This window comes from Periophthalmus magnuspinnatus, chromosome 5 (assembly GCF_009829125.3).
Source record: "Periophthalmus magnuspinnatus isolate fPerMag1 chromosome 5, fPerMag1.2.pri, whole genome shotgun sequence".
Taxonomy (NCBI): domain Eukaryota; kingdom Metazoa; phylum Chordata; class Actinopteri; order Gobiiformes; family Gobiidae; genus Periophthalmus; species Periophthalmus magnuspinnatus.
In genome coordinates this window covers 4,240,986-4,385,164 of record NC_047130.1, presented here as the reverse complement: position 1 = coordinate 4,385,164, position 144,179 = coordinate 4,240,986, and the positions used below count along the sequence as shown (strand labels likewise).

The 144,179-nt window shown below is 39.1% G+C and overlaps 4 protein-coding genes across 5 annotated transcripts in view; 2 read left to right on the top strand and 2 right to left on the bottom strand.

The window, feature by feature from the left end:
- Positions 1 to 31,243, top strand: part of LOC117370822 (receptor-type tyrosine-protein phosphatase gamma-like) — a 356,737-nt gene extending 325,494 nt beyond the window's left edge. Inside the window, exons 9-30 of the mRNA XM_055221797.1 lie at positions 518 to 702; positions 6,924 to 7,032; positions 7,133 to 7,182; positions 7,503 to 7,941; positions 9,909 to 10,068; positions 11,534 to 11,641; positions 13,872 to 13,963; positions 16,716 to 16,807; positions 19,053 to 19,149; positions 19,247 to 19,329; positions 20,883 to 21,017; positions 21,952 to 22,086; positions 22,666 to 22,841; positions 23,274 to 23,409; positions 24,038 to 24,184; positions 24,810 to 24,903; positions 25,404 to 25,480; positions 26,363 to 26,491; positions 27,230 to 27,376; positions 27,914 to 28,056; positions 29,624 to 29,759; positions 30,069 to 31,243. Of these exons, the coding sequence (XP_055077772.1) occupies positions 518 to 702; positions 6,924 to 7,032; positions 7,133 to 7,182; positions 7,503 to 7,941; positions 9,909 to 10,068; positions 11,534 to 11,641; positions 13,872 to 13,963; positions 16,716 to 16,807; positions 19,053 to 19,149; positions 19,247 to 19,329; positions 20,883 to 21,017; positions 21,952 to 22,086; positions 22,666 to 22,841; positions 23,274 to 23,409; positions 24,038 to 24,184; positions 24,810 to 24,903; positions 25,404 to 25,480; positions 26,363 to 26,491; positions 27,230 to 27,376; positions 27,914 to 28,056; positions 29,624 to 29,759; positions 30,069 to 30,185 (2,987 nt within the window). The 3' untranslated portion in view covers positions 30,186 to 31,243. The remainder of the gene's footprint in view (positions 1 to 517; positions 703 to 6,923; positions 7,033 to 7,132; positions 7,183 to 7,502; positions 7,942 to 9,908; positions 10,069 to 11,533; positions 11,642 to 13,871; positions 13,964 to 16,715; positions 16,808 to 19,052; positions 19,150 to 19,246; positions 19,330 to 20,882; positions 21,018 to 21,951; positions 22,087 to 22,665; positions 22,842 to 23,273; positions 23,410 to 24,037; positions 24,185 to 24,809; positions 24,904 to 25,403; positions 25,481 to 26,362; positions 26,492 to 27,229; positions 27,377 to 27,913; positions 28,057 to 29,623; positions 29,760 to 30,068) is intronic.
- Positions 31,244 to 33,257: 2,014 nt separating this feature from the next.
- On the top strand, positions 33,258 to 37,204 carry cep15 (centrosomal protein 15). The gene is made up of 6 exons (XM_033966952.2): positions 33,258 to 33,538; positions 34,261 to 34,428; positions 34,596 to 34,719; positions 34,781 to 34,849; positions 34,909 to 35,096; positions 36,848 to 37,204. The coding sequence occupies exons 1-6, from the start codon at positions 33,258 to 33,260 to the stop codon at positions 36,876 to 36,878; spliced, it is 861 nt and encodes a 286-aa protein (XP_033822843.2). The 3' UTR covers positions 36,879 to 37,204.
- A 5,884-nt stretch (positions 37,205 to 43,088) lies between these two features.
- fezf2 (FEZ family zinc finger 2) lies at positions 43,089 to 46,578 on the bottom strand. The gene is made up of 4 exons (XM_033966675.2): positions 45,619 to 46,578; positions 45,225 to 45,359; positions 45,009 to 45,141; positions 43,089 to 43,701 (listed from the first exon to the last, which is right to left on the bottom strand). Exons 1-4 carry the CDS (start codon positions 46,306 to 46,308, stop codon positions 43,451 to 43,453), a joined length of 1,209 nt encoding a protein of 402 aa, XP_033822566.1. The 5' UTR covers positions 46,309 to 46,578; the 3' UTR covers positions 43,089 to 43,450.
- Positions 46,579 to 56,361: 9,783 nt separating this feature from the next.
- Positions 56,362 to 141,421, bottom strand: cadpsa (Ca2+-dependent activator protein for secretion a). 2 transcript variants are annotated; one of them, XM_055221741.1, is made up of 28 exons: positions 141,062 to 141,421; positions 127,535 to 127,648; positions 123,816 to 124,148; positions 118,438 to 118,518; positions 117,804 to 118,040; positions 115,356 to 115,477; positions 113,894 to 114,005; positions 113,670 to 113,809; positions 111,926 to 111,992; positions 107,412 to 107,520; positions 107,066 to 107,278; positions 103,743 to 103,879; positions 103,008 to 103,195; positions 97,806 to 97,907; positions 97,253 to 97,316; positions 96,994 to 97,117; positions 95,515 to 95,583; positions 93,289 to 93,395; positions 90,329 to 90,485; positions 87,266 to 87,407; positions 84,292 to 84,447; positions 83,528 to 83,675; positions 82,032 to 82,106; positions 81,716 to 81,799; positions 81,364 to 81,396; positions 80,099 to 80,206; positions 61,306 to 61,410; positions 56,362 to 59,445 (listed from the first exon to the last, which is right to left on the bottom strand). In XM_055221741.1, the coding sequence occupies exons 1-28, from the start codon at positions 141,419 to 141,421 to the stop codon at positions 59,281 to 59,283; spliced, it is 3,852 nt and encodes a 1,283-aa protein (XP_055077716.1). In that variant the 3' UTR covers positions 56,362 to 59,280. The 2 variants fall into 2 exon arrangements, with proteins under 2 accessions (XP_055077716.1, XP_055077717.1); XM_055221742.1 differs by lacking the exon at positions 95,515 to 95,583.
- Between the last annotated feature and the right edge of the window lie 2,758 nt (positions 141,422 to 144,179).

Sequence of the window (144,179 nt, the reverse complement as noted above, 5' to 3'; positions counted from 1 at the left end):
TTTTGTGAATAATTCTACTTTATGGTTTGGTTTCAGTATTATCGTCTATATTGTTTATATTGACTTCAGCAATTTTTTATTTTTTTATTTTTTTCCTGAGAGGCATCCTACACCTGAAGTGAATTCCTAGTTTCTGAATTGTGTTCACTTACAAAAAAATTTTCTTTAAAAAAAGAAAAAAAATAGTAGGTAGCCCACTATAGGTTGTGTATTTTTTTATTATTATTATTTATATATACATTTAGATCATTTAAAAACAAATTATTAGAAGTTTTTATTATTATTATTATTATTATTATTATTATTATTATTATTATTATTATTATTATTATTATTATTATTATTATTATGCACTATTTAGTATCTAATTTTACTATCATATATTTTAATTTTCTAAAGTTTAGTTTTAAAGCCCAGTTTGAGTCCGTATTAATCTCGTACATCTTCCAAATCTTTTTTATTCCTGTTCTTTTACTTTATATTGCAACACTGAAATTCTCCCTTTTTTTCCTCGCAGTGTGCAGCAGCGCCCCCTACAACATGAAGGTGCAGCACGTCAACGGCAGTGCCCTGGTGGTGCGCTGGGCCCACCCGGAGATCACCTACCACCCGCCCATCCTGCACTTCCTGGTTTCCTACAGTTGGACCGCCCACGATGACAGCTACGAGGAAACTCACCTCACCGACGCTCGGCACAAACTGGTGAGGGATGAACATCTACTTTTAAGAGCTTTTAATCAGTTACAATTGTTTTCCCGTCTCATTCACCCACTCTTAACTTGTATTTAGAGTGTTTTGTGCATATTTGAGTAAACTTTATTCTCCCACACACCGTTTTAACCACAGTCGATACATACTCACTGCTTTTCGCTTACTTCCTTTTCCAATTTTATTTTCTTAATCGGTGATACACGTAGGATTTGTCAGCATCGCCTGGCATTTTGGCACAAATAAAAGAATATATGTAAAACTGCTGCTCGCCTGCGTGATCTGCAGTGATCCACAGGAGGGACTGGCACATTTTCATTCTGCTTTCCAACTCCCTTTCCCTACAAACATAATCTCCAAATCATTTATGTAATCTAAGTTAAATGGAATTAATTCTCTCAAACGTAAGGTGGGATTCGTTTTATGCCTTTTGTGAAAAGAATGCCTTGTGGAAAATTACTTCTAACTATTTACTAAACTCTATAATGGACTGTGAGATCGATGGCAGGTCAATGGCACCATGTATTTTTATATGTATGCAATAAAAATTTCTGCACACAGCCATGCAAACAGATTCCCACTGACATAACATTAAATACAGTATTACTGAATTTTTACTTACCGTATTTTCCGGACTATAAATCTTACTTTTTTTCATAGTTTGGCTGGGGGTGCGACTTATACTCAGATGCGATACTCAGATTAAATGTGAAATATGTTTTTTTCTTCATTATTATGCATTTTTTGGCTGGTGTGACTTATACTCCAGTGCGACTTATACTCCAGAAAAACCTAAACTTAACTTAAAAACATGAAAAATTATTTATTTTGAATGGTTTGAGGTGATCCTAAGTTGTTTCGCAGCTCTCAAACGCTTTAGAATTAGAAGCAGACACAGCAACCTTATTTTGAGCTCAAGATTGGCCTTTAAAATTAGTGTATAACTGTTTGGCTCAAATTGATGTACTGGTAATAATAATAATGCACATTTGCTACAATTCTGGTAGTAAAAAAAACAAAACGCTATATAAATGTGCTCGTGAATGTAAATAATGTGTAAGTGACTGCAACCAGGTTTTTAAGTAGAGTTAAAACATTCATCATTTGCTTAACCTACATACCCAAACGCCATACGGTGTAATTTATTGTGTTACTTACATTATATTAAGTGTCTCATCTGAGCAGAGCAGCTGTGGTCAGGAGCAGACCAGAGCCCATTCCCTCACAGTGGTCTGCCTCTCAGCACAGAATACTAATGCAGGGCTGGAGGAGTGATGCTGTCCGGGCACTAAGTATGACCTTGGGCAGGTGTGGGGAACAGCACATCATGAGAGCGCCCCCTGTCTATAGTGCTCAAAGACTGCTACACACACACACATACAGAATGTTGCGTCGTTCATCATTTTAACATCATCTTCAGACAGTAAATGTGACCTATATTTTGCTGCCAATAAACTTGAAACTTGAAGTGAATGGGCAATAACAACAAAGTCATTCAGAAAAGGCTGTGCGTAATGGTTTCTCATATAGTTCTCACAATAGAGTTGGACCCAATATAATGCCTCATCACAAGTCTGCACACAATATGATAGACACATGGCATCATTTTTACCGTACCTACAATGTGTTATTTTTATTTTATCTAATCTTACTTTATTTTATTTGATTTATTTGTATTTATTTTTATTTTACTTTATTCTATTCATTTATTTTCAATTTTATTTTATTCATTTATTCATTTATCTATTTATTTATTGTTTATTTTTATTGTATTTATTTTATTTAAGTATTTGTATTTTATTTTATTTATGTATTTTTTATTTTATACATTTTAGGCACTTTTATTTTTATATATTTAAATGTTCTAATGTCTAGATTTAATGCCCAGTTTGAGCCCTTATTAATCTTGTATATCTTGCATATCTTAGACCTTTTTAATTTCTAGTCTTGTGCTTTATATTGCAACACTGAAATGTCCCCATTGTGGGATAAATAAAGGTTCTCTTATCTTATAGTACATTAATACATTTTCACCAACCGTGGAGATAATAGGGCCAATTCCCCATGTCCTGCAGGTTAAGATTAAACTACAGATATCAAACCGCCTTCTTTCAGGGACACAAAGTACACTCTAGAATACTCCCATACACAATATCGCAAATGTGTCAAATAAAGCCATTGGATGTTGCTATATTTTGGCCTTATGGGTGCAGTACGATGCCCTTTTTCATGTTATAAAGTGTGGTTTGAGGTTGTAGTGGCGCTCTCTAACTCACCCTAGGGTCACAACTGTCAGCTCTAATTTCTTGGAATTTATCTTGAGTTTGTTGTGCACAGAAATATAGAGGTTGTTATTTCAAGTGCCGTAGCTTTGTACCTCCCACGCTCCTATATAACAGCTGATGTATTTTAACACTGTAATAACTACGCTTTTAATAGACTTAATAAAGCATGAACAAAGACTTATTTCATAATGAACTAAAGGTGTATTAAGAATCATTCAGGCTTAGTACTTACGATTCATTTCTAACATATTACACTATTTTCTGATATATTCACACATGTTTAACACACAAACCCTGCATATTTAGGCTGAGTTCTTCTCTCAAACAGAAAACACTCAGTCCCACCTTGTGATGTCACAGCAATACAGGAAGTGCTCCACTGTGTTTTTAAACTCAATACACCTTCACTAGGATCATTTTGATAATTTCAGCCCTGGAATTGCCAATCTCTATTGAACAAAAGGTAGCATTTTGAGCTTTGGAGAAGTACGCAGACTAATACACCAGGTTTACTCAAGCATGTGTGAATGAACCAGGTAACAACAATACAACATGACTTAAAGCTCACAAGAATCCATTTAGCGTAATATAAGATCTTTAATTAAGTGACTCACCCTTAATAAACTATTTGTTCACTATGTCTTAAGTCTTTGTGTGTGCTTTATTAGACCAGTTAGTGTGTAGTTATTTTACTTAGTGTGGTGTTCCTAATAGTTATTTAATAATATGATGATTGAATTTGAGTGCTGTATTTTCCAAACTACAAGTCGCACTTTTTTTCATAGTTTGACCAGGGGTGCGACTTATACTCAGATGCGATTTACATGTGAAATATGTCATTTTTTTCTTCATTATTATGCATTTTTTGTCTGGTGCGATTTATACTCCAGTGTGACTTATACTCCGGAAAATACAGTACCTATTTCTAGTCGCGTGCTTTTCTGAACTGTGTGTTGCAACAATGGGATTTCTCCAATGTGGGACAAGTAAATGTTCTTTTTTTTTAATCGTATCTTATCTTATAAAGTGGTACTGAGCAGCATGTCGGTCAATTACACTGGCTTTACATATTTTTATTCAGGAAAACATATGTTGCTGCCCATGTACTGAGATAATGCATGGAATAGAGATATCCTTTTTCAAATATACAGTCAGTTTACACATGGAGAATCGGGTTTTGTCAAAGTGTACACAGAATATCGTTATCAGATTCCAGTGTTACGGCAGAACCCAACACACTGTTACATACGATTACCTATTCTAATCAGTGATAGCCTTTTGTGGGAGGAAACGCCATCCCGTGTACAGTTCCATATTACAGAAGAAGTAAGAGCACATGTACGCCGCAGATAAACATCCGAGAAGAGGATACAGTGGATACAGCCGTGAATGGAGCTTCTGGTGAGATAGTGACACCTACATTTCACACAGCGCTGCCTTCTCAAACCCATCAGTCTCTGCGCAGTTTTACCCCCCTCACCGTGCGCTCTGTGCCAACACTCACAAACTCACAAACTCCGACGGGATTCAGGACTTCTCACACATTTATTGGAAAGTGTAAAGATCTATAATTACACTGTTACTTGTTTACCTCGGAACACTTTGCAAAATGGTAACGTAGGTGTGGTGTTACTTGCTTCAAAAGTATTAATTTGGACTCCTGTGGTTTGCTACCTGCCGTTATATTTGTTCTAGTTCACAATGTAAACAAACGTCAACTCTAAAGAAAATATGCATTAACTGCCCGCAAATCAGTATTAAACCAGGAAATTTTCGATTAATAACCCTCTCTTCCTGTTAAAGTTTGTGAAAAGTTCTATATAAACAGTTTGATTGAACCAATATGGCCCCAACCGCCCGATACCCCTGCATAATCTGTACTGACTGCCCTACTTGACTTTAGCTGGCAAAAACCGATAGGACGTGTGCAGGAGCGCGAACCGGTTTCATCTGAGTCTGGTTCCAATTGACTTATGAAAAATGGTTGCCCCTCTCTCTGTAACAGCTGTTTTTAACCTGCTCTCTCTTTTTGTTTCACCGTTTTGTCCGTAAAATAACAAATAAACATAAATAACAGACCAATCAAGTGCCTTTTTCTTAGCAACACGTTTGATTGACAGCGGTGTGCCTTGTTGCTAAGCGTCTGTCCCCTTCAGAGTACCTTCAATAACCTCTCTCCTGATTGGCTGTTTGGTTGCACACTCAGATTTCTAAAAACGCGCCAAATAGTTGTTATAAATGCTGCTGGCTTAATTGTATGAGCAACAGTGAGTATTTTAAGTTATATATACCCCTGACAAAACTTTGAATTTAAGTATTACATTTAATTTTTTCTCCAGTTATGGATAACTGTACTTTGATTCTTTGTGTGTTTGCAGAAACTTTAAGGTGAATTAGACATAACAGGGGCCTACTTTACCTCTGTTCTGACTGAAAGTGAGTCAACAACTAACTGAACAACAACAATTATGTCATTTATTTCTGACATTAATTATACCCTTGATGTAATTGCACACACAATTTGATATAAAAATATGTAAAAGCTGTTGTTATTTTGTCTCAAAGTACTTGAATCACTAGAGTTGGTTCTCTACCTGCCAAAACAAAAAAATATATAACTATAAATGGAAATGTTCTGGGTTTCTTTCTTTCATTGATATTACAGTAAATGCAGGACTCACCTTCTCACCAGAACAGATCAGAACATACAGTGAATTCTGCTCCAATTTGCCTGTCAATCTCACGCTCCATCCTTGGCTCCCTCTTGAACAAGACCCAAGATACTTGAACTTCATATGAGCTCTACATCCACCTGTAAAGGGCAAACCACTCTTTTCTGGTCAAGAACCATGTCCTCAGATTTGAAGGACCTGACTTTATCTCAGACTATTTATATTAACTACCAGTTTCTGAAAGTCCTTGGTCAATTAAGAACATCACATCCAGCTTTTGACACTAGAACACTTCAGCTAAAAAAAAATGTCCGTCTGCACACAGAAAAAAACGTATTTCTAGTATCAATTTGCATTTTTCCCTTTCTGATTTATTCAACAGACATTAGTGGTTCAAGACATGACCTCTGCTGGATTCAAAACAGATCAATGGTCCAAAATTGCTTCATGCTAAATAAAATAATGAATGTGAAATTGCCATAGCAACGTCAAATAAGAAAATTAGACAAAAAAACAGCATATGTGTTTAAAAAAAAGGACGTGTATCAAACAGAGCTGCATGAGAATAATCATTATTATTATAATATAATCAGTGATTATTTTAATAATGTGTTATCTGGATTATGCAACACATCCCAAAAGACCTTTTATAACAAAGACACTGGTATTTTGAAATAATGACTTAAAGAAAACAGATTAAACTAACTGTGATTTTCATAAATAAAACACTCCATTTATAAATATTATCTATGTTTTCTATCTATCTGTCTATCAATCTATCTATCTTAGTTGGCATATTTACCTTTGTATGGTTAAAATGTATATGTATCTTTGAATGAATGGTTTGGCTAATTGACTAATTTAAAGAGTTGGACCCTGACCCAAGATTATTATGGCAACATTTTCTGTATTCATGGATTTCACCTTCCTGTTATATGCAACGTTTCCCATTTTCCCATTCAAATGATATAATATTACGTTTTAAATTGCTAATCATTATGGTAATTGTCCTAATTTTTCGTCATTCTGACACCCGTGACCTGGCTGGATAGTAACAATGAAAATAATAATAATGCTTTTAACCATAAACCATCCCTGAAGGTATTTCTGCACAATCACGTGTTTTGTTAGGACAGTCTGGGTAAAGAATAAAAGCCATGTAATTCAATAGAAGTTTGTCGCTGTTTTAAAACTCCATAGCTATTTTTTATTTTTTATTTTTTTTGTAGTAACTCAGTGGTCTTGTTGGTGTGTGCAGGAGGCGATCATCTCCCCTGTGTCTCCGGATGTCCTGTACCTGTTCAGAGTTCAGGCTGTGTGCATGAACGACATGCGCAGTGACTTTAGCCAGAGCATGCTCTTCAGAGGTACTAGCCACACGAATACTAACATTTAAATTGCCCATTGATTGTAGACAAATATATTTAAATCGCCTCACGATTTTGTATTTTTCTTTTTATATTTTAGCCAACACCACCAGGATCTTTGAGGGCACCAGGATAGTGAAGACGGGGATGGTAAGTTGTGTGTAGTGGTCTCTTCGTCCAGCAGAGGGCAGTATATCAGCTGTTCACACATAAGTATTGAAACATTGTACATGCTCCACACACAAAAGGTCTTAAAAATGTAATTATATTGTTTGTGGTGTAAAATTTGTGTATTGTAAGAAATTAATTGATTCACCTTACCTTAATTACAGCTTGAAGCAGCTTAAAAACTGCTTTATAGATTTAAAAATGATACAAATACAGGGTTGTTTATATGCATTTATGTTCTATGACTTGACAATTTTGATAGAAACACTAACTTACAGAGGCCAATGTTTTTGCATCCACAGCCCACAGTGTCTCCTGCCTCCTCCGCTGACATGGCTCCCATCTCCTCGGGCTCCTCCACCTGGACCTCCTCTGGAATCCCCTTCTCCTTCGTCTCCATGGCGACTGGCATCGGCCCCTCCTCCAGCGGGAGCCAGGCTACCGTGGCGTCCGTTCTGACCAGCACCCTCTTGGCCGGCCTGGGCTTCAGCGGCGGTGTCATCTCCTCCTTCCCCAGCTCCATTTGGCCCTCGACACCATCGCAGAGAACCAAAGATAACACTGTGGAAGAGAGGGAGGAGACCAAAGAGGAGCGTGAGGAAGAGGGGGAGGAAGAGGAGGAGAAGACGAAGAAAAGAAAGTCAAAAGAAGGAGAGAGAAAGACAGACCAAGAACAAGCAGGGGCGGAAGAAGAGGACACGGAAGAGAACTCAGATCACCAAAGAAACCTTACGCACTCTGGTGAGTCACACAGGTTTTTTATCTCACTCTTTACCTTCAAATTCATGTCACACTGAGCAAATATATTTACACTGAAAATATGAAATACAGAATATGGCTCAGGATAAGGATTTTTCATAAACATCACATAACTCAGATAAACTAAACCCGTCTTCATTAAAGTGGGCCTAAATCTCTAAACTCCTTCCACAACCACATTTCAAATAGAGCTGCTAAACTGGGCAGTACATGAAGGATTAAAGAAAAGAGTGAAGGGAGGAGGAGGGGCGGAGGGGCAGGGTCTGGGGGATAAGGAACAGTGTGATTGGTCTAACAGGTATCCACGTTTCAAACTCCGCCTCTGCCCACAGGTGTTTGTAATCAGAAACACCTGGCTGTAATTAGGGCAGTATTGTGTGATGTCACATAGTACTTGAAATTGCAGAGTCTACCGGAAGCAGCACACACTCAGATTTTGACAGATTTTGATCTCAAAGCTGCAAATTTAGCTACTTTGCATTAAAATAAAAAAAGTAAAAATACAAATAGACAATGCCATTAAAACACCATACGCACAGTTTAGTGGCAAAAGTTGATTTAGTGTTTGGTGTTTCTGCTTTAATTTCTAAAATACATTATAATTCCTCTCGCTTCTCTAAGAGCTCTATGGACAAAAGAATCCATTTAACTTTTAATGCTTTCTAAAGTAAGATATACAGCGGAAGATGCAGTGAAGCTATCAAAGTGCCGACACTAATGTTATTATTGTATCTTAATAAAAGGCGTCTTGACCTCTGACCCTCTGTCCTCCACATTTAAGACTCCAGACGTGCGTTGAGTGATTATGAATTATGAATAGTGCTGATGTCAGGTAAACGAATTAGCTTGACACAGGCTAAAGCTAAGTGTTAACATGGTTTCAGTAGGAGCTAAGAGCTGACCCACTAACTCTGCTCTCCCAGCCTCAGCACGCTGCATTATTCCAGCAAATACCCAGGGACAGCAATTCAATTTGAGCCGCTTTCAAACGCAGACCCAGACATTATTATGAAGAGAAAGCCCTGCTCTCCGGAAATGACTTCCTCAATCTCCTTGTCAGAGCGCATTTAACAAATTTCATTGGGATCGGCGGAGGGTGGGGCTGCTGCAGAGGTGTGTTATATTCTATTAGGAGAAAACTCATTTAAGAAGTAGTTTGCTTCAGAGTGGGCTTTCCTCCAGTTGTTGAACAGTACATTTAGAAGTCTGTTTACTGTGATTATAGATCTAGAATATTGGGAAAACATCTCAAATCATATTATAGTCTCTGTCACTATATAACAAGTTTCTGTTTTTAAATTTAAAAACGATTTGCATACTGAAATATCTCTGGATCCAGTGGTATGCTATATTTTTCCATTCTATTCAAGTATTTTGCTACTTCAAATTAGTATAAAGTACTTTCTAAACTGTATTAATAAAGCTTAATGTTGCTCAAACTGCGGTGCTCCTCCTTAGCGACGGTATTGTTCAACTTAAACTGAGCTGTACCAGATTTTTTTTCATATATTTGCACAAAGTTTGTCCTGCCTCAGTACAGCTATACAAATATATGGTATAAGCTGCTCTAATTAGAAGGTATTTTCTTGTCATTAGCATGCTAGTTGTTGTCAACCTTACCATGACTGACCTTTGATCTCTGGTATTTGTGAAAAGCACTTTTAAACTCATCGTTGTCAATAATTAGAACACTCGGATTGCTTAAGTTAATGGAGGAATAGTTTCAAACATTGCACGAATCACTGCAAGCCTTTTAAAATGAACTACTTGCATTTTAAAATCAGTAAAAGACAAAAAATCAAGTGCATCACACCTTGTATAGTCCCATTTTAAAACAAATATTTTCTCAGGTGGTATTTAAAGGGGAATAAAATCACAAACATTGATATAACTAGTCTAATACATGCCTTCATAGCTTTAACAAATTGTAAAAAATCTCTGTGTTTCAGAAGGTGCCCGTGGAACGACCATCCTGAGTAGGCCAAGGGGGTCAGATATTTACTTGGACCTGGAGATGACCCGTGTGGACTGGCCCCTCCCGCTCGTGACTCTCTCCGCTCTCACCTCTGCGTGTACTGTTCTGCTCTTGACTGCGCTTGGCTACTGCAGGTAAGTGCAACGCAGCATTTTTGTGTCAATTATACCTCTTCTCTTTATTTATTTTGCTCATTATTAATTCACCATCCTGAGTTCCAATTACTTAATATATATATGTATCCAAATGTGGTGTATTTCTTTAGTAAAAATGTACATTGTAAGTACTGATTGAGGAGAATACTGGTGTAAGAGCATTGGAGATAGGGACCATGTTGTACCTGTAATTATCAGCAGGTGGCAGCAGCGCAACCTCTCTAATACATACATTAAACTGCCATTATATACAGTGTTCATTTAGTTTAGCCCATTTTGATTTCCCCATTCCTCCACTTATAACATATATTACTCATTTCTGTCTTTGTGTCCTAATGAGGTGTATTTTTAGAGTAAGATATACACTTAAGATGTTGATTAATTGATTGGAGTGAACCGGATAATATATTTACCGGCACTGATCAGCAGGTGGCAGCAGCTTAGCAGGTGGCAGTAGCTCAACCTGCCTTACACACTCCATATATATACTACCTGCCAAATAAAGCTTATTAGTTACACACTGTGAGTTAGCAGCAAGTGGCAGATAAAATGCAACTCAACAATAATGACTGCTAAAGCGTCTTTGTGCGTGACGTTGTAAGAGACCTGAGGTGACGTGAGGTCAGAGGAAGGGGGATGGGGGATGGGAGGTGAAGGTATTACAGAACCTGACCTGACCCTAGCAGCAGTCAGCTGACTTCATCCTATGTCCAAGAATGAGACGGTAGAACTGAGGACAGGACAAAGCGGTCAGTTGACATGGAGTGCAGGCTGGTTTTGTGGGTGGGCCGTAATTCGGTACACTGTTAGGTCACACAAGTTTTGGCACAGTTGTTTTGTGAGTGTGTATGTGTGTACATATGTGTGTGTGCTCGCATGTGTGTTTTACTTGCATAATAGTTTTCAGTCCAGCAGCAGTAGCCTACTCAACCAGCTGCTCTGTGGTATTCAGGCCCTTTTCAACAATTTCTCACATTGGGCTGTCTTTTTTTATTTTTGCTAACTTGAGATAATTAATTTCACCTTTTGTCTTGTTGTGCTGCTTTTGTTTCATAAGAAAACGCTTACTTAAAATAAATCTTTTTTTTTTTTTTTTTTTTTTTTTTTACACACTAAATACACCAAGCACCTTTTCCTTTTTTATTTTATTTTTTATATTAAACTTATACATTTTAAGTAGATCAAGTTTAAATTGAAATGATTTGCTTCGGATTCACATCAAATAATTACATTAAAAAAGTGACATCATTCATTTTGGTTTTTTTTTTCTTCTTTATTTGTGTATTTTTATTTCTTTTATGTTTATTTTTATTTAGTGTGGAAGCCTTTAACTGTAGAAGCATGTGTAAAAATGTGGGCGGTGTCAAAGAAAAGCAGGCCCCGCCCCTGTGCCCTTTAGGCCCCTCCCCCCTCCTGTCAGGGCAGCACATGTGAGGATAAGTTGAGAGTTGAGCCTCAGTTTGGATCACTATCAGCATGTGGCAGACGAACCCGTGCCCCTCGTGCTCTGCAGGATGAATGCGCTCTGCTCCCTTCTCTGTGTCAAGTACAGGTATGCGCACAATCAAATAAAAACACTAGAGTTTCGGGGTTTTTTGTTTTAGATCAGACAGCTACAGAACGCTGCACAGTTCCACACATGCTTTTCAGGGGTAAACATATTGCTCAATAGTGTCAAACTGTCAAAAGTTGAGCAGAAAGTTTTTTTTTAAAAAGCAATACCTGATATGGTGTAAGTTTGTTAAGTCTGCTGATGAGGTGATAAATGGTTTTGTTGAAACTTGCTAATGTTTCACAAATGTTTTTCATGGTGCTATTTTTTACTTGTACAGTGCTGCTGATAATTCTTGTTTTTTTAAGTGTAAGCTGAGCAGAAAGCAGAAAAAATATGTGATAATTCTGCAGTTCTTTGCCTCAATTACACAAAGTTATGTTGTGCAGAGAAGGCGGGTGAGCTGATAAATGCTCTTGTTGAAATATGCGCATATCTCACTAATGTTTATCATGGTCCTGCTTTATTTTATTTATTTATTTTACTTCTACAGTGGGGTTGCAAATTCTTGTCTTTAAACATATGGTTTTGTTGTCTAGTATCTCATAGATTTCAGTTTGTATTGGCAGTTCCTTCTACGTAATACAATACGAGGTTATTCCTAAAACACTGTACAATCTCTTGAGGAAGCATCTGTTTATTATAAAAAAGGAGAAAATAACGTTGCCTTTATGAGTGTAAGATTAGACATGTGTATGTGAGGAGTTGCTGTGAAACATAGAGACTGACGCAATAAGAACGTAAATCATTGTCTGTCTGATTACAACTGAACTACTAGAAACTATGTCAACAAGTACTTTATGTTACCGGTATTATGCATTATGTCTAATCTGCAGCTGTCATCATCTGCAGTTACTTGTCAAACTGGCACTTATCTAAAGATCTGCAGCAGAGTTCGTGACAGTGTTCACCTTTGTTGTTAATAGTTGCTACAGAAACAGATTTTTTATTATTTTTTTATTTCTTTTTTGTAGTGCAGTTTTGTTGTGCTCTTTCCCAGTTAAAAGTTTTTGAAGTTATTTTACCACGTTGTAATGAAAAATGTTTTGAGGTGCCAGTAGAAACGGCTTCAGTCAAATCTACTGATTACATAACGTGTTGATATGAGGATGAGGAGTGTATTTTTGTCTGGTTTCTGTTCAATCATAGAACGAGGCTGCCAAAAAATCTATACACAGATACTAATCGATTTTAAAACTACCAATTTGAACAGTTATCAATACTTCACGCCAAGATCGCATGTTTTTAATCATAATTTTGACAGATTGGACCTTGCCTGAACCACATTCCATCATCTTAAATTGCGTGTTTTTTTATCATTGTGGTATTGAAATAGGTGATAGTTTTACATAGTATCATATTGTTCATTTCTGTAGTTTGTAGTTTCATGTAGTTTTAGTCAAATTGATATCTTGCTCTTACAGATAAGGCAGGGCAAGGAAGGGCAAGTTTATTTGTACAGCACAATTCTTATACAGTAATTCAAAGCTTTACACAATAAGAAAGACATTAAAATCACAATGCAGAATAAAAACCTTTCAGTCATATGCACAGATAAACAGAACCGTTTGGAGCTTGGGTTTAAACATTGTCAAAGTAGAGGCCTGTTTCACATCTTCACAAAGACTGTTACAGGTTTTAGCTGCATAAAACTGAAACGCTGATTCTCCATGTTTAGTCCTGACTCTGGGCACCAGCAGGAGGCCGGTTCCTGACGTCCTAAGAGTGCGACATGGTTCATATGGCACTAACATGTGGGAGATATAGTTTGGTGCTAGGCCATGCAGAGAGTACACCCACATCCCGCATTGAGCATGGACATTTTCCTCACATAATAGGAACAATGACAACTTAAACAACCAGTATATTCACTCTATATTAGTTTTGCATAGCCCAGAACAACACCAGTCACCTTGTAAGGGCTTAACAAAAACAGAAAGTTAGAAAATCAACTCGTGAAATAGTCATCGGTCAATAACAGATAAGCAGCTGTAAACACACACTCCCTTTTTCTGGTCAGTACTGTGGTCATATTGATGGTACTGAAGAGAGAAACTAACCTATCACCTATTTTCTCAACCAAGTATGCATTATTATTATTATTAGACTATCAATTTTCTAAGTCAACATGGTTTCAATAGGATGGACATCTCCAACTTTGTCAACTAATGTTTAGTTATTACAGAAACACGAGAACAAACCTAAATAAACACTCTTTCTTTTTTCCCAGACGCTGCTTCCAGGCTCATCACTTGTACGTGGAAGATGGCTCCTCACCCAGAGCTCTGCCTAGTGACAGTTCATCTGCTGTCACTATCCCAGGTAACTGCAGTCATGTTATGGTATTTTTATGGTACAATATGGTTAATATAGGCTATAGACTAATATGGTGACTGTTTTTTTGGTTTGATTCTAGCGCGTGCTGTGTGCACATGGCCTGTTTGAATGAGAGAACCACTGTCTATGATTGGGTTCTTATATATTTAGGACTAGAAACCTTAACTCATATATGTCAAACTCAGGCCCGGGGACCAAATTTGCCCCACGGTTTAGTTATATTTGGCCCATGAGTTCATCAATTGTGCATTAAATCTGGACACCTGTATAAATCTTTCAATAAATACTGAGTTTAGCCCATGAATTTATCTCAGTTTTTTAATTTTGTCCCACTGTGCACTTGAGTTTGACACACCTTCTTTGACAATTTCGGTTAATTTGATCATTTTACTTCCACTACATAAGTAAAGGTATTTCCACAATGTAACAACTACTGTAAACAAAGGACAAAACTTGCATAAATCAGAAACATCTTTAGGTTTAAACTTTCATTCCTTAAAATGTGTTTCAAATAAATGTTAAATTGGAATTCTGTTTGGATGGAATACTTAATGTTATTGATATTTTAGTGCACAATACTTAATTTTTTCAACTTATTTTCAACTTTTCTCCACAAACTGAGCTTCCCGCAGACACACGCATAATTAGCAGAACATGAAAGTCTGTTTTGCACTTTAATGGCCAGTCTCCAGTCATCAGCAGGTTGTTCTGAAAGACCTTTGACCTTCTGTACCAAATGTGGAACAACTTTGCTATTGATGGTGTGTTTATAAGCCTGTTTAATGGAGCAGAAAGCGGGACTACATTTCTTGAACCCATCCAGCTTAGGTCAGGGTTATTGTGTTAGGCTGCTTCACCGTACTAACAAGGGTCACCTGAAGGTCACATTGAGGGTCAAAGTTCAGAGCTTTTTCTGTACTAAACCGCTCATCTTCCATGTATCACTTGCTTTCGATTTACAATGGTATGAAAAGTGTTGGCACGACATATTTTTTTTTATAAAAGTTCAAGTACTACTGAACCATCTCTACAAGGTAAATCATTTTTAAACATTTAGGTCAACATATTCAGCCAGTGTTTGTGTCATTTAATGTATTCAGTAGTGCAGTTTATACGAAAATGTAGAAAAGACATCTCCAAGATTTTTTCCACCTCTAAAAAGCAAATTGGTCTTTGTAATCAGTTGCTATGAGTTGATGCCTTAGCTCTCGGAATCAGGATTTCAATTCAGTCCCTCAGTTCAAACTATAATGCTGCAAGATTCATCTCAATCAAATCAAAATTGCAATTTGAATAGACTCAATTAGCAACTCGCAAAGACTGTGGAGGAAATTATGATGAATCGCAACCTAAATTTCTCTTAAATGGTATAAAAATGGCTAACCTTGTAATTTAGAGCTGTGCAAATGTGTTCTGAAATGTGATTCTTGTATTAGTGTAGCTAGTCTGTTCATATTTCAGTCTTTTTGTTCATCTGGATGTACTTAAAATGTGGACTTCAAACAGAATCTTATCATTACAACATTAATCGTGAATGTAAACAAGGTTTTATTTTTAAGAAACAACAAACCAAACTGCTTCTGGGTAAATTGTGTTGGATAAATGCTTAGACACGATGCTTAAATTGTTACAAATGAAATTCTCTGTTCTCTTCTGCACATCTTGTTTACGTGTAAGAAATGCCTGATATTTTACTTGAACACAGTGAGATGAAATGATGTAATTGCACGGATGAATCGCCCACTGCGTATTTAAGATTTTTTAATTTTAATGATTAAAAAATAAGCTGTTTTTGTACTGTTTTTAAGAGTAGCTACATGACATGGACGACTACAGCTAACAGGCATCCTAATAAATACAAAATCAAACAAATGAACAGCAATGCTTGTCAAAAAAACTCACAATTACGGTAGATATTTTCCCCCAAATCATGCAGCGTAGTTCAAACTCTGTGAAACCTGCTCGCTATGATGGTTGACTGAGGTTTTAAGCGGTGGCCCCCTCGTCACCCTTGCCCCCTGCTCAGAATGTCCACTGCTGTCACATGAGATGCTCTATGTAACGTATATCTGCTGCTGGGAGCTCCGCACGCACGAGAGGGGGAAAGGCCGCGCTGATGTTTGGACATATGTTTACTGTGGTAATTGATAGAATGAGATCAGACCTGGAGCTGAGCCAGAGCACATCCCATAATCCTCTTTGTGGATTTGTAACCTGCAGCCTCTGACTCCCATGAACTCGTATTACTACACACACCATAACAGTCAGATTGGATTGAATGGATAGTTAGTCTGTGTATTTATTGATTGCATTTTTTACTAACTAATACTAAAACAGAAGAATATGTTCACGTCATTCAAATTGTGATCTGTGTCGTAATGTTCTTCCTGTGTCTGCAGCAACGGAGGGTTAAATTAAAGCCAATTTTTCCAACTTTTCTAGTGGAGGGTTTGCCACTTGTTTGTTTCCATGGAGATGTTATTGCTTTGTTTATGATGGCGTAAAACTTGGCTATTTTTAGGAAGGCAGAAGTCAGATCTGTGGAGAGGCGACCCCGCTCACAACATTCCCAGCAGGACAATAACATCTCCATGGAAACACACAAACCCGAAAAGTTACATAGCGCACCTTTGAGTTCAGATGTGTTCACTGATTATTATGTTCTTTCATTTAAAAAAGTTAAAAGTACAAACCAATGCAATATAATCAAGAGGCTTATTTATTCGTCTTTTTGCAGATAACGCAGAGGCCGTCTCTGTCCAGGATTTCATCAAGCATGTGTCACAACTCCATTCCAATAAGCAACACGGATTCTCTGAAGAGTTTGAGGTGAGACACGCCGGACACATGATCACAGCCATATATAGATAGCACAGATGGCACTAAATCTTTGGAGCTTGTTTTTTCTGGCAAATACATGTGACACATAAACTGTTCATCTGCGAATCTGAATTACTCATAGTAAATTAAAATAAACCTACCGCCTGTCTGGGATATCCCCTTTTAAAGGTCTCTAGTGAAATACAGATTGGGATTGTTATTGTATGAGTCATTTTAAGATGTTAATAACTGGAGATGACCTTCCTAAGAAATGTATTTACGATTGGGTTGTTCCACAGTACTTTTGTTTACTTTTTATATTGTTTTGGCTATGACAGAACAGGTTTCAAGGGTAGTCATCTGAACAATGTTTTAGGAAATGGAGACATTTCAGTTGTTATTCGAAAGTGAATTTGAAGGTACTGGTCTGAGAAGCTGCAATTTGGGGGGTTAATTTGTTTTGGATAATGTGTCTAGATTAATGTTTTGAGATGGTTTGCACCAATAATGTTTAATTAAATATGGTTAAAGGTCAGAATGACCTTTGAGCCGTTAAAATATAGGGATGGTGATGCATCCGGTTTCAGTATCGGCCGATATTCAATACAGATCTTTTTCTGACACTGCCCCATTCTTTATGTGCCCATGTGTCAGTCCTAGATTGTCCTCAATGCATCAGATTTGTCTTTTTGAACTGATTAAAGAGTGAAAATATGGCTGTATGTTAGCAAAAACGTATAACACATTATTTTATACCACAGGTAAATAGATTTTGTAATTATTTTAAAGTTCAAATGTAATTGAGATCTGTGCTTCAACTTAAAAAGCAAGGCCCACAAATGTATCTTATGACTTTAAAAGCGTAGTATCGGTATAGGCCAATCTCTTCATCGGCACGCTGGTACCAGATCCAATGAAAAAGTCTTAACAATGACATATACAAGGTCACACCCCTGCTCCAGTTGGCTTCCTGTACTATCATGTTTACAGCTTTCTTCTGGGCAGTATGGACACTCCCTCACCCCAAAATAGCCCTCTCCTCACCACATGCTGAATCGGTCTTTAATACAACCAGCAGTGCAGTCATAGTGTGTTAAGCTGTAGAGGAAGTGAGCATGGGGGGTCTATGCCAAATCCCCCTCTCTCCTCTCTCTTTCCCATAGGGCCTGGCTGAGTGTGCACCCCTCAGCTGTTTGGCTGGCAGGGACCCAGCCTTAAACACCCATACACACTAGCACACTGCCGGTCTAGGAATAGCACAGGCATTTTTAGTACTGTAAGCAAAACTGTGAGTTATTAAACAGAAATATATATATATATATATATATATATATACACACACACACACACAAGAGGTCCGGGCCCTGCAGGCAAACGGTGGAATTGATTGGGTCTAAATTTGCCCACAGCTCTACTCCCTGTTAAAACCTGACATGTTGTACCAAGCCCTGGGGTCGTGAAAATAAATGAACATGCCAAACGAAGGCTGGTTCCTACGCAATCTTGGTATATACATGAACCGTAGCCAAAAGGAAAATGAAAAATATATTAAAATTGATGTGAGAATTAATTGGTTTAAAGGTGCACTGTGTAACTCTTCTGGTGGAGGGAGTGTCATTTGCTTGTCTCTATACATGTTAAATGCCATAACATGATTCCTTTTACACAAGAAATTGCATTGAATTAGTGGTCCCTGGTTTATCGTGGGGGTTACGTTCTAAAAATAACCCGCAATATGCGAAATTCGTGTAGTCAGCTTTATTTTTTACAGTTATTATATATGTTTTGCAGCTGTAAAACCCCTCGCCACTTTATACACTTTTCTCAGACAGGCATTAACATTTTCACACATTTCTCTCTTGTTTAGTTCATTAATAGTGTATTTCACAGTTCCTCTGACGTGCCTATTCGTCCTGTAGTGTCGATTGAACATTTATGTAAATTTGGCTGAACGCATTCTGTACTGTGAACATGCACTTTCATACGGGGTAAAAAAGCAAAAGGTGAACCGCGATATTGTAAGGAACAACTGTACAATGATTGCTTTTTAATGCTTTTAATTGAAGGTTCCAGTCTAGATCTTCTTCTGGTTGGGTATTATCTTTCTTCTGCTAAGGTCCTCACCAGATGGACTTTACAATTAACAGTTTGCTCTCCTGTCACAATAAAATGGCTTTTCAATCTCTCCTCTTCTCTAAACTATTGGATAATGTTTGGATTTATTTATTAACAGTTCAAATTTTGTGCTGAGCAGGACATCCAGCGTTGTGCGGCAGACACCAGGACCACATGGGAGCACTCCAACCACGCAGAGAACAAGCACAAGAACAGATACATCAACATAGTGGCCTGTAAGACGCTCCTCCATATCTTTGGCAAAAAACAAAAAAAAAAAATCCAGTGAGGAACTTTTGCTGGAACTAATTTGTCTTGTTCTATGTTTCTCAGATGATCACACTCGAGTGAAGTTGAAGCCACTAACGGGGAAAGAGTCCAGACATAATGACTACATCAACGCCAACTATGTGGACGTAAGTGCGGGCCATTATCCAGAAAACTATAAAACTATACTTCTAAAGTTATTTATTACTGTAAACATTTCAAGCAAAGTGCAGTTCATAATACCACAGTTTTATACATTATAGGGATAGCAAAAGAAAATCAATTCTCTCAACTGGACAAAAGTTTTAGAGTGAAGGCGTTTCTCTGCTCATCCAAGCTACTTCCTCAGTTTTGGTCAGATTACTGATGGACACTGCCGTATGTCTATGTGAACAGAGGAGCTAACTACACTGAAACTAACCCACCTATTGTTTAAAGTTTCTGTTTCTTAGTGAAGTCTGTTGAACTGTTGATAGTAAGTGTGAACTGCGCTTGGGTCATATTTTGCTTAATCGTTCAGGCCCCTAATGGTTGCTCTCACACCTATTAGCAAACTGGCTACCACTATTGTTTTCCTTGTGTTGATTTAGGTCCAATAAATGATGTCTACAACCCCTATTCCTATTGAAAGGGAGGACGATTGAGGTTAAAAGATTGTCTTGCCTAACAAAAATTGCTTCTCTAACTCCCCTCTCAAGCCATTTATTTTCTATAGCTAAGATCTATACCTCACTGTCTTCAAAAGACTGGTTAGTGTTTTTGTGATGGAGATGCACAACAGATTGTGGTCCCAAGCTGCTCTTGTGACAGTCTTGGTACATTCACTTATGGGGTTTTGTTTCTAAAATGTAACGCTCACTATAGTCTTCACCACACTGAACGCAGTAGACCACATTGCTTTGTTTGTGCCTTGGGGTTTTGTCCTTTGGGTGAACCAGTTTGTCTTTGTGTTTGTAGGTTTGAAATAGACTGGGATTTCATGCTGTCTGAAAATCCTCTGAAGCTTTTCAGACGCACCAGCCGTGCAGGGAATAGTTGCACAAAAGATTCTGATTCTCTTTTTGTCCTGTTTTTTTTTTTTTTTTTTTTTTTAGCTCTTTTAGATCTATTAAAAGCCAATTTTGGATATCCACAAGCAGAGAGGGCTTTCAGCACATGTTCTTCTTCTTTCACTTCTCCTCCCACTTTTCCCTCTGTTCATGTAGGAACCACTTGATCCTTGTGTTGTAATGTTCAAATAACTCAGTTTGTGCTTTAGTGGATGGTGTGACTCAAAGGCAGGTCAGGTGAGATGTTAGTTCTCTTTTAGCTTAGTATCCTGCAATAGTCTCCTCTTTGCTGCCTCCACTGCTACCGATTTAGGAATACAAGTGAAACAAGAGGTCACATCAAAAGAAGTCATTGTGTCTCATCTGGGTCAAATTGGAGATGCTTAACTTTGACATAAAATTCTTCTGTGTTCTCAGTATGGAGCTGCATACAAAGGGTCTGACGGGTACTCCCCATTTGTGGATTTTTGGGAGGCCATAGATGCAAAAAATTGAGTCACCAGGATAGTCTGTAATACAAGACTTCTTCCTGCTTTTCAAATTTGTGGTTGACTAGCAATACAAAATTATCAAATCCAACTAATGTACCAAATATAGGAACATGCTGCTTGTTGTAGTTTTTCTCATGCAGTATTTGTTTCTCCCCCATATAGGGCTATAATAAACTCCAAGCATACATTGCCACCCAGGGACCTCTCAAGGCAACTTATGAAGACTTCTGGAGAATGGTTTGGGAGCAAAACACTGGCGTCATCGTGATGATTACCAACTTAGTGGAGAAGGGCCGGGTAGGTGCAACACTTGTTATAAGGAACCCCAATGACCACAAGTGTCCTCAAAGCAAAAAATATGCAAGTCTCTGCAAAGCCTAGGAATAAATGCTTTAAAATGTTTTTGTTGGAGGTGGACGATATACCCAAGAAAAAAATTATTATGATTTTTTTTCTAACCCAGATGACAATATTGTTTTGATCATGATTCATTATCTTGGCCTTGAAGATTTAATTCAGGGTTGTTCAAACTATTTCACTGAAGTCCACATATCCCAAGCAGAGGGCCACAAACTGGTGGTCCATATAGTGAGTCATGAATTTAACATCGTTTTGATATAGTCACTGTACCGTTAGTAAGGCTTGAACATGAATTTTAGCTCTGTGTCAAGTTGCATTATGTTTATGAGTTTATAGTGGTACAAATGCTTAAAGGGTCAACACAAACTGGTCAGAGGGCTTCATCACAACAGCAGTTGCCCTAAGAGGCAACTGCTGTTGTGATTTTGGGCTTTCTTATTCTGTGAAGCACTTTGAATTACTTTGTGTACGAATTGTGCTATACAAATGAACTTGCCTTACCTTGCCTACAAAAATGTATTGAGTTGAACTGAATCTGGCCCCCCACATAACCCCTGATGTAATTAATGTCATCTGTCACTGTAATGTCAGTTTTTGTTTTAGTTAACTTTAAGTTCATGATTTGTAAATTATTTGGTGTCGTTTGGAGTTGTTAGTTTTTAGTTAATGTTTAGGTAACATTAGTTTATTAATAAATGCTTTGTAGATATGCGTTATTATACCAATTATTTTAAATGTTATGTTATTTCTCGAGTTTGTAATAACATTTAGAATTGTGTTCATCTTCACTCCAAATGTATCGTCTAACTTAAGTTTTCACGTACATCGTATGTCAGGCGTACTTGAGTAGCAGTTGTTGTCCTTGTTGCAGAGGAAATGTGGGCAGTACTGGCCCTCAGAGAACAGTGAAGAATATGGCAGCATCATGGTTACACTGAAGAGCACTCAGGTCTATGCCTGCTACACTGTCCGCTGCTTCACGCTGCGCAACACCAAGGTCAAGAAGGTGAGGTTGGAGTGATGGATTCATCTTATCCTGTTTTCATTCGACGCAGCTTTGGTATTTGAAGTAGACTTACTGTATGTAGCTAAGTGGGATGTGATCAGTATCTGGTTTGCATGTCATTTACCAATATCTTTAGTTCTCTGCATTGGTGTTGTCATTATAAAACTTTTTCAAACTCAATTTTGATGGTAAGGAAAAGGATTGATTGATACTCTAAACATGTTATCAGTGCGGTATCGACATCGGTATAGACAATATAACACAGGTTTCCACACAAGATGATAGTATTTTCTTTATTACTAGCATATGCTTTTACACCTGTTCTGATCTAGATTAATGCCGCACTTGCATAACTATTCCAAAAAGTCATATTTAGTCTTACTTATGTGATCTTTCTTCTATAGATTTTAGATACTACTTCAACAGATTATCTAGTTTTGGTTTAGTATTCGGGAGTCTTCTTTTTTTTTTCCCCTCTCTCTCAACAAACTCACAATTATTTGCATTCTTATTGACCACAGATATTTAGCCAAGCCTGTGTGTTGTATGTCTTATGATTATTTAATTTTGCACTTCTAGGGTACAAGAGGAGCATCTAAAGGCCGTGCACACAGTGAGCGCACAGTGCTTCAGTATCACTACACGCAGTGGCCAGACATGGGAGTGCCCGAATACACCCTCCCAGTGCTCACGTTTGTCCACCACTCGTCAGCCGCGCAGACACCAGACATGGGTCCTATGGTCGTCCACTGCAGGTACAACACATAAGTAATAATAACACAATTCTGATCACCCCAAAATTTAGAAATGCAATGCGTACTTCAACAGACAACTTGGTATATTTTTAAAGAAACATTCAGAAAGCTGATAAAGGTTGTGGTAAAAGATATTTGTATTATTGATTACATTTGATTTGTGATAAATGTTTAAAAGTAAGACTCTGTTTAAGAAGAATCATCTCCAGGAGCATTAACATTTGAGAAAAGACTGAAATATGAACTGACAAATTAACACAGGAATCCCTTTTGTTTTGTTTTTGTTTTTCTTATCTCCATACTGGACATTCTGTTATCTAAATAATTGCATCCTGTGTAATTTGACGATTGCACCAACTCAAACTGCGATTTCGATTTAGTTGCGGTGTATGTGCATTGCTAATGTGTATATTATTCTGTTGTTGTGTTCAGTGCTGGAGTGGGGCGCACTGGGACGTACATTACCATCGACAGTATGCTGCAGCAGATCAGACACAAGAGCACAGTCAACGTGTGTGGCTTCCTCAAGCACATACGCACACAGAGAAACTACCTTGTCCAGACGGAGGTGGGATCACTGCTTACCACATACATATAGCCAATCAAAAATAAAATGTATATTAGGCCCTAGTCTCTTTTGTTCCGCTGATTGGACCTGATTTACTTCAAAAAAAACTTGTGATGGGCACTGTTGAGCTGCATTGTCAAAAGTACATAGGTTTTACTCTATTTGTACAAAGATGTAGAAAGACTGCAAAAAAATGCCCATTTAATACATTAACTTTTTACTTTATTCACATGTTTTATTACTGACAGTTCACTCAAAAAATGAATATTCCCCTTCCTGAATAAATATGTAATTGTGCAATTTTAAATCAACATGTATATTTTAAGTTGGAATAAGTTTTAATTGGAATGTTCCAGTTTTGCATTACACTTAGGATTGAATAAATTCCACATTAGTGCTTCAATTATAATTTTTAAATATCCTTTTCTCGTCTCCATGAACATAGATGGGTTTACAGGCATACTGTGGAAGATTTTAAGCAAAGCGATAACATCATTACTGAGACAAGTAGGACAACAGATGCTCAAAAGGTTACATATAGCACATTTGAAGTCAAAGTTTAGGTATATTCTTTTTGGTTGCTGTTGGCTTTCCTTCGTTTAACTCTCAGCCTTTCTCATGGACACAGGAGCAGTACATCTTCATCCACGATGCCTTGATGGAAGCCATTTTGGGGAAAGACACTGAGGTGGCTGCTAAACATCTCCACAGCTACCTGCAGACCATCACCAGAGCCGACCACAGCGGCTGCTCCAGGCTAGACTCACAGTTCAAAGTAAGGAGTGACCATCACAGTTATGCAATATGTCTACTCAGATTAACAATTAAATCCATTGCAAGTGCTAGATATTGAACAATGGCTCTGTTGTAAGAGTTTCAATAGAGAGATTAGAACTTGGTGTCAGGGTGCAACTTGGATTGCATAAATCAATAGATGTTGTTTCTCAATAGTCTGGTTATTTTTTTGATTCCAGTCTGTTCTTTTAAATAAGCAAACACATGGCTGGATTAGAAAACCTCAAAGGGGACACATAGGAAGATATTGGTTTATTTGTTTGTGGATCACAGGTTCACTTCAGGTCAGCTGGTCACAGGATGTCAAAGCATTTTAAAAGCCTGTTTTTAAAAATGTGTTTGACATTTCAATACAGTTCTTAATACGAGTACTATAAGTATAATTTTGGCCAATTTTTCATATTTATCCACATAAACTAATAATTCAGATACAGTTTGTTCAACTTCCAAATAGTGATATTATTGATCTTGGACAGACAAACTCCAACTCTGTCAATGGATGATTTGTTCAGACTGATTAAAAAATAAAGAAATAATAATCATTTAGGTTTACCCTGAGCCCCTGATATAGCTAACCCTTTTGTTTTGTTTTTTGTATCCTTCAGCTCATAACACAATGCAACGTCAGATCTACAGACTGCTTGAGTTCTCAAAAAGAGTGCAACAAAGAGAAGAACCGAAATTCCTCCATAGTCCCAAGTAAGTTATTTGAATGTACTGCTGTTGTTATACTCTAAAATTCCAATTGCATTTATTTAAGTGAATTTATTGGTCATTGCAGATTGTTTGGTATATACTTACTTATTTCAGTAATGAGTAATGTCATTTTGAAGTAAAAACAGCTTGAACAATTTGGCTACTCACTCCCACTCACTGCACATGGAGCTATTAGCACAATTATCCGCTGATACTGACTGTGTTGGCAGAATAGATGAAATTCTTGATTCAGCAGTTGTCTGGGATTGGACTATTGTTTCCATAATCCACCCACCATAAGAGGAGTACTTATAAGAACTGTCACAAACTGCCACTTGGAGAATATTGGACTCCTCAGTCTTATCTGGAGCTGTTACACAATCTGTTGATGGTCCCACCACACTTCTCAGAACTGTGTACTCAAAAGTGTGAGTGTGATGCCATTGCTTCTGACAGTATGAATGGAGCCTAATGTGAGCATGTCTCTTTGTGTTTGTGTACAGCGGAGAGAGCCAGGGTCGGACTTGCACCTTTGCCCGGGTTGAAAGACACAGACTACATCAATGCCTCTTATATTATGGTTAGTCCTTTTTTCATTAAAGTTTGTATTAATTTTAAGACTTTAAATTAAGCTAATTAAACAAAACAAAATGTAGCTTACATGCATCCCTCCCACTTTGCTTGGGATCCAGAATACACACTTATCCAATATCTTACGAAGATGAAGATGTGAATGTGGTTACGATTGAGTGTCATCAAGTTTAGATGGGCGTAATTCACAGGTAGCCAATCAGCGACACCCATGGTCCGTCCATATCAAAACAAATGTGGCTGCTTACCGGGAAGAATTAAGGAAAAAATATCAAAAACACATTGCTGATTCCTCCAGAGCACTAAACTCTGGTAATCTGAGGTGAGAGGAAATATAATGTTGTTCAAAATGATAGAAACATATGTGAAACAAATGAGCTCACTGGTCAAAAATAAACCAATCTGGCTCGAGGTGTGACGGGGAGAGTGGTGACCAGACTGATATCCCTGTGTATAAATAAATAGAGAGAGATATCATTCTGGACTTGCCAGGAGATCTCCCCCATTTCACAAAATTAGTTGGTACGAGTCAAAAAGTCAAACAAAATTAAGGAACACCAGGCCGTCATTAAGAGTCCGGTCATGTTTTAGTGTTGCTTATATAAAGTTTTCTTGTGATTTTCATCAATACCAAAAATGATCCCAGTCCACGTCTTTATCCTCTGCATAGGTTAAAGATTCATAGATTCATAGGGAACAATAGGATGTCTCTGCCATAAATTTTATTCAGTCTTTCAGCACAAGACGTACAGAAAAAAACACCCCTCCAAAGAAAAAAAAGCGTCTGATCATATATTTAGTACATTGTGTTTGTGTAATATCACTCTGTCTGTCTGGCTTCTGCTGACCTTTCGATGTGTTGTTTTTATAGGGTTACTATCGCAGTAATGAGTTCATCATTACCCAGCATCCCCTCCCACACACCACTAAAGACTTCTGGAGAATGATCTGGGACCATAATGCACAAATTATTGTTATGCTGCCTGCAGATAATAGCCTGGTAAGCCCCTCACAGACACACCCAGACTTCACTAAACACAGGCTGTCCACAACATTAGCAGTGACACGCTCTACTCCATTATTATGAACTGTACACAAACAGACGTTATGCCACTCCATATGAAAACTCTAAATGCAATTAATGGCTTTTTCTGTCTAGATTTCAGGGTATTGATGTATATAATGACATTTGATCCTGAGCTCTATATATAAACCATGTCCATAGAGATGAAGTAGCCAAAACAATATTTAAAAAAAATCAACAAAGAAACCATGGAACAACCCAATAAGCTGCTAGGTCATTACTGGCGAATGCATTTATCACAGAATACTTTTGGATGAATTTTATGTCTAGTATTTAGCATTTTTCCAATATATTTTTTTACTTTATTTTGTACTTTCACTGGCACACAGAATAAAGTGCAGTTACTGTTAAAGTCCATTGTTTTAAACAGCAGGCTATACGGCATAATCCCAAACTCTAAAGGGGCATAAAGGTCTTCCTCAAAGCCTATACTGGTTAAAACTCCCTCAAGATTTGATTGCCATATTACCAATTAGTAACAATATTATTATTTGTTATTTCTCATTATTATTAATTCCCTTTGATTTTGTCCTCAAAAAATTAAATCCATTACCCCTTATATAAACACTGTCAAAAAGGGCTACCTAAGTATTATGGAGCTTATAGAGGTGAAAGTTTGATTGAATGATTTTTTTCTTTTTTTTTCTTTTGCAGGCTGAGGATGAGTTTGTGTACTGGCCCAGTCGAAAAGAGTCCATCAACTGTGAGGCGTTCACTGTCACCCTGATTAGTGAGGAACAACTCTGTCTGTCCAATGAGGAGCAGCTCAGCATCAACCATTTTATTCTGGAAGCCACACAAGTATGACATTTATCTGTTCTATTACACTCTAGTTTAGAGACCACAGTTTAATCAAATCTTTAATAGTATTTATTACGTATGCCTAGTGCCATATTCTTACAATGTTCTTCAACAAACTTTTTATTAACATTTTCTCTTTGATAAACTGTGTGTAACACACACTATAATAACTGCACCTTAATTAGCCTTTACTGAGCATGAACAAAGACTTGATTGATGACGAATGGTTTATTAAGAATAATCTGGGCTCAGTAACTACTTAATGAATACCATAATTTCTACAAATGCTAATTCAGCTATAGCACAATGGTATTAATTACTTATTAAGCATGAATCATTCTTTGGCACTATTTCTTCATTAGTCATTATAAAGTTTTATATATGTATATAATATAAATATGAGGATAGTTAGTTAATGGCAATAACTACTTGCATATTCATTTTTGAAGTACCATACCTTATGTCTATATTTTACATGTGTAGCTGCCTCACCAGAGTGCCATGTATAACTTTGATGTGATCTGTGTGCACCACCAGGATGACTATGTCTTAGAAGTGCGACATTTTCAGTGCCCCAGGTGGCCCAACCCTGACGCCCCGCTCAGCAGCACCTTTGAATTGATCAATGTGATCAAAGAGGAGTCAGCCAACAGAGATGGGCCGACCATCGTGCACGACGAGTATGTGTCATCACACGTGCTTTCACAACCTCTGCATCACACAATGGTTAAATGTGTTTTATTTGCTGTAGAGTGTAGTCATAAAGGTGCAATATGTATCTTTTCTGGGAGAGGGTTTGGCACAAGGTTGTGTCCTTGAAGATGTTACTTTGCCTGGAATCTTCCATGGTATAGCATTATACATATTTATCACCATGGACACAAGCAGATGTCCCCAGGTCAAGTAACAGGTTGAGATCATTTGAGAGGCCAAACCACGCACAATAAGAATGTGTTTCCAAAGTGTTTTTCTATCAATCAAAAGACTCCTAAATAAATAAATGCAAGATAGAAAGTTAGTCCATTGGTGTGGAGCGTTCCAGGCAAAGCAATAACATCTCCATGGAAGCAGACCTTCCACCAGAAAAGTTACACCGTGCACTTTTATGGTTTGTGCCAAACATTCAAATTATTGTTCATAATTTTCACAAAATTACATTTTTTTTCTTTGGTTCTTCTGATCATAAACTTGTGTATTGGCTGTACTGGTGTAGGCTCTTGTATTAGCTTGTTTAACAGTCAAATGCACACTCTTCACTGTTTATTCACTTGTATATATAGTACGTACATACTATGATTCTTCAATGCAACACGTGTCAGACATCCCCGCCTCTCTCAGGTACCAACCCCAAAACTCTCCATTACACCTAATCAAAGTGTCTTTAGTATTGACCGATATTAACAGTGCAGAATGACACTCTAATCCACAATCCCCCTCATGTTTATTCATGGTAATAATGGAGATTGCTTGTCGCATCCTCTAGAAGCAAAGTGACTAATTGATCTCTTCATCTGGTTGCTATGGCACAGGCAGCCACAGCACCTCAGAGAGTGTCAGTTAGAGGCCTGGCCTAATTGTGTGCATGCTCATTACTCAGCCAGGCATGGGTTGTTAGTGGTGGTTTCAGCTTTGCACCTGACAGAATGGTAATGAAACAGGAGCAGTTACAATGTGAAGGTGACCCCAGGAGCAAGCATGTCCAAAGCTGTCATCCTTACATATTAACTTGTATGTGATAAGAGCAGTGAATAGTGGCGCTCTGTAGACATGTCTCCATATTCAGGAATATGGACATGAAACTATTGTCCAATTTTAAATGTATTAAAATAATGGTTAAAAAGTTCATAATCTATTGTGTAATATATATGTAATATAATATGTCTGTAATAATCCTTGGATACATTGGAATTCTAAGCTTTGTATTGCACTCTCATACTAAAGCAAACAAGACTTATCTGAATGGTATCTGGATTCTCAGTGTCAATTATTCATCAAATACTTTCTTGTTTTAATTATGTTGATCTTTAAGCACATTAAAGTAAATTTTTGATCTTCAAAATCCTCCACAAATAACATTTTCAATTGAAATACTACATTTAATTTCACCATCTTTTAAAATCTGAAATCGTTCCAAGTACTACTTAGTTCCTGTACCTTTGCTTGGGAAACACTAGACCATCAAAGTGTGACTGTAATTCATATAAAGCTCTATTTTTACACTTGCTTTTTCCTTTGTTTTGTGTGCAGACTGGGCGCGCTGTCAGCAGGCCTGCTCTGTGCTCTCACCACTCTGTCTCAGCAGCTGGAGTGTGAAGGCATCGTAGATGTTTATCAAGTGGCCAAGATGATCAACCTCATGAGGCCTGGAGTTTTCACTGATGTTGTGAGTTCACCACCTTTTATTTAGAAACACTGGTGTTCAGAGTTACAAGATTTTTTTTTTTCTTTTGCAGATCTTTTGTCAGTCTTCAGAATTAAAACGTGACCAAAGCTTAATATGTTGTAAACAATCAGATTACTTACCACTTAGAGATATGACATGTTTCTTAGTCTGCATTTAATTAACAGCATTTTAACATTAACTGCATTTAATTGGACAGGTCTGCATTTAATGAACAAAAATAAAAGTTATTTCTGTTTTCTTTATTTTATCTCCTTTTTTAACTTGAGTTATCTGTTGGTTGTCTTGCAGGAGCAGTACGAGTTCCTGTACAGAGCTGTGCTCAGCCTGGTCTCCAGTCAGGACGGTGTGGGGCCCACAGACATTAGGGAGACACAGTTCATCACAGACAAGGCCCAGAGTGTGTAGGCTCTGCTCAAACACAGGGTCCCACACAGGAGGGGACTCCCTCTGGACTATTGTGGACAAGACTTTTTGAGGCCTTTTTGCCAGACTCTTGGTTAAAATAACCTGATTACTTTTTTACACTGAAAAGTTTTTGATATTTATTTTTTTCGCCATTTTATGTCAAAAAGTTCTCCTACTGAAGAGTCTGCTCCTGCGCTTTTCAGTTCAATGACAGTAGGCAACGAGAAACACTTTTGTCTGTTCTTGTTTGCACTAAAATGTCAGTGTTACTGCCTCTACTACAGTCTCTTGGATCTCATTCACTCCAGCTGGTTTAACATTCCATGGCCTTGGACTTTAAGTAACTGTTTCTGGAAACCCTTGCTCATCCTGCCACCTGCTGGTGGAAAACAGTGTTGCCTGACATCTCCAGAGTCACACAGTTCTCACACACTCCCTGGCCATTTTATTAGAGACACGTGTTTATTTTCACTCATCTAATCATCCTACAGTACAGCACCTCAATGCCTTTTATACATACATAAGAACACCAAAATAACACCGTACCATAGAATCACATTTACAGCCTATAGCCGCACAGAGGAACGTCCCTTTGTAGGATACTTACCCTATCATCCACATGGTAAACGCAACCCATCTTATGATAGCCCACTCTATCATTCTGAATGCAAGCATGTGATTGGCTAACTTGCCTTGATGCACTGAATCATTCATATTCCATATCTACATAAGATTAAATATGCCTCATACTGCTCCTGCCTAGTGGTTGGGTAAGTCCATAATAAAGTGCTCATACGCTGTCTCAAATCAAGTGGCCAATGAATGTATGTCATTGTTCTAAGACAGAGATCACACTTTTACATCCTGGTTATTCATCGGTTTGTCAGTTCTTCTGTTGACACTTCTTCTGAATTTAGTCTCATCCACATCGGAGAATCTTAGGTGGTGTAACAACTGCTACTGTGAAATTCTTATTTGTTTGTATAATTCATAATATGCTTTTTAATATATGGTGATACTGTATGTATACATATATAAATATATCCTTATCATAATAACTGTGATTTTGTACATGTTCTTTGTGGCCGCCCACCTGAGACCACAGCAGAATTCACGAACTCGGACGCGTCCTTCTACGCTGCTATGCCATCCAATATTTTACATTATTCAACATAAACAAATGGTGATGCAACTTCTTTTTCTGACAGACAAGCACAGATTCAGAACAAACACTGCTGAAGGAAACATAACTGGTGAAATGGTTAGCATCTATAGATATGAAATGGTTAAAGTGTATTCATGAACAAATTCTAGTTAGATTTTTGTATTATGTAACCTATTTTTAAAGTGCCCTATGTAACTTTTCTGATGGATATATGCTACCTGCTTGTCTCCATGAAGATGTTATTGTTTTGACTAGAATTTTCCATGGCATGGTACTGAACTGCCTTGCTTTTTTTTTTTCAATTACAGGTGTTTTAATTGCTTAAATAATACCTTTAAAAAACATACATTTTTACTGTGAGCAGGGTCACTTCTCCACAGATCTGACCTCTAACTTGGTTCTGTGGTGTCACCTTGTCTCCATGGCAATCGATATGTTTAATGCCATACAGTATCATTCTATGGACCCTCCGCCTGAAAAGTTACACAGTGTACCATTAGACCTGGTTTAGTTCTGGTCAAGTCCTGGTTTAGTCAGCCATAGATTTCTACACAAATATATAAACTGTCAGTCCAGATCAATTTGCAGTTCTTATTAGATTGTACACGCAACTTGGATTTTATTAGAATTTAGGGAAATATGTATTATTACTTGAAATGCCAGATATGTCAATGGTTGTGTTACAGTTGTAGAGGTCAGCAATAGAACAAAAACATCACAATTTTATTTATTATTAATGTTTTTTTACATTTAATGAAGTCCGTAGCATAATCAGGCCGGTGTGTTCTGTATCTGTGCTTGTAACTTATTTTGACCTTGAGGCCTTGTGTACATGCAACCCCACTTTTTATTCTAGTATGTGGTGCGTTTAAGGTCCAAAGTAATACTATGACCCGACACTTCAACCTGCCTTTGAAAATATCCTGTACCTCTGTGATCGATGGCGTCAGGTGGCTTGTGTTTTTGATTTGAAAAAAAAAAAAAAAAAAAACGTGATTCCCCTCAGCACAAAAATTGAGAAAATATGTCGTCAAGACCCTGTGTTTGGATTTTGGAAACCTTTTTACCAAAGACTTAAAGGTTTTGGCCTCCTCTGATCACAATAATATATCTGTATTTGTACTAGTGTGCTTTCAACAGGTATTCACTTCGTCATCGATCATTATTGTTATGTATGAAGAATGTGGGGAATGATGGCAGTAATAATAAACATAAACAACATTTGAAGGGGAAATATCATTCTTGATTTATGAATACATTTACAATACAAACCAGATTAGGCCAATTTTGGGCTACAAAGCACATTTTACATAGGAATATAGTTACATGTGTATGTGTTTATGCAACTAGTATAGCCTAAATATAGCTCATAGTATTTGGAAAGTTATCGAGGAGCAAGTGGTCAAAAGTGGGTAGCAAATTGTTACATAAACACTTTTCACTTTTCAGTTATTTGATCATTCAATCTAAAGTAGGCAGGTCCAAACTATGGCCCAGGGACAAATGTCACCCTCAGGCCTCCATATTTTATTTGCAAATCTACATTTATACAGCCATTATCAAATATTTACTGTGTCCTATTGAGGATCTAAGCATAAAGGTTTGATTGCTCATTCTGACCTGTTATAAATACACATTCTTGAATTATTCACTATATTGACCAGCAGACTGACCCTTGATCAGCCCTCCACTTTGTCTATGTTTTGAAGAAAGAAGTTTGGACATTCCTTGTGTAAAGTCACTGCAATTGTATGTGTGTGTTTTTTTGTTTTGTTTTTTATCACATTCCCAGTCCTATCCCTGAGTTCAGAGCTGTCTGTGTGAAGACAGAAGGGGACTCCTCACTGTTTCAACAAAGACACAGAGCACAGAAAGAACACACAGAGGGGGCATAAGCTCAGAGCCACATGTCCACGCAGAGACTGAGGGAGACACAGAGGACTCTTCTGACTCTGACCATGATGAAGACTGGAGAGCTCCTTTCAGCCTTTTCAGATGAACAGATGGAGAAAGAGGCTGATGGAGACCACAACAACCAAGTCCAGACCAAAACAGAAGCACAGCTGCACAAAACTCAGGTCTATTCCTCAAACAGGCAGCCAGTCATAGGACCAGAGACGAGTGCTGCTGCCCACAATGGAAACATGTCTTTTACAAAAACACGTTGGAGTTTACAGATGTTCAACCTGTGAGAAAACATTTATATGAGAATAAAGTGAAGCAAATTAACTTACTGTTAAACTTAAAAAATATATATACATAATAGCAAAAATAAATAAATAAATAAATAAATAAATAAATAAATAAATAAATAAATAATAACTCAAATGGCTGCACTAGATTTCCATTCTAGATCACACCCAAGAAACACACCTTACAGCCAATCAGTCTGTTCCCTTTGCTCAGAAATCTAATCTAGATTTACACGGAAGAATGCAGAGATGTGAACAACTTTACAGCTCTTCAGTCTGTGAGAAAACATTCACTAGAAAGTGCACCGTGATTTACATAGAGGAATTCAAGAATGTGATAAATTCTTCGGCTGTTCAACATGTAAGAAAACATTCACCCCATGAAAAGGCATATAGTGAAGTAAAGCTGTAAATAAACGAGTTTTGTTGCCATTTATATAGCTTTGTCTTCTGAGGATAAATAGAAAATTATCTAAACACGTTGTTTAGCCTTTTTGTGCCGATAGAGGGCAGCACAAACCGCCCGTGCATTACTATGGAAACAAACAGCACGCTTTAAGTTCCTGACCAAAGTTTCACTGATGTAAAGAAGGACGAGAAATCCTTTCAAAATAAACGCGCACCTATTTGGAAAGGTGCGCACTCACCCCTGCGGAATACGCACATTTTGCGGATGGTCTTGTAACGTATTTAAGATGCATTTAAATCTATTGTTCAGCATTTCCCAGAAGTTCAACATTCAGCCTCGTCTAATGCTTCACTTCCGTGTGAAACAGCGTGGGTTTGCTGTACTTGCTGTAACAAAGAGTCGACTTGACTTTTCAGGAAACGAAGACGACTTCTCTCCTCTGAGGCTGATGGAACTGGCCATTAAATATGAACAAATGTAAGTCACTCTGTGTTTATGTTTTAAGGGAATTTTGTAGAGAAACGCTGTGTTGTCGCACAGGAGAAGTCCACTAAACCAAGACCCGCGCTTTTACAGCCTGCTGCATTTAAATGTAAACGTTGGCTACGTTTTGTAAAGATATTTTATGTATTTTCAATGTTAAGTATACAGAGGAGACGTTCACTGCTGGAGCAGATGGAGGAGCGCAGGCTGAAGCTGAGGGACCATCGTCTCCAGCACAGAGAGAGGAGTGAGGCTGCACACCGCAGGAACCAAGCGCTTTTACAGGTCACTTTTATTACTTGGATAGTCCTTTAGGCACAGAAATGATAGTTTCTTCTCCATACAGGAACTGGAGAATATGGAGCATAGTCTGAGAGAGGCTCAGCGGCCATCATCAGAAGAGCAGGACCTGGAGGTAACAGGACAGTCCAGTCTTTATGGTGTGTGCTGATCTCTGACATGTGTTTATTCCAGAGCAGATACTGGGCGTCTGTGGAGGAGTCTGTCCCAGCCTGGGAGCACTTTCTGCTGGAGAAAGGTCTCCATCGTCTCACTGATGCTCAGCCAACTATGGGAGCAAAACACAAACGTAGAAAAACCAAAGACACGGGTCTGCCCCCTCTGCCTAGTCCGGTCAGCCAGTCTAGCTCTTCTAAAAAAAAGTAAGAGGGACTGCCCTGCTTAATGAATGTACTCTAGACTGTACAAGATGTAATATCTTCTTTATTACAGTGAAAGTAATAAACCACTAGAGGGAGCCCATGTTACAGATAAGAAACCAATTGCATTTATTACATTTGTTTAGGCAAAATGTATTACACCAAGAGTGTGTGTGTTTTTGAGTGGTGGTTCACCTGTGACCCGATGATAAGGGCCTGTTCCTCCAGGACCCCCGCCCCTCCTCACTTAACCCATAATTGTGGTGATCAGTGAAGGCCTGACACAGAGTGGCGGCTTGACAAATGCGATCACCCACACAGGGGGGATTGGGAGGGCTGTGCTTGGCAGCTGCCCGGGCTCCTCAGCTGGGACCAGTCCTGCCAGCCCTCAGGGGGAGAGCTCACTAGCCACTGGCCACTGGTGACCGCACCAGTCTGGACTGTTATGAACTGTGCGGGGGGGTGCAAGGAGTGGGACAGGGCAAGTGCACAGAGGTCAAGGGCAGTATTTAAGAAGGGGGGAGGGGAAGGAGTGGGGTGATTTGTGACAGGACAGGCTGTAGGCAGTACGGCTGAACAAACAAGTGCTGTGGGTCCAGTATTAGGTGACCTCTGCAGAAATGATCCTACTTTTTACACCTGTAAGTAGTGCATTGTCTGTGTCTTCATGACACGAAAAGACAAATATCTTACTGAAGTATGTTCATGCATTTATTAAACTCTAAGTTATTAATTCATTTATTTTGTGGGGGGGGGGGGGGGGGGTTTGACCCACCATATACACCATATCTCCAAAACTGTTTTATCATATTTATTTATCGTAATTTACCAGACAGTTTTTGGTGATGCTCCAGTCAAGTATGTGTAACTTAACTCCAGGTCTTCAGTCGCCTGCTCCACAGTCCTGGAGTCTGGAGCCATATGATTATGCAATAGCACAGAGCGGCTGAGTCCTGCTGGGATGCTCCACAGATAATGGCTGAGCCTCACGTCCTGTAAATGGTTAAGTGTTGCCTGCAGTTGATTGGATAATGGATAATTGCAGGCTGCTTCATTGCCATGCTGCACTGTCGCAGGGGCAGTGAGGCGTGCTACTGCAGCCTGCTCTTTCTCACTTCAGTCTGGTTTGGAGTCTAATGAGTGTCAAGTATGAACATCATATGTCGTCTTTGCCACAGAAGCAGAGGAGGGGGTGTGTGTGATTTTAGACTACAACTACTGTAATACCACTGCTAGAGTTACTATAGTCTACAAGATACTATAGAAATTGTTGTTTGGAAGGTATTATAATTAATTAATTATAATAAGTATATGGCATGTAAGAAAAAATGTACATATACAAGTGTATAAGGTGATGTTTCTGTTCTTGTGTTTAGTTTTACAGTGTTCACATTTTCTGCAGTATTTGAACCTCAGCCAAGAAATTCACAGGGACATTTTAACACATTTGAGTATTGAATATATTATATTATCATCATCATTGGGATATCCAAAAACATATTTACATTTACATTTTGTCAATATCACTCACCCCATTATTTCTTTCTTGCTACTTTATTATCTCATAAAACTCTAAACTTCTCATACACTGTTCAATAAAATCACTTACAGCTTCTTTTTTCTTGTACCCATTCACAGAAAAGTCAATCAAATTATCTCACTATATACATGTATGCAGACTTCCTATAGGATGTAATGTGAAAATCCTTTGCTTCATAGCCTTAAATATACTCCCTCCTCCTTTGTGCTTTCAGAATGCTCACAGCGGTTGGCAGGGCTGGCTGAATTCCACTTTAGTGCCTGTATCGATCGCGCTTGGGCGGATGTCTTTCTGCCGTCGCCTGCTAAAGTCGGGTTGTGTGGTGCTATTCACATTGACTGCCTCAATAAGTAGACCGAGAGTGGAAATGTGTGTTTGTACATAGGCCTTTTGTTCTGATTGATTTATGTTCAGTCTTAGATGTGCATGTTGTCTGCAACTCTTCGTTGTGCTAGGGTAATGAAGTCCCTGATTGCTCTTTAATCAGTGGACTTTTGCACACAGCAGTCTCAGTCACAGCCGGAGTTAGCTTGTGTGTACAAAAAGGCAAAATAAACCCTTTTCTTTGTGTCTGAGGTGTAAATACTGCAGACGCAATGCATCAAACGTGTAAAATGTCTGGAATTATAAAAAACTGATACAAAAATCTTGAAGGCAGTTCTCATTGATTATGCTTTTCCATACCTCCTTGTCAATGCACTTGGATGGGATATCACTAAAAATACCAGGTGCCACAGTGGGACAGCAGTGGTTCTAGTGCATAATAAATGTGTGTCCTTACGCAAGACACTTAATCCACCTTGCCTAGTATGTGATGTGTGAGTGAGTTTTGGCTGCAGTAGGAGGGGTCAGTTTTGCAAATTGGCAGCCTAGTTTACCATCACCAAGTATGAACTGAATAATGCACTGTAAGGCACTATATAAAATACAATGCATTATTATTGTTAGTAGCAGTACACTACACCAAGCATCAACTGTTCTTTGGTTTAGTTATCATTTCAGACATTCTGCTGCCAAAGGTTTTTATTTTCTTGATTATTTGCTGCAGATGAAGGTAAGAACAGCTAAATGTGCGAGAACAAGTAAGTATTTGTAAAGTTAAGGCTTTCTAAGGTTTAAGAGGGTGTGATGTGGTCAATTGTCAAGGTCAGAGGAGCTTCCCCCCAGAGTTGTGTCAGGTCAAATAGATTTGTCGTGACCGGAAATCCCAAATCTACTCCCCCTGTGCACAATCGGACACAGAGATAGAGCCTGTGTGAGCATTCAGTGCAGAGACAACAGGGGCAGATCAGAGCAGGACAAAGGGACGCACAATAATGAGCTTGTAATTAGCTTTGCAGGATTTACATTTTAATAGAATATGTCAACTCAAATAAAACTTTGTTTATAAAGTGCTTTTCATACAGACATGTTAACACAGTCATTAAAAAACAATCCCACATGCCCTTCCACCCACCCTCCCCACACAACTGCCTGAACCCACACAATCATACAGCTCACAGAGAGTCACATGCACAGTCTCACCCACATGCACGCACACACAGGCACACATGTTAAAATGCATAACAACGTATAGATAAATGAGGCTGAGTACAGACGAACCATCTGAGGAAGAATTATCAGAGGAGCCATTTGTGTGAGGAGCAGAGAGCCGCTCGCATCCAGGGCCCAGGGCAGGAATGAGGCCAAAGCACCAACCCTCCCCCAGGAGCCCATGATACTGGCCCCAGCAGCAGCAGCCGTCCACTGCTCCTGGTGCAGAGAGCTCCTACAGAGGAAACACTGGAGATCCAACAGTGATAAAACAATATGAGTTAAAAGCTAAGAACTAGAATATAAAATAGTGTCAAACACATACATTTATTAATTATATAAAATAAATAAATAAACTAAATACGGCAAATACACATAATAAACAAATAAAACATGAACATTCTCTGTGGCCCTGGGGTCCTCTGGTCGGCTGTTTCATAGGTGAGGGCCATAGTATTGGAAAGATGCCTCGCTGTAAGTGTGTGTCCTGACTTTGGGACTGACTAGGAGCCTGTTGCCAGAGGAGCGCATAGTCCTGGAGATGGGTCAAAAGACTGTGCTTGTAGTTTTGGTAAAAGTTTTTCTCTCTCAGCCTCAGGACCGATGACCAACACCTCGGTTTTGTCCTGGTTAAGCTGAAGAATATTTTCTACCATCCAGGATTTGATATGTAAAATGTAGTTAAAAAGAGCATCATCGCTGTCATCAAGAGACATGGAGATGTAAAGCTGCATATTATCTGCATAAATGTGGAAGTTAATTCCGTATCTCCTGATGACACCACCAAAACATACACAGGTTAAAAAGCATAGGTCCTGAAATGGAACCCTGGGGCACACGACATGTGATTTTATGGACCTGGGAGGAGCACATGTCGACACTCAACATAGATGTTCTATCTGTGAGAAAAGATGTGAGATGTGAACAGCACCACAGAGGCCAAGGTGTTTCAGGCGAGTTAAAAGAATAGTGTGGTCTACTGTGTCAAAACAATGTTTATATCCAGTAGAAGCAACACTGTCACCTTTTGTGAATCATAATTTACTCTAAAATAATTTAAAATATTTTTATTTTTATTTATTTTTATTTTTTTTGTTTGTTTTTTTTTTGTTTTGTTTTTTTGTTTTTTTTTGTTGTTGGGGTTTTTTTTGTATTGGAGCCTCTTAGTCATATTTTGAAACTTTCTAATGTAATTAACTAGTTTGTGCACAGTTATCTGAATTTATAGATGTTTGGAATAACTTGATCATTTTAAAATATGACAACATCAAAAGAGTTTTCCTGAAATGTACAAAATTGTAGAAATATTACCTTACCATATAACATTTTTAAGTTGTTTGGTACTGTCACATAGCACAGAACAGTCTTTTAATGACAAGTTAGAAACTAACGGCAGGTTGATGTGAGTGTGGATCCTCTGGAGTACCTGGTTCTCACACACAGTACACATGCTGCTGCTTGGAGCTCACATGATGTGATTGGTGTTGCTCAACATAACGTCTTAAACAGCCCTCTTGTATTCAGCCCAGTCTTTGGGTGAATCTGAGAGGAGCAGCTCAGAGCAGAGCTCATTAACCCCTCACTCTTCACAATAGAGCCCAGCTTATTGTGGCTGAGCTGAGTGGGCTCTAACGAGGGTGGAGGGGGGCCCGGGCGGGCAGCTTCTGAGCAGCTTTTGAGCTGCTCCTGCTCAATATTTGTCTCAACTACATCAAATCTATAACAAACATGTGACCATGAGTTGGAACGGCTTTTTGTGAGGGATTTTTGAGGGATGTCTGTCTGTTCTGTGCCTAAAGCATTAATATGTTTAAATAAGGAATAGCGAGGAGTTATATTGAGATAATAAAACTTTGCAGTCAACATCTTGTGGCATGTTGACATGATTTGGAATAACATTGGAAAGTACACCATATTACAAAAACACTGAATGTATATATAAAGTCAAAGTGTCTATTAAAATGAATGCCATAATCACATTTGTTCAATATACAAAATGTAATGCAGGCCTTCATTGGTATTCTAGCTCTGATGGTGCAGGCAGCAGCTGAAGTGGACAATGGTGCTGCTCAGATGTTGTGGGAAAGTGGCTCAGTGGCCCTCACACCCCTCCGGATAAAAAGCTGCTAACTGGGGATGCTTTAATTGGAGTTTCATGTGGGCTAAACTGAGGGGAAACTGATGTAAGTTAACATTTGGTAGACTTAATTGGTCCTTTTCACGGAGCGCTCCTCATCAGGCACTTGTGCGCGCCGCTAAAGCTCCCCGCTAATCTCCATTTACCACCAATTCAGCGTGCACAAAAGTCCTGCTCTTTCTTCTCTTCCTGTCCCGGCCAGACTTTGTGCTGGCGCAGATTCACTGAGGTGGGGGTTGTTCAGGGATGGCCTCTTGTTGTTGACAGATGATTACTGCGGGGGGCCATGTACAAGCCCCCTCCTCTTCTCACGTGCACACGCCGCATCAAAGCCACGTGCACGCTGCACCATTGCTCAGATGTGTAGGGCTGCAGTGAAAAGGCCAGTCTGGGTTCACATCACTGCACTGGACACAAATGCTTTGTCATATTCTAAATTTTGCCCACTTCCACTGATTAGTGAAGACTAATATTTGTTATCAGCTCAAAGTGCACACTGGAGTAATGTAGTCACAATACTAACATTTCAAACTCTATGTAGATAGAAAGAAACAGACTTGACACTCGACAACAATCATGATACTAAAATAACAAAAAACAATATTTTTTCTTAAGAATAAAATGTCATTTTCACAAACTGATGTTACCATGTGTTATTATACAGTATTACTACTATTGATAAAAATCATGACTTTTCTAAAAAGTCATGATCAAGTCAAATTTTGCCAGATTTTAACATTTTTTCACTATTGCCATTTCGCTAGTTTCAATATTAGTTTTAGTATTGATTATTGTTTTTGATACTTTTGACACATGAGTTAAAATTAGTTTCAAATTAAGTTACTACATCAAAATCCTTCTCTTCCCTATACTCAGATGTGAATGCTATTATTCTGAACAGTATCGTATTTTCTCAGTTTCATGTGAACAGCCTGATGTTAATGTAATCAACACTGAATTATGTCATTTTGGCTGTACACTTTAGGCAGCAGCAGCAGTGATGAAGATGCACAATCTGGTATGTAAATGTGTTTGCTGAACATTTGGGACATTTATTTTCCTCATAGAATCACCACATCATCTGCAGGTCTGCAGCTTCGTTACACACATCCCACTCAATTTTCTGTGGATTGACTTGACTGTCTTGACTCCTTAGCCTCTGTATCAAATAGTGCTCACTTGTCACGAGGTGGTGCTGTTTTCCTGTGTGCCCGTGTAGTCAACCGGCTTTTGGTACAACTTCTACTTTAAAACATTCGATATAAATAGGCCTTCTCCTGCAGTAAATGAATCATCAAGTCTTATCAGCTGCACCATTCATATTCTGTATTTTATCAGATTATATACATTTTGTTTGTCATTGTTTTATCATTTTTTATCAGCTGAAAATGGGGGATATCCTACTTTTACTTTCAAAAAGACAAATGCAGGGAAAAGTAAATCAATACAGCGTGGCTCTCTGCAAAACACATGACTCTTCGTGGCCTTCCTGGTAAATGCCCCGCAGTAACGTGCTGTAAGTCCTTCTTTTACTCTTCGTTTGCCTTGATTAAGATATTTAAAAGTCACATAACTGACGGTTCCTCTGTTTGCCTTTATCCGTTCAGCCTGTCTCATTTTCCCACTGTGCCCGGACCCGTGCTGCTCCTGCTCCGTTAGTTCTGCACTGTGCGCGTGCGTGTGGCAGGCAAAACTGCGCGTGCATGTGCCGGGCTGCCGCGGACCGGCTGCTGAGCGCGCGCTTAATTGGCTGTTAATAGAAAGCGCGCCATTGGGGAGCACGGAGCGCGCTCTTGGTGAATGTGTGCAGGGATACTGAGGGATAATATTGTTCCAGGGCCCGTGCGCGGAATACACCGGGCCCCATTAAGACGGGCCCTGAGGACGAGCGGCCCGAGTGCTCGATTAGTGCGCGCTGCCAGCCGCCTCACGAGGCCGGTTAGATCTTTAATGCAATTCTGTGTGAAGTGTCCGCTCTTCATCATTTGAACCATTACCGCACTCGAGAGTAAATGTTGGATTATTAAGATCGTGTCTGTCAATAAATATGGAGCCGGGGTCTGCGCGCGTAATAACCGGAACACGAGCGAATAATCAACTCCACAGCCGAACAGTTGCCTATATTTGTGTAGCTCCATCCCTCTACTTTGTCTTTTGCAAAGGAAGACGTTTGGCAAAGGCAAAGCACCAATTACACAGATGTTGTTGATGCATTACGCACATCCAGGCGCATCGTACCTGAACTACACCCAGTCAAGTGCGTCTTTTTTCTCGACTAGGCCTACTAATTAAAGTGCCAATGTGTCTAGATGACAGTATTTGATTTTCAATATGTAGTAAACAAGTCAATATTTACTTTTTACGCCTATAATCTGATTTAGGTTTGGCCTTTTGAGCGTGGCCTGCGTGAATAAACATGTTTGGTTTTGGTCTGTAATTAATGACCTCTAATATTCAGGCTAAATCAAAGTATTTGAACTCCAGTATTTCTTTTACAGATACCAACCAGTCTGTCTATGAATTCACACCTATCAAACACCAGACATTTTCCTACAGCCAAAAAGATAATCAGTCATGACAAACTATGAGGCAACTTATCCGGCAAATTAGACCTATCACTGATGCCCTACCAGAACAGTCAAACATCTGTTTTATTCACAAAAAAGACAACAATCTTTTTTTTTTTTTTTTTACTATACTTTTTATTACATCTTCAAAAACTGCAAACAGTGTGTCTCCCACATTCATGTTTAATATAATTTATTCATTCACATTATGTTTGTGAAATATACATTGTGGCAATGTGCTTCTAAGAGCTTTTAAATAACATTTCATTTGTTTTATTTGTACAAGTCTACTCCGTCTATGACTACACCAATGCTTTTCATTTTTAAAGGCAAAATCTGTCCCAAGCAGTAGCATTGTGGAAAAATATGCATTGTACAGTTTATTACAATGTACTGCGTTTGTTCAAAATGACTGCTGATCCTTCTTGTGTCTGTCACCACAGCGATTTAAATGAAAAGACATTGCGTAGAAGTAGCTGAAAAGCTCCAGTCCTTTTGCATAGAGGTGGGGTAGTTTTGGCATACATCGTCCTTTACTGCCTCCCCTCCCTCCTCCTTGCACAGCTGTGGGAATGCCCGTTCAGCTGGGCAGGTCCCGGGCTCCCTCTGCGCTGGCCGAGTAGCTGTTGTCGTGCAGTTTGCGTATGTGCTTCTTGAGGTCAAAGTTGCGGCAGAAGCCCTTTCCGCAGGTTGCGCAGGTGAAGGGCTTCTTGTCGTTGTGCGTGTGCATGTGGAAGGTCAGGTTGTAGATCTGGTGGAAGGCCTTGTTACAGATGGAGCATTTGTACTGCTTCTCCCCACTGTGCGTCAGTTTGTGGTTCTTGTAGTTCCCTGTGGGAGAGGAGCAGTCCAGAGTGAGCAGACAGTAGAGCCAAAAAGAATAAAGTAATAGAATGAAATGTTAAGCAATAAGAGAGGTCACATGAAAGAAGCATTAGTCTTTTGTTTTTTTGTTTCAGGTTTTTTTGGGGGGGTTTTTAATGCATAATGCAGATTTTTAGACATTCATTTTAAACATGTGGGTCAGGCTCATGAGGAGTCTATAAAATAAATATCTGATACACTACGCTTCATTTATTATTTTACATTCATCTTTTGTTTTATATTAGTCATTTAGAATTTTTGGTGAGGACTGGCAGTAATGGTTTGAAGATATTAGGTTACACTAAAATTTTATTTAGACACAATTTCCCAAATTTTGCTCATCTAATACATCCATATTTATTATTCCATAATTTATTTAAAATACATAAAAAATATATATTCATGTTTATACAACTGTGCCATCAAAAAGGCTCCTTCCACATTCCCATAATTTGTTTACATTGAATCATAATATCCATGGCTTCATGACGTCTCATGTATTATTATTATTATTATTATTATTATTATTATTGTTATTATTATTGTTATTGTTGTTGTTGTTGTTGTTGTTGTTGTTGTTGTTGTTGTTGTTGTTGTTGTTGTTGTCTATGTGGATGACAACATGCATGTTTTGTTAATACTACTGTATTGCTCTGCCTCATTGTTAATCAGAGCTTTGCTCGCAAGAGTCAAGAAGTTGTCAATCTTTTTCAAAATCAAGCTCCACAAAAGCCCGACTCCCGTCGTAGCGGGGTCTGGCAGCTGACCCAGAGCAAATGCAGCCGTCCTGGAGCGGGATTAGTCCATGGACATGACATGTCCTATTTCCAATGAGCGCATCATCACCATGGCCCGCAATTACCTCTCTATTTACTGAGCTTTTATAGAGAAGAGCGCCAGCATATGGTCCCCAGGCCCGGCATTCCATCACATCCGCTGCCCAGAGAGAGTCTTCACAGCCCGGGTAGAGCTGGATGTCCCTCTGCCCGTTTTCAAGTCCAACGCGCGCGGCAAAACGGGTTTGATCTCACTGCGTAACGCGCCCGTCAGTTATGAATTTAAGCATTTTATTTTATTAATGCATTTGTATTTACTGCATTAATACACTTTTTTTTAAATTGTAATTTTAAGTGTAAACGTGTTAACTTTATATGATGAGTAAAATAAAATTTGTTGAATGAATAGTTGACTATAGGGTTATAGGTCTATTTTTGCCTGTATGAATAATAAGTAAGTGACTTAACAGCGACCTGCTTTTAAAAACTGGAGCCTACCTTTTTGGTGGAAGCCTTTGCCGCAGAACTCACAGACGAAGGGCTTGTACCCAGCGTGGATGCGCACGTGCGTGTTGAGCGTGGAGCTCCTGTTGAACGCCTTCCCGCATTGGTTACACTTGTGAGGCTTCTCCTGTGGACACACGGACATTAGACACATTATTAACATGAGAGACATTATTAGAGCGACCCGGAGCGGATGGGAGCCGCACTCACCTGTGTGTGGATGATCTTGTGCCTGCACAGAGTACTGGCCTGACGAAAGCCTTTCCCGCACACTTTACAGACAAAAGGCCGCGCTCCTGTGTGCACAGGCATGTGTCTGGTCAGGTTGTAGTGCGCGTTGAATACCTGCGTAAGGACACGGGTTACTACACAGCACACTCACCCTTACGAGGAAAATAATATTGTCTTGGAACATATCTATCCTTTCTATTAGTGATGAATTAATAAATTTATGAAATACTGACAGGGAAGCCGTGGCCAACACGTGGCACATCAGCTCATCAGCTGGGCTTAAATCAGACATAACACTCGCCCGTGCGTAAAACACAGTTAACTTAGCCTCTCTGTCTCTGATATGTTGCTTAGATCTCGTTGTGTCTCGTACCTTGCCACACACTTCACAAGTAAAATTCTTGGGCTTCCCATCGGCGCTGTTGCTGTTTACTTTGCTGTGCGTCTTGTTGGTGCTCTTGTCCGCGTTCAGACTGTGGTCCTTGACTATCTGGTCCAACTGTCCGGGCAGATGTTCCTTATGCGGGTATTGTGGTGTTGGCAGTTTGTCCGAAGAAAGTTTGGCGCTGTCACGCAGCAGTAACCTTTGGTGCGCAGCCAAAGAGGCCTGTGACCAGGGCCCGGCTAAAAGCTCGTGCTGCGGGTACGCGGACTCCAGGTAATTAAGGTAGTACAGAGAGCCAGGGACGGCCACGGCCTGGTGCAGCACCTGCGGTTTGACCACGCGGCTGGATGAAAGCAGCGGTTGTTTCAGGCTGGAGTCAGGTTTGGCACACGCGCTGCAGTTGGTCTTGCCACAGAGCGCGCCCCTGACGCTGGCCCGCCAGAGCTCGGAGTAGTTCATGAGGCGACAGGAATGAAGCTCGTAGCCCAGCGGTGGCAGTGGGATCATACACGGGATGGGGGCGCAGAGTCCGAGCAGCGGGCGACTATCCTCCGTAGGCCGAGGCTCTGCGCTCTTGGACATAATCCGGTCTATAGAGAAGGCCAGGCTCTTAGGGGCCCCAGCACCTGCAGTCCGGCCACATGATGTCACCGAGTCCAAGGACCCGGACGAGGCCATGTCCGTTTCCAGAGCGAGGAAAGTGCACAACCTGAAGAAATCCGGTCCGCTGTCAGACCTGCACCTGGTCTGAACTCACTGAGCAACAGTAGGCCTACACATCACAGCATCACCATGTGCGCGCCTCGGAGTCCCGCGGCTGCGTCCTCAGCCTGAGCGCTTTGACAGGGTGCCTTGGGCCCGGCGGTCGGAGACTGTGGCGATGGTGGGATCAGGTGTGCAACCCGTCTGAAGCAGGGAGACTCTGACAGAGGGAGTGACAACTGTGAGTGAGTGTAAGGCAATGCCGAGAAAGTCTTGGCGCAGCACTGGACTCGCTCTTTAATGTAGGCATACTGTGTCACATGGCACAGCCCCGCCCCTGGGCCCGAGCTCTGGCAGGATCCGCCCCTAATGGTGGACTGGGGACAGAGAGATCCACTCTGCACACATCATTATGTGCACTTCATTATGATTGGAAGCACATTATTATCATTAACCAAGTTTTGAATATTAATGATTTTTTTTAACCTATTTATTCTCTTTAAAACAAGACTATCAATATAAACATAAAATACAAATAAGCCTACATTAGGTCCACCTGTCTTAGTGGGCTAAAGGTGTTTTACGCATATGCAGACTGTCACTATGCTGCACCTGCAACATCAGCCTCTATAATGACGTACAAGGAGCTTATAGAATAACCAGCCTGTGCGTCCTGTCCACCTGTTAGAGTTGTTTGGCTCAGTGAAATGCACTTGCCCCCTCTCTCTTAAGTAAAGCAGTGATTGCGCGCGGCGGCCCGGGCTCTGCTCTGTAAAAGACCAGGCTTTTCACTCACAGTCTGTAAAGCTCGGCGTGAAGCGGCTCTGCTGTTTTCTGAGGCCGGCGCGGAGTGCGGATTACACAGAGTCCGGACTAATGAAAGAAAAGGCTTTGCTCTAAAGAGGCGCACAAGGAGTCCACAGGAATCTACCGCGCAGAGCTGTGAACAGTACGCAGCCCAACCAACAAAGCCTCTTAATTTGATGTATTTGCAGGCCATTTCACCCGACGCGGGCAAGGACAACACACACTTTTCACGCATTTGAGCTCTATGCTGCATGATTAGTGCGAGTGACCACAGAACTTGCATCCTAAAGTGTATTATAACAAAACTAACTGGATAGGCCTGATGATTTAGGCCTAGATCTAGATGGAGTCACATATTTTCATTTTTGTAAAAGAGCTATTGGCCTGCACCAACATGGCCCAAATCATATTTATTCATAAACAGGACTATTGGAAGTACATTTATCATCCGAAGGAGAGCTGTTATCCAGCCTGGGCCTGGTCCTGAGCTGAAGTAGTGAGATGCTCCTAGGAGCCTGTAAGTGGAGGATGACTGGTTACCTAAGGCCTACAGACTTACTCTATTAAGCCCAGCATGGTGCAGCACCATAACATTAGTTTTCCTGTTAATAACCCTAAAAAACATCCCTACTCTGTTTTGTTTCCACCTGTGGCTCGGCATGGAGGGATTAACTGTTGTCCCAGCACCACTCATATGGTAATGGCCCAAAAAAGCCTCATTCCAGTGGATTCAGACACAACTGCTGGCTCATCCACACAATCAACATTATCCTATTGCAGTGCCTCTGTCCTCATTCAGCTCAGGCTGCAATTAGGCCTACAGTGATTAGAGCTCGTCGCCCACAGGCAACACTTTTATCTCCAGTTGTTATTTCTGCATCCAAGTTTGAAGTTAGTTCTATTTAGCTAATAAAAACATATCTTTAAGCAACTGTTAAAGGGGCACTACTTTTCCCATTAGAGCAATATTTGTCTTGCCCCAGCACAGATATATTGTATAAGCAGCTCCTGTGGTTAAAATAAGTCAGCTGTGTACTGTCTGCAGCTAATTATAAAACATTTTACAGTCAGAGAATCAGGACGTTGCATACTAGTTGTCATAGCTCTACCTTGACAGCAAAACTCCACTCAGATCTCTGAAAGTTGTGAAAAGTCCTTGTAAACTCTTAGGCTGCTTGGAATGCATAAGGTAAGTGAAGAATAACTTTGGACCTCTGCAAACAATTTAAAATGAACTAACTAGACAGTAAAATTCAGGTACAGCACCTTTAAGTACACACTATTCTTTGCAGTGACACAATAATGACAATGATCGCTTTATGGACAGAATACATTTAGTGACCATTCTGTTCTGTTCACACATATATATATACAGTTTCCATTACTGCAATTACATAATGATGACACTCAAGCATGCATTTTAAATATTCCTTTTATATTTACTCTCAGTATCAATATTTTACTTGATAATAAGAGTAAAGACTTGAGTTTTACCCATAGCATCACTGGGTCAACTGCAGTTACCTAGGTTACAGAGACAGGGCTGCAGGCATCTCTGTGCACTTCAGCAGACAGGATATACGCAGCTCATTATGTGTTCATTAAGTGTGTTTTTTATCCGATTGTATGTTAACAACTCATTTTGTCTAGCTATGTTTGCACTTCCTGTTGATTAAAGGGCGTGAACTTGATTTGTCGTATAGTAAAAAAAAACAACTGCTAAATAATACAGAAATTGGGACTGTAACATATAAAAAAAAAGGATTACAAAGCAATTTGGTTTGTATCAACTAATACAGAAGATGCAGACAGGGCTACCTCTTTTTTTTTTACGAGGCACATTGTTCACTAAGTATCATGGGAACAACCGCCTGACACTATCCCAGACACTTAATTCATTTTCAAGAGTGACGAAAAAACTAAAAGTAGTAAAGAGATTAGAGAAGTATATGCAAACAACCAATGGCATGATGTTTCTGAACGAGTCGACTCTCTTGCACAGTTCCGTAACGTGAACGACTGGGGCTGGATCTCATTTTTTATAAGAACCGAATCTTTTTCTTTCAGATTTGTATGCATTTTTACACTGATTAACGCTGAACCAACACAAGAAGCAGCACAGAAGCAGATCAGGTGACATAAGTGAGAGCTTTGTGCACAAAAAACTGATTTTTTTCACCATGATAACAGTTACTTTTTTAAGTTATCATCGTGGTGCAATGTTTTATTTAGATTCTGCTTAATTCCAAAGGGTAAACATACTCCCACTCTCAGTTTGAACCATTTGAAACACATTTAAGCCTTGGTCAGTTCTCTCTGTGATTAGTTTGTACATGAAAATGAGTCCTCACATTGGCATATAAATAAATAATTAAAGTCTTTTGAATGATTCTTTGAAATGGGTGACTCCAAAAGACTCAGATCCCATGAACGAGCCTCATGAGACTATCCCAAACAGTTGTGTTATCATGCAATATCACAGTAGCAGGCAGGGCTTATTGGTTCACAGTTCAAAATAAAACATGTTTCTGACTCATGGTTCAAAATCAGGTACAGGCCTTTTAATGCAGCAACAGTCAAATGCAGAAATCATAACATAAGCTGCTGTTGTCATTTGTGTCAGATGTGTTAACTGTCTTGTAGAATTTGTCGTAATATAATGTGGACTCCATGTGTAACTCCATATGGATGATTCACTGCATCAACATATAAAACGTATATGTCTTGGTTTATGTCTTCTTTTCATTTAATTCTTTAATTTCCTGACAAATTAACTCTGTAGGCGGATTTGTAAGTACTTGTGTGACATCCCGTGGTAGCGGGCCCCAGCGGAGACCCTGCAGTGTCTTCTTTAAGGTGTAAGCCCCTGGAGCGAGTCTCTGCTGATGAGCCTGGTGTTACTCAGAGGAAGTCATAGAAAGTATCCTAACACCTCCACTCACCACCACCACTTTCACCAAACCTGAGGAGGAGGAGGAGAGGCGTGGCGATGAGGGAGGGCACTTCCACACTGCCACAGCCCTGTAAGTATACAGAGGATTGCACTGACACACTTAAGAGCCGAGCTAACACTTGTGAAGAATGCTACTCAACTATTGGTTCTTAGCTGAACAGTGTGTCTGAAAAGTATCTGTGTTGTATGTAGCAAAGTTTCATTCATTGTGGTTTTTATGCTATTGTTTTAAAGCTATGAAACCCCATTGTGGAGGTATTTTAGAGTTGACTAGAAGTGTGGCATTTATTGGTACGATTATTATTAATGGCATTAATGTAACAAATAAATTTAAATTGGAAAATGGGTCAATCACTGATGAAGCTGGATACAAACATACACTGCCTGGTCAAAAAAAAAAAGGCCAAACACTCTAATATTTTGTTGGACCGCCTTTAGCTTTGATTACTGTGGCATTGTTTCGATTTCGCTTCTGCAATTTCACAAGATTTATTTCCATCCAGTGTTGCATTAATTTTCCACCCAGATCTTGCATTGATGATGGTTGAGTCTGACGCTGCACAAAGTCTTCTCCAGCACATCCCAAAGATTCTCAATGGGGTTAAGGTCTGGACTCTGTGGTGGACAATCCATGTGTGAAAATGATGTCTCACGCTCCTGAACCACTCTTTCACAATTTGAGCCTGATGAATCCTGGCATTGTCATCTTGGAATATGCCCGAAAAAATCCATTGATGGAATAACCTGGTCATTCAGTATATTCAGGTTTCAGCTGACCTCATTCTTTGAGCACAGACTGTTGCTGAACCTAGACCTGACCAACTGCAGGAAGCTCGTACCTGTTTGCTTAGTTAAATCCAGGTGGCGACTTTGTTTTTGGCCAGGCAGTGTATTAGCTTAATGTGTTCTACTAAATGGTGAATAGGTGAGTATGCTTGGTATGTATATATGGGTTGTGTTATATGTGTTATCAGATGCCCTCCCTGTTTGCAGTAGGTGTTACTTTACAGTATAACCTCCTTATGAACTGTTGATGAGGTGACATTAATATGAAACGACTTTAATGACTTGATTATAAATTACAAGTGGTGAGAGGCAAAAGTCAATGTCGTTATGTCAATGTCAGGAAAGTCTGAATTGCTGGTTTTCAGATAACATCACACCATTGTACTGTCCAATTTTTTTTTTTTACAGATGGCAACAGCTAAAAAAAACCAACAATAAAATGCTTTTTGTTGCAATACAGTGAGCTCTCGGGTCTAGTTAATAATAGAAATGGTAAGGTTAAACATCTGTGAATTTACCTTTTGGATATTTCATAGCAAAGTACAATCTGGTAAACAAAAAATCAAGCTTTCATCACTTTATACAATGTGAAAACCACCAGTACTCGATACCAGTTATGAAATCACAATGATAATAGCTTTTTAATAATATGGTCTCATTTGTTTGGATATATCGAGACTGAAAAATCAAGGAAATTAATGCATTTTGTCAGTATCATTTTAATATTGATTAGTATCTGGGTAGCGCTTTTGGGCAACTGTAATCCAGTCCATTGCTGTATAAGGTTTACATTTTTATGCCATTGAAATAAATGTATTGCAATATATGAATGATTATCTAAAAAGTGCAGTTATATGAGGGGGAGGCACTTAACCAACGATACACTGGCAGATTGAGCTAACAGAGTGTAGTGGAGGTGGACTTTCTGATGGATGCACAGTGCAGAGGTGTGTCAGGCCTCTGTGCTGTGACTGTTGGACATGCTCACCGTGAGTCTTTTTGGCAGCCTGTCTCTGTCCCCGAGCCTGCCCCCCTCCTCTCTCTCTCACACACACCCTCACCTAGTACACCTGTCACCCTGTCTCACCTCCACATAGCACCCAAGCGTGTCTACAGAGTCAAAACAACAAACTGTATCAGCAATATGTGCTACTTTGTCTAGGTCAGCCTCTCCGATCTTGAGACAGACTAAAACTTTTGGTTACGCTTCTGTAAGTCTGTAAAGGACACAAGTTTTAAGGCAATAATATTAACTGATTTGAACATTTGTGTTCGTGCAGCTTACAGGGTCTTTCTAGGTTAAGGTACAGTTTATTGTCCTATGTATTTGACTCATCTTTTAATGTCGCTGGGACATTTCCTCAGAAGCAGTGGGCGCTGCAGTGCTACGTCTGAAGACCTGTATCTGTGACCTTGTTGCAAGGCTTGGTCCACCTCAGCTGTGGACCTGTGGTGCATGTCAGGGGTTTGAGGTAAACTGGAGTCTCCAGAGGAAATACAACCAGACATATGGAGAAACATGTAAACTCCACACAGAAAGGCCCGGGCGACCCAGGGATCAAACCTGGAACCTTCTTGCTGTGAAGCATGAGCCTGTGAACTCAAATGTCCAAATACAGTTTGCTTTTACTCTAGGAGCTATTTGAATCTTTGATACAGCAGTATTATAAAGCAATAGTACTTTCTGAGTACTTTTTTTTTTTCACTCTACCCAGCTTATATTAACACTTGTCACTTAAAGGCACACTGTGTACCCTTTTCTGGTAGTGCCATCTGCTGGAGGCACCACTTCTTTTTCTCCATGAAGATGCTATTGCTTTGCCTGGTGACACCAAGAACTGTGGAGCAGACGATCTGCTCAGAACAAGAGTGCATCTTTTTGTGCAGTAAAAACATGTGTAATTGAATAAATATAAATTGGATAAGTTTAATGTCATAGTGTGGAAAAGAAACAGGGGAGAGACTGCCCATCAGAAAAGTAGTGCAGCTTTAGGTGATTCCAAACCATTTTGTACTCATTTATATTTTATTTTTTTTGAGATTCATCTTAAAATAAAAGGAATAATTCAATAAAACTCTGTCACTGTAATATTTTATATTCACAAACTAATAAGCTGTTAAAATAAATAAATAAACTGTATCGGTCCATAATACAGTGGATTAATGCACTTTTATAGAATGGGAGTGGTCATATTCTTGGTCCCATAAGCTCTGGCACTGTATATGAGTGTCTAATATGACTGCTAGGGCTGGGGCACAATCTGGCTGCTCCAAGTATAAGCCAGCCTCTTCACAGAAAGATCTCAAATTAATCAGCGGGCTTGTTGTCTGTGTAGATGCGGATCATAGGGTTTTTGGTGCACGCGGAGGCCAACATAAGAAGCTTTGGGTGGTTTTCATTAAAATGATCTGTGACATGTACCTGCCCTCTCAAATGGCAGGCAATTTAGAGCCAATAGCCACACAAAGTATTCACACAAATATGTATATTCAAGTTTGAAGTCAAGGTTTGAATAGTGCATTAGATTCAGCTAATACAATTTAATTATTATACACAAGCCTCCTTGTCTTGCCTGATCTCAGGGCTGGGCCTGTTTAGTACTTGGATGGGAGACCAGTGGAAATTCCAGGTGCTACAATGGGGCACCAGTGACAAAATGTGTTGTTGTGTCATTAGGCAAGACACTTGCGTAGTATAAAAGTGAGCGCGTGTGGTGGTCGGAGGGGCTGATGGTGCAGATTGGCAGCCTTTCTTCTGCTAGTCAGTCTCAGGGCAGCTGCAGCAACAATGATAGCTTACTGTAAAATTGTTAAGTGTCTTTGAGCTTCTGGTAAAGTATAAGACTAATTTATTATTATTAGTAGTAGTAGTAGTAGGAGGAGGAGGAGGAGGAGGAGGAGGAGGAGGAGAAGTATCATAGTAGTAGTAGTATTGGGTATAAAGTGCTTATAAATAGAAATATGTATATATTTTAATTTAATATATTTACATTCCCTTATAAACTCTCAGGATGAATTATTATTTTGAAATGTGCTAAAACAGATACAAAAAAAAAAAATCTATATTTCACTTCATATTGTTATTGTATAAACAGGCCTATTTGGTTTTTGAAAAATATTGCTAAGTCTAAAATAACTAAATTAGCCCAGTTAAAAAAGGCCTAGAAGTGCTTGCCCCTTATCTATTGTGCAATAACACTACTCTTATGCCATAATGATGCAGCAGCTATTGATTCATTATCTACCGCTGCTAGGTTTACTGGAGCATCCTCGCTTTACCATCTATTACAAAAAGGGAAACCATTGGAGAAAGTATCCAAAAAGTACTGGAGTAAACATCTTGCGTCAAAATAATTCCTTTCTACCTTCCCACAAATAGCCTACAAACTCGTATACCAGCTCGCTCCGTTGTCTATTTACCTCCGAAATCAAATGCCTCTAGACACAAATCACTTTCCAATTTCTGGGGCAGCTTGGAAGTGTGCATTCATTTTCCTGTTGTCATTATCCGCGCGCCTCGTACCGGTGCGCTCCCGTGGCTCCGAATACGGGCCCGCTCCTCGCTGTGACGGTCAGCTGGACATGCCACTCTATTTTCATACACTTCTCATTTCCCATTTCTAAACCTTTATTGGAGCTTAAAAGCCAAAGCAGCTCAGATCGTGCCCGCGTAAATCTGCAGCCCCATTAATCCACGCCGGTGTCATGTCTTGCACCGAAGCGCCCGAGCTCGTGTGGCAAGAAATGAATGATAAAATAGGCCTATTCTGAGCGGGTACATTCAAGGCCATATTGGATGTTGGAATCGGGGTGCTGTTTTGAGCGTTAGAACTTCATTATGCTTAAATGCACAGGATATGAAGGAGGAATCACTGCCGGAGATGAAATGAACTCACGTGCGTCTCGCGTATGTTAAAGTGCTCATTTTGCGCATAGATTAAATTGAAATATTGGACATTCACGTCTAAATTTAGAAAGTACAACTACATTTGTGTAAATATAATGCTTAAGAGGGTTGCTTACTGCACGTGCTACAGTGTTTGCATTGCACGTCCAACATTGATGCCAACAGCTAATTTAAACTGCTTCACATTCCCCATTGTTTGAGCTATTTTGTGCACTTGTGTGTGACTTTACAAATGTGCTAAAAGGAGAGTATAAAATCGCAGTCAGAGGTGAGACAGAGCAGTTGGATAGTTGAGGCGGCTGCGTGGTTTTGCTGCTGCGGTGCATCAGTTGTGCTTCAATCTAAAAATTTGGCTGACCCTTTCCATCCGCTTCAGTTGTAAAAAGTGTGTTATGAAAAAGCCATGCATTAGTTTATTTCCACATACTGATCTAAAAATGACCCCTTCATGCAAGTAAACATTGTTTTTCTCTTTTCTTAAGAAGATTTCCCCTCCTGTTCATTATGAGCTATTCTTTCTCCTTTTAATTTGGAGATATTATATCTAATCCTCTGGGCTTGATTTAATTTTGCTTGTTGCTGATCTCAGACCATTCTGTCAATCTCCTTCTGGATGGCAACATCAACTCTCAAGATGACAGCAATAATCCGCAGCCCTAATCTGCCTTCCTGAAGAAAAATGGTGCAAGGGGAGGGGCCCTCACAAATATGTATTTCACAGTCTGCACTGCCATCTCCCAGTGGTCAGTGGGGCTCAGGGCCTCAGCACATCTGCCCTGGAGTACATATGGAACTGGCTGTTCATAAAGTGATGACTGTAACACGACATCGTCTCAGTGATAACAGTTTGATTATTGTATATACCATTATCAACACAAATGGTGCAAAAGCTTAACTGGGATGGCTGTAAATTAGAAATGGTATTGTTTTCACTAAGCAATCGCCAACCATAATACATTTTGCATAATGGTCTAAATCAGGGGTGTCAAACACATTTTCACGAGAGCCACATCAGCAAAATGGCTGCCTTCAAAGGGCCAGATGTAAAATAAATATAACTACTTTTTAAACTTGTTAATTAACTGTTTCTGTATTTATTGCTTATTGAATGTGCCTGCTGAAGTGACTGCACGTGATGTTTCCACACGTTTCTTAGTTAGTAGTTAGTAGTCAGTTAACAGTAGTCTTCAACAAACTAAACACACCTACTTGCATTATTTCTTCAGGTATCATTGTACATACATTTCCAATGTAAGCATTCAAATCAATTATGCCTGAAATTTAAAAACATACCTTCCCTGATTAGCAACTATTATTGTGTTACCATTCATCCTGTGCACTCTAACAGGTTTCAAAGGTAAATATGCACCAGCTGTTACTATACAACACATTATTTTACATGTATCATTATCCAACATTTTCTCTAGCTACAAAATATATTCTGTCACTTCAAAATAATTATATTGTGCTGTCTCTCTTCACTCTTCTCTCCCGTTCCACCATTACATCAAATAAAACGATAAAATTTAAAAAATGACCCAGTCGGTGTATAATATTATTGGTTTTATTGTTCTTGGCCTCGGCGGGTGACAGAAGGCAGAAGCATGGTGAACCCATCAGTCACGTACACATGTAGCAACAATACCTGGACATGCAGTACGGCTCACAGCTCTAAATACAGAAGAACCACATAGACTGGCCCCCCCTAACCTCCACACCCACCCCATACACACATGTGGACTGTACACCAGGGCCACGGGGAACAGGAGGCAAATCACCCCATCCAAGGCAAACTACACGTGAAAACCAAATAAAGGGTGAGGGGAGAGTTTTGGCAGTGGTTACTCGAGGACATCATGGAAGAACTTGCACAAAGCGGCATCGGTGAGCGAACACGGTGCCGCCGCTGTCCTGCCTGCTAACGAAGTCATGTTGGGGGTGGGATGGAAGGAGTCTGCTACAGATGTCATTTCAATGCCCTGATTTGACTTTTTAATGATCGAAATATCCACTGCCCATAAAAAAGACAGGACAAATGACATGTAACGATATCGTAGTAACAGTGATAAGGTGGAATCCATTTACTGCAATAATTTATTTAGATGTATTTGAGGTTTGTGCGGGAAGAAATCAGTCAGACGTGACTTCAAAATGGAATTATCAGTGAGTTTATGTCTAATATTATTGTGCTATTCTGGTTAGAGTTAATGCTGCACTATGCAACTTTTCTGGCGGAGGGTCTGCCATCTGCTTGTCTCCATGGAGATGTTACTGCTTTGCCTAAACGTATCTATCTCCGTAGAGACGAGCAGCTCACAGTGATAAAGAATGTAGGTTTTAGCAACAAAAACACCTGCAAGATATACACTGAATGCGACATTTCAGACAACGTAATACCATCTCCACGGCGACAAGCAGGTGGCGGACCTCCCATCAGAAAGTTGCGTAATGCGCCTTTAAATGTCTCTTCAGAAAATAAAAGATGTATGCTAATTCTGCAATAAATCATTCGTAATTAGGTTTGGACCTGGTAGAGAAACATATTTAACAATGTGCTACATAAGAGAGAACAAAAGCCCCATGTGGCTATTGCAGTACTGAAAGTGAAGTAATCTGGAAAAAAAACTTATAGTGCAATTTCATCTTGGCTATCTAGAGAAAGTGGCCATGCTTAGAGACTAATGCTAGGCTACTTCTTATCAATTAAAAATGACAATCTTCAAACATTTGTACAAACCATATAAGACCATAGATCAACTTTTCTCATTAAATACAGGGGACAACTACTTAACATTACACTGAATCTACAAACACAACCAGCCAAAGAATTGTGCTCAGAGCCACTCCAACAGTTCCAAGATTCAATACACCACAAATATTTGGCTAATAAAAAAATATCAGCGACACATTATAATAACTACACTTACATAGAGCATGAACAAATACTTAATACTTCATGAACAAATAGTGATTCAGGCTTAGTAGCTACACTTAATTAAGGAGTTGGGGTTAGGTTATAATTAAGTACTAGGCTTGAATCATTCTTAAAAGACTATTTGTGAATTATGAATTAAGTTTTTGTTCATTCTCTTTAAGGGTAATTACAGTAATTAAGGTGTACTTATTATAAATTGGTACCAAAATATCATGAACATTGCGTTTTGATCATACTTGTGTTATTATTAGAAAACAGAATCAGGGTTAAACAGAACACATGCTCTTTAAATGGCCAATACCAATACTTTCCTTTCCACCAAATTGTATACATATGTTCATTATTTATTTATTTGTTTTTTGTATTAATTTATGCGTTCACCTTTTTGAGGACCGTCATGATCCACCTTGTTCTCATCAAATCCTTTTCGGTGCTTTCACGTCCAGCTAATTGGATGAAGACACACATTATAGACAGCAGTAGCCTTTTTAATATTGACGTATTGATATTGCTTATTGCGTTGAGATTTGTGGTCCCATTAACAGTTGACTCCATTGTCATGTTTATTATTATGGTGTCGTATTAGCCTGGTTATTTTCGGGTACATGCTGAATATAAAGCATTGTGTTTTTTTGGAGGTAAAGAATTATCAGTTTTATTTTTCATTTATTACATGGTATTGGTATTATTAAAGGAAGATATGCAATGTTAAAAAGAGGCTATATTATGATTTTATTTGAGTTTAAAGCGGTGTTGGAGAACCTGTAGAAAATCATTGTAATTGTATGTCATTATAATAAAAAAAATTAAAAAAACATGATTACAAAAAATGCCACTACTGATATGTTTAAGTGTGGATTGCATAATATAGCCACTTTCATCATAAACAGAAAAAAAAACAACAGCGATTTCAGCTCACTGTGCCAAATGGATAAACTATTACAGAAAACAGATTGAGCACTACATGTTTTAAATACAAATTATTAGATTAGAGGATTAGGTCATATCTTTCCATGTAGGATCTGATATGTACACAACTTTCAACATTATAAGATGGCACAGTCGCTTCTCTGTCATTTTGGCCACTAGACATCATTGAACCTGTGTGATCTGAAGAAAATATGCTACTTTGCATATACAAGTAAGCCCAAATCTATAGTACCATAATTAATGACTGTGGATGTATGAAGACAACTGACCACCTTTTTATATATTGTCCAAAAACTAAGTTGAAATGAGGTAAGTCTCACCAAGTATTTAAAAAGTGACAGCTCTGATAGTGTTGCCACTCCTTATTTTTGACAGATTTTTGTTAAACCTAGATTGACATATATACGATCTCATCTGGGTAACGTGTTTTACATTGTCACATGTATTTTCTGATACTGAAACTACAAAAATGACATCAAAATTTCTTCTTGGCTATTAAGATTCTGGGCATAACGGATAAAAAACAAAAAAAACCAAAAAAATAAATAAAACAAAGGATCAATCAATGGCGTGAGCACATTTGAAGTTGGTGTTGCTAGTCGCTCAAGTACGGCTCGGTGGTTGGTGATTCTAGTCCTCTTCATCGCTGTCCTTCATAGAAATCCCCTGCATCCCTCCGTCTCTCACCGAGGCTGTGGCTTCCTCCAGTGTGAGCCGGTTCCTCACGGTTTCGTACATCTTGCTGTTGAGAGTGGAGTCCAGCACGCCCTGCAGCCGGAAGTCACGGTACTTCTTCTGAATATGTGCGAGAAGACAAAGGATTTCAGTTTAAATAAAAACACAATTCCAACAGGTATAGTTTATGGAAGTGCAAGGATGAGCAACGAGTACATTTTTTTTTACCTGCTATATGCTTTGGTATATTTGCTTTCAAGACAGTTCAATAAATGCTTGGCCACACCTTGTTTGATGAAGGTTTTCACCCTATAAAAATCTATATTTGCAGTTTTGTAACCAGCATTACAAAGGATTTCACATCTTTTCAATACACATGAAAGTCTTTAGCTGTTAATTAATGTAATAAAAAGACCACAGGGAAATCAGAGCCAAGTTTAAATGTGATGTGTAGGTTATTGAGGTAGATTGACAGCGACATTTCATTAACATGAAAAGTGAAGTGCATAATTATTCTTAGGCAACCAGGCAAGTCCCACTGAGATTTGAAATTGCATTTTCATGGGAGTCTTAGCCGCAGAGAGGAGCCTATTGTAAATGTTTTTGGTGGTAGGGGAACATGGAGCACCCAGAGAAAAACTTCACAGGCACAGGAAAACAATGCAAACTCCACACAGAAAAGCTGCACACTGCATGGAAATCAAACCCAGGATCTTCTTGAAGTGAAACTGAAGCTTTAACTCCTGCGCCACCGTGCCACAACTATCAAATCAGAGCCCTATATTAGACTAGATTGACTCGTGTGAGCTTTAAGCCATGTTAGAATGTTGTTACTTAATCAAAAACATACCTGGAGCTGTATTTTGTTAGAGATTGGCAATTCCAGGGTTGAAAATATCCAAATGTTTATAGTGAAGGTGTATGGAGTTTAAAAACCTGTATTACCACATGACATCACAAGGCGGAACAGAGTGTTTTCTGTTCGAGAGAAAAACTCACCTAAATCTAAATATGCAGGGTTTGTGTGTTAAACATGTGTGAATAAAACAAAACACAACTCCCATCTGTTTGTGATGAGGAAACATTATAACACAGATCAGAAAGTATCAGAAAGTGGGCCCTTTAAACTAAATTGAACATTGCTTAGAACTACAAAAACTTGCGTGTCATGGGCAGGCTGTCCAATTTGATAACTACGTGCTAGTAAATTGACAAATCACTACTAGCTTTTTAAGAACTAAAACTGCAGCATCTACATATTACACAGCACTACCATCTGTGTTGCCAAGAAGCTACATCATTTGGCACTTGTACTGTTTGAGCATGTGTGCAACTGACCTACATTGCATATTTCTTTTTTAGAGAATGTATGCAAGCCTACTATATATGTCAACTTATGTCAGGCTTCCATCTGTCCATCATCTGAAATATTTGTCAGTGCCAAAGTGGGTGAATTAGGTCACCCCTGTTTCCTCTGCTATAGGATGCCACGTGTCCCTTTTTACGCACACTGTCCTCTATTGACCCTTATTCTAATTTGGTAAATAATTCTAACACACAGATAGTCAGAATTACGGTAGGTAGAGGAGCCAAAAACTTTACTCACATAAGAGGAACGTGACTTTAAAATATTTTTACTCAAGTAGAAGTACAAAGGGTTTTTGTCAAGCAAGTATAAAGAAGTATTTGGGGAATCTACTATTCAACTAACCGTCCAGTAACTGTCTAGACGTATCGGATTCATAATTTGAAGTTAATATAATTAGAAGAACAAAAAAAACCATTAAATAACGCAAAAAGTCTAGTATTTTCAATCTGAAGACACCACGAAAATGAGAAAAACTAAATCGTATATGAAGGAACGGTGCAACAAGCACAAAAGTTCAAATTATTTATTATTGTTAGCATAACTCTACCCACCTCTTTAGACAGTTACACCTGCAACCTGTGCCTAGATTAAACAAGTAGAAAGCACCTCACCTTTACAATTCGGATGAGTATCTTGAGTTGGTAGACGTGGAGTTGCAGGTCCATTCTGTCAGTCAGCCATGTTCCGATGAGGTTCATTGTGCTGGTGTACCATTGCTGCAAGATGTAAGAACAGAAAGGTGGGGTTACAACACGTATTTACTAAAACGCAAAAGTAGTTAGTCGATGTTGAAGGTGCTCATTGGTTGCTGGGAGTTAACATTTGCAAGAAAAAAGTGGGAAAAAGAGACTCTTCATGTATTTAACTAGGCTGAATTATTATTATAAAAGAAAGAAAAGAAAAAAAACTGTGTGTATTTTTTTTTTAAATAATATAATTAAGCCCAATTAAATAAAGTTAATAAATAAAATGTTTAAACTTTTAATACAAGTGCTGTGGCTTCTTCTTATCATCAAGTTTATCTTTAGCAGTGAAGCTGGCATTAATCTTCCAAGCAAAATATTTGTTAACACACAGTTCACTATCAAGGCCTATTTTTCATTGTTTTTTTTTACTTTAGACTTAACTTTAGTCACACGCTAACTTGAAAGATAACAAGAAGTGGGTTTAACTAACATTGATTACCAGAGAAAACATCTCAGAGAATCCATGACAATCAAGCATTTCTATAGGGCCGACACACAGATCCAAAGTACCTCACTGTCAAAGCGGAGGCAGTGGCAGTGTTCTTAAGTAAGACCTCAAACTTTCCACCCTGCAGTGAGAACATGAACAGAGTGGACATTTGGAAACTGTTAAAATCCTCGTCCTCTCACTCATGAAATAACAGTTAATGAGTTTGAAGGAGTTGAATCATCAGGATAGAGTCTCATTGTGACCTCAGGGCTGTCAGAGTGCTTATGTAAGTGACTGTGATTCAGAGAGATACACACTCGGCTCAGAGTCTGACCAGTGTCCATTATCTCCCACAGGCCTTGAACACCCCATTCCATTCACCAGTGCGTTCAACTTAAAGGTGCAATATGTAACAATAGCAGGTGATGGTACACAGGTCATAGGTCAAGTACCTCTCGTAGAACATCGCTAGATTAGCAACAATGTTCACCTCAATGAGAGAATGACAGTATCTGCATCTGCAAATATCATGATTGCAACTATCACTTTGCATCCTTATTTGTATTGTTTGTTATGTTTGTATTTTAACATCTCTTGTGTAGCTATTTGAAATGTGTTACAGAATCATGTGATGTAGGTAGTGTTTGTTTTTGGGGATGTAGTCGACTAAACTCCTGGTTAACTAAAGACATGTCCCGTCGATCGATTAACCAACCAAGTGGAGAGTGCAAAATCTCTTAAAACTATTAAGTATCTTTTTGTATCTGGGCCCAAAATGCACATGGATTCATGCAAAAACAACAATTTATGCTAAAAAGTACTAGGAACAATGTATATGTTGTGTATATGTATCACACAACAAATATATATCACTCCTTTCTGCTGTTGTCCCACATAAATCCTTATCATCCATATAAAATGATAAGTTGACTAATAGTCCATCGACCAATTAATCGACTACAGCCCTAATTGTGTTAATGTCAGAGATGATACACAAGTGTTTCTCTTATTATGTATCTCTCTAATACACAATGGTTATTTGAGCTACACCACTACACCGTTAATGGTTAGTGCTGCCCTCTCTGGCCTAGCATGTGCTGTAGTTGGAGCACAGAACATGACAGCTCCACGGTGACAGGCCCGAAAGGCTGCAGATGTTCTTCCCTGGGCCTGGGCTGGTACCAGTCTAATTGATAGCTAATGATGCGAGCGGCCTGATACTAATACAAGACGACTGACTTTGAACAGGGGGTCACTGAAGACGAGGAGCGGGGGGTAGAGGAGAGACTCGGGAGGGGGGCACCAGCAGTCTGTTTGTTCAGAGCAAATGAGACCTGCGGCTAATGCTCAGTCAGTGTTTATCTGTAACACACAGCACTTTAGACAGTGTAGTTCATTGTGAGCAAAGTCATAAAAGATAGGACTATCGTAGTACATGGATTTCCTTCAGAATATTAGGGAATATTCTGACATCAAGGGGAAGCACATTTAAGGATGTGTCTTTGGTTACCACTGTTACAATTTTATCAAGTTAAACACAAAAAAGACTAACTAGGGGAACTGCAGTTAACTCAAGGTGATGCATGTATTATCCCCAATAACTAACTTAACTGCATTCAGATACTGTTTGTTGTGGATTCTTGTGTGTGATATTGCATCTTTTGACAGTGTTACAAGACCAATAAAAATAAATGCATATTGATCAAAGAGAAAGTGTCCCTCTTGTGTAACTTGTGTAACTTGAGCATGTGGAGGAGGAGACTGCAGGCCGCTCTGCAGAGGAAGCGGAGCATGTAGGTCAGACTGAGGGAACATGGCGCTGTGCTGAGGAGCTTTTGGGGCAGTGCCGGGGTGAATCAGATTGGCCCTGGTGCCAGTAGCTTCCTGTGTGTGGCTGTGTGCCTGTGAAGGCTCCAGTGTGGCAGCAGGCCTGTGATCTCGCCCCAGGCACAGCTCCCTGCTGAGAGGCCAGGCCTGGAGTGACTGATCCACTCACTGCTCAGCCTCCGATGGCTTCTGCTCCTTCACTTCTGCTCTTTAGGCTGCTTTAGCTCCCATCTGAGGTCTGTTTGCAGCAGCCACTTTGTGTGCCTTTGCTTTACTCCTGTTCATTTCAGACAAATCACTCTGACAGTTATGTCACAGTCCTCTCGCTGCCACGACTGGCATTTTGGAGCCCTGTCAGGGACATCTTGCCTGTGATTGTCACCAACATTAGGAGCTTTTGGATTGTGGCTTTTAACTCAAAGTTGACATTCGACAATATCTGAAGAATTATTGAATCTTACTTTTGTCATTCACTATGACATTCATAATTATGAGGACCATGACTTTTCAGAACTTTTCCTACAGTAGTTAGATAGATATTAATTTATATTTCAGTTTATTTATATTTAATTTATACTTCAGTTTTTTACAAGCTCAATCTTGTAAATTTTTTTCTGAAACTGGGTCATTCACTACATTACCTACACTGTTAGAATTAGGAGCCTTATATTCACAGTATGTTTAGTAAAATGGCATAGAGCAGGTGAAGGGAATCTGCTCTGACTGCTGCCACAGCTCTATTATATAGTTTTGCTGGTTTCAGAGAAAAGTTCTCAGACAAAAAAACAGAAGTCGTTTTCTCCATATCAAGTGATAGCATTCAGTATCATTCACTAGTCAAGACTACTCAGGTTCACTTTATTCTGATAAGAAATCTATCAAATTGACAGTTCCCACTTTTTATTATGTAAACTCTCCTTCAGATTACATGTGCATGGCTGTTCTGGAGAAGGGCCATACTTGGTGTCCGTGGCCTGCCTCCGTCTACAGTTTCCTGGGAAGTGTCCTCAGCCCCACACACAGATGGTCCTCCATCAGGTGCACAGCTGTGTATCACTGCTGCTTGTTTCCTCTACACTTTCTCATCACTCAACTCCTTCAGAGCTGCCCTCCTTCAGCAACCATGTGTCATACCCTCCCTCAACACATACAACACACATTATTGATTTAGATGAATTAGGAGAAATATGAATTAGGAGAAACAAGAGTCTTTGTTTAAAATTATATTGTAATGTCAAACAACATATTGATACACATTGATACGATTCAACTAAATAAATGTAATTCACAATCAAATGAATGAATATTAATTATGAACTTTTGTTTAAATAGTACAGTATATGGATGATGATCTAATATTCAATACTTATTTGTGACATAAATAATAGCCAGTCAGTTCACTTGACTCTAGGAGCATTTTTCACCTCTTGTGGATTCTGTCTTGTCTCGCTGTGCTTTGATGGTTGTTACTTTTGCCCTAACTCTCTCCTCCAAATGGTACTCTTAGCACCATTTCTGGAGCCATCTTTTCACCTTTTCTGACACAACCCAGATCTCCACAGAGCAACTCCGTCGTCTCTCAGTAAGCTCCTATTTAAACTCATTGTCACTGTATTTACTTGGGTAACTGTGTGCACGGACCCATCCACCTGTTTATAGAGCATTTAGATTTCTTGGCTCTCCAAAAGAACAGTGACCAGTCCAACCGATTCACCCCTCTCTTGGCCCGCTAAAGGCAGTCATCAGAACAGACGATTTCACTCGGGCTGCATGGGGATCAGCAGGGGGCTAGCACTCGCTCACAGCCAAAACAAGCGTAATATGGCTCTGCATACATAATGCTCCAACGCGACAGGGTTCAAATCTGTGACACTCAAACCACTTCCATCTCCTCTTCCTTGTGCTGGGTTATTTGTCACCCCATACATACATACATACATACACATATATCTGCGACCTCCTGCCCCCATCTGACACCAGTCCCAGGCAGTGCGACCTGCTCATAGCCAGCTTCACACTCCGCTCTACACATGGCACTTGGCAGGGGGCCTGTAGCAGCATGGCACACCTCTGCCCCCGCAAACCCACCCACTCACCTTTTTCATGACCCTTTTGCATATATTTGCGCCAGGCTCAGCGTAAAAGACTAACAAGCTGTGTTGTCAGATGCAATGTACTCAGTCATTCGGTGGAGTCAATGCCCCACTTTTGTGTTGACTGTGGTGGAGCAGAAACTATGTATACGCCCCATAGTACCTCACTTTGACCTCATGGATAAATGATGACATTTTTAATAGTGATCTCATCTTTACTTTACTGTGTTATATATATATATATATATATATATATATATATATATATATGTTCATTTAAAAACTTTGTATTGTAAATAATATTGCACTTTGGGATGATGTTTTTGGTATTTGAGATGAGCTCATGAAATGAACATGTGATAAAATCGTATGTTAACGCTGAACATTTTAAAGAAAACTCACATTTCAACTATCTGAAACCAATTACAGATTATAGTAAGGCTGCAAGATTAATTTACAATAGAATTTAATTGGCAAAAATTGCAATCTGATTTTTTTAACCCTACATTTTATTCTTAAATGATTATTTTATGAAATGTCTAAAGTGGTAAATATTGTTAAAAGTTACAGACTAGATAAAACTGCACTGTACAAATACAAAGTAAGATTTTCAGAACCTAGAGTATGTACTGTTTAATCATAGTTTTTATGGCAGTCAATGGCAGCAGGTCGGCGACCACAGCAAGTACAATTCCTCAAATACTGAAAGAAAGTAGAACCCTGCCATGAGAATATGTCACCTTTGCTACAGAATAAAGACTTGAATCATAACAGCAAGTCTTTTTATTCAATCTTTTGAACAGTGATGTTCCAGTTCAGACAAAAAGCAAACCTAATCCTGGTGATAAAAGGAGTATCTCCAGCTGGAGGTGTGTACTCTCACATACAGTTTACAGCCCCACTGTCTCCTCACGCACATGCTGATGCAGAGATGAGATGGCTGGTGCAAGATTCTGAAATCTTTCCTGGAAAGTGGACGTTCTAGCATTACAAACTTCAAATGTAGAAACAGTCATCAGTTTTTTTGTTTTAATAAGAAAAATGCACAAGCTAGAGCATTTGCCCATCAACCTAAAGGATGCAACATGCATATATTTGAATAAATCCCAACTAGAAACGTTTAATGCCATACTGTGGAACATTCCATTCAAAGCAATGACATCTTCAATGGAGAGAACTAAATGGCAAACCCTCCGCCATAAAAGTTGCATAGTGAACCTTTAACATGTCATAATAAGCAAACCCAATGGGCCGTTTAGGAGTATAGTTCATTTGAAAACTTAGCCCGTCGAATAGTTGTGTTGCTGAGAGCAGGCATGTGGGAGAAGGGGCTCACCACAGGGGACTGACAGGGATTACAACCTGGTCCTCTGCCTGTTCCTGCCTGCTCTGCTCTATGTGTGTGTGTGTGTGTGTGTGTGTGTGTGTGTGTGTGTGTGTGTGTGGGGGTGTGTGTGGGGGTGTGTGTGTGTGTGTGTGTGTGCAGTCATTAAACATCACCAGGACACTTTCCACTTGACCTGAGTGTCACTAAGAATAATGTTTTGGAGATGAGTTATGTTTGTGCATTCACATTCACTTCAGCCGTAACTGAAGACTGAAACAGATTGTGAACATTTGTTTGCAATGAACATTTTGGGGAATTTATGGGCTGGACAATACAATAATCTGACCCGGAGCAATAAGTACAAGTGTTGTAGTTTGTTGTTATTTTGTTTACATTGTTCTCAATTCTAAAAAGAGTCTTGGTTGTTTTTACACAACTAATGTTTTTATCCATTTATTTATTTTACCCAGATGCTCTTGAGGTCTAAATATGTCCACTGTGTGCTGTCTGCATCTAATTATGAAGCGTTTTCTTGTCCAACAATCAGGATGTGCGTGTTAGCATGCTAGTTGTTGGTAGCTTTACCCTGATGCAAAACTCCACACTAATCTTGTTTGTTTTGAGTTCATCACAGTGAATAATTACGATGCTAGAAGTGCATAAGGTAAGTGAGGAATAACTTTGGACCATGGCAAACAAAAAGAACTAGCTCTGTTTTTGATATTTTTAAGACAATAAAAATCAGGTACAGTGCCTTTAATATATGGTGACTGAAAGCTTATAGACAGAAAATATTTTCAAATTAAGTGTAAACAAAATACTTCATTCTATTTTCTATTTCTATTTAGCGTTTTCTGATTAATCGTTGCAGTACTTTGTGTCCTTTCGGTCACAATGGTCCCCATTTTACTTAAAAAATCAGAAACTTCAACATTACACTTATTGACACTGCCTAATCCACAGCCTGGACTTGTAATGATCCTGGGACAGTGGAGAGCTGGACTGATGTTGTTTATCCCATCAGAATAAATGAGAGTGCTACTTGTTCTGCTTGTGCTCCGTGAGTGAGTGTGTGAGTGAGAGCCTGTCCTGCTGGGACCCAGCTGTGTGTGCAATTAACACGAGGCCTGGAATGATGATTGCAGCGCGGCGACGCTAATGCCAACTGACAGGCTTCTTGTGAAGGAGAGGGCAGCTACACTAGTTTCTCTTTTAAAGCAGCACACACAGCAGAGAAGCACAGAAGAAGGAAGCACATGGACAAGGAAACATGGAGAAGGTGAGCGGAGGGGGTCTTTAAAGCTGGCTGCAGACATTATGCAGTGTGCACAAAAAGCTGCTCTAATCCGACCTGCTCTGCCTTTAGAGGCCACCGCTGGCCTATTCTAGTCCTTCTTACCAGCTCAGCAGAGAGACCCATTGATGATGACACTCAATTAACATAGTAACTCACTCAGCAGGTAGCACCCCCACTCCCCAGCGTGGCTAAATCCTGGCTTCTGTCCCTCCAGACTGTGAGCCCGCCTTCTCCATGTTCACCTTGTATCCGAAAGAGGAACAATCAGCTTGACCCTTGACTAACAAACAGAGCTTTTCACTGACCACTAATGGGTCCAGCACTGGTGATGTCATCCCAAGGGCAGCACCGTGTCTCTATTCATGAACTGCAGATAGTGTCAACGACAGCTGAAGCACTGCTATGGGCTTTAACAGCACACATGATAATGGTCTATCACTGGGAACCTATTAGTGATTCATGCAAAACTCACTTGCGATTACATATTCAGATCTGTACAACCCTGTATTTAAACTACCAGAATAATGAAATTAATCTATGCTAATAAATAATTTACTTTTTTGCTGAGAAATGTACCACTTCTCAATCCTTTGCTTAATCCCGCACTTCACAACCCAAATGAAATCAGTGTTACAATACACTCTAATACAAAAGTAGCTGTATTGTGCCTATGATTCCATTTTCCGCCTGTTGCAACTCCTCTCCTACCTAGTCCCCTTTGAGAAAACCAAAGCAGGAGCGATCTAATAAAAACAGCAGTTTGGAGAAGGCTGCGCCGTGTATTTGTGCTTGTGGGCGGAGAAGGGTAGGGGGCCATGTTGTGAGGAACTAAACAGTTGGAATTACGGTCAGCAACCAGTCATTGAGTAAACACACAATGAGCGTCAGAAAAGCTCGGCGGTAGACAATAAAGAGAGAAAAAAGCCGTCAGCCCTGGGCCCTGAGAAAAGTGAGCCATTCTGGGCACAAAGAGCCGCTTAGGGCAGGATTGAGGGAAGGAGAAAGAGGGCTAAAACACTTGTAGGCTCAGGGAACTCTATAGGGGGAGTGAAAATGGAATAAGCCAGCAAGCACTTGAGGGTCCCGCCGAGCACCTGAATGGGACAGAGGGGTGGAGTGTTGGAGGGGGGTCCCGGGAAGGTGAATGGCCTTCTTTTTGGGGCCAATTTGTCTCTTTTCACCCCGCTCGGCCCGCTCGGGCTCTGACAGATGTACAAAAAGGGAGCGGCGCTGGGCCACTCATCCACATAGGCCCGCGAGCAGCTGTCACTTTTGTCCGACAAGTTAATCAAACAAATGCCACCGGACCTCCCTTTTTAACAAGGCAGAGGGGGAGAGGTAGAGAGGGGGAGAGAGAGCTAGAGGCAGGGCATAGAGAACCCAGAGATGACATGTGTGTTCTGGATCAATCCACGCCGACTGCATCAATAACAGCTCCACCTGACAAAAGACTTTACTCAATTAAACTGGAATTTCCTCCTCTCACCGCCATTGGATGCTTGGCTTTTTCTCCGGGCCGCCGCAACGATACGCGATTACTTTCAAAAGAGAGTTAATTGCAAAATAATTACCAGCCACAACCTGTGTGACATTCACTTGAATGAAGACCTGGTTTCATTATTAATGGCGCTGTGCCTGATTTTGTCTTAAAAAACAAAAACAAAAACAGAACCAGTTGATTTTAAACGGTTTGGAGTGATGCTTTCCGCTAACAACAACTGGCATGCTAACACATCCCCTCCTGACTATCGGACAGTAAAACATTTTATATAGTTTTGTTATGTTTTTTTTTTTTTTTATCTTGCATGATTGAAGTTAATCTGTTAGGAACAAAAGGACACTATGCTTTGAAATACAACAAAAAATATCCCTATGTCTAAATACAGAGGAAATATACAACCTATACAAATTATTATTATAATTATTAGATAGACAGTTATTTTAAATCAATGTTTATTTGTCTGAAACCTAATAAATGTTTGTCTTTTACAGCTCTGTTTAATGGGAAAGAGCCTCTAGGTCTTCACTACCTCCACTGTATTCACTGCGGATTTAGAGCCAAAGAAACCAAGCTGAGGAACAAAATGGTCTGTGTGAATAATTATTGAAGGCCCTAAGCTGCTTACAGACTTCATTAAACACAAGTAAAACCCTTTCAGAGCGTGTTGTGAACCGTCGCACACAGTCACCACATTGCATTCTGCCATGTTAGCCTTTTTTATTATTTCAAACCACATCTACTACTACGTTCTCTCTCTTTCTTGTGCTATCATGAAAGAAAGATGTGAAAGAAAGATGTGAAAGCTTCCAAAGAAGAACATTTCCAACTGAGTGCAGAACAATTTTGGGTGAACTACCATTTTACAGGAGGAGGAGACAGGCAATGTACGGTTGTGATTTTCTATATATCTGTATCCGATAGTATTCCGATATCGAAAATGTTGCAGATATTTTTCACCCAGTTTCTGTGTCATTCCCAGTTTATCCTCAGTGCATCAGATGTGTCTTTCTGAACAGACTATTCCCAAATGACTAGTTATATGGAAATACAAGAGCAAGTATGTGAAAGCTATGATCCTAGACACATTTTGTTATTTATACAGAAGTGAAAGGTTCATTTGTTATATATTTTATAACTTAAAATAATAACTGAAAATTTACATTTGTGGGTTTTGTAATGGACTTAAAATTTGAATAAATATTGTTTATCAGCGACAATAGTAAGACAAAAAGACATATTGGATCATCCCTATTACATAACAGATCAAAATGCAGTTATATAAATACATTTAGTTACAATAGGAGTGGCAGTAGTGTGGCATGTTGTATAAAGAGCTGACTGAGGGAATGCTGAAGGAGGCTTTAAGAAGAGTCTTTAAGAACAGTCCAGATGTAGTGGTCTAATCGCTAGGATCACATGGGCTCCAAATGCAAAAAGCTGAGCCATTGTCATGAACCACAGCCTAAATGAGAAGGACTGTCTGCTTTAGTTTGCACACTGAATAGGGATTCAGTGCAAACTCAATACAAATAGTTTCTGTTTGAATAAGTCGCAAACTAAAGACTGCCGGGGTGGGCCTTATAAAAACACCTAATTTTACAATGTGTGTGTGCATTATGTTCACCATTATTGATTTGTTAGATAAATCATAAAGTTGCAAGTGAATATTACAATAATATTTGTTTTATATGATTTTTTAAATAGTTTTTTTATTATAATGTACTATCGATATGAATATTAAGAGGGTTTAATGAACGCATTCGAGACCAAGTACTGCAGAACTAGTAGTGCTCAACATCGAAGGTCAAAAACTTTATATCAGATGTGCCAAACGTCCATAGAGAAGCATTAGCAAAACATATTCATTTATCACACTGTTTACAAGTTCCGATTTGAGGACTTTCCACCATTAAAAATATTATGACAAATAAACAAGACCTATGTTTCTGTACCAACACATTAAAATATCTGTATTGATTGTGTTTATTAGTGACGGTTTATATTAATGTAATGCAAGAATATTTTGTACAAGTCCTTCCATTATGACCCAAATAAGGGAGTATTCATTGCTATTCCAGCTGCAGATTTAACAGTGCAGCTTTAATGCTCCCTGGATAAGTCCTGGCAGAGAAGTTATGTTTGCGTGCCACTTGATCTCAATGTTGATTAAATTGTTCACTTGCCGAGGCGGTGGGGGCAAGCAGTCCGTGACCGCAGCTGTAAAGTGGTGCAGTGTCTGGGACAGCCAAGTGGTCTGACAATGTCTTTAACTACATGTACTACACTGCGGAGTTGCTCTTTAGCCCCATCTCGCAGCAAACCCTCCCTTTTGCGGCACCCTTATTCCTGAGCACAACAACATCTCCAATCCCCCCGGTCATCTCGTCTCTTTGACCCCTGGACACGTCTAGTTTTAAGCACAGCACACAGAGACGGAGCAGCCACGATTAAAAAGCGATTTCACTTTGGTCACACAGAGAAGTGCAATTTTACCACGCCGCTCAATCTGATAACTAACCAAGGTCAACGGAAATACTTCAAATCAATCAATGAGCTGCTCCTAATCCCCCACATGGGCAGATTAAGTGTATAATTGACCTATGTAATCCCTGTATCCGCAGCTCCCGCCCGCACCGGGATATTGCTCTAAGTCTCAAAGACCCCCACTGACTCTATATCCTCTTCTTTGGCCCCTCCCACTCAAAGCCCGGCCGCCGTTGTTTTGGTTGTGGGGATGGCATGGTGAGGCAGTGAGCAGTGGCATATCAGTGCGCCACTGGATTTGCCTCATCCAAACACACACAGCTTTTTTAATCAGCGATCGTGGCTGCAGCAGGCTAAGCCCTCAGTCTATTATCAGTGAGCACATCTGCTTTAATCCAGCACTCTTCAGACAGTCCTTCAAGAATTTAAACACAGAGGGGGGGGTGGCGGTCTCCTTTTGACATGTAACAATCTCTTTTACAGATAATGGTAAGAGAATAAACTGTATGATAACAGTATAAACAAGTCCTCTAATATTTAAAGGCGCACTGCTGAACTTTTGTGACGAAGTGTAAACCATCTGTTTGGCTTTATGGAGAGAATATTACACAGTAGGAGTAGCTCTTTAAAATTATCTATCTCTATGGAGACAAGGACGTGATATTAAATACAAATAATAACTAAAAATAAGTTGTAACAATCTTTGGCTATGAATTTAAACTATTAGTTGCTCACCGACTAAACAGTACACATAGATCTCAAAGTGCAAAGTTGTTCCTTTTAGGACCTTGTTTCAAATGAAATGGCTAAATGATTAAAACATTTAAAATATGAATTCAAAAATTAATTCATTCACTTTCAAGTTGTTTTGCACAGAAGGTGAAATTTAGCAAAACCATTGAGAAAGTATTAACATAAAATCCAAATCATGCTTGCAAATTGTCAGATGCTTCTCGACAAATCTGTTCAGTAAAACATATTTTGTTTATTTGAATCCATTTTAACTGAAAAAAGTAATAAAAATGAATAATATTGTCTTCATAGTTGTTGATGTTTCCTAGCAATTGGCTCTTAACAGCACCAGCACTTATGCAAACAGTGTCCAAGTCACATAGTCGTAGAAAATAAGTGCCAGAACAACACATAAACACGTCACTACACAGCAATAAATGATATTAAAACAACTAGGATTGGATTTAGTAAAGAGGCATGGGCGAAATCTTATTACACCGACTATAATCCATTTATAGTTTACGATAAAAGGTGTAAAAACAACATAATAAATAAAATGTCTGGAATAAGATTAATCAGACATGTAGGTCACATGTCAGTTAAAAAGGTCTTGTGCAGATGATCAGTCTCAGTGCTAAAATCAGTGTAAACATGAGTATTATGTTTCTTTAATATGTCTCAGATTCATAAGATGGGGATTTTTAAGACAAAGACACAACCCACTGACATTGAAACCTATTTCAGAATTAAAATTAAATGAAGTAATCTTCTTAGTGCAGCTGATGACCCAAGTATACATGATTTTGACTGATGATATACAGGATGTCCAGAAGGTCTTTTTTACAATTTTTAAATTTTATTACAAAGGCAGTCGATAAATGATATTAATTAGATTTGTTCTGTTGCACTCAGTGGTTATAAAAGTTTTTTAATCACATTGCATTTCTGTATTTCAGGCATCCTGTTGATTAAAGAGGCATCTTTTTGAATGAACCCCTAAGAAATGGTTACTACTCAAGAGAAGGCACAATGTGTATGATGGTTTGTTGACACAAAATGGGAAATGCAGACTCAATGAAACAACATAACAAAGTAAGAAAGATATCCACCATCATGTCCATCAATTCGTGCATGAGACAGAGACAGTGTTAGATGTAAAAAGAAATGGGAAACAAAGAACATCTGAGGAAAACATTGGTTCATGTAAGAGAGGTGCATTAAATGAGGTAAAAAAAACAAAAAAGAACACTGAGAATAGAACCAGTCTGATTAAGATATCTTATCAATTGCCTTTGTAATACATTTTTTAAATTGTAAAGAGACGTTCAATGGACACGTTGTACGTTAAAAAAAAATTAGGAGTCTGTTCAGAGCCCACATTGGAAACAACTCTACGAGCATTAACATTTGAAAGCAGAATGAAAGATGAACTGACAAACTAATACAAGAACCACTGTTCAATAAAAAAAATTACACCTACTCAAATTGCTATTTTGATTTGATATTAATATATTGTGCAGTCTTATCAACTATCTTTTAGGTCTCTTTCAGATGTTTTGTTTCATCTGTCACCTTTTAAATCCTGTAAATATTATAACTTGTAGAGCTGTACTCCTTGTTGAAAACATGTCTCAAAATCCTAGCCCCTCATTTTCCACAGAATTCATGTGTCAAATGAAACGCTTTATAGACCTGCGAAGTGATTTGAGGTGTAATCTTTTTACAATCAGCAACACTGTGGCTCCTGTATTCCATGTTTCTGCCCAAGACCGTATTTAATCTGGTCAACTGGCATCATAAAGTTCCCACAGGTCAGCACAACATCAGAGATCTCAGGATTGGATTAGCTCCAAGGGGTGAAGATGGAAATTGTTTTTTCCAGTTCTTGTGGTTTTTGGTAGATGTTTACACGTGTTGCTTGTTCAGTCCTCTTTGTGACTTTTTATTTGACAATAAAACTACTCCACTAAATTCTAAATTTTGAGCTCCCAACACAGTGCTTTTAAATGCAAATTGTATCTTATATTTCAAGATTATATTGATATTAAATATGTGGATGGCTGGGAATGACACAAGAGCTCACGCAGACTGGGGCAGCGGCAAAAAATATCACTGTCATATGGTAAATTTTTTCCCCTTGATAATGCCTGATATATCTATGACAATCCTCTCTATATTTCATCCATCCCTAGACATATTTGTTATTAATGTATTTTTATTTTTTATTTCAAAGGTTGTAGAAAACAGAAAAGTGCATAATTGTAATGACTTGGATTTATACTGTTCTTTACAAGCTTGAGTTTCTCAAAGCTCTACACTATTACTATCTATTTTCACTTCCCTTACTCTGTGGTAGGAATCTGCTTTCATCGCCACAGCAGACAGAGACTGTCCAACAAAAGCATGACCGCCATTATGTGCCAATGACTGAAAGTTTACCTCAACCCCTCAGACTACCCACGACAACCTCTTGACCACCTGAGCCGGTGTTCCCATTAGGTATATATTGTCTGAGTTTCTTGTTATTCCACTGTGTGAATTTAACATCAAAATTGTCAGTAATGTCAGTCATACTATGCATAATAAATCAACAAATGATTTCTGTAACTTCTTGCCGACACAGTTTGACCTCAATAAAACGTCTTGCTTGTTAACTCATCTTAATCGATACCCCCGAGATGGAATGTACCAAAGCCACTTGAGCTACAATCTGATTGGAGTCCGCCATTGTCAGACAGGAAGTAAACAAACAAGTGAGCCGGGAGATAGACAGCTTCATAACAAGCTAGCTCTTTTGTTCGCATGTATTCTCCAGCAGTTGTAATCCTCACCAGGGGAAACAGGCTGAAGTTAGCAGATCAGCTCAGCAAGGGGCAAGTAGAGAGGAGGGGAGGAGGCATCCGCGCATAAAGCAAAGATTAGGGGGCTCCTTTTTGACCCTCTTTTAAGAAATGAGCTCTGTGCCAAAGCTAAGAGACAGAGGAGAATGTGGACTATCTGCGCTGGTGGCCACTCACAATTTTGGAGGAGCTTATATCGGCATTGTCCTGGCCTGACCACGACATGTGTAATGTTTACGTCGGCAAACACTAGAATCAGACCTCCAGTGACACTGCTCTTGTTCGGATGTTTGCCGTACAACTGTGGAAGGACATAATACAAGGCCCTTTAGCAAATGAGATAATGGGGTAAATACAGCAGTGAAAAATAGACTAAAATGTAACTGATGATTGTTTGAGATAGGGGCAGTGCTGTGGACCAGCGTTTCCTAAACAAAAGTACACAAACACATTCTGGGGAGTACTTGGAATGAGTTTAAAAGAAAGGTAAGTGGCAAAAGACAAAGTATAAATCTGTCAACTGGACAAATTGTTGTAGGAGTGAAGACGTTTCACTCCTGCAACAATTTGTCCAGTTGACAGATTTATACTTCGTCTTTTCCTATGGATCAGACCTGGACGACTGAGGGATTACACAGAAAAAAAGGTGGAATTGAAGAGTACTATAATATAAAATGTTCTTTGTCAAAATTGTACATCATTAATCATGTTTCTGTAGTATCATTTTGACTCGACCAACATTAAAACAAGAAAATATAATAGTTGTTATTGGCAATGTACTAAAATTATGTTGACTAACACCAGGAACACTGGTAAATGATATAGAGGGTACTGACAATACTGACGGTACTGCAGGCAAAAAGCTGTGTGTGTGTGTGTGTTTGTGTGTGTGTAGACTAGCACACACTATGTAAGTACTATGTAAGTATGGGTCTTAGTTGGGCTGTACCTTTTACAAAAGCCACTTTGTTCAGAATCAGTTTTATTGCCACTATCGATGACAGTCCATCCAAAGTAATTTTTTGTATTTATTTTTTTTCGCTACATCAGTCTTGCTGTTGTGGTCAATAAACTATATTTGCAGATTTTGATGTTTTTTTTTTCTTTTATTGATCAAGCACACACCACAAATTAACTTTGTATTTAGTAAACCATATTGCTGCCCTTAAGTGAGCCTGTTGTCTATCACTCAGTTGCATTTTCATGTATTTGTTGTATTATCATGACGACTGTGTAAACATTAAGACTAAAGACAAAAAACTAATACAAGAATCCTACACATTTCCAATTGCAATGTTGTTTCAGTTGTGATAAATTGTACATCTGTAACTCATGAAGCTGCTGTTTAGTCAAGAGATATCAAGACTTGCACATGTTACTGCCAATATTTGTGAGCATTTTGTTTCTCATACATGAGCAATACAAATCCAACATCTAAGGCAGCTCCTCCTTCATTGTAACCTCGTGAAGACAGGAGCCATACAAAGAGGGCATAGACAAGAAAAGCACAACGGCTGTGGCGAGAAGGACAGAAACCTTCGGTGGCCTGGTGGTGCCGCAGGGAGAACTGATCCAGACTGACAACAACTGCTCTGCTGCCGAAGAGGAGCCACCAGCACGCAGTCAGGAGTAGCCCGTCTCTCCTCAGGGCTCTCATACAACACATCACTACACCATTGATGCAATAACAAACAAGACAGACAGGGAAAAACTGTTAGCGGTAAAGCCTTGAAGGGAGAAGTGGAGAAAACAGCAATGACTAACTTTGAGTCCTTTTTGTTTGTTTGCGGTTGCTCCTTGACATGCACCTGTCGCCAGTTCACCAGTGTTATCTTCATCCATGGACCAGCTCTAGTCACTATGTTTGCCATGATACGAAAATTTAAGCTCCATACTAACAGAAAGTCTTGATAGAACTTAATTTTCAACATAATATAATTGTATTTCTTTAATAATATGTAGTCTTCTATATGTAGACCATTCTAAAACTCAAGAAATGACCAAATCAATGTTCATCCCTGTTCAAATGAAAATCTAGTTTTGATAATCGTTAGTATTGATTAGTATATGGGTATAGAACTACCCTACCTGATACTGACCACTAGAGCAGGAACATCTGTTAGAGAAATTCCATCTCTGTGTTGTATCTAGGGCGCTCACTGCCAGCTCAGTCCTTGTTATCTTAGCCTGTGCCATCAGAGGTATAATACTCCCTACAATGAAAGCATAGCCAGACTGGATTGCACTAGACCAAAATGGACAATCTCTTGAGGGTTCATGTCTCCAGGTGCTGGGTCCTGTCCTCATGGTAAATAAACTTCTCCTGCGTTAGGAGCTCCAACGTCATGGATCTTCTGTAACTCTCGGGCTACTTCAATTTGTTCTACAACAACATTCAATAAATTCTTTAGCTTTGGAGATTCATGACCGAGTCCAGGTGTCATTAGATTAGATTACCCTTTATTATCTCTTCATGGATACACAGTCAGAACACCAAGAGCTACAACATCAATCCAGTAGTGGCAGTTACCGTGAAAGCAGAACTGACAAGATTCAAAACGTCAACACAATCAAATTCTAAACCAATTCATCAATACCTTCCAGTCTGAGGCACCTGCAAATTACGCTCAGTCCTGCTGCTAAAACATACTGAAGAGCAAATGTCTGAAACACATAGTGCACATTATTACCCAAAAAGCACAAGTAACATAATTTGCCCATTGACAAACTTATTCAGACATTTAGTATTGTCAAATTTCCTGCTTCTAGTTTGATTTATTGACGTTCGATATGGATTTTTTACAACCAATACCAACATTCAATATTTGTCTTGCTACTTATACTGTGAAAATTCATAGCCCACAAGGCCCACAAATGTACTACAGCCTAAATGAGCTTCTATTTCCACTTTTACTCATAATTCTGTTCAAAAATACAAAGCTGATGCACTGAGGACAATCTGGGGATGACACATGGAATACAGACACTGAGACTACTTAGGAAAAAAATACTAGTGCCAAATATTGGATACATTTTCATTATCAGATTGATACTGAGATAGGAACAGATAAGTCAACCATTCCTAGTTTGAACCCACGTCAATTTTTTTTTACAAACAAACCATGCAAAAGCTGCTCTAACACAATGCTTACAAAACATTTTAAGTACAAAATTCATTATTCTCCATCTCAAATGTTACAGCCAGCATCAGAACACTAAGTCATGGTAAAGTGTTATCTCTTGAACAGAAGTGCTGTTTGCTGACTCACTTGTGCTTAGTGAAATCCCGCTCAGATCAGCAGCAACAGCACACATGGGTAAACACGACTGGGCAGATGTCTGACAACTCTGTACTTCCGTAGCTCATTTGTACAACAGAAGGGGAGGGCTCAACGCTTCATTCTGATGGTTGCAGTTTTTTGCTGATTTAAGTAAAGTCTCCATAACAATGCCAAAACTGTGACAAGAGTAGACCTTGTGGGCAAAAACAACATTACATTCAAACCATGGAGAACCCCAGAATTACACAACACACACCTATATAATAAGCAAATCGAAAAATAGATCCAGACTAAACCAGGACAAAACCTGACTCAAAACTTGAACTGATCACTGTATTTCTAATTGTGAAAGTACACCAGGATTAATTCTGATCATACTCAACAAAAAAGTAATTCAGGTCATACAAATTCATGACTAAATAAATTAAATCCTTTAAAAATCCACTGTCATGATCATAATCTATGGGCGTCATAGCAGGCAAAAGCATAATATGTCTTCTTTTATGATTCGAATGGAAAGCAAGTACACAAAAATAACACTGTTACTTTTTTATAATAACAAGTGAAGTTAAAATAGGTAAAATTATAAATTAGTCAGTCAGAAAGCATCAGCATAATAATATTGCACAATCTAAGTCACCAGTGGTTCACATATGGAACCTGCTTCTATCTTCTCTAACGCAACACGCAGTAATGGCATAAATCCTCTGCAGCTCTGATGGCTGAGATGAGAGCCAGGTGTGGGGCAGATTACAACACAGTGTAATCATGAACAGTGGGCTGATAAAAGTGACTTGAATAGTTTAATCTGCTCCTCCAAATGTCATCGCTTTGTGCTTTACTCACATCAAATAATCTCTCCACGTACACCTCCTCATTGACCTTCTCGCGTAGCATGTCCTGGGAGTGTCGCACAAATGTCACGTAACCGTCAGCCACGTCCATCCCCGGCTTCTGCAGGATCACAGCAAGACGGTAAAGAGTTAGGTTTATTCTCATACATGTTTAACAAAGGAAACATTTAAAGGCATACAATATAATCACAATTAAATAAAGACTGAATGGTCAAAATTGGAGATATTGACAAAAATGAATGTCTTCATATAGTTTTTTATCTCACTTATTATCTCAATAACAATATATTTTGACAATATTTAAACAATGCATCAGGAATGTGCTAAAATGTGCCTGTAAATGTCTTGTTTGAGGTTCAAGTTTAGTACAAAACCTAAATGGACCATATCAATTTTGCAATATATCTCCCACTTCTCCATTTGTACTGGGGAAGTAAGTCAAAAGACAAATTTCTCTCATTATCACACAGGTCTTCAAAAGAGGACATAGTATTTATTTGTGGTTTGAACTTGATAAAGGTTTCAGTGTCAGTGCAAATGATATGTCTGTGGTCAAACATGGTGAAGAGCCAGGCTCAGGTTAAGACGTTTCATCCCGACAGCACAAACTGTATCTACCGAAGGCATTTATGGAAAACAGTCACAAACCTGGTTAACACATCTGCAACAATACTTAAAATGTGCAAATGAGTGTTCTTTTTACAAGTAAAAGTCTCATTTTGTACATTAAGAACACAATTAGCGTGCTGAGCTGAAAGTGCGACCCCTGCCAGGGTACGCAGTGCCTCAACACATTCTGTGACAAGGCATTAATTTGAAATTTGGCATGTTGCTACGGCCGAAGTGTTGGCAGTTAATCCAGATCTGAGCGGCACACGCCGGCGACAGAATGGCCATGTGTCGTACAACATGGACTCCCAATGTGCGCGGCAGAGTGCGCGGCACGAGGCACGCCTGCTCTGTGTCTGGCCACATGCATATGAATGGACATTTGCGGAACAACTCAACCATTCCATCTGGATGATGCAGTACATGTGAAAGCATGGTCAAATATTTGTACACGCAGCAGACACATACAGCCACAGTGGCCTCACAGAATATCCAACACTGCATTTGAATTCACAAAGCAGCTTTTAGGAGGAATTTAAAGTAGGCCATTGAAAGATTTGAGCTAAGGAACAAATGAGTTGCTTTTTCCTGTTGAAGTCAAACCAGAAGTAACCACATGTCAAATCCAAGAGAAAACGTGTCACTTACAGGAACATCCACATACTTTGAGGCTGCTTTCACCTGCAGGTCAAAAGAAGCACCACAGTTAGGACTATGGATTAGAGAGAGAGCAGTTCTAGTCAGACTGCAAGAACCTTGTGTGTACTTTGTATTCTCACTAGTCTTACGTTGAGACAATAGTAAGACTTCATCTATTGTGTCTTAAATTTGGCATATACTGATTTGACAAGATAAAAAATAATGGCATGCCTCTCATTTTCACTCAATTTAGGATTATAATAATTTAAAGACTATTGAAAAGGTTTTATTTATCTTGGCCTATTTGTAACAGGTAAATACTAAATACTGACATTTCACTGCATTACTGTGCTGTACTTACTGTGAAAGATAGGAAAGAAGAGAAGAGTGTTCCTTCGTCATATCTGGAGATTTTGGCTAAGACGCCTTCAAGGATGACAACAAACTGGACACAGAGGAAAACAGAGACAAGTGAAGCATTTAACTAATAACTAAATGTAATGTTATTTTTTACCGCAATAAATACGTGTTGTCAGAATCTTTTGAATACTGTTTTCTCATGTACATTTGTTTAATTCTAAATCATGTGCTGGCATTGCAATGTTTAGAGTTTAATGTGTGTGCATATAGAATAGTAGAGCAGAATGTGATTGGAGCTGCATTGGAATAAGCTGTACCTTGGCCACCAGCAGCGTCGTCATCTCCCTCACTGTCTCCTCGATCAGATTGTCGATTTGAGAATGGTATTGTCTCTGCAGGAACACACAAAACACTGGTTACCATCACACCCACCAACAGCAACATTTTCTTACTTTTCTTTTTACTTTTCCTTACTCTTATAGGCTAGTAGCTTTATAAAGGCCATAGAAAGGATGGGTGATATGATAAAAAAAATGGAAAAATGTAGTTTTTGGGGTGTGAAAGTATAATAAATATGAGTTTATTTAGTTTCAGTTAAATCATAGCTCATGTACGTTGCACTTCTACCCACTGAACTGAACTAGCACGCTCAGATTCAAACTTAAATGTTGTCAGTCAATGGGAGATATTATTAGACAAAGATTGCTGATCTCAACTTAATACTTCATAATTAGGAGTTTGCGTACAGTGCCTTAACGTGGCTGTACATGATTACTTTCTGCGTAGTTGAGCAAAATTTGTTTTATCTTAGTACAGAAATAATGTATATGCAGCTCTTCAGGTAAAGCATAGACCTGTGTGCTGCCTGCATCAAATTATAAAACCTTTTGTCCTCACAGAACTAGGAAATGTGTTGTTAGCATGCTAGTTGTTGACAGCATTACCGTGACAGCAAAACTCCGATCTGGCCTGGGAAAACTGTGAAACGTGCTTCTAAACTCATCGTGGTGAATGATTAGGATGCTCGGATTGCATAGGGTAAGTGAAGAATAGCTTTGGATCACTGTAGACTACTTAAAATAAAGTAGCTGTATTTTTCACATTTTGAAGATGGTAAAAATCAGGTACAGCGGTTATAATTACAACAATCAAAACAAGATTTCCCAATAAAATTACGACACATCTATCTATAGAATAATCTAAATCATTATCTATAAGACAATGTCGGTGTCTTTGCCTGAAAAACTGGATAATCATCTTTCTGATTTCAATTTCTGCAGCAAATACTTCCTATTATCATTGTATTTTCTCCATTTTGTTTACCCTTGGGTCCTCTCAGCCGCTTCAAAGTGTTACATTTTACAAAAAAGCTGGTTTTCGCTCCATCTCATGTACAATGTGAGGCAGTGAGAAACCCTTTTGTTTGGCTTGGTGGCACTGACAGAACAGTGAAGGACCACGCAGTAATGAATTCTTCATCATTAATTGGTATGAGATTCTGTGAAATCTGAGACGTCTCACTTGAAGCCCATGTATATTCAATGCTATCTACACATATGCTAATGAAATCAAAACAATTCAAGAAGAGGAAGACAGGCAGGGAAAGCTGATGGCTAATTATACATTGGGGAATAGACGGGTGAGAGTTCTATTAAATCTGTAGCCACACTTACCCAGTGTCTCACAAACTTTCACAAGACAAAAGCAGCAGAAAAAAAAAGGAAATTTGAGGTGACATGCGACACGGAGATTAATGTGTGAAAAACAGAAAAAGGAAGATTGTGTGGAGAGAAAGAGGCGGTGAGAGTGGTACCTCCTGACCCAGATCCATGGCACACAGTTTAGCGGACTGCACCCGGGCGTCCACCATCACGTTAAACATGGTACAGATGGACTGGGGCACGCGGAAGTCTGTGGTCCTACTGCTCCTCTGCAGCTTCACCTCAAAGGCTGCTCGTGTTCTGCAGACAGGAGGGGTATCAGTCAGTTCTAAAACAATGTTTATCATTAGGACTGGCCAATATGGCAATAAAAAACTACTTTGTTTGGGATTGTTTGGGATTTTTCAACCTTGAGACTTAACAAAATGCTTTACTTCAAGGAACCACTCACCCATTTACACACACATTCATACACAGACATGGGGGTTAGGCAGGTTAAGTGTATTGCCCAAAGCCACAACAACAGTTTTCATCTGTAGGATCTGGGAACAAACCTGTGAATCTGTGGATCTGACTGTTCTACCAACGATATTTATGTCAGGATCAGAAGACGAACAATCTACCAACTGAGCTATTGTATCCTTCATTGTCTCCCTATTATATCTGTTTGTTAAGCACCTTAAACAAACACTCCCTAATCCTAATATAATTTTATGCAGCAAAGATACATAAAATATGCAAAATAACATGTAAAGTGACCTAGAAGACACATCAATATATCTCTTCAAATGGAAAATGTTAGGATTTCATGTTATAAAATGGTGGAGTCTTTAATGGACTTACATACACTGTTAACTTGATAGTGTGAGGACTCATATCTGTGTGCTGCTATGAAAATGCATGGGGTGCACTGTACCTCTTAACACAGGACTCAATCATGTCGCTGGACATGAGCTTGAGGCGTGTTTCCAGGTGTTTCCCAAACTCCTCCTCCGGCCAGTGCAGGTCTCGGATAAACGTCTGTAGGGCATCCAGCTTCCAAAACAGGTCTTCTGAGGTGCCCGAGCCATTACTGTCATTCACATAAATAAATTAAGTAACATTATAGAAATGATACAGTTTTTTATTTTAACATTGTTTTTTTTTTATGTTGGAAAACTTAATTCCATAAAAGTGGGAAAATGTAGAGGGAAAGCTGCTAGTAGATACACTGAACCAGGGAATGCGCAAAGGAGCACAGCAGCACAGGGCATTGTGGGTAAGAATCGGGGGTACAGTTCTAGGAATGTACACGTACAGTAACAGATATGAAAATACGTACATTTTCAGTAAATGTATATTGTATTTTTCTTGATATTTTCACATCATATTACAGCACGTTATTAATGAGGGTCCTTTCCCATTTCCCCTGGATGCTCCATGTCTGAATTCTGGCATGACTGTGACTGCACACTCCTTATATAGACACCAGGTATAAGAATCGTTTGGAAAATCAAGTATAAGCACTTTCTACATCGCTAAAGAAGACATATTATGCTTTTGAGAGGTATTTAGTATTAAACTATAACTTTCATAGATCATTATTGTACATTGTAAATTGCAATACTGATTGAAAACACCCAAACTAATGGGCTCTTCATAATGTCATTTCACTATAGAAAGCAGCACGTTTTCATTTACCTTTGTGACATTTTTTAACCCTACAATTTGTAAACAACCGCAAGTAAGTTTAGAGAAGTGGGCAGAGATAGAGGGTAGGTGAAAACACTTGCAAGACAATACATGGTTATTCAAACATGTAAAGTAGATTTTACATACTATGCTCCCTTCAAGTGTAAATTAAACAGCTCCATCTTGGTTCGTGAGGAGATAAGTGAATACTAAATATGAATAGATAAATATAGGGCAGAGTTTTGAGAGAATAAAAGTTGCGAGTGCTTGTGGATGCGTGCTAGTGAATCCCGATGAGGACGGATGTGCTGTGGTGAGGGCGTCACACTCGGCAGGATGCTGTGGGAGCAGTGACACCTCGCAGTCCTGCTGATGGCGTACACGTTTCACTTGACTTTAAAGTGCTATGTGTGATGTGTTAAGAGTATATTGGGATATGGTGAAGTCTATTAAAGCTATCACTCACAGGCTCATTTGCATAGTATTAGGAATGGCTTTGTGGAGTGGATATAAACATGGCAAATCCTTAAATTCAGTTGAAGAGGGAGCATCAACAATATATGACATGCATCGTGTATATTTTTACATGGTATTGTCAAAACACAATTCATTTTGTAGAAAAGTGTTATTCAAAATGAGAGAACACTGTAAATGAGCACAAGTCTATCCATACACCAAATGATATGTAAAGAGGCTATAATTTTGAGGTTATGCATTTTTTAATAAACATTGGAAACCTTTTAGATATAATAATTACACTATTTACTGCCTTAATAAAGCATTAAAGCTGCTGTTTGTAATTAGACTGGCTGATCCGGCCCGGTTGTTATTCTTATATAGGTATTACAACCACTAACTGCTCTCTGTGTTACTCTTGTGTGATAGCGTCCCTAAAGTCTGAATCATTCTTAATAAACTATTTGTTCAGCATAAATTAAGTCTTCCTGCTTTACTGTGTAGTTACTTATTATTATAGATATTATTAAGTTTTACCATATTTTGTTGTTAATTTACTGAATTAAATAAAATATATGCACATAATAAATACATGCACACAATATGTCACTCTGTGCGTACTGAATTTTATTTGTCGTCTTTTAGTATTATGCAGACCTAATCAGTTACATCTGTTTATACCACAGAAAGCTAATAGCTAAAATTGCTAATAAAGAACTCATTTGTTACGTTACATTTGCTATTTGGTTTATAAGATTTTGAAATGTGCAAATGAATTGTTCAAGTTGTACTAAAACAGATTAGACTATTTTCCATAACAGATTACTAACTGAATATCGTTAGGTATGTAAATGGAGTTGGAATGCATGGTGTGACTTTTTCTATGGCACATGTTTGACTCTCCTCTCGGACTTTGAGCCTCATTAGCGATAGTGTCTACAATGATGAGCGGCCGCAGTCATGCCAGGGACATGTGCGAGGCCGGGCCCGCGCATACACACTCTGCGTCACTATTAGCTGTCATCCAGTTGGCTGCAGTAAAGCTGGCCATTTGTGGGAGGTTAACACTTGGCACTGTGAGATTTGGGACTTTGGGCATTTGGAGGCTGACACTGGGCAGAGTGCTTGTTATAGTCCTGTGAAGACACGCACAAGCAGAAAACTGTAAAAGAGTTCACTCCTTACTCTACAAACGAGACATGTCAAATTCACTACGGATGTATCAGCTATGGCTTCTTTTCACCATCATAAATTTTATTGTAAGGAGCAATTAAACAGACTTGTGGTGTATAGAATTGGCTCTAGTTTGGCTAAACATTTTTTGGGGAAAAAAAATTTAAAACATAACTTGAAAATCCTATCATAATCCTGTTTTTTTTTCAATCAGGATTATGTTCCCAGCACACATTTAAGGCACATCCAGAAATATTCACATTTGAGACAAGATTGAAATAGGATTAGCTTAACAATAAAGAACCTTATTTATTACGTGTGCATAAACTTGCAAAAATTCTCATTGTAATTGTAGTTTGATTGTGATTAAGTGTACTGCCCTATACAGACAGCAATTTGAATTATTTCATGAGCCTAACAAATTACAAATAAAAACTGATGAATAGTATTACAATGGCTAAAAATAATCACACATGGGTAAATAAAAAATATTAAAACAATGTTCTATAGATTTTAGGCCACACACTCAACTACAGCCTTGCGGTTTGTGAATACATGCGTTTTATTGGATTTCGTGCGTGAGTACTTACTTGACCGGCTCCCAAGACTCCCGCTCAAAGCCCCTGTGGATGGACTGAGCGATGGACGACTCCATGAGATCCACATAGCGCACCACCAGGGGGGCGTACATGTCCTGCAGGTGTTTATGGAACTTCCCATTGCACAGATTATCTGCAACAAGATTACACACCAGTCATCAGTTAGTTTAGCGATTTAATTATGTCACTCTGGCTTTTCTAGATAGAACAGTTCAACATTTGGTTTATTGCTCTTGCTTACTCCCTGGTGACAGAAGCATGACTATCCATCCATCTACCACCATCGATCGCTCATTCATACTAACACATTTAATTAAGCAAGATAGCTAAACATTAGAAACTGTGGACACTACTCAACCTTCAAACAAACCCTAAAGAACTGGTTGAAAACGCAGCAGTCCTGTACTCATAGATGTCTTGGGCTCTTTATACTCTAGACTGAGGCACTTCTATTGTAAATAGTGTAATATCATGTTATTGTTTTCTCATGTTGTGTGTTTATATCTGACTGGTGTCTAAATGTCTGTGTTATCATATTGAATGTTTCATGTTTGCATCTGCCTTAGGACAACGGATGAAATTTAGCTCCAGTGCTAACTCCGGCATATTTACGTGGAAACGTTTTTGTTGACGCATTGATTACTATGTACTGTCCTAATTCAAATAAAAAAATAAATAAATAAATAAAGTGTCTTGCTCAAAGACATAACTACAGTATCGCATTGTACTGTGAGTTGCGGGTTAGTGGGATACATTCTTCATTCAATCAATTCTGATTCTTAACTAAGCCTCTCTTGGCCCACCCTACCATATTCAAAACAGGAATATTTTCAACCTTCACATCATGACTTGGGTTTGCAAGCTTTTGGAAAACAGATCACAATTATTTACTAAGCCAAAATAGCATAAGGGGACCTCTTAAAGTGTGTGTCTGCCTAGGAGCGCGGTTAAGTTGCAGTTGTCTGAAAATGTTTATTTATCAAACCCAGCCTTAACACTGTCCCTGGGTCTTCGTCAGCTTCCAACTGGTAAAAAGACAACAGTGAAAAGACCACAGGAGATAAAGTGATGGCTCACGGCTCCATGCAGGGTGTGCCGCTCCTCTCTCGCGCTCTTTGTTTTCTCTCCCCCTCTGAGCATGTGGCTGCGTGTGCCTGTGTGTGTGTGCTGGCACTGGACTCAAGGTCGATGATACACAGTAGGTGCCATGTTTGTTGTGTTCCCTGATTACCACGCGTCCAATTAGCCACTTGAGCGGCTGCTGTCCACTTGGATGTGTTGTGGCCAGGAGTGAGTTCACGGGGCTACCACTACTTTAGACCTCATTAAGCCCTCCAATGGCATCCCCACATCAGGGCCTGTCTGCGGCTAAGGCTATTTACTGCTCCATAAGTGTAGTGCTGTGGGGCAGTGCTGCAGATGACCTTCTGTGGAAAAGATGCCTCTATCAAAACAAAGCTGAGTGCTGTTGTGCTAGTGTGAGGCAGGGGACATCCTACCACTGTGATGTGCTCCACATTCTGACATACATACATATTAAACATAGTTCCCACAAGAATAATAGGTAAAACTTTTGATTATTCCACATTTACTAATAATTTGAAAATCATCAAACTAACATTAACTAAACATGCACTAAAAATGTTGCAAATGTTTATTAATCATGGACTCATTGACCTACTCCTTTACAAACTCCTTTACATACTCTTTTACAAATGTTAGTAAGGAGCTAACTTCTATATAATTAGAAAATGATTAATTGATTAGTCAATGAGTAGAGTGTTTTTAGTTCATGATTGGTAAATTATGTATTAAACATTTGCTAAAGAGTAGTTCATGGTTAGAAAATTACTTGATCAGGCCATATAAAATTCAACCTAAAGTGTAAGAATGTTCTCTTATTGGCCCATATATCAGAATACCTCACCATATGCATTTAGTCACATACATATAGATACTGAATACCTTCAAAGGATTCTTCCCATCACTGTCCATAATATGCTACATTTCTCATTCAACAATACAATGCTACCCTAATCCAAAGGCCATTAACCGCCTCTGTATAGCCCATTCAGTTTAACACAACTGCCCCTACCATAATAGAAAATAGAGGCCAATTTGTTCCCACAAACAAATGAACAGAACAATCGTCTCCTTTCAGAAACCACATAAGTGCAGCTCGCTCTGCCTTCTCCTTGACTCCCGACCGACAAAGTGAAAAGGGGAAGCGCTCCCGGAGGACAATTAGCACCCTGCAGATGGAACAGAGGAAGGAGAAGACTGGAGTGTATCCTTTACATGCACACGGCTCCTGCAGGCAACGCACGCTCTTCATTAAAGACATGACTGGCCTACAGCAACCATCCGTACAACCTGCTCATTATGGCTATAGCACACATACACTCTGAGGACAGTGTGGAAATGCCCTGGGTCACCACCACAAACAGATGGGAGAAGAACTGGAGTCTGACTGAGATGCAACCAGAGGAGCATGTCAATGTTCACTGAGGAAATATTAAAAGTACAAATCGTGTTGGAAAGTTTTAATGTATTGGAATTTAACAGCTACTAAAAAAAAACTCAACAGGTCGCATTCAACTGATCAAAAAACTCCAGTCTGTCCATAGTTGAAGGGCAGGGCATAATTTTATGGTATAACTTGTTGCTAAACTACAAAAATTGTCTTGACAGTATTTCTGGAATATCTGGACTTATCCATTTGAAAAAAAAACAAACAAAACATCATGTTGCCCTACACCTACAGATGCAGCAGTGTCTGAAGAGTAGAACAAGAGAAGAACAAATCCAATTTAGTCAAAAGATGTTTTAGGCAGTTATGCTTTGAGGCCATTAATTTCTATTGTTAAAAAAAGACTTGAAAATAGCAAGGTAAATTTGAGGACCAAAACCTGGACAAAAATCAGTCTGGTTTATATGTGGATTTTACTTTAGAAGATTTCTTAAAAAAATGTCCATACTGTTATAATGGCACTTGCCCTATAAGAGGCCTATGACAAATGAAAACTGTGTTATGTCTCTGTGTCTGTCACTCACAGTCAATTCTGAGGAAGTCATTGAGCAACTGGAAGAGAGGGAAACTGTCCCAGCTGTCGGGAGGCTGCACCTCCAGGGCAGCATCCATGTCCACCGCGTACAGGCACAAGAAGGTCTCTGCATGCTCCACCATCAGGTCTGACCACCAGGCAAAGGCCTTCAGAGAAACACTTGAGTTAGATGAAGTTTACCAAAAAGCTTCACAGAAAAGTTATTAGTCTTAAAACAGATGAAAGTAGTAGAGTGTGAATATTATTTACAATATCACTGTTGGGAACTTCTATAATAAAAGCCAACAGTTCTACTTTATGGCTCAAACCATATCTAAAACAAAGCTAAAGGTTGAAACAAGAGCTAAACCAAAACTTCAAGATGCACTGCATAACTGTCTTTTTCCATGGAGATGTTGTTCCACACTATGGCATTAAACATATCTATATACTTGGAAACTAGCATATGGCACCAACCGGTCAAGTTACAGCTCATATTTATGAAGAAAATTGAAATCTGAAATTGAATTACATCCAGAAGCATGCTAATGATGCTCATATGCCACAGCTCTTCCTTCACTTTCCACCATCTAAATTCAAGTTGTGGTTCTAACTGCTCCTTGGGGAGATGGTCGTGTAAAGTGGGAGCAGAGAGAACAGTGCTTGGGCACGCATAGCCCCACACTTAGGAGGGGACAGCAGGCCTGGCAGGGAGCTCCTCAGACACTTGTCCTCCTGTAGTCGCTGCACTGGAGTGGTTATCATGCACAGCAAAACACAAGTGCTGCTGTGGGTCGCCAATCCCCAGAGCAGCCACCGGGTGTGCTCATTCACATCAAGCTGTCAACACTGTAATGTGAATGCACCCAGGAGCCTGGATCAAGGCGTTGCTGAGGGGGGCACATGCATTTGCTGCGAGGGGAGGGATCTCAGCCTAGGAACATTGGCCAAAATATCAATGTGTTGTGTGCCACATGTAACCGCTGTGGTTTAGTAAGTGTTGAATGAGGATTTGAAGAGGGAAAAGAGGAGAGATTATAATAGTTTAGATCAACTGCATTGTTTTGTAAAATGTTATTTTTATTTATTGAACCATTAAAAATACATTCTTAGGAAGTAAGATTGTATTAAGTCTTAAAAATGATTTGTATTGTACTGATATATTCATATCTATAGGCCTGTCACAATAACTATTGAATCAAAAAATCATTCAGTACATGATAGAAAGATTTTATATCGAGGGCTCAGTATTTATTGTGTGCGTCGCGTGTCAAGTGGCATACAGCTTTCTCTAGTACTGAACAAAAAGCTAATATTTATATTGTATGATGTCAGAAGTGTTTGAAATGGTTGTGAAATCTGACGTGGTTTGGATAATTAACCAAATGATTATAAGGAAGTTTTTGTGAAGATATTGTCAAACATTCATAGAATAGGATTAACTGCATAACATGAGACTTTTGTTATTCCCTTCTTTGTTTAATGTACAACTTTTTTTTTTTTTTTTAAGTGTGGATTACATTGAGGCACACAAGGATTCCACCAGCATCAGAGTGACAGTGGTACTGTAGTAAGCTCTGAGGTTGGTGTCATGAGGAGGGGCATGCCTGGTCTGCTCCATGGGTAGGGGCCGGGATGGGTGAAAGACCCACTTTTTGCAATGTGAGCATGGTTAAACCCATTCTTCTTAGTCACACTTGCGTAAAAGTAGTGAAGATGATTAAGGGATATGTCTGAATTATGTGTCAAGAAAAGCCATTTTGAAGATGGAGTTGTCTCAGAGTAGAGAGAACACTGGTATTTATGTGTTTTGTCAACAGATTATCATTTAAATTGTCCTGGTTTATTTAGTTTTACATTATAACTATAAAACATAAAAAGTAGGCTGACCAAGATATTGTAATAGGTGACTCAGAGATGTCATTCTTATGCTAAACATTGAGACCACTGCATTTTCAAACAGGAGTTTTCTCAACACAGGAAAACAAGGCAATGTAGTTCACCTTGTTTTCTCCCAACAGACGATCACATGGTTTGAAACAGGCTGTCTAAGCATGTGCGTCTCAGTATCAAAGGCTCTTTGAACTTTGGCTAGGTTTTGTCTTATGCACAATCTTAACAGGACAGCAATGTTGAGAAAGTAAAGGTTTTTAATAGCTATTAGTGAAGTCATGTTTCCACTGAATGGTACAGTGCATGCGAGTTAAAGATGAACACCTCTCAAGGGCATGAATATGGTATAGTTTATTAAGTTTGCTTTGTAGCAGCAAATGTTTTATTGTCACCACTCAGTGGAAACAAGCCATGGGAGCATGCGCACCATGTTTTTTGGAGAGCGGGAGATTGGACATGGGGCTGACATGACTAAAACAGTCACATACCTCTTTTCCCTGTTCACATAAACCGTTGAAAACAAAAGCAGAAAATGAGTAGGTGATTACAAATGGCAGAATACAAGCACAGTTTATGTCATTTATTCAGCTGTATATTTAAATGCTGGTTGTATTTGAACATTTATAAGTAAGCATGTGATGTGCTGCAGTCAGTGTGCTGCACACATGAGGCAGTCCAATGAGATCAGCAGGATCTCAGAGACACATAAACATATAAAATCACAATATTCTACATTGATAAAGACATCTCTTTCTTCCTGCTGATTTTGTCATTTCTGATTTGCACATCTCTACAGGGGATAGCCAAAGCAATTGTTACAGAATCTCATTCTGCCTGAAAACTCAACTTAAAAGTGTTGAATGTGGGGTTTTGTTGTGCAACAACATACAATGATGTGAAAACACACTTTTGCAATTTCCAACTTGCACAATATTATTTATAGAAGCTTATGAAAATCCTATTATCCCTGTTGTTGAGAGGTACATGCTTTGTACAGTTGAAACAGTATACTTCAGATGTGTGTGTTGACCCCTGTTATGTGGGTGTGTTTGTGTAGTACAAGTGCACAGCCCTCACCTCAGCATGGTGCTCTTCATTCTGCTGCAACACCTCAATCACCAGCTCAGCCAGACGAATGGTGTCCTCCAGTTTTTTGGCAGGAGTGACTAACCGCCCTACATTCTCTGCAGCATAAAATGCAAAGGTCAGTTAAGGCAGTGACATCCGTGTCCTCATTTCATCTGTTACTTTTGGATGAGTGTTGGGACTGTAAGCATGCAGCCTCGGAACAAGATGCATTTAGAACAAATACAGTATCTACAAACAAATAGATGTGGGCTAAAAAACAATGTTTTAGTCATTCATAACCATAATAAGAAGAGTTTTTCCATATAATGTGACACCTGTCTGCGCTGTGGGGAATGCCTTATATTTGATATTGCACAAGAGCATATATATATCATATATGATATATCATATCATATAAGTATGAGTATATATGTACCAAGGTAAAAGTACTGTAAAACAAATATTGTAAAAAATATTGCAAATGAGTTCTTTTACTGTTACGAATAAATCCCTCTTAAAATAGATTAGTTGAAATAGGTGACGTTTTTATGGTATTAGTGGACAAATGCTTTGGAATTTTGCTGGATGTCATGAGCCAACTTGCAGAAATATCTCAAAATAAACACAGGTTAGAAAAAGACTCACAAACAGACATTAAAATGCTGTAACATTCCACACATAATGGACTTATGAGCACTGCACTGGCAGGAGCAGTCAGTAAAACGCACACACATGCAGCTGTCTCATTCATGCTGGGCTCTGTTGGGTTGTTTTCAAAGTGATTTTCACTGGGAAAGTGTTGCTCTTAAAATCAACTATAGTTGGCACAATGCAGTCTACCAAAGCAGGGAGTAGATTTTAGCTAGCAGGCCTAAGTAGCACCAGTTTATTCACTGAATCAGCAGTGAAAAACACAGTTTTAGAGACATCACGGCCACACAACATTGTGGACATTCCCTGTAGTGCAGCTGAGGGTCTTGGAATGTCCCAGGGATGTTGTGGGAGGCTCTGTGGCATGGCTAAAGTGATAGTTGGGTTTTCTCAGGCGTGACTGATGCTGAAGGATGACAGGGAGTCCAGTTCCAGTCAGATGAATCAGGTGCTGATCTGAGCACAGGAGAGTTTAAGGACAAGTGGCTGCTGTGGTGAAGCACCATTTGATTGTCAGAAATACGTATTTTTAGTTATCTGATTTTTGATCACACACAAAAGCATATGTAATTACACTGAACTTTTGAATGATCCTCAACCAATTAAAATGAGCTATTTTGAGTGTGAAATAAAGCTTGAGTTGAAAAATACAGACTGTGGCCAGTGACGACTGTCACCTGATCACCTGTGAATAGTGGCACTCACGTGTTGAGACAACTACATTTATAACAACACAAAGAAAGCCCAACTATGACTTTAGGAGGACTGGACATGAGTCAGAGTAAATGTTAGACAAACAGTAGTATCACCTGAAGCCGCCACTTTAAATAACTCTTTCCTCTAAGAGAGAGTTTAAAAATGAACAAAGTTTAGTCAAAAGCAGATCACTTAAATACAGATGAGAAGGGAGAAAAAAGACACGTTATCATTCTTAGATTTTTGACTCTTCCTGAATGGGTCAAAATTCTTTTTACTGTTCATTTGGCACAGAAAGGTGCATGGGGACATAAGGGCACATTATAACATACAGTATAGCCTATATAAATGATCATATTCAAATACTTTACATTTGCATGGATTATGTATTTGATTTCAGAATTATTAGCTAAACACATGTTGCCCAAACACCAATAAAGTAAAAAATATTCTGGCACACACCATTTTCATACACGCAAACTTTAAAATATCTATTCACAATTTAATTCCACTATAGTGACAATGAAGATTTAAAGGGTTTAAAATTACATTTGTATAACGATATTAACTATTATATGAGAAATATATCCAACACTGAACAGTATACACATGTTCCTCTTAAACTTTCAATAAGTTCATATTGGTTTTTCAAAAATACTTTTTAGTGTGCTATGTATGTGTTTGTTCATCACGTAGATCAACAGGATATCCACACAAGCAAAGTAAAAATGCATTCAAGTGGCAGACAAACAGACAGAGAGGACAGAAGCCTGGAGAGTCCAGTGAGCGGCAGACACCACGAAGACGACAGAGAGGTGACGGCTGGTCGTGGTGCATGCGGCTGAAAGAGAGACTCAGCACTGACAGCTCAATGAGGAGGGTACTCACGAATGGTTAAATCCATCACTTGAGACGCCAAGCAGAAGACAGGATGCTCGTACATTTCCCTCTTTTTCCCTACAGACAAAGAGGGAGAATACCGAGGCATGCAAGAGGCCGGGTCAGAGCCCAGTAAGATCATATTGTAACTGCAGCTTCATATGCTTATGTGAAAGTTGAAAATCAGCATGACGTGAACATGTGTAAAAAAGTCCTGCAAAATACTATTTTCTCAAGCAACACCATGTTACTGTAGATCTAACCCCGGTTTCAGGGGTTTAATTAAAGTGCCAGGGAATTAATTGTGTTGATCTAGCAGTTATTACTCACAATAGTTAGCACATTTTATTAAAAAATGCACAAGAAGTGCACAATCCAGCTTTTTTAATAAATAGTTTCAAATATCGTCTAGTAGTCACTGATACCACCTTGGAGACTTTCCTTAAAAATTTGACATATCAAATTATAATATGCATGGTTCTACTTTAAGCCTCTTTTCTAAGGTGTAAGGTGAGACAGTGGTGCACAACTGGGAGCTGAGGTGACATCTAACAGAGCGACTGGGTGTTGGGTGTGGTTGGATTAACCATTCGTTCAGATTGGGAATGATCAAGAGTAAAGAAAGAGTCAATCATCAGACACAGATGAAGGCAGTTTACTCTTAGTCTGTTCTTCTGATGCAGACGTAGGTGAACTAGCAAAATAATGTAAATATGTTTTTGTTTTTTCTGTAATAACCATCACATAAGTAAGACCCAAGTAAAGAAAAGCTAAAAAGGGTTTCCCAAAAGATCATTGACTGATACTGTACAACAACAAATCCAAAATCAACAAACTAATCCACCAGACATCCTGTGGCAATGTGCTTAAACCGCAGTAGAAAGAGATAGTAGGTAAAGACGAGAGTGGCTATGGAAGGAGGCAGAGGAGAAGGCAGGAGGCTGAGACAGAAGGAAGTCACTGAATGCATTTTTACTCACTCAAAAATCATATTCTAATAGTAGCCTGAGAAGAAAAAATACATGTAGAAATGATCAATTTGATAAATGAAGTAGTGTGAATTAACACATGCTCATGTCACTTATAAATAAGTATGGTTCTATTTGTTATTATTAAGAAAACAATCACACAGTATTCACAACTCATATAGTTTATCTATGGGCCTTCATTTTTTGTGGCCAGTTTTCAAATCATTTTGATTTTTCAGATCATCTTAAATAATAATAACTTTAAAAATGTAAATTAAAAGTATTAATAATATGTACTTTCTAATTCATTTTTTATTGTAAAAATAGAAACTAATTCATTTCTGAATCTTAAACTTTTTTTTGCCATGAAGTAACAGATTACCACAGTAAAAATGTTTCTAGTGTATGTTTTTATGTACTGTCAAAATCACAGAGCACACTTGCCGTAGTTGCACCTTCAGAAAGTACATACTATGGAAATTTGATCCAGTATTATACGATTACAGAGAGAGTAGCATACCTTCCAGTTTGGCGTACTCTGACAGCCGCTGGTAGTTGACCAGAGCAGCCTGTTCCAGACACCTCCTGATGACGGCCTTCACCTCCTCCTGAGGAACTGGTGTCACTATATCCTTCATTAATACCTTCAAAGACAAACAAGCTAATGGTTTTATCAGAGATACTATAAATGCAGTTATATAAATATGTAATTTATTTGCAACTCAAGATATGACAGTTACTGTAAAGTAACACATGTATTGTGAGTGTGAGTGACTTACCCGTTCAAGCAGGGACAGAGTGGCCTTCAATGCTCCCTCCGGCCGTCCAAAAGGAAAGCAATATCTGCAACCAATGAGTATTACAAATTATGTACGCAAAGGATTTGATACTTTTCAAATGTACCTAGTTTTCACTGAACACTACTTTTTTTGGTGCCTATTTCTATATTAATGAATCATTATCTTAACTGACAAAATATAGAGCAATGTTCATAAATGGAATAAAATTTCATTTGAAGAACACAATAATTGTTATTGTTCATTTATAGTGGCACTGTATTAATATCAATATCAATACTATTTTCAGTACTGTAGTGGTATTCTACAGACAGAGGTGGGTTTCCAAAAGACGGAGACATACATGAATGAGCATGAGCAGTTAACCCAAGAAAATAAGGTCTCAAATTAGTCAACTGAACTAAGTTTGAAGGACTGAAGAGGATTCACCCTCTATCAGATAGAACTAGAGAATGAGGCAAAATGTCTTCAACTCTTCAGTCATCTTTTAGTTAAGGAGAGAGATTATTCCACAGATACTGCACAGATACTGCACCTGAAGTGTGTGATCTGGTTCTCCAGCAGGACTCGGAGCCTCTCTTTAATCTCCTCAAAGCGGTCCCTCTCCTCCACTGTTACGGTCCCAATCCCGTCAGGCCTGAAAATTACCAGGAGAAAACAGTTAGCCACCAGCTCTGTCAAATGTTTTACACTTGTTTTTTTAATGTTTTATTATTGTTTGTCTCTTGGGGTCAGAATAAGTCTGCTACACACTGTCTGTATCTAATTAGAAAGTATAGTCCCATAATCATGAAGTGCACATATGCATGCTAGTTGTTGTTAGCTTTACCATCAGGGCATAATTCCCTTTGGTCTCTGTGGAAAGTGTTTATAACCTCACTCCAGTGAATAAGAATGCATAAGATACGTCAGAAATGACTTTGGACCTCTGCAAACCATTTAAAATGAATTAGTTCTGTTTTTCACATTTTTAAAACATTACGAATCTTTAAGGATTTGGGTGCCTATGGTATGGCAGCTATAATGCCAGTCTTGGGTGGCGCGGGCTGCGGTGATGCTTTGTGACAAGGTGGGGTCTGGATGGAGTGTGAGCAGAGTGCATGTGACAGAGGAGGCGCTGGACTGGTGGCCATGACAGCATGATTAGAGGCCGGAGACATGACACCCCCCTGACGCCCCCCTGACGCCCCCTTGTACATGTCATTTCAGTGGGCACAGAGCTGCAGTGTGTGAGAGAATGTATACGTGTGTGTGTGTGTGTGTGTGTGTTGGTGTGGTAGTCGCACCATGAGCCCTGCTGGGAAAGGAAGACCCAAAATCCCCCATAGCCCCCCTTGCCATTTACTGTTCTTTATTCCATGAGATAATCTATTGTTGAATGCATTGTCCAATCATATGCTTCATTTGAAAGATTTTGCCGGTTGTTTTTTTTTTTTTTTTTTTTTTTTTCCAAACATTTCCAAACATTTCCATTACAGTTACTACTATTATAACATGAATAAACAAAATGAATCACAAATGGCCCCATAATTTGCATGTTTAAAATAGAATATAATGGCTGACACTAAATATCAGAACATATTTTGTAGTAATGCAGATTCAAGCAGATATTAGTGGACACTTGTATGTAGTATATCTTTGGAAGTTTCCTAAGTTGGGCACAATGAGTGTATAGAATGCTCAAGATAAAGTGTACCTGATAAGTTGTCCACCTTAATGAGCATTTGAACTAAATACAACATTTTTTTTTTTTGCTAAATACAACATTTTTATCATCTATAATATTCCTTTAATCACTCGATATGTATAATAAATGCAAAGATATGAAGTTAAGGGAGCATTTATTTACACTTGAAAAGGTTAGCAGATCAGACCCGGATGTGATGGCAGAGCCGCACTACACAAGTGCACAGAAGCACTGGCCTCACCTTTCCCATGGTGACAAAACACACAGGGGAAAATGTCACACTAATTAAAGGCTGCAGGGCGCCTCTCCACGTGCATGTTCATGGCGGCTTCCTCATGTTTGATGTTTGACCTAATGACCTTACAACTCCACTGACTATAGTCAACAAATGAGCCATCGGACCCACACATGCCGGGACATTACCTTCAGATTCAGTACATACTCTTTCACAAGTCTGACAGGGCGTTATCTACAGCAACACAATTAAACAAATCTGTTCAGACTGTTGTAGTTGCAGGCACATTAAACACAAGAACACTATGGGAAAATAAACAGACATTGCAACATTTGTATTTACAGTGAAAGGTTTTGTACATATAATCATAAGTATATAACACATATTTCAATGACTGGATGATTCCTTTGCATTTCTCCCCTGCTGTCCAGATGCTCCAACACTAACTGGACCATATCTTAACAGTCATTAAGTCAATCTACAAATGGATAGTTATCAGGTCTGCAGACATCTGTACAAATTCTGCAATATGGCTATTCGCCTTGCAAAGAAAGAAGGTTTAAGGACAAGGCAAGCCCTGTGGGACATTTTTCCATTTGCGTATTTTCACTGTTAACTGATTGCATTTGGGTAATGCAAAAATAAAATACAACTGACAAAAATAAGATGAAAATAAACTGCTCAATAGCCTTATCACATTACACTTATTATCACTAATAACGTAAGATGACATTTGATTTTCAAATGCCAAGATATACCAAGATGACAGTGCTCTGGACAGCAGTCAAAGCCTGACACGTTAGCCCCCGACTGGGCCACAGTCTAACTTGTAGCAGCTCCAAGCCAGCAGGCTATTCATGTCTTGGGTGGGGGCGGGGTGTGGACAAGGAGTATTTACAACAGAGACATCCAGCCGTCACTCATAACAACGTGTCAACCTGTCAGGCCTTGACCTCCAGGCGTGACAGCTGGTCTGGAGTGCCCAGGTCTGAGCGAGTAACATGTCGTACTGAATGGACAGAAAAGTGTGTATTGGCACAATACGTTATATGCTATAATAAAGTTCAATGAATTAAAAAAAAAACTAAAGGAAACACCAAGTCAACAATGAAACCTATATGATGAGTTAGTCTTACACTTGGGGAAAATTACCCAGTGAGTTGATTCTGTCTCAAATCTGACTTAAAATAATCATAATCATATTGACATTACTTGTCACTTACAGGCTTGAGCAATCCAAGTGAATACAACAAGCCAAATAATAAAATATTCCCAGTCCTACTCTTGCTTTATGGAATAATTTTGTTAATAGTGTAAAGTCCACACTGTTCTAGCTATAAACCTAGAACTTTTAGTTAGTCAACTTGCACTTGATTAAGTTGAGCTTTTGTGGAACTCTGTCTGTTGCCCAGATGAAGTGTCTCTTTTGGTCTGACTCTTGGAGCGAGGCCTGTCCATGTGTCCATCCTGATCAGAAAAGGCCCCAATGCCTGTTTGTCAGGAGTGATGGACTGATGCAGAGATGGATAGAATGATGTGGACTGAGGGGTCTGACCTCTGACCTCTGCACTCCAGTGGCCCACTGTGCTCTATGTTAGCTCCTCCACGCCCACAGATGGCTGCCTGCCTGTGAGCTTGACACATGTGACGTGCGGACACATCACTGCAGATTAGACTGGATGTAAACATTTAACTGGGGCCGATGAGCCGTGTCACAAAGCCAACACAAATGTCACCAAAGAGGGAGAAATGACAGCAATGGTGCTGTACTGAGCCCTGCACAAAAGACTGTACCCAACTGCTCAAGAGCTGCACAAGCCAGCCCACAGAGGAGTGAGGAAAACACAGGAGGAACTCTGAACTCTTCTTTGATGCAATTTATTTATTTTCTTGATATTTGTTGCTTTCACTCGCTGTGCACAGGTGCAGCACAATGCATGTGGTTAGACAATGCATAACTAATACCTGTCTTAAAGCTGCATTACACAAATTAGTTTCTAATAAATAGAAACATTTTGTTTTCCCCCCTGTCAAGACTAACATAAAAGCACCAAAACATTCATCAACTCTCATATATGTCGCTATAAGACACTTTGGGATTAAAGCTGATTGCATATGCAAGGGCAGTCCCCTCTGCTTCACTCACATAGAGTCATGCATGTGAAGCCCAGTTCTAACATTTGCACATTACACATTTATTGACTGACTGGCCACATGAATAGAAAGATTATTCAGTTCATCGATAATCGTGATTATACAGGTCCCAATGTAATGAAAAGTATTAAGGAAAATTCAATGAGGAGAACTTTAGAAGCATAAATAAGTAATTTAAATTCAATATATATTTCAAAAGCTTCTGGCTTCTTATGTCATATTAACTTCACTTCATCATTCTGAAAGTTACCGGTAGTTACATATTAGAGCAGGGCTATTCAACTTCATTTTCTTCAGATTTTCTGGAAGGCTATGGACTCTGGGCAAGATAAGTGCATGACCGGCCACCACATTTAACACAATTTAATACAAAAGATTTTACCAAGATTGCACTGCCAAATTACTAAACCAGTACACAACAAGAATTAAACTACTAAACCATGACTAAACCAGAACTAACCCAGTCTAAAACCAGGGCTAAACCAGTAAACAAGAGAAAATCTTTCTTTTTTTTTTATAAGGGGATGAAAGGCTGTGGATCGAAAGAGCCTGATTTGTCCTCCAGGTCATATGCAGAATAGGCCTGTATTAGGAAATTGTAATTTTATTTCTAACAATAATTGTAACCATAAACATCTAAGATATTACTGTATATGTATCATCATTACTGTTTATGAATATGATGGTATTGAGTGAATTAAACTGAAAGAGCTTTTGATACAGCCCAGTGAATTTGAGCCAATCTTACCTTTTGGCTCCAGCCCACATTTGAGCCCTGAAGTCCTTTCTCTTCATGAACTCAATGATTCTGAGCTCTCTCTTACCACTAGGGGGAGGACTCAGGGGGGCAGAGGGGTAGAGGGCTTGTCTGAGCTCGGCCTCGGATACAGGCCAGTTTAACAGCTCAGGCAGCCGCTGACTATGGGATCATGCAGAGGTAAGAAGGGGAAAGCGGGTTTATCAACCAGGAAAGAGGAGTTACAGAGGTAAATTAAAAAGAACAAAAAGAAAGAGGTAAGCAAAATAAAAATCAGATTTAAAATAATACATGCTTGTGAAAAATAGCAATAAAAAGGTTTCAAATGTCTTCTATGTTTTTTCTAACTTTTACTTGGTTTGGTGGGATAGTATAGTATTTATCCTGCAAGTGACAGTGGAAAAAAGTTTAAAAGAAAAGCAGAAAAATACTGGGGATACCAGTGAGTTCTAAGAGGGAAATACCTCGCTCTATGCTATTACTAACTATTCCATCCAAAATGCAGTTAATATGCAAAGAGCAAATATTTTGATAGTTTAAACCTTCATTTAAAAAAATAAAGACGCTGACGTATTTATATTAGTATAATCATAACTATTGTCTAATTTAGATGCATTTTGGGCCCTGTAAACTTTATGTTTGCTGGGTAAAAGTTATGGAATTACCTCACATATGTCATCTGCTGCCTGTATCCAACCAGAAAGTAAAATTATAATCTTCACCAAAATAAAAAAAACAAAAAACTAGAAAAACATGGCAAGATCTTTAATAAAATCTTAAATACAATAATGTTAACTATGTTTTAGTGAAATGATCATTCTAAATGTTAAATGATTTGCCTCCTAAATAGGTATTTCCTGTCTGGGGAGTTGGACCAGTGAGACCACAGAAGATGACGGTGTACCTGTTTCCGTGGACATGGGAGGCACAGAAGGCATAGCTGTAGTGGAGCAGGGTGGGGTCGATCATGGCTCCGTTCTCGGCTCGCTCCAACAGGTCACTCAGGTAACACAGGTGACGATGGCAGCCTCGCACGCCATACCGTGCACAGTACTCATCGAGAACAAACACCTGCCCAGGACTGAACCAGCCCTGCAAATACAAACGCAGTATGCATGTCAAATACATACAACAACTGGAGGAGGGATTGTTTTAAGTGCAGATGGCAAAATTACCTACACAGACAATATATAAGTTAAATGTAAGTATTTTTTTTAGTTTAGTTAATTAAGAAGTTGGGATGTGCACTTCTAAATAAAGGTATAAAGTGATATTTCTGCATTTCAGTTTTTTACAAACTACCTGTAGTAATTTTGTGCACACTAGTACACCTAAACCTCGACCAACACACGATTTAGCACCCTCTGATGAATTGAAAGAAATTGTGATACTGTATTTATTTTATTAATGCCATCACCAGCAATTTAACTATAAACAGTATGCGCTGAAGATCAGTCGATAGCAGTTAATTCATGGAAGATGCCGATAAAGCAGGTCGGCCAAAACAAAATATGGGCCTGTGCCATGGGAGAAAGCAAAAATTGGCCCAATACATTGACTAATCCATATATCAACTTATCTGTAGTATGTGCTAAAACATGGTTTTCAAGGTTTGTATCAAGGTTTTTATAGTTCTCACCAAACATGAGTAGGAGTCATTGAGTCTATGGTCCAGAGTGAGACGCTGCACCAACTCGAACAGCGAGGCGTGGTCGAAGTTACAGGGATTGGCAGAAATGAACTCATCCATGCCATGTTTCTGCGCCCGGTCAGCATCTGCCCCAACCAGACACACAACAGTGATTATCCACCCCAAATATTTTTTATTCTTGTGTCGATATGCATGTATGCAAAATAGCTTCCAATTCAGCTGAACAAACATTTAAACATGGCAGGTTGTGGATACATTCAGCAGGGCTCAACACAAGGGCACAGGGGTGGGACAGGGGTACAACTTGTCCAGAAGCTATCCAAATGTCTAGACCTGTACAAAGCAAGTTCTAGTTCCAAATGTCATTGCCGTTCTGAGTTTTTAAATCACAACAACAATGAAATAAATGCCAACAAACTTATATAGAGAGATTATAAATTGCACATTGCAGCCCTGTGAAAGTTATTAGGGTAAAACTACAAGCTGAAGATCATTTGACACACTGAAAATGACAGCCTAGTACTACATGTGTACAGGTGAGGCCCAGTGTTTGTGATCTGGAGAGAGAAGTGACACAGAGCCCACATCATTGTACAGAACATTGTCAGCCAGTGTCCTCTTGACTGCCGCGGTCAGAAACCCCAGCTGTCAATCAATGAAGCAAACAAAGAACAGGAACGCTGCTGCGAGCTGCTTGTGTCCCCTAAACAAGTCCCGCCCACCCTCCCCTCTACAAAATCTAAAAAGGTGACATTGCCGTGCCCCTTTGGTCAGTGGCTGGTGGCCTGTCAGGTCGGCTTGACGTGAGTGAGCAGAGGCGCGAGTTGGACAGTAACTCGCAGTGACACCCACTCCCGTGTCCCGTGTCTGGTATACGAGGTACTGCCCAAACATGATTGATGCCCACCATTCATTTATAGATCCAGCAGAGGCAGACCGCTGGGCTGTGGGGAGGCCTCCATCTCAACCCCAACTGACCACCACAGTACATCACAGCAAGTGTCAAACTATAGTGGCCCAAGGAACAAGACAAGGCAACTATTAATAAAGTTGATCTGGTGTTTAAATAGTACATGCATATTTCAGAATATTATTTTTTGAATGCTTATGTTATTTGTCAGAAAATGTATAGATTTGGCCTAAGCAATCCTGCCCTCATAGTTAAGGACATAGTTTTTTCTTAATCCATATAATTTTATATAGTTTATTTAAATCCCAGAAAATCATACGTATTTTAAACTGAATTTACAAGTTGTCTCTAGGCCTTATTCAAATAATGTTCTTTAAAGGAACTGTCGTATGTAGTCTGTACTTTTAAAGTTTTAAAAAAGGTACAGCAATCACAACTGAATGTGGGTAGCCAGTGCCTTAACCTGCATGTAGACGGAACATACAAGTTTTTTCATGTGAAAGCTCACATCCTCACACAACGCTGCAGAGGCCGCACAGGAAAAGTTCCCATATAGTTTCTTGTCTTGTTGACTTTTATTTCAATGTTCTTGTTGTAGGAAGTGAGCAGCTCCATAGAGTGCTTTGTTTCTCTTTGTTGTGACAGCGTTGATTTTGCCTAAAGTTGTAGTGTGTGGGGTGTGGACAAGGGGGGGAAATGATGATCATATTCATTGCACTGATCCAGGTGTGAACTAGCAAGTAGTTATTTGGTAACAGTGACTGATTGGTGTCTGCTTTAATTGTGCTGCATCCACACTGTATTATTCATGTCCTGGCACTCTTAACTTGGTAATTACCAGCTGCTGAGTCTCAGTGGGGCTCCAGGGGTTGTGTCAAAAACAGCTCCCCTGACAAATTCACTTACACAGATGCATGGTAGGTGCTCTGACAGACGTTTGAATCAATTTTTTGAATTTGATATAATACTTTTGGTTTCATTTGGATCATTTTCACCACTGTTCGATACACTCCTTACACCCTTCACAGCTAACTGCCACTTTGAGTAACTAAGAGCATAGATGTGCGCTGACACTGACATGTTCAGAGCAGGCCATCTGTTGTGTGCACTCTTAATCTCATGTTGTAACTGAAACATCCCTCTTATTAAGAAAGTGTAAAACAATTAGGGCCAAAGTGATATAAAGACGAGGAAAAACAAACATGTACAAGAAGAGGTATTAAAGTGTAGCGGCAGAATATGAGCACTTACCATCCGTTCTGGCTAAGAGAAAGCAAAGTTGAGAGACAGTCGACAGAAGAAGGGACAAACAGAGAGGCGTAAAGACACACAGCAAAGCCACAGACACATAACAAAGCAGTGTTGTACAAGCAGAGGCCAAGCACAGAGCAGAGCAAGATATGAGCAGGAGCAGGCCTAAGGACACTGTGAGCATAACCGTCATGACGTGTAGAGTCCGGTTTAGAAATGAGCACTGGATTGAGATCAGATTTTGACATAACTAAAACAAAAAGTAAGCATGTTTTGTTCTCTCATGATATCTGGTCTTCAGCGATCAAATGAAGTATTACCTGGTTCAAGTGTGATGACAAAAAAAAAAAAACTAAATGTGGGAAAATTTAGCACAAGCTTATTTGGTTAATATGACAAAAAATCTCTCATACTGATCTACTCTATCACAATTTTAATGTGATTATGTTTTGTTGTATTAAAACAAATAAACAATACAGCCTTTTAATGAGCGCCAATTAACAAGAAAATAGTCAAATTTCTTCCTTCAAAATCTGAACTCTGCCCCAAGGCACATGCTTTTAGTGATGCTGAGTGCAATGGTCGTGATCCTCTCCATTAAAAAGCTAATAATTGACAATTAGAAATAAATCAACCTCTGTCAGTTATCTATTAATCACATTGAATAGAAGCTAGTAAGGGGGTGTTTCATACTTCTGTCATCTGAAAAAGACCAATTGCCAGATGTGGTGGAAGAAAAGGGTTTTTGGCACCTTTCAGAGAATAGAAATCCAGGACTGGAGGTAGAAAGCTGTGCACTGTGTGGCAGGCCCTGACCTAGATGTTGACATATTTACTTTACACTGCAAGGTGGAAGTCTGAGCTGACACAGCCAGCTCAAGTCAATAACCACCAAGTCCAGCACAACAAACAGCACTTTCATGAAGGAAGTGAAGTCTCAGCAGCGGCAGCATTTTATTGCACTTTTGTGAATTGTAAACCTTTTCTCCAGTACCTGTAACGGGCTTTTATGATGCTAGTCACATCAACAACAACACGAGACCTTCCCTTTCTTATGGTGCTTATGGCCTGCAAACTTAACTTACATATAAAAAATGACAAATAGAACAAAACAGTGAAAGTGATATATAAAATATAAAAGACAATTTACAGAATTGAGATATTGGCGCATCCATTTGCGGAGCGGTGCCCCCCTTTGAGTTGAGTTTCTGGACTTGGGTGGGAGGGATTGGTTTGTGTGACTGGCCCGTTGCCCGGTACATGGCCTGCACCCATAGGATCCGGTCCTGTTCGTCATCACTGGCAAAGATCACAGTTTCACCCTCTTTTACAGCATTGAAGAAGGTTCGGCCTCCATCCAGACCTACATAAAAACAATAGCAGAAATGATGTAGCCTACTTCAACTCCCAGTGTACAAATATCATCTTCGATATACTGTGCATTCATTCATGTAGAACAATATCTATAACTGCATTTTCATTCCTGTTCTCTTTACCTGGTTGTGGGTCAGTATAGTCCACTGTGTAGCCGTCCAGTTGGAGTAACTCGACAGGTTCCGCCTTCTTTTCTCTATAGCTACACATGGCAAAAGTGTACTGGCTCACCTGCAACATAAAAAAAACAAAAACCTGTGTAGTAGTGTCCGTGTGTGTGCGCATTTAAGTGAAGATTTGGGATTTTAAAATAATGAATAACCAACAACCCATGTAAACATTATATTACTTAAATAAAACAAAATGCAAGTATTCCTTTAATCTGATATTAATCTGGTGACTCCAGTAATCAAATAATTATCAGATTTTGTTGTGCATGTAAACATAGCACACAGACATTACTTCACTTTCACTTTCAGCTCTTCTTTTTGCAGGAGTAACTACAACAAATCACAGGGAAGACCTATTCTAATCTAAATACGGAGTCATGTGAACACTGCAGCACAAAATGGAAATACCATCTAAAAGAAACAAATCACAGAGAAGAATCTTTGCTCTCACAATCTCTGTATTCTCTTTTCTAAAAAAATCATTCCCTTTTCACTCCATCAAAATATTCATAAATCTGCTCTTTAGTCTTTCTCTGCTATTTTAAGTGTTTACCAATCACAACTATTCCTCTACAGGTCTCAAACAATCTGGCATCAATCTACCATCTTGGACATTTTACACATTTCTCTTATCGCTGTTGTAAAATAAATTAAATTAAACAGGACAAGGAACCATCAAGATATTTTCCATTCAAGTCAAGTCAGGCTATGCTTCCATTGTAAGGAGTATTATATCTCCGATGGTGTTAATCAGTATTTACTCCAAAAGAGAACCTCATTGTTTCCATATCTACTCAGAATTCTACAGTCACACCAATAATATGTAATTAAATAAAGGTTAAACCATTTTCAGTTTGGCTTTATGTTAGATTGAATTCGCTTTTTGTGGCCAGTGATTGCAAAAAACATTGATATACTGCATGGGTGCATAGTGGCTCCCATGTTTATTATGAGCATAGTGGCACTCTGGGGCTTGTGGCTTGTGTAGCTGCCAGTCATTTCAGCCTGTCTTCCCCAATCACCAGCCCTGGCCAATGCAGCACTGTCGTCACCTCTGCCTCGGCGAGTGGCAGCTCTCAGTCCAGCTGCAGTTACGTGTGTGTGCGAGTGTGTGTATGTGTGTGCCAAACGACGTTCCTTACTACCGCTCTGATGAGACCTAGGGCTAAATGAAGCATGGAGGACTACTACCAGAGCGACTCCCTCCAGGACAACATTGTGCATGGTGAGTCTAGAAAAGCCCGCCCTTCGCCAGCCCAAAACATGCTGCTGTTCTGGGGATAGGAGCTGTCAGTCACCCCGCACAGAGGAGGAAGGCCCCAGTCGCCTGCCCACATCATTACAGGAAACACATGCACACAAACACTGCATGTGATGGAGCTGATGTGGCATGTGTCTCCCCAAACTTTAGGAGCCAAACTCGACATAAAGTTGTGTGCAGAGTGACTGGAGCTTCACAAATTATTCTAATGTATTTTAAATAGGACACACTTCATAATAATTACAGCTTAATTAGCCTTAATAAAATACGTAATTATAATGACCAAATAGTTTATTAAGAATGACTCAGGCTTAGAAACTACTTAATAAAGGGGTTATGGTATCAATTAAACAATTACCTGAATCATTCTTACTAAACTCTTTGTTCTTCATGAAATAAGTCTAAGTGTATGCGTTAAGGCTAATGAAAGTGTAGTTATTAAAAAAAATGTTACCCATATCAAATAAGATACAAGGTCTACCATCAACAATTAGGGGAATTAGAGCGCAATCTGTGCTCAGCTTTGATCATAAATGGTTTATAAAGTGCCAACAAATACTATATTTCAATAGCTTTTTGTTTTTGTTATTTTCAAGAAGAGTTGCGTTACTTTGTGAGGTGAAAAATGCAAGAAAGTATTGAATTACTTACAAATGTATTAAGGACTTAAATTTCAACAAATCACACCTTCTGTGGCATTTTCTTATGTAAACATTGGCTGCTGTTACATGCACAAAAATAAGATTATTATCTAATTTCTGCACCTTAAAGATTACTTAAATGAGATGCAGAGATGATCAGAAAGAAATCAGAATATTGAGCTGTTTATGTCTCATTTTAGTGAAAAATCTGATCATGTGACCACAGCCAAAGATAATATATGTACAGTCTTCATCTTTCGCCATCCATGGCAAATTTGACTTTTGTCTTCTACTTGACTTTTAAAGAGTTTGTTTTGATCTGAGAGTGTAGGTGTTTCATTTGCACTTTCAGATCACAGACATCGAAACCTGGCTCAAGAATAGCAGGATTTGATCATATTTAATAAAAAACATTAATCAACATGTAGGAGCAGTCTCGATGTGTAACACTGACAACTCCTGGGGTTCAGTTCAAGCGTGACTGAATGATTGGCAAGCACTTGACAAAATAAGACCTATTCTGATCTGAATATGGAGTCATGTGATCCTTGCAGCACAAAATGGAATAATCATCTAAATAGAAAGCTATGCCTAAATTCAAGCACTTAAATACAGTAAATACTTTTTTTGAGCATTTAAGATTATGCCAGTCAAATTAGGGTTGAACAATTTGGGGAAAAAATATACAATTTATGATGTTTCTTCTAAAATGTACTGCGATTAAATGTGCAATATATGCTCAGATTAATGTGCAGATTAGTGCTATGCAATATAATATTACCCATGATATATTATTGTTTGCTTTGGGAACAATATGAAATTTGGTATATGATGAATAGATGGAGATACAATTGCTCGTGCAGTGCAACCAATTTCCTCAGTGCGACGGGAGGCAGACAGATTGCAGCTAATTGCTACCGCAAACACTACAGAGCAGCTTAAACACTGACTGTGGAGGTTCTGCACAACAATGACAGAGAAAGGAGGTGAGGAGTGGAATGTGGGCAGAACTTATAACTATAGCGTTAATAACTTCAAACAAGTCAATACAAATATTATAAATGCCATCTTTATGTATTTTGTATAGCTTAGGTTATATAATCAAAAACAGTTATCAGGTTTTACATATACAGAACTCCTTGGAACTGGATTATTTTTGATTTGCTAATAGTATAACCGTTTGTATTGTAATATTAAACTGGTCATGATTTATCTTGCAGCTGTAGGGCAAATAATATAATTCTGTCATTGATATAATTTATGATGATTGTCAATTGTCAGGCCTAATGACCAGTGCCATACTTTGTAGAGCTGTATATCGCAATCAACTCAAAATCACGATTTGAGTTGGAACATTTATCAAATCGCAAAGGCTGCAGTTATTTAGATAAAAAAATGTCCTCTGGAAAGAACAAAATATACCCTGTGTTTTTATAGAAAATGTTGTTGTGCCTGTAGTTTAGACCTCTACAAACATGTTCTGATTGTTGTATTATCAGTTCATATTTCTGTCTTCTTTCTGATGGTAATGCTCCTGGAGTTGCTACCTTCTAAACACAAATTGCAAATCTTATCATGATCACGATACTTTTCAGGAAAATCACAAAAAGATTTATTTACCCCCAAGTTCATGCAGCCCTACTACTTTTCCTTACACAAACAGAAAATGCAAACAGCAAACCACAATAAAGATGAGCCCAAAGTGCAGTTCCACCAAGATGGCATCAAAAAGTACATGCCTACCACACACACACACACACACACACACACACACACACTCTGAATACAGCCACACACATGCTCTGGACCGGTGTTTGTCACTTGCTATATATTGAGCTGCGAGCCAGGAAGAGGCTTCAAGTTGGCGGCGCTCCGGCTTTTCTAGCTGCAAGTGTTAGGCCAAGCTAGTGTTCACTCCACTTTGTCAATCCCCTGTCAACTTGTAGCTCTGAGACATATCCTTCCCCAACACAGCAGGGACAGCCCCCCACCACCTCCTCCCATCAACTCAACCCAGCCCCTCCCTCACGCACCAGTCGCCCACCTTCTACCGCAGACACACAAGCATTGACATCAGAGCTCCTGACAAAAGCCTGCGTGCTTGCTCCATCATCCCATTGACAGCAACCGCCTCCCCACACACATACATACATATAAATCACTGCACTATATAACACTGAGGGACACACCAGCGGCAAAGATGGGTTCTCCGACTCTTAGTTCACCTATTTGTGCAGCAAATGGTTAGGCCTAAAGGCGAAGTAAAGAGCAACTCTCCAGCGAAGATTCTCTTTACTAGAGCGTTCAAAGAGGCACTATTATCTAGGCAAGTGATTGTGTGTAATATAATGTGTATACTTAAAAACAGTATATTATTTTTTATGTATGTGTTTGTGCATCAAATGTTAATATTGTTATAATTAATTTCACACAGAAACTGGTGCAAAAATAAAAGAATTACTGAAATGATCAATGTGTATTTCTACAACAGCATGTCTTCACACAGATGTACTGGCTGTTTTTTAGATACTTTTTAGTTCATAGCAGAGATTTACAAGACCCACCTGAACCAGCACAAAGAAGCGTCTCTTCCATCTCTTCCATACATTTTTACCAATGGCCCACAAGTATCTGTGAATAAAAAGACAAGCACAGTTATAAAGTATAAATGTATTTCAATTGTATTAAATAAATTAAATACAAATTACAAATTCAGTGAAATTTTAAAATGTGAACGATTTCAATGAAAAATAATTAAATAAATAAATAAATATGTAATCTAACATCTCACGTTGGGATATATCTGGGGGAAGATATTCTGTGAGACTCTAATTCAATTATTTTTCAATATGTCATAACTTTTTTTTTTTTTTTTACTGATATTCAGATCTTTTTTTTTTTTTTTTACTTAATCATAGAATAAAATAAATTAGGAAACATGATTTAGATTACATGAATATATGTGTTCAGTAAAAAATATCTAAATAATAAATACAATTAAATTCTGTATAATAAAAAAGAGAGGGCATGAAAAATGTGCAACAGCATTATTAATAAAATACATTGTAATTATTTAAATTACTAAATTATAGCACTTTTACAGTAACTGGGAAGGGATGATTTTCTTCATTATAAAAGGTATAAATGGTAAATGTCTTCAGGGTTAGCTTGTGGAGTGTATGTGCAAACACTGACCTCTGCTGGTGGAATATGTGGCTTTCCCAAGATGAAATTTAACACAATTAATACCTGTCCTTGCATGGGAATTTTGTATACTGAATCTTATGGATATGGAGCTTTTGTTCTGACTTAGTTGTGTCAGTGCACTTTGTAAAGGTCGAGTATAAGCACTGATAATCAGTTGTAATTATAGATCACGTAAAAAATCAGATCAAATAAACCACACCACAAACCTGCACATAAATAAAGCTAATTATTTATCTAAATATCTCACTGTGCAGTAAGAGTAGGTAATTCAATTTAAATTTACTTGCAATTTTCTTTTTTTCTGCGAAATATTGAATAAAAAGCCACACATCATACAGAATTTAATTCTAAATTGTTTTTCAACACGAAAACAGAAACTGCCCTTGAACACATCGTTTGAGACGGCCTCATATGAGCAGCAGTAGGAGGACAAGGCAATGTCTGTGTGCTAAAAAATGTTGTACGGCAAGAGCCTAGTTCTGAGGGGCCCCCGGTGCTGTGAGTACACCTTTGGGGGCCTCTCTCAGCTGTCTGCCTGTTTGTTGTCCTACATAAAACAACAGCCCTGGGTCACACTACTTTTCACAGGCACCAAATCAGACTCTGTCGATCACATTCTGCTGCGAGGCTTGACACTAGTGGAATGAGCATTCAGAAACAAGGAAACATTAAAGACAGCATCTGGCAGTGCTGCCATGCCACCATTGTTGTTTTGTGCACAAATGGTGACACCAGCCTGTAGAGATAGACAGTGTGGTAATAGGGAGCCTATTTTGGCCACATTCATTCAGGTCAAAATATTGAGCTAAAGTGCAATGTGCAAATTAATCGTAAATACTGCTATGCATTTATACAGGCACACACAGATGTGTGTATGGGACTGGGTATGGAGCTCCAAACCACATGTTTTTTACTCACAGAGGATTAATCTTGGATCTCTCCATTAAAAAAATACATACAAAGATGACTAAATCTTGATCCTGAGTAAAATTAGATTAATTGCAGAGCCCTGCATTACATGAACCATTGCTTAGGACAATGATATGACTAGCTAAATATATAATATAAGAATACCAGACTGTGCAGTGGCCAGACACTTACCCACAGTGCTTCATGTTCTGAGGCTTGTCCATGCGCACAGCCAGTCTGATCCGCAGGTCACTGTCCGGACAGCCTTTGGACACAGTCATCTTATGGAGCTCTGACTGTTTGGGGCTGTTAGGAGTGGGGTGCAGCACCACCTGGGAAACAAACATGTGGCCATTTTAATGCACTGACTGTTATTATGGACAGAATCACACTGTACTACATAGTGCAGCCCGTACCCTTCCCAGCTCCTTGTCCTCCAGGGCCAAGACTCCGGTGCTCTCTGTGAATAACTTTACTTTGACAGCTGGTAAAGGCTGTGTGGTGGTGAAGTCCCCTTGAGTGCCCCACCTAAAAACATACCAAAAATATATAAAAAACTTTAGGAGCCTTAGACCTGGTAATATTAATATATTACTTACAACAGAAACAAATGTAGGGTGACAAGCTACACAATATCAAAAGCAATCCATACATTTTACATAATATATGATTATTTGATATAGTATGTAACTTTTTACCCATAAAATAGAGAAAAATAAAAACATGTGGGTTTTTTTCTTCTTTTTTCCCATTTTGGTTGTTTATTGCACTGAAAAACATCTTACTTTAAGCAGTCTTGCATCTCCACAAACTTGACTCTATTTGGCCTAGAGGAGGGCCTCCTCCTGCTTGTTTCCTTTGGCTGTAATGCTCCTCAATAAGGCAAAAAACTTATCTCTACACGGAGAAAGTGTGGTTTTAACTTTCTACTCCCATGGAATCATGCAGGTGACGTGTCATCTCCAGAAATGTACTGTAAGTGACTACTATTTTTTTTTAAATGTATACTGATGTCATTTTCTGATGTACGGGTAAGATGACATTTAGAAACCTTTCCCTTATAACTGCTTTGTTATGAGGTACAGTTATCAATAGTTGTGTACTCTATCCGGCCATATACATTTTCTCAGCACATCTAACATAACTGGACTCAATAATTAATGGCGAAGGGATAATCACACTTGAAATTCCCTTGTATGCTACATCTCCTTCCAGCAGAGGGCAGTATATGGCAAGATATATAAGAGATAAAACCTGCCACGCACAATCCTGATCCAACTGATACTTTGCACTTCTGTTGATCACAGACCAAAAATGTGTTGTTTAAATCTATATTGTATTTTTTCTTGGCTTTTCAGACTATCTTAATACTTTCCCGCTCTTGACATAAACATCATTGGTTGAGAGGTCAGATCCACTGATCCATAGGTTGGCGGTGTGATTCTAGCTCACACAGATGAATGCTGTCGTTGTGTCCTTGGGCAAGACACTTAACCCACCTCGCCCTCAGTGTCTGCGTACACTGGTGTATGAATGTGTGTGTAAATGGGTGAGTGGTTCCTTGTTGTAAAGCATTTTGAGTGCCTTGAAGGTGGAAAAGCGCTATAGAAAAATGTGACCATTTACCATTTACCATTTTGGCAGTATTTGTGTGCATTGTGCCACCATGGTAAGAGGTGAACCTTCCACCATAGAGATACATGTAGAACACTTCCAGTGTGATGTCTCTGCAAAGTATCAATATCAAGATTGTTTTATTTAAGTTTTTTCTAAGAGGCTTCGCACCCTAAATGTAGGTCTACTTTATACTTCCGTGATGTACACATGGTTGGTTGCTTATTAGCTACTTCATGTTTCCTTTAATACAACAGTACGCACATGGGCTTGGACGCCTCGGCCTGGTCTGTTTGCAGCTTGTGTCCCCCTTCCACCTCCATCGTGCAGTAAACTATCCGATTTGGAGCCAAGGACTTCAGCCCCAAGACTTCCATAATAACAACCTGCAGAGATGTAGAACACACAAACAAATTCATCAAAGAAAAAAGTAAGTCAACTTCTTTTTAATGTTAATTTTATGATGATTATTTGTGATTATTTATGTTTTGATTTGTGCAATTTTAATGTCTTTCTTATTCTGTAAAGCACTTTGAATTACTTTGTGTGCGAATTGTGCTATACAAATAAACTTGCCTTGCGTTCCCTTCTGAACCACAGATATTCCACTAGTAAACATAGATAAGGTGTCAGTTGTGCCGCCTTCAGGTGAGTTTTAGCATTGCATGACTTAGTGAGTTATCCAGTATAACAATCCAGGCCTATACTAGGAATTATTTTGAGCAGTGCCCACTGCCCACGTTGTCAGAGAGGCAGGTGCTGGCATAAAGAACATGTTGACAGTACAAATTATTTCTACACCTCACCCACATTGTATTATCTATACTCAGACAGATGGAAAAAATGGTGCACGAGCCAAGAGCAAGTTGCCTGCTGGAATGGTAAGGATTGTAATACTTGCAACAATTCAGCTTCCCCAATATTAACACCAATCCTTACACAATACTCATGTCACGTTAGCTTAATATAAGATAAGTTTTTTAGACATTCTGCACAACTGCAGTGTCCCTTTTAATATCTCCACTCTACATTGCACACTACTGTTCTCATGTAGAGCTTTCACAATAATTACTAAATCATCAGATCTTTCAATAAATAATAGATGGAACAGTCACTTTTTTGGGGGATCAGTATTTATTTCTCTTTGTACTAGTGAGGACCTTTTTGTTATTTTTCTGTACTACGGTAAGATTTGAGTTGCAGAGGGTTGAATGAATCGCATTTATGACTCATTATAGAAAAAAAGACAAACTCCCAATATAATCCTGCTTTTTGAATTCTGTCTGTGGCTGTCCTTTGTTAGATTACAATCTATTCTCACATGTTTTATTAGATTCAGTCTTGCGCTTGGCTATTTTTGTAAATTAACCTCTGATGGTTTTTATGCACACCGTTGTTTTTCTTCCATCTTTACCCTTTTGTCTGTGCCAAGCCAGCCTTAGACAAGCTCATCACATAGAATAATATAGACAAATGCACATATTGAAAGGCTAAATAGCAATAGTATAGTAGTAATAGTAATAGACCTGTATTAAGCAAATCTTTTTTTTCCAGTTAAATCAATATACATCTATAGGCTGCTGTTTTGTTATTACACTGTGGAAACAACATGAAGTTTTTAATCTTCTTATTTTCAGATGACAGGATCCTACTATCTATAGTTCGAGTTGACTTCTAGTGGTCAAACATATTCACCCTCACAATCACTCACTAGGAATTCTATTCACCCATTCACCTAGCATGTATTTTGTTATATAAATTGCTATATAACAATGTAGAACTAGCTAGAGAATCTATTTAGCAAGAAGACTATCAGCAGACATACATAGTACAGTCTATGAGCAGTCCCCACCCACACAGTACCGGTACTTTACTCTACTGCCTTCAGGACGACGATACAGGACTCTCAGATGTAACAAAGCACGCTTCAAAAATAGTCTCATACCCACAGCCATTATTAACTTGAACAATTTATAGACTACGGAACTCTAATTATCATTATGCACTTTTACAATGTCAATTACCTGCCTTTGTGTTTGTCCAATATATGTGATGTGTTTGTGTGGCATTGTATGTATGTATGGCGTTTTTCTCTGTGTTTTTGACTGTGAAGACAAATTTCCCCTCGGGGACAATAAAGTAACTAACTAACTAACTAACAGTATATGTGACTCAGGGGATTGATCTCACGACTTCTTTGATAAGAGGCAACCGCACAAGCCAATGACCTACATTAACCCTATAATAGTTGTATGTATTTTTTTATAATCCTTTTAACTGCCAGGAAAACACAGTATTAGCCTGGTGCTCCCATAAGCAGTGTGAAAATAATTGTATGTACTTAGGATACAGACTGTGACTGAACTCATGAACAACTTCACAAAAATGTAGTTGCATGTGGAAATGTAACTATGTTTATGTGCACAGCGTGAATCTGATCATTCTCTGATTTGTGGAGTTACCAGATTGAAATGCCATGTACACAGTTACATCTGATGTGAGTAATCAGATTTCTTCTGATTGTTCACATCTGTGCAGGTTTCCTTCACTATGTGTTTCAGTAACTTGTCCCTCCACATCACTGCCTCCACAGCAGCAGAACCATAAGCCACGTCCACCTCTAACTCTTGTGCTCTTCACTACCACCAACATTCTTTGCTTCATTGAGATCCAAGTTCAGAAGTTTATTCAGAACAAGATTTGAGTGCAAACCTCTAATGTGAAGGACAGCACCACATCAGACTTGGACAGTGTGTTCTCGTCCTCCTGGCCCATGTCCATTATGGAGGCGTTGTGCCCCCTCTTGAGCTTCTGCAGTTTGAAGTCCCCTCCCTTGGACACAGGCATGCTCTCCAGGTTGGCCATGAGAAGATTCACAGAAGACCGCAACTCCTCAATGAACATGGCCTCCATCTCCCTGGAGCAGAACCTGGGGAACCTACCACCATGCTAACACAGGGACAGAAAGATGTAACTCTAATGTATTGCCATAAACAGCACTGTTGTTTTTTTTTTTTTTATTACATATAAGAAAAAAAACAAAAATACATTTTTATTTAATTATAGTTTATAGTTTTATCTACTCAATATATACAATAAAATACCAAGGTAAAATTCTTTACAGTAAAAAATTTTCAGAACTTTAGATCTAGTCTAAACTCATGGTAGTTAACCAAAAAATGAGTATGATTACCTTTTACGTAGCTTTTATTACAGCAAAATATATTTATAAAAAATATAAATATACATAAAAATATTATTGTATTGACAAAAACTATGACGAAAATATTCTAGTTGATGAAACGAACACTGATACAGACAGTGAGCGCCTGTGTGTGACATTTACCCGTGTAATCTGATCTGCCATTTGCAATCGTCCATCCAGCTCCCTCCTGATCTGAGCTGCCTGTTCATCTGGGTTGTCCAGCTGGGGGGAAAAAAACAACACAGTAATTTACTGTCAGATATGAAATCCCACTCTCCCCATATAAATAATGCAGCACTAGCTTTTTAAACATTTTAAGATATCCTTCCTTAGTCATAGATAAAATATTAAAGGCTCTACAAACTTGGAAAAATGGATGCATTCAACCTTTGAGAAAAAACTGAACTGATACAGTAGGTCCATGAATTTCAGTTATATAATATTGTGCACAATAACTATATAATGTTCTATATGATGCCAGAGTGGCGCGCAGCAGCATACATTGAGGATGTGGGGGGCCGGCATGCTCTTTATGTAAGCTGTGAGCGCAGCGTTGCAGGGGGCTCGGGCCCTGGCAGGGGGAGTGAAAGTGTGGGCAGAGTGGGCAGTTGGCGCGGAGACATCAAACAGTCACAAATCCATAACCGCTCTCTAACATGGCACCAGGCTCCTGACCTCACATAACCTAGAAATTCCCTGGTAGATTAAAAACAACATATTAAACATAAGAGTTATTTTTGATTTGATATGTTTGAATTTCATTTTTGTGCCTTCCACTTTCACTTTCCACTTTCCAGGAAGTGATTCTGTGGTTTCCACTAGGAGCCACTAGGTTTCTGTCACTATATGCCATCATGCCAAGTTACAGGTCAGAGCCGTGGAGAGGCAAACCTGCTCATATCAGAATACACGTTTCCTAATAAAAAATATGTAATTTAATAAATAGAAGATAAAATAGATTAAAGTTAAATGACATGTGGGATATTGTAGACAAAAGAATAATCTCTCTAATAATTGTATTGGCTAATGTTAATGTGAGCTATATGTTAGTTTAGGAATTATGGAAAGTATAGGCCTAGACTACAAATGTGGAACAGAACATGTTTTCCTTGCAAGACAATTACAATTACAATAAACTAACCTTAAAATAAATGTAAGATTTTTATTTTAAATTTCATAAACTTGACCAACTTGTGTCCCTAGATATGAGGTAAACATCAATTCTAATTCTGACTTATTCTTAATTACAAAAACATTGGGCATACAATTATATCCCGTTTATTTATATTATATTTTGGTGACTATGATTATCCGATCAGAAAGCAGGGTGAGCCTCATATGAGTCTCGCTTGGGTGATTTTAACGTCCTTCTTATTCTGTAAAGCACTTTGAATTACTTTGTGTACGAATTGTGCTATACAAATAAACTTGCCTTCCTTGCCAGTTTCAATGATGAAATCCAGCTGGTTAAAACCTAAAGAACTCTCTGATCTGAATCCTTACTACCTAAACCTCAGCAACTGCAGTGACTTAATAATGAGTGCAAATGCAGGGTTTGAGCTTTTACATGAGGAAAGGTCTGTCAGAATGAGAAAAACGTCTATGCATCCTCTATGTTCAGGTTAAGGCACTGGCAACTCAGGTTCAGTTGTGATTATGGTACCTTTTTAAAAGCAGGCTACATACAGTTTCATTAACAAAAACAATAATACAAATAAATAAATAAACATTATTATCATTAAGATATTTTCTTTAAGTAAATTATGGTTGATTTGTTAGTGCTCCAGTGTCCAGCAGTAGGAGGCACCAGTCTGCTGTCCTGTCTATTCCCGTAGCTCAGACACTATCTCAACTGGACACTGCAGGAGCACCCCCCCCCCCCCCATCCCCCCACCCCTCCCTCGGTCCAGATAAGAGACAGTTGGCATGGCAAGAATCACAGGGGAGGGGGTGGAGGCGTGGGGACCGGGGCTGGCTTCTGTGTACAGTTGCCATGGAAACTACAGGCGAGGACAAAGGCCAGTGGGCAGGACTGGTGTGAGTGAGCTGGACCAAGAGCCTAGGCTTTCATGTGTTAATTGGAGAATGTTTTTTAATGTAATATTCAAAGCAAATTTACACAAGATCCCACGCAAACACAGTGCCTAAAGAATATGATGAACACTGCCAGAAAGCGTTAAGGTGGTATTTGAGTTATATTGTCCATAGTTTAAGATGCTCTTTGCTGTTTGAAAGCTTGTATATTTTGCCTCAGTCATAGTTAAAATGTATTTTTCTCTTGACTCTGTTTCACTGTTACTCTGCAAACAGTTGCTCATTTGGTTTAGGCTTAATGCTACTTTATAGGGATTACACAGACATCTTTATAGTTATTGTTTACCTTTCATAAAGTCATATTATCAACACTACACAACAACTTTTTGTTTTCAACTTGAACCAGTCTCATTTAGAAATGCTTCTGACTTCTCTCATCATGGACTTCTCTCACCATACCCAAGTTTTTTCTCTTTTCTTTTTGTAAACATATGATAAAAACATTATAACCATGGGGATACAATTTATTACATTACAATTTTGGAAATGCTAACATTGTATTACATTGTTGTATTATCCTAGTACAATTTTCTACTAAACAAATCCTATAGAAAACAAATTAACCAACAAATCAACCATATATCAAAACCATACCTAATTGTGTTTGTAGCATTTAAAAATACCCTATTATTGTCATTGATATTATGTCACAATACTCTATTTGACTACTATAAAGACATCCACACCTGTTCATTACATGTTGACCTACAGTGCAAATCTAACTTGATGCTTTCAGTGTCGACCTGGTTGTCTTCTTGTTCATATTGTGAGCAGTGTGAAGCTTTGAGTGGCTGCCGCTGCCTCTCCCACAGTCGTAATGACCAAAAACCATCTGACAGAGAGGAGAATACACCCACTCCCTTCTCCCCTCAGTATACAATGTATCCGCTGTGTAGCTCCGCAATTCAATTTGTCTTCTGCCCCTGCTGTCATTACAGCCACAGGCAAATTTATCAAACTACATTTACTGAGCTCTGTGGCCACGTCTCTCCTCCCATGATGCAGTTTGAAAAAATCCAAATTTGCTCATCTGTGACAGTCTCGCCAACAGCTCTTGTGAGATAAACATGCACCCTGCTGAATGCTGGAGGAATGAAAATGTTGTTACTTCCAAATAAAATCACTCAAGTAGATATAAATAGGCCTAAATAATCATACAGTAAATTGCATCAAATGTATTATTTATGCCTTCAGTTAAAGCTACCATCTGTAATTAGACTGGCCGACCTGCCCCGGCTGCATTCTCACATATCACCACAAGATGACATCTATGTTACTGCTGTTATAGTATATCAGCTTTGGCCTCACAGAAGAAAACCAGAGCCTGAACAAAGGTCAGGTGAGGGAAGAGGGGGGGGGGTGCACTATAATTTTAGGTGCAAAAAATTGTAGGTGCAAAAAATTATAGGTGCACTATAATTTTTTTCTTGTGGAGGGAAACCTGCTTGTCTCCATAAAAATATGATTGCTTTACCTGGAATGCTTCCCAGTATGCATTACTACTGTGTTCAGTTTGCCTCTCCACAGATCTAACCTGTAACATTAACTGTCAGCATCATCTGCTTGTCTCCATGAACATGGATAAATTTAATGCCATGATGAAATATTGCAAGCAAATTTATATGGTCATCTACATTGTCACGGATAAATGATGGACCTTCTCCCAGAAAGGTTACATAATGTGCCTTTAGTTATGTGTAATTTGTCAAAACATGTATGCCAAAGCAAATCACTTTCATAGTGATTATGCAGAGACACAATAACATAATGTTTACTGGCGGCACCACTGTGCCATGTATGATGAGTAAAAGGGCATGATTACTCAGAATATAATTAATGTTGACTTAGACGTATTAATTTTAATTTGTGTTAAACATTTCAGAATCAACCTGGTGTGCCTGAACATGAATGGAAAGATGAGACAGGGATGCACCAGCACTTAAATGAGTATTTATGATAGTGCTTTGCTCTGAAATTCAGGAGGTTTTCCACAGAGAACAATGAACCGAAAAACAGCAAAGAAGCAAAACAAGTTAGTTCCACTTTCCAAACAATTTATGGTTCTACTCTGTTTACAATACCACTGTGGATTATGGGGACAACATTTGTCTCTCTCAAGGAGGTTCCCGGCTTTACAACAGAAATATAGTGTGTATCATCACGTTTCTCTCTATTTTAAATGTGCACTGTTTAACTTTGACTGGACTTATCAATAATTATATATACATTTATCTATCATGCGAGCAATTGGGTTCACCTCTCCACAGATGTGACCTGTAACTTGGGGTGGCAGCATCACCTGCTTGTCTCCATGGTAATAGATAAGTTTTACACCATTCTCGGTTGAAGATTCTAGGCAGCAATTACATCTCTGGAGACAAGCAGGCTGACCTTCCAGCAAAAAGTTGCATAGTGAACCTTTAAACGGTTTCTGTATAATGGTAGCTGAATTTAATTTGTATATGACCGTGCATCATTGTCTCTTCCAGTCAGAGAGCTTTTTCAGTTTTGCTTACAATCTTGGGTTAGATTTTAATTGGCAGTCATTAGCCCGACTGTGCAGCTCCTACACAACCCAGACAATGTTTACTCTGATAACTGTGAGACTAACAGTTCAACAATTAGTACATGTTTTCAGCATAACCTCTGTGCCTCCCATCCAACCTACTCCCTATTTATCACCACCTCTCAGCATTGTTAATTGCAGACTTATTTGTAACACAGTAGTGGAGTTGGACAATGCGCAGATTTGTAATTGCAATAGTGGTGTAAGTGGTGTAAGAGTCTGTTTACACATTCATTCAGACAACTTGTGTTTGTAGAATCCTGTTATGAATTGACCACTGCAGTTGGATTTGCCAAACTTAAGTTATGTTACTCTAAGTTGTAGATGTATGTATGTATGTATGTATGTATGTATGTATGTATGTATGTATGTATGTATGTATGTATGTATGTAGGTAGGTATATATATAACTTTCTTTCTTCTTGCACTACTGGTAAAATATGTAGCTTAAACTGCATATATGTTGCAACAATTGGGCCACAAAACAGAAAGAAGTGTATAACTCTATATAATGTGTTCTTACAGTCATAACACAACAATGTAATGCATGATTTTTCTTAATTCCATGTGACAAAGCAACAAATAAAGGAAAATGCTTCTCTAGCCATATCACTGCCAAACGCCATCTTCTAAAGGGAATTTGATTTTCAACAAAAAGGTGAGTGTGACTAACTGAACAGTTGGCTAATGCTAATTTGACTAATGTTGTTTTGAAAGGGACTTGTTTAACAGCACATCAGCTCCCCTGTTCAAGCAGAACAGTGCCTGCAGTTAGCTTTATCCCCCAAGGAATGATATTACTTGAAAGTCATCAACTAGTTTTAGATAAAGTAAAAATTCTACATTACATTGTCCTTACCTGACACGCATTGTACAATAGCTGGTGCTCAAACTTCTTGATGCCCAGAATTGATTGGAACATTTCGTACAGTTGGTCTTTGCTGAGGATGAGCTCCGAGGCGGCACTGGCAGTCAGGCGTTGCTGGTGTTTGCGAGGGTCCTCCTCTCCTCTGTAGATGGTGTCAAACTTGGCCATCCACGAGCTCAGGACTGTCTCTTTGCTCAGACCATCAATCTCCGGCAGGCTGCGAACACGTTTCTCTATGTGCTTCTTGAATACCTCCCTGGAGTCACTGGCTGAACAACCCCCACTCTGCACCATCCGGGACACACGGTCACTCTTCAGGAAGATCTGGGTAGGACACATTTTTTACATCAAATCAAACTTTTCATACATTGAAATCACTCCCTCCCCATAATCACCTGACCCCACTGTGAACCAGCCCAATGACCAACACAGTCTCATGAGAGAAAATGGCCAACACTGGCTATGTTTTGAAGATGATGGAAACCTATTTTGTTATCTTCTTAACATGTGGAATAAAGGTCAGCTCATTGTAAGAAATGACACCCAGGTTTTTCACTTATGGTGATGGATTAATGTGCACTTGTAATTTGGGTAAAGGTTTCTCTCTCTGGGCCTCAGGACAAATTACTAAAACATTTTGTGCGGGTTAAGCTGGAGAAGATTTTCTGCCATCCAAGATTTGATATCTAAAATGCAGTTAAAAAGAGCATCCACTGGCCTGGTGTCATCACGAGACATGCAGATGTAAAGCTGCATATCATCTCAAATCCATGTCTCCTGATGACACTGCCAAGAGGAAGCCTGTACTGAATAAAAAGCACAGGACCTAAAATCAAAGCCTGGAGCACACCACTTGTGATTTTTTGGACTTTGGAGCAGCAGGTATTCAGATTTACCATAAATATAGATACAATGTGCAAAACTGCAATTATGAAAAGTACTCTGGATTTGATTTTTCTACTGCATTTTCGTTTTTGACTCATTGTCCAGGCTGAATTCAAATCAGAGCACACTTTAAAAATATTTGGGCATTAAAACTAATACAATAATCCCATACATTTCAGAACATGTTTTGAAAAGCCCACTGCAGATTTACTCAAATAATTGCATACTATGCACTTTGATTATTTGTGATAATTCAACTTGTGATTTCAAATTGGTTGTGATTGGTGGTTTTCAGTCTTTAGAATGTAATGATGTCATACTCCCAGATGGGGCGAAAGGGTATCTTTTCCCTATTAATTACATTTTTAACATAAATAAAAGATAAACTCAGAAATGTTGAACTCAATCATTTCTATTAGTGACAAGGCCTTTGACCTCACTTTATAACAACATAATTGTGCCCCATGGCACAAAATGTATATGTGTATATATAAAATTTATCAGAAGTAAATGTTTTGTCAGGCTCCATATTTTCACTACATTTTTATTTTGTGGTTTTGGAGTATTAACTTCAATATCTTAAAGAGTTGAGCTATAACCTATATAGTCAAAATATAGTGTGTGTGTTATTTTGGAGTTAAGGTATCATTTTGACAGGTGAGTAGTGTATACTCGTGTGGTGCAGCAGCTGAACCCTCCTCTCTCGCCATGACCTCTGTGCACAGGTGTATGCGTGTCTGTTTATTTCTGTCCTGTGTGTCCATTATCTCACCCCTTTGTGCCCCTGTCCATCAGTCTGAGCCTGTAGCTAAAGCCAGCTCAGAGGGAGCCTTTTAATTCAATTGGATCACCTGCAGCCTTCATCTGTAAAGTGTCACACCGCTACGACATGCACTGATAAGGACCTGCCACTCAGTATGGGCAAAAACGAGGGTTGGGTTCACATGAGCAGAGAACATTTTGAATCTTATGATCCGCTGAGCACAAAAACTACAGCGGAATATGGCAGCGGAGAGACAATACACCACAAGCTAAAAGTTGTGAGCTATTAAAACTATAGCGCACCTCGCGTTCACTGTTTTCTGTCTACAACTTGTTTTGAGACTCCAAAATTTTTCAAGGATCAGAGAACTGCACATCTAGTTTAGATGTAAATCAAAACTGTGTTATGATTATTTGTGAAATGTGGTGCAATAGTTTAAATACCTGCTATTAATGCACAGAAGGCTGGCGACAAATTACACAGGAAGTAGAATTGAGTTTACTGTTGCAGTGGCTTCACCCTGTGCCAATCTGCATGGATTTATTAATAGACACATAGGAGAATCTACTCTCCCATTTTTTATTTTTAAAGAAAGCTTCCAACTAGATTAACAGCTCTGTTTTGTGGACTGGGTGCCATTACTTGCGGAGGACACATTCTATTGTATAGCATGGATGCGAATGCTGCAGTTTAACTTCGCAGTTTTACAAGAGGTGAATAATAAAATCACCTAATTATTTTCACTAATTCCTGAGTCTGTATCTTGCACCCATGAAAGTAAAATAAAATCTGGAAGGTGAACCCAAGATGGCCTATGCTCCTTGGCACATGGACCTAAAAATAATTTTCTCTTCAGCATTACTTCCTCAATACAGGCTAACGGCTCCCAACATGTGACATCACAAACGTGTACCACGTGATTAGTTCTAACCAATCAACCTAATGGCAGCTACAGCGGGGCTAGCACTGGCTCTGAGCTGGGATAGGCTACATCTTGCAAAGCTAACTTTTAGGCACTTTGAGGATTAAACATTTTTTGTGAATGTCGTGGACGCCCTGTCAGCCAAACACGGGCAATTTGAATTAGCAAAGAATGCATTGTGCTCTGTGGGAGAAGTCTTTCTGGGCCCAAGCTCCTGGAAGCAACCACTGGTCGATCTCTCCACATGACAGAGGGGGAATGTCTTATCCTTATTATTAGATCCATGCTTGTGCCTCTGTGTCCGTCATTGGTCTGCCCCTTATGCTCTGATTTATGTGATGGTGCAGTGGCGATGATGTTATGTGGTTACGATATGACAGAGCAGTTCAGAGTCACACTGACACCACACACATGAAGAACGCAGTGGATAAAAAATCACATACAAAGATCCAAAGTCAGGTCACACCTCCCCGAAGTCGGGGAGAAGCAAATCAGGGCTTAAATCAGGCAAATTACCCTGTAGTGTGTGGCGGGCTAAGAATGTTTTTTTTAGCAATAAAAACACCTGTGATCATCATAATGCCATAGTGTGGATTTTTTATTTATTTATTTATTTAAAAGGGACAATGCACATTAATAAACACCAGTAAAAAATACACGTGTAAATGTGCTGAAGTTAGCTGCACAGCTAATTTTCATTCGCAGTCCCTCAAAAGCTTTACTTACAGGTGTAGATTTATCATATATATGTTTTTCCTTGTTTATGATGGGTAATCTATTTTTTAAAAAACAGCCCCTACTTGACTAAACATATTAGTTTATTTTCTTACTGAGAGAAGGTCCTTTGAAGATGACAAATATTTTGAGCTGTTTGAATCCCGCTCTGGACATAAGCATGTGTGTCTGCGTACACTAGTGTTGACTACTAACTCACCCACCCGCATTTAATGTTCTAATCCCATGTACAGAAAACACACCCGCATGTCGTCCGGAAATTATGTTCATTGACTACAACAGTGTTGACTGAGATATTTTCCCTGGAAACATCACTAGAAAATGACCCATAAAATGTAATGACTGCATGTTCCATTTGTTCCATGAGAGCCATCAGCACCATGGCGTGTGTGTGTGTTGGATTACCTCATAGTAACTCTGCACTGCATTGATGAAGGCTTCATCGGCCACAATCTGAGTGTCTCCACTGAGAAACGCCTGGAAGCGCTCTTTCACAGTCTGCAGCTGCTGCTTGTTGATCTGTACACACCAAAACACAAAGAAGAGTTAGCCAACCCATGTAAGAAATGTGCAAAATGTTGACCGATGTATATTAGTTAATGTAATGGTTTATAGTGACAGATATAGGGCTGGGCAATATGAGAGATCCCAATTGTGTTGTTGATTTTATGTTTTTGTTAATGAACAGCTAATACATAAGACTTTAAGCAAGAAAATGAATGAAGAATGAATGAAGAAGACAAGGTAGACTTTTTAAACAAACCTCAAATTAAAGTGCAAAAGGCAGCACCACTTATTTACTGTAAAAGATAATAATATAACATGATTATATTTCAAATATAGCTAAAAATATTGCCTATTTTTTCTTATTTTTTATTTTTATTTTGGTGAAGTCCTAGTTGGCCACGTGCAGCAGATACAGTACACATAAAGGTAATTCCATAATTGTTACCTAGGAAGTTTAATTTAACAAAAGACAAAACTTGTCTATTGCACAATAGTTATGATTAGACTAATAAAAACACATGGTAACATCTTTATTTTGTTGAATGAACATTTATTCAGTCAGAAAAATCCCTTCCGTCCATTTGCTATGGAATACCTGCATTTAGTATGTAATTTTCTGAGTTGATGACATGGGTAGAGGTATTTCGTTTTAGTGCTAAATCCAAAGGGTAATTGAAGATGATATGGTAGACTATAAAATGACATATTTTAAGATACCCACTTCACTCTACTCACACAAGCACAGATGTAAAATAGCTGGAAGAAGAGGAAATAAAGTCCCTGATGTGTTCCCTCTCACTCGGGGGGGTTTCATACCTCTGTAAACCTGTTCCACTCAGCGGTGCATGTTAGAGGCAGCTGTCAGACTGCAAATGCCTGATTATGAGACCTGCTGGGAGGGACTCAGACTGTGTGGCACAACTATTCTCAGGGCACAGAAAATATAGGAATAGAATAAATACTGAAAAGGGTGTGGACATTTTGTACCCTTTTAAAAATGCAAATGAAATATGTAGGCAAAAAATTCAACACTTGCCCTGGCCGAGTTGTGTTCCATAACATGCAACTATCCATATTGTTACATTAAACTGCAAAAACCAAACCAGGAAAAGTGTGAATGTTATACTGATCTCTGTTGCTTTTCTGGAAGAGGAATCAGATGAGTTTGGGCCAGCACAAATCAGGCAGTTATCTCACTGACAGATTGTCAGATTGGGATTTTGTGCCATGATTTTGCCAGGCATTTGGAAGTCATTAAATCAGTGATCAGTGAATCATTTGTTCTTGGAGTTCTTGTTAGTGTGAGCTCCTCACAGAGCTGAGCTGTTGATGACATAACCCCAAATGGAAGTGTAATCCAGATTAAACATCACAACAAAGGATTGAGAAAGTTTTCATCAGCGAAAGAGCTCCAATCCGGACATCAGGCCAAGACACTATACACGGGATCTATAGTTATGGCAATAGGTCTGCAGTTTTACATCATGTTTATTCAAGTCGTTGTAATATAGTTTAGTGGTATGCTATTTTATAATGCTATAGATGTGGGACAATTATTATTTTCTTCTCACTATAATGATTGGCATTCACCATTTTATAATGGGGCTGATTGAGTTCCTGTGCATACAGATATGTGGGGCTACTTGCATGGGTTCCAGTGCACACAGATGTGTAGATGTGTTGGGCTGGTTGCATGAGCTCCTGTGAATACAGATGTGTGGGGCTGGTTGTATGTAATCCAGTGCAAATAGATGTGGATTAGGTCCTCTACACAGAGACAGTAGCCTGCAGTCTAAACACTAAAGCAGCTTTAGAGGGTGTGAGTTGAGCAGTGGCATGTGTCTGTGGAAAGTGAGAGGTGCAGTAGAGCCATCTGTCACAGCCATTCCATATTGTGTCTGCTGACTCACATCTGAATATTCAGCATGTGCTATTACACATAATACTACAGCTTATTTGTTACAGAGTTTTTTTGTTGGTTTTTTTTCATTCAGCTTTATTCTCTTTTTCACAGGCTGATGTGTGGTTTGAGAGGGTGGGACCAAGCCTATTGCTGGGCTTTAGATGACATCATAGCATTTGGGAAGACAATAATATTTAATACAGATTGAGGGCAGCTAAAAATGAATATTGCTGAAATGCAAATTTTTCTATAGTAGAAATGATCAGGGTCTACTATTTCACGGTACAATGTATTCAATAGGAAAATATGGATCCTGTTACTCATCTAGGAATATCTAGAATCTCTATAGTTTAAAAGTAAGTTGAAGGACAGGTCAAGTAGGGTGGAACTTGTCCTATTGCAGATTTGTTGACCTGGTTTATGGTTAATATCTTTGTAATTACTGTGCCTATTCGTGTGAAACAAAAACAGACATAAATTAAATATCTTCTCTATAAATAAACTAAGTTAAATTCTTTTTTCATAATAGTCTCAGAAAGTGGTGCCATTATTCCACTCTAGACAAATGATTGACAGCAGATTGACAGAGTATGATCTGTTGAAAGGACTTTAAAACATGAGATTGAAATGGCAAATTTGTGGACCCAATCCTTAACAAATTATGATAAATTTTGAAAATTTCAATAAAAAACAGTAAATCACCCATAGAGGTAAATAGACCCTCACCCACCATCTGAGATTACAATCCATCCATCCATTTTCTTCCGCTTATCCAGAGCCGGGTCGCAGGGGCAGCAGTCTAAGCAGGGACTCCCAAATTTCCCTCACCCCAGACACGTCCTCCAGCTTCTCCGGTGGGACCCCAAGGCGTTCCTAGGCCAGCCGAGAGACATAGTCCCTCCAGCGTGTCCTGGGTCTTCCCCGGGGCCTCCTCCCGGTGGGACATGCCCAGAACACCTCCTTAGGGAGGCACCCAGGAGGCATCCTGAGCAGATGCCCGAGCCACCTCAGCTGGCTCCTCTCAACGTGTAGGAGCAGCGGCTCTACTCCGAGCTCCTCCTGTGTGACTGAGCTCCTTACCCTATCCCTAAGGGTGCGCCCAGCCACTCTGTGGAGGAAACCCATTTCGGCCGCTTGTATCCGCAATCTGAGATTATATCATCATATTTTAGAACGTGAACACAACGTATTCAATGGATTAGGTTCCTCACCTTTGACTCCCTATGTTCTTATGTTATACTGCCAAGAGGAGTGTGTGACCCTGGATGAATAAGAAGCACTGCACTAACCTAAATGGTGGACAATGGTACTGTGGATGCTGCATGGATGCAATGACGACTACAGCGGACAGAATAGAGTATGATGACTCATCCACTAATTGCACTCACATCAAAGAGGGACATATCTCTTGCATGTGTGTATGTGTGCGTGACAACACAACAGTCCCAGCGACAGGACTTTCATCATCATTAGCAGCCTACATGCTGTCCTCATAAATGATGCACATATATTGATCTGGTCTTTCTGACAAACACATTGCAATTCCCTATAATGGCTTCACGCGGTTTTTAAACTAGAAGAGACATGGAGAGATGATATAGGTTGACTCTGTAGGGACTGGCGTGTTATGATGTGGCAACAATAATGTACTAGAGATTGTATTTTTACCAGTTGAAAATAGAATCTGAAAACGTTGGAAATGCTCTGATTAGCCCGTGTCAAGTAAAAGATTGGCAAAGTTATTGATTTACATGCTGGCCAGATAAATTACAGATGTGTAATTACCTAGAAGCAAATATGAGTTGAGTGACATTAACAACATAGGAATAAAACTAAATGAATGTGAACAAAATCAAAGATGCACTATGTAACCTTTCTAGTGTGGGGGTGTGCCATCTGCTTGTTTCTGTGGAAATGTCATTACATTACCCAGAACTTATATCTATTCATGGACACAAGCAGGGACGACACTGGGAGTGGAGTGGAGAGGTAACCCTGCTCACAATATGAATGTATGTGTAATGCCATACTGTGGAACATTCCAGGGAAGGGAATATCATCTTCATGAAGACTAGGTGGCAGGTGGCGTACTATCCACCAGAAAAGTTACATAGTGCACCTTTGAATTAAACCATATATAGGGCCTAATATTAACTAGTGTTGTCAAACGATTTAAAAATGTATCAGAGTAATCACACTTTTGACAAATCATATCATCACAATTAATTGTATTGAGCACTTATTTTAATGTTGTATTTTAAACTTTCTAATATAAAGCATTTTAAAACAATTTTAAAGAAAATTATCTTATTTAATTATTCCACAAATCTAAAGAAATTATTTTGAAGCCAAATTGGCTATAATTCATGTCTAGAAATTGCATTTAATGATGAATTTGTGAGATACATATACATAACCAAACAACAGGTTTAGTGGGGTTAAAGGCCCTTCATTGCTGCTTGTGAGTGTAACCAGTGTTTTAAGTGAACAAAAAGAATTTTTTGTTATCTGCTATGATTAGTAAAAGTGACGTGTTTTACAACTTTAAGCAATCTGAAATTCATCGTCTAAATAGGCTTAATAAACAACCATCTACTCTATTTAAACAGTATGTGGCTTCATTCTGGGCCTGGGGCCTAACTTTGGAGACCCCTCCCCTAAAGCTCTGCACAGTGTGCTCTTCACAATGAACATGTTCGATGCCGCAATACTCACTGATCAAGCTATAGAAAACTACTGCACTGTACAGATCTGACAGTTTCTGCTCTTCTGCTCTCATCAACACAACCTCAGCACTAACACACATTTACTGTCCAAACTACACCTTTGTGAGACACAACAAGGAGAGGGTTTACAGCAACAGAGGGACACAATGAGGATAGGGTCTACAGCAGAAGAGGGACACAATGAGGAGAAGATTTACAGCAGCAGAGGGACACAATGAGGAGAAGGTTTACAGCAGCAGAGGGACACAATGAGGAGAAGATTTACAGCAGCAGAGGGACACAAGGAGGACAGGGTCTACAACAGAAGGGCATGAGCAGAGCAGTGACAGCTGAGCTGCACAGTCAGATATTAGAACAATACTGGTCATGACAAAGAACCCTGCTGAATCTGCTCCCTTTTCTTAAACTGTAATCCTGAATATGAGAAAAAATGATGAAATTCATCCTTATCTTTAGGAGACACCTATCTCTGCACATCACTCAAACTTTTGTTAATGTTTAGTTTAAACGGATGAATCTCCGCTGAATCTCAGCTCTTACTGTTTGAAAAAGCGTTTTTTTATTGAGAATATTCTCATTTCTCGTTTGAACATGTCACGTGTCTTGTGTTTACATACTGTTGTCAAATAGCCTCATGCTAGCAGACTTCAGGTGATGTGTTGCACATGGCCTGGTCCTCTCTCAGTGTGCACGGTCCTGTTCTGTCGGGAGTCCGCTTCATCTTTGTGTCCAGTGCTTTAAATAGAGTGATCCCCGTTTATTTAGTTTTTTATTTTCATCATATAAACGAGCCGATATAAGCCGCATGTGAATCCAGCGATGGGGCGTTTACTCCCGCCTCTTTCTACAGGCGTCCAATCAAGAGCAAGCATTTGAAAAAGTAACCAATGACAGCACGTGTAAGGAGCAACCTGTGAAACAGGATCCAATCAGAGACAGCGAAGTATGTCTCTGACAGACAATGAGAGCAGCCAATCAGATCAAGGTGCAATGCATCGTGGGCAATTTCAAGCACTTGGAGGTGGCCGGATCCTCAGGTGCATCCTTGGTAGGCCTAAATGAGCCAAACAGAGAATGTATTGACTGCTCAAAAAAGTGGTGGTGCTCAAGAGGGGCATTTTTAGCAGTGGTGGTACTGAGTATACTGAGCACATCCCAGCCCATTTACAGCACTGGGTGTAACTGACACTTACTATGACAGAGGCTACAAGCTGTTAGAGGTGGCCTGTTGTCTTCCAGTGTTCTGTAGCAGCTTGGTGAAATATTTGGCCCATTTTACACGTTTTAGCTTTCACATGCAAACCTTTATTTTACTCACGGAGCGTAGGCTGCACAAAACTAGCATGTACACCATAATACTGGGTGTGCTGATTAGAATACATTTGGTTACTATTACATAGGCTTACTGTTCTAATACAATTTAACAGTAGACTTATTTATAAACAAAGGCAAATCAATATTGAGGAAACGCTTAAGAATAGCGGAGCATATCTGATCAGAGGGCCTATTGTTGGGGCAGGACAGAGGCGACAGATGGCCTGATTGTGTGCTTTGTGGAGTGGAGTGCCTCACCTGGCTATGCTAATTCCCCCAGTTTTCTTCAAACAATAAGAAACACACAAATACAAATAACAGACACTAGTCTGTTCTCTATAGTGACTCCAAGCTTCCCACTTAGGCTGGCAGAAGAAGTGGTGAGAGAAATGGGGGTGTGAGCAATGTTTAAACTGTCCCTGCATGTAAAATATATGTGATCTATTTATAGGGGCTTAACAAACAATAGGAACAGTTTGTAGAATAGGATGTGTTGCATGTAAAACAGGGCAGGTGTGAGTACGTGTGTTTACTGTGGGTGGGTCTTGTGTTTAATTAAGGCAAATAACTGCTGTGCCATGGTGTGGATGCCCTGTCAACAATGGTGGTGTTAAAATAAACAAAGCAAAAAAAAACAAATAAAATTTCTTCAGAAGGTATACATTTTACTTTAAAGACTGGTATAATGCAAAATCTTTTTTGGTGTTTTCATGCCTGAAGTGATTTTATATGTGGTGGTTTATCTGAGCTTGCAAACTCTCCTGGGCACTGTTCAAACTCTCCTTACAGTTAATAGTACAAGCTCACAGCACTTGTACAAGGCTCAGCCCACAAGCCTACAGAACCAGGAAAGTCACAATAAAACATTTTGAAGTACAGCTGAAGTAAATATAGATGATAAAATGATAATACTGAAACTAAAAACTACTTCTACATGTACAATATTGTTGAAAATGTGAGCCATAAGAAATAAAAACCATAATGAAACGCACAGTTTATATCGATAATAAGTTATAGAAGTATGTATTCACTCCACTACAGCTCAAATTTTATTGTTGTACAGAAAATAAACAAAATCTCCACTTGCACTAAGAATACAGACAATAAATATTGGCTCTCAAAAATGTTTCTTTCATCTATCGTTTATTGAACGTCGATATAGTCATTATCGCGACAGGCCTACTCTTGCTCTTGCATGGCCATTTTTCATAAATGCACAAGAGTATGTTACAAAACAACAATACACTACAACTTCACAAACCTGATGTAATGCGGTGTTAGGTGTTTAATCCCACTGGACCCTGGTTTTAACAATATTTTTGTTTTTACCACATTTTGGGGATAATTCCTAAAGTCCTTTTTGAACCTTTTCATATATGCACATACTTAATGAATGAACTGTGTGCACCTTCTCAGTCTGTGTATGCAATATCATCCACAAACCATGAGGCAGAAGTGAGCATCTGCTACTGTAGAAACTGTTGATTTCATACATATGACCCCATTGACACAGGACCTTTCAATGCATGCAGTTGTTTTCATTAATGTAATTATCAAACCTACACTGTTTAAATCAATTATTGATTTTAATAAAAATAACAAAAGTAAAGCTTAATTTAAAAAACGTTGAACATAATCATCAAACTGATGACACAGACATAATCATCAAACTGTTTTTATTATGGGTTTCTCAGGACAGTGTAAAATCAGAAAGCAAAATGATCCTCACATGAGTCTCTCATTTGGGCTGCCATTCCAATGATGAAATTGTTTTAAACCTAAAAGGCCTCTCTCTGATCTGAATCATCACTACCTACACCCCAGTGCCTGCAGCCAATCATTAATCAATGTTAGTGCAGCCTCTGCAGCTCATGAATTCTAGAGGTTCTGACCTTGAGGCATGGCCTGTCTGAGTACTGAGAAATAACATATGTGTCCTCTATTTGCTGGTTAAGGCACCGGCAACTAAGGTCCAGATGTGATTGTAGTACTTTAAGAGTGCAGGCTCCATACTGTTAACTTAAGAAATGGTCCAATACTTTATTCCAATACAATGCAATGATAAAAACACATCAGTATCGATATCTACTGAAATTAGCATCTAGTTTCAATACTAGTTTTATTATCATTAGTATCTGGGCATCAATTTTTGATAACCCTGTGTCAACAAATGAGGAATAGATACACAATAATGGCAGCACATCCTTCATTACATTTAATTTGATTTGTGAATGAGCAAATTCTGATTAATTCAATGTGTGATACTTTTTTTTTTTTTTTTTTTTTTTTTTGTCTTGGGCAAATAGACATCTTTTCTCTTGCATAGCCTAGGCAGCCACAATCGATGTCAATCAACACATAATATAAGAGACAAGGAAAAATAAACAAAAAACAGACAGCAAAACACACACACACACAAAAAAAAGAGTATCTCCGATTGCCCAAAAAGGAGTGGGAAGAAGAAAACTTATTTAATCCCACCCCCTCTGCTATTATTTCTTAATTTTAGCATACTTTACTTCCTTTTCATGATTGTATTACATGATTACATTGGGGACTATGAGTTAAACTCATGCAACTTATGTGTTACATCATATTGGATAAGGTGCCAACAATGGTAAGGAAAGTTATTAATACCAACAATGGTAACGGACAGTAAATACCAACAATGGTAATGAACAGCAATACAGCAATAGTAATGGACAATAAATACGACAATAGTAATGGACAGCAAAATACAACAATGGTAATGGACAACAATACCAACAATGGTAATGGACAACAGATACCAACAATGGTAAAGAAATGGCAGATACAAAGCCAGCATTACAAGATTACTGAAATTGTATTAAGACTCTTCCTCTAGATACTGCGACCAGATCATATTTTTATATACACCGCATATTATGTGTCTGCTGATGTGCACAGGCCAGAGATAGCTCAAACAGCCACTGATGTGCTGTGCTAGATCAAACAGGAAGTACTGTGTGATTGTTGTGATATCCAGTCTCCATTAGGCAGAAAGCTCTTTCTGCATTCATAACTAATGACCAAACTGCTATGGATGCACAACACTATTCTCAGTCAGACTAAAACAAATAATTAGAGATGTTTGAAACTGCATGACCTAACTTTATAATGCAACCAATAACACAATAATGATGTCATAATTTCTAGAGAATTGGTGTTTTCAAACAAAATATCTAAAATAAAAATGTACAAATGTTGAAACTTATTATTATCTTAATTGATATGCAAAACATATCGCAGTCTCTTTATTGGACACTAATCATGTTCTTGGAGTTGAATAATGGCACCAATTTCTGTGGCAAATGTGAATGTTATTGTAACAGAGAAATAATGGAACTTTGTGCAAGTTTTTGTTTCATGTCGATAATAAGTAGTACATAAGTAATAAGTAAATATAGCCTTAAGCAGCAGTGGTCAACCCTCAACCGCTGTCACCCAGAGCACTTGCAGAGGCCGCTAATGCACCCCATTTCATCCCTTTATTTCTAGGTCAGCTAGATTGGTATAAGTATAGTGGGGAACAGTTTATCCGGTGGTACATTGTCACGCACACTCTATTCCTTTGTTGGGTTACATTAATATATTCACTATCATTTTTATCTGTCTTTTATTCTTTCCCCATTTGCTCACATTTTAGGCTGTGCTTATTTTAAACGTTTAATAAATGAAAATGTGGCAGAATTCATCGCCTCCATAGGATTACATTATGGCATATGTCACATTATTAATCCAAAATGGCGGAATTCCAGTCTGTAAGGGGGCGTGGTCACAATATATATTTTGTTTCTATTGCCATGTTGCATCTGTGTATCAAATTTGGTTTGGCTACCCCAAAGTTTTTGTCGAGATATCCCATTGGCCATAGCAGATATTTGGCTGTTACCATGGCAGTACGATGAGAGATGGGGTGTGGCCACCACAAACTCAAAATTTGCACCATTGCCACATCAACACCATGCATGTTTTTAAAAAGCTTTTAAGAACTTTTACTGTCCAACTTGTCTAGATGATACAGAATAATTCTGGTGATGCTAGGTCAGAAAGTCTACAATGAGTTAAAGTATGGGGACAGGAAATGACACCTTCAGTGCCAGGTCACATGATCAGTCTAATATGAATGACTGTTTGTTGCCTACTAACCGTGTAATATATATATTTTAGTTTGGAACGATATGACCAATCCACCACCCAATTTTAGTATATCTACGACAAAGCAAATTTTTTGGGTATGTGGGTACAGTGTGTTTTGATTTTATAGTATGTGGCACAATAAAATGGGTGACAATCATAGACTCTCTATATAAATAGACATAGCTAACCTGCTAGCTGCCATGTTCCAAATAGGAAGTGAGCAGGGGCCAAGCTCTGGGGCCTAAACATGGCTGCCCATTGACATTAATTGTCCGTGCTTAATGGCCCATGTCACTAGGTTAGCCTTTAGCAGCTTGGTACATCCGGTCCTGCCCTGTCGATTGACCATGTGCAGTTGTGCTGCTACCCCACATGAGACTTTGCGTGATGAGAGCAAGCACACTGAGAGAGACGGAGGGCAAAGGAATAATAAATAAATTATAAAAAAAATATGTTCTAAACCTGCGGCCCTGCAACTCATTCACATTGGTCACATACTCATTCATGTCATACCTCCTGACCAATCTAAACACGCAGCGCTTGAGCTTAGCTAGAGTGGACATAGAGCGTAGATGAAGCTAACAATTTAAAAAAAAAAAAAAAAAAAAAAAACTGACGGATTTTGAGTGAAGAAAAAGTTTATGATTTGAAAATAGGTGAAAATCACTATAAAATTCGACCTTTGTGAAAGCTGTAGGTGCAGCTGAACATGAGCAGTTTGCCCTCTGAGAAAAATTATTTCTGGGCAAGAGAGATTTGTTCATTGTAGTGCCAATGAGTAGCCACTAATCCAATTCGCAACAGCTCTAACCTAGCAATACCTTATGCAGTTATTTAATAGATCCATGGCATGGGCATGCTTCCAGCTCCATCAGCCTCTCTCTGTAACTGTTGTTGTCAGGCTTGTCATTTTGTCTTAAAATGTTCGTATTAACCCGCTCTACATTATCCTATATTTTTATTTTGCTCCTGTGTCGATAAATCAAGATATGAACATTAATAACAGACAAATCAGCAACCAGCATTAGCAACAGGTGTAATTGAGAACGTTGCCAAGCATTCGCTCCCTGCTAAACCAATGTCTGCTTCGCTCCGTATTTTTCGTGGCCAGATACTCGTGGTCGGAGTTCCGAATATGGAACTCAGCTCCAAATTCACCCCTGTAACTGTTAGCCTCGATGAGCTTTATTTGACTGGAGCTAAATGCTGATGATGCTGGTGATGTCACACTCCCTTAGTCCACTTCTTTAAACAGTTTGTGGTTACAGTTGGCTCTGTGTGCAACAGTAACCAGTATGTTCCAATCAAAGGGACAGTCGGCTAGACAATGTTCCCCTTTTTATATAATAAACTGAATATTTTCAGAAAGCACTCACCCATGCTAACGTCATGGTGAGAGTCCCTGGTCACTGACAGGCACTTCACTTCCTATCGGTGCTTTGGCCTTAAGATACTAAGAGGCCCTTCACCAGCTTCTGTGTAATACCTCAGTCATCCAGGTAGGTTCCATGACAAAAAAAAAAAAAAAAAAAGCAATTCTGTCTTTTTTTTGCAGAGCTGATATACTACCATAAGAATGAAAATAAAATACCCTCCATTCTTTTGGCTGTGACCACAAAGGTGCAGTATGTGAGATGATTACTGTGTGTCATCATGTGTCCCTCGTGCAGCAGAGCCTCCGGAGAGCTCCATGGAGGCCAACACCAGCACAAATAACATGAGCCTCAATGAGTGCAGACTGCAGAGAGAAACAAATCTACTGCTCAACTGGATTCAACTTGGCTTGGAACCAATTTTGTCATCAAATACTTCATAGTTATCAGCTTTCTAGTTCCATGCTTTTTGGAAGGTTTACATTAACTTATATTAATTTTCTGGAGACTCATTCTAACCTTAAAGTGGAACTAAACCTGAAAAAAAAAAAAAAAAAAAGAAAAAAAAAAAAAAAAAAAAAAAAAAATATATATATATATATATATATATATATATATATATATATATATATATATATATATATATATATATATATATATATATATATATATATATATATATATATATATATATATATATATATATTTGCTACTAAGCTGTATATGGTGTTTGAATTGCATTGTCTACTGTTCCTAGTCATGTTTTGCCTATTTTAGAGCAAACTAGGTATAATTGCAGCTTTCTGATTACAAACACCTGGCTGCAGGAGAGGAGTTTGAAATGTTGATCACCCTGTGCCTCATAGGTCCAGACCTCGCTCATCCTCCTCTCTCACTCCTTTCTTGAGTCCTCAAGGCACTGCCCAGTTAAACAGCTGTATTTGAAAAGTGGTTTTGGGCAGAGTTTCAGTGTTTAGGCCTACTTATCCATAGTTACCACTAGCCTAATCTAAACCCTAACTCATATCTAAACTTTAAATCATATTGTTGGTCTAATGACAAAGGATTTACATCATGGGGGCCTGATTCTTATTGCCCATAAGAATTGAATTGAATGTACAGATTATAGTTTCCACAATGTGATAAGTAAGTGCCCACACAAATTTAAACACTGCTCCACCCCGATTTTGTGGGAGTGAAATAAGAAGAAACTCACAGATTATATATATATATACCTATTATATTTCTACATATTTTGGCACTGTTTCCTTATTTGTGTTCCTTGTATGTGTTTCAATCTACTTTTATTGATGTTTATAATCAATTGTCAACTTGCATTTGGAGATTTCCACCTGAATCAATTAGGGCAAAGGTCCAAAGCACCTACAGCACCTCGAAAGAATGCTTCAAGAAAGCTCCATGGGCTTCTTATTAGTGATGTGCAATTAATGAAATCAAAACACTAAATTTCGGGTCAGAGGAACTATGGGTGCCCTGGTTCTTTCACACATAGTAACATTTCGAAAGAGGAGACTGCTCTAAGCTTACACATGGCCTCAGCATATGTGTAGGCTATAGGATGCACAGCCCATGAGGCGGATGTGAACATCTGTTACCATAGCAACACATGTGGCTATTTGACCCATGGCATTGCAATGAAAAATACTGCCTACACTCAGCACTCCCATCACATGTTCATTAGTTCATTCATAAACCCACTATTCATTCTGGTCAGCACGGTGGACTGGAATCAAACAGAATCATGGATACAAATCATTTGGAGTGTGCCTCGGGTTGTGAGTCCCACAGAAGCACTGATAAGCCCCAGCCTCCTCGCTCTGCTGGGAGTGGGGCTGTAAACTGCCCCTGTAAACAAAAGGGCCGCCCCTGTGGGGACATGTCATGAAGCAACAGTTGGCGGTAGCCATGTGAATGGAGTTGAACATACCTTCTGCTGTCTGCGGGCCATGTCTGTGGGTTGTTTGGCATTAAATGGGTACGCGATGCAGCGCATAACGAAAACGTAGAGCTGTAGCCTCTTCTTCCGTTCCTCTTCCTCCCGTTGTAGCTTCTCCAGGTCCTCTTTCTCTTTGTCGCTGCCAACAGAGGGGCTGGGGCTCGAGGGCCGCCCTCCACCGCTGCTACCGCGGCCCCGAGGCTGGAGTACACCGCCACCTCCGCTGTGCGTCTCCGCTGCTCGGCCCGGGGACAGGCGCGCCCCTGCGGTGCTCTTTGGGGCTGCCGCCTCCCTGCGCTCCACCTCCTGCACCTCATCGCCTTCCTCCTCGCTGGAAGACGGATCCAACATGCTGCTGCTGAGAGACAAGCGGAGCAGGAGAGCAGATGTCGACGCACCACTGAGAAGTCTCCTGTTGCTTCAGGGAAAGACCACCCCCGTCACGAGGCGCGCTCACGGAGACAGCGCGCACACATACACACATTTACACATTGACACGCACGGGCCAGATTCGGTCAGGTCCAGTCCGGTGAGTCGGTGGGAGTGTGTGGACCAAATGAAGCGCTGTAGGAGGGGTCTCTGTCGACAACATGCAACACAGGGGGAGGGGGTGGGGAGGAGCTGTCCGCGGTGCTGAAACACGAGCCCCGCTGTTCCTGGATCAGCCTCTAACTCTGCCACCTGAGGATCTGTTGCACTCACACCCAATCACTGCTGAACACTGGCTGTTTCATTTTGTGTGTTCCTCTGATTGCAACAAGTGGTCCAAAAGTAATCGCGCACTATATCCCATAACCTGCGCAGCGTTGTAGTTTTGCCCCTTTTACTACAGGGACATAAGTTTGGATCGGTGCGAAATAATCATTTTAGGATACAAAACACCTAAATATACAAGCTTCCTAAATACATCAGTTTATGCAGTATTTTCAGTTGTGCCATTTAAACAGAGGAGAATGTTTTTCCCTCACGTGCTATGGCTGTGTTTCATTCTACACTGCAAAGACCCCGTGCCCCACCCTTGGCACTTATTAAGTCTTCATATCATCACTGTGGAGCTACAGGAAATACTGATAATTACCTTTGAAATGCTTTTTCAAACTTTAAACTGTTGAATTTATTTAAAAATAAAGATATATTAGTATTGCATCTGCTTCAGCTCAAAGCCCCCCAACAATACAGCCAAATCATTTCAAAAGCAAACTTACGTTGAAAAAGAGACAGGTTGCTTGCATGTGTCACTTCTGAACCATGAGTTAAAATACCCTCCTGAAATAGGCCTAAAAAATAGACCAAACTGATTACAACACTGTTTGTTTTCTGTTAATAGTGAATGTCCACTATGCCAACTCACTCCAAACTCTTCCTGCAGATATACGCATCATTGAGCTTCAGGAACTTGGGGCCAAAACATCACAATCTCAAAATATGTCCGTAAAGAAAGGAGATGCGGTTAGGTTTTGTTTTGATTATGTCTTTCATGTAAATGGATGAAGTGAAATGAGTGTCATAGGAAAGATCATGTGTACAGTAATGAAAGCGGCCAGCAGGAGGCGGTATTGGACCAGACTAGAACAAGTCTATTTGACTTTACAAGACAAGCTTCATAAAAATTTAAGATACACTATGTAACTTTAGTATTGCTTTGCCTGTCATGTTCCCCAGTATGGTATGGTATTAAACCGATCTTGCATTTATTTAAAAGTTTTGATATCTTGAAATACAAGTAGCCATTGTTACTGAAATGAAAACTTCCCAGCAATTCAAATGGTGCTCAGTGGTTTGTTTGGCATCCACGTGCTTCTCCCTACAGCCTTGATAATGTCGAGGCATCCTCTCAGTGATAGGAGGGACAGTGTTCTGGGGTATGTCCTCCTAGATATGCACTTGTTGAGGTCCAGCCTGGCAGCAGCAGAAGGGCCAAAGCGCAACATCCCAAATGCACTGAAGGATTGGACAGGTACTAAAATATTCTCTATGACTTCTCACACTCCTGCCAGGGAGCATGAGGGTGATCCAGCTCTACTCTGTGAAAAGCAAGGCCCAGGACAGAAGTTGACAAGTTCTGCGTTTTATGCCAAATGTAAAGGGAAAGATGAAGTTTAAATCTGTCAACTGGACAAATTGTTATAAGAGTAAAGATAAGTGAAGGAGGAACAACATTTGGAGAAAGCCCTCTCTTGTGGATATCCAAAATGGGCCTTCAATAAGTCTAAGAGAGCTAAAAAAAAACAAAAACAAAACAGGACAATAATAACAACAGGGAATCTGAACCCAGAAGGAAAGGTGTTACTATTCCTTGCACAGTGAGTGTGTCTGAAAAACTTCAGAGAATTTTCAGACAGTATGAGATTTCAGTCTTTTTCAAACCCACAAACACTTTAAGACAAAAACTGGTTCACCCAAAGGACAAAACCCTGAGCCATAAGCAAAGTAATGTAGTCTACTCCATTCAGTGTAGTGAAGAGTGCAGTGAGTGTTACATTGGAGAAACTAAACAGCTACTCCATAAGAGGATGTACCAACACCGGCGGGAGAGCTCCTCTGGACCCCAGTCCGCTGTCCATCTCCATCTCAAAGACACTAACCACTCCTTTCAAAATAGTGAAGTTCAGATCTTAGCCAGAGAAAAGAAATGGTTTGAGAGAGGAGTTAAAGAACCTATTTTTGTTAGGAAAGAGAATCCCTCCTTAAACAGGAATGGGAGCCTGAGACATAATCTCTCTCCCATCTATAACTCCATCCTCAGACCCAGAACAACAATAGCAGAGTCATTAAGGGCTGAATAGGGTAGTTTCATCTGAAACTGGAGACAATAGCTGTTTACAGTCTCAGTGTAGTTAGCCCCTCGCTTCAGAGAGATATAAGGCAGTGTCCACCAATAATCTTTTGCTAGGGATCAGACTTGGATGACTAAGGGTTTGCACAGACAAATGTAGAGAGAGCTCCATGTGACCTGAACGTGTGCTCCTCAGGCCACCCTCATGAAGTCTGTGACTGATTAACAGGAATCATTAAACAACTAACTAAACAAAATCACACTAGTGATCTGCTGCAAGTAATTTTGTATAGCTTCATACTCACAAAGGAGCAGATAACAGAGAGCCCATCA

Excerpts from the sequence above, each read along its gene's own strand:
- cep15 (XM_033966952.2), top strand. The coding sequence starts at position 33,258 with ATGTCCACGCAGAGACTGAGGGAGACACAGAGGACTCTTCTGACTCTG. Across the intron at positions 33,539-34,260 it reads AGTTTACAGATGTTCAACCT|CATTTCCCAGAAGTTCAACA; the intron begins GTGAGAAAACAT and ends TCTATTGTTCAG. Across the intron at positions 34,850-34,908 it reads CAGAAGAGCAGGACCTGGAG|AGCAGATACTGGGCGTCTGT; the intron begins GTAACAGGACAG and ends TGTTTATTCCAG.
- fezf2 (XM_033966675.2), bottom strand. The coding sequence starts at position 46,308 with ATGGCCTCGTCCGGGTCCTTGGACTCGGTGACATCATGTGGCCGGACT. Across the intron at positions 45,360-45,618 it reads CTTGTGAAGTGTGTGGCAAG|GTATTCAACGCGCACTACAA; the intron begins GTACGAGACACA and ends GTCCTTACGCAG. Across the intron at positions 45,142-45,224 it reads ACAAGATCATCCACACACAG|GAGAAGCCTCACAAGTGTAA; the intron begins GTGAGTGCGGCT and ends GTGTGTCCACAG.
- cadpsa (XM_055221741.1), bottom strand. The coding sequence starts at position 141,421 with ATGTTGGATCCGTCTTCCAGCGAGGAGGAAGGCGATGAGGTGCAGGAG. Across the intron at positions 115,478-117,803 it reads TGCTGTCCTTCACATTAGAG|GTTGTTATTATGGAAGTCTT; the intron begins GTTTGCACTCAA and ends ACATCTCTGCAG. Across the intron at positions 87,408-90,328 it reads TGACTTCCTCAGAATTGACT|ATAATCTGTGCAATGGGAAG; the intron begins GTGAGTGACAGA and ends ATCTTGTTGCAG.